This window comes from Seriola aureovittata, chromosome 20 (assembly GCF_021018895.1).
Source record: "Seriola aureovittata isolate HTS-2021-v1 ecotype China chromosome 20, ASM2101889v1, whole genome shotgun sequence".
NCBI lineage: Eukaryota > Metazoa > Chordata > Actinopteri > Carangiformes > Carangidae > Seriola > Seriola aureovittata.
The window spans coordinates 7,032,003-7,174,082 of record NC_079383.1 but is presented as its reverse complement, the minus strand read 5'-3'; the positions used below and the strand labels follow the sequence as shown (position 1 = coordinate 7,174,082).

Genomic DNA, 142,080 nt, shown 5'->3' with positions numbered 1-142,080 from the left:
CCAGGATCTTTTCTAAATGTTAACGCATTTCTCCAATCCTAAATGACAGCAAATGTAATCTAAAACTGTTACTAGCTAGTGTAACATATTTTGTTACAATGTATGGATTAATGGCTGCCCTGTTCTGTAAATACTGACATCATCAGTTGAAAAGCCATATCAGCCAGTCATTTCATATCATATCACTCTGCTCAGGATTGACGAAGGATGATGTTTCCCATTAGCTAAAGCTGTCTCGCTTAAGAAATGACCAGACTTTTTTTCTGGGAAGCACAGTCATTATAGGTTTGCCTGATACTGAGTAATGTCTGTGTAATTCAGGGTTATTGCTATAAGAGAACAGTTGGGGCACTCACTTTAGGCTGCAGATTCAGGTTTCATGTTGGCTTTCATGTTTGGCTTTCATGTTGTCCTGAACATTTCTATTTCTTCCTCTGTCTCTTTCGTTAGGTGACTGAGCTGAGCTGTACTCTGTCATTTTCTGTGCCCTGGAGAACTCTCAGTCTCTCTCATGTTTCACCACCAGACTGGAGGCTCTCCATAGTCAATTGTAGAGTGAGGAGTTCATGCACTCGTAATGACTGATGCGGCTGCCTCCTTTGGCCTTTTACTCAGTCCTGAAATGACTGCTTAGCCTAAAAGTCTGAAATAAAACCCAGGGTTTCTTGCCTGACAGTAAGCTGTATAGGATTTCCGTGCACCTGACTGGCCCTGAAACACTCTCTACCTTGGTTCACCCTCAGAGTGGGATGGGAAGGTAAAGTCATTTAGCATTGTGGCGCTCCACAGGATGACTCACTCCTCCTCCAGATGAGAAGGGAACTTCCCTTCTTTCTTCCTTCAGCGACTCCTGTCTCTCCACTCCTCTCTCGGTGTTGACGTTTCCACAGCATGATGAACTCCCGGGTGATATTTATGTCCTGCTTTTTTTTCCCCTCCCGGCACAGTGTCAGACGCAATTAAATAAAAAAGAGAGATGGGCATAAAATGAGGTAAGAGCCGGAGGGAGAAAATGATGGGGGAAAGTAATCTGGAGGGATATTGTATTTCTAGTACTGTATGGCTGCAAGAGGGTTTTATCACTGGGCAGGCCTCTGTGCTACAAAGCTGCTTCCAAGCACCTGTCTCATATTGGAGAGTGACGCTTTGCCTCCCAGTGTTGTTCACTCCATCATTCCGATTGCAGGAGAAGTGCTGGCACAGACTTTACAGCTATCTCTCCATCTCCAGGGCTGGCACTGCACCTACACACATCTTCTCCTATACGCTACTGCATTACAACCATTTCTCTACTGCACATAAGACAGCTGATCTGACTCCCATACAGTCTGCAAAATAATAATTCACTTTTCAATGTCCATACGTATGTTACGCTGTGAAAACACCCAAACACACAACTCGGTTTGATTCATCTAGCACACAGCCCACACTTACAGAGATGAGGTTGGATGGTTAAATCATTTGCTCATGAGACAAGATATCAGTCCCACCCAGAGTTCTGGCCTCACTTCTTTGGATGTTTATAGTCGCTCTAAAATACTTCAACATACCCGCAGTCCTGTAGGTCTCTGGTTTCTGGGAAAACCCGGGGAAGACCAGAGCTAAGAGGCAAAACAGAGAAGCTGGAAAGATTCATGCTTTTTTTTTACAGGGGTCAGAAATAAAGGGTAATTCTGCTTTATTATAAGTTGGGTCTTATTTTTGTAGATTTGCTCATTGTTTCTATTTGAAACAACATTGTACTTGCCAGGTGAAACACTGAGATCTGGTAATGTAGTGGCATTGCAGGTTTCAAACAAAACAGCTTTCTGGAAGAGAAAACAATTGCAAACAGTAAAATCAAATATTACTCAGCCTCTTAGTATTAAACATCCATCACGTACAGCCATACCCTGACTATGTGGGTGCTAGGGAGCTCAAGTACCAATGGGCAACTCTGAGCACCTACCGGGAGAGTAATTTTGTGGGATGGCCATATCAGGAGAGTAGTCAGCATGATGATAGATAATACATTCACTGCTCGCACACCAAGAGCAGGGCTATCATCTTGAAATGAAAACTACAGTGTAAATTTTTAACAACATTTTAACAAAGTAACTTTTTTGTTGATCTGTGATGTAGGACTAGATGTACCCCTTCATTACACATGTGGGACATGCCTGGGTTTTGCAGAAGGATAGGGGTCTTGTTCAAGACACTCAGTCTCTGAGGGAGCTAGGGATTGATGACCCCCCTACCTCCTGAGTCATGCCATCAAATCAATTGAGATCTTTGGTGGTCAAGTGGGCCACCAAAGATCTCAATCGGTCTTGTTAGGTGATAACTGCATTCTATATATCTATATCTATATCTATATATTTTCACAGCAGACATTTTGACACAGTAGGAAAAGCTCAGGTGTTATTAGTAACATTAACGATGGCTCCACTCTCTGTAAAGGCTCTGCACAGAGAGCATCACCCACACAGGTGTTAGACCTAATTTGGCAACATAAGTGAAATTACTTGTGTGCTTTTCCTACAGTGATGTGTCAAAATCTTTTTCTGTGAAAATGCCTTTACAGTGACACTAGCACATCATTTTAAACAAAGAAACACTACATATTGTGCTTGCACAACGGTGTAGTTTTGGTCTCAACATTGGAAGGGACACAACAACCCCTCCAAAACAAATAGGCATTTTAGTGCTGTCAACCAAAAGGTTTATTAACATTTGATCCGTATTTACATTTAAATAAAGACTATATACAGTAGCAGATCAAAGATTAGAATAAAGTAGAATTTAGGAAACAACTTGTTAAAGGGAAAGAGAGAAAAAACGTTTTTCATTTTTGCATCCAACATCAACATTTTTATATTCAGTAGGCCTACCAGTAAACAGTAACAGTAAAAAGGTGTTAATCCAGTGATTCACCGGTATCAGTAACTATCTAATTATGTAAGGCTGATGTCATTAGGTAGCTATAGCAGGTTTCATTTTAAATCAATGTGGGTGTTGGCTGGTTATTTCTCTACTTCTTACTGATGTCCTGGGTGGTGAAAAAGCTCCTGATGTCACTTTTTTGGAGGCATTATATCTACGGGGTTAGGGTTTCGGATGGGGAGTCATCTGAAATACTTCATTTTCACGTTTGAGGTATGGACTGACTGACACTGATCACTGACACACTGATCCGGTCTTGCCTCCTCCCTGTCTGGCAGTAAATTGTTGGGTCTGAGCTCTGTCTCATGAGTTGGACACCATAAATTTTGGATCTTCGGTTGTCTATTAATTTATTGGCTATGATAAATTAAGAAAATATTAATAATATCAATATCAAATAATACGTTTAAAATGAATTAAAGTACTCGGGGGCACTAGCTTAAGCTAATAGGCAAAATAGCCAATATTGTTTCAGTCTCAAATTGTTACAATTAATCTGGAACTCTAATTAATAATTACCTTAATAACTATAACCAAATTACCATATCAACAGTAAGATAATAGTAAGTTGAAGGATTGGAATTCTACTAAGTAGAGGTTGGCAACATTCACACTTTTGCAACATTAAACACAACAGTAGTTGTTCTGTTTTGGTTGTGATAAGATTTTAATGTTTGATTTAAGAAAGAACACTTGATGTAGTTAATTTCAATGTATTTTGTATAAATAGGAGCATCAGGAGTGCAACACTGCCACCTGCTGACTCTTTTTGGTGCAGCAGGTAGTGTTTTGTTAATTTTGTATTAAAAACTTTATCCAGGAAGTGTTAACCAAATCGCAGAGAAAAGACGTTTTGGCAGCTCATGTTGTAATTAGCTGCTCCTGCATACATCTTGTTTGAGGTTACATCGTCGGTATGTATTGTTGCTATGTTTATATGCATTTTGCTTCCATGTGTCGTCATTCATGTGGTAAAATGTATGTTATTTGTTCATTAGGAATTCATTTTATCTTGCAAATTTCTCTCCAGCATACTGTTGTCATAAGCAATGCTATTTTTTGGTTAAGATGGTGTGCCAGTATGACGGGTAATTGTGTAAGAAGTATCTTTAACATACATGTGTGATTTATTTTAAATTTTATGCATCTGTGATGATGTAATATACATGTTTTTGATTGATTCATCTGTTTTTCATTTTTAGTTTCACCCTTTACTTTTGTCAGTAAATCTGGGAAAACTGTATCCAGAGTCTTTATTGGAGTGAGGCGTTTAGCTGCCTGTCAATACATGCACAGCATATGCATCAAGGACAGAACAGTGAAACGACAACATCCTGGCGGACAAGATAACGCTGATTGGGCTAACAGCAGACACTTCTAAGACGCCACAATGTACCAGTTAAGTACGGCTACCACGGCAGTGTCTCACCAGAAACTATCAACGCCATCATGTCTAACAGATCATTTGAAATAAGATCTCGGGCCTCATGTTCTTCTACTGGTTCAGCAGCAGCCAAGGCAAGAGCAAAAGCAGAGGCAGCAAAGACTCGTCTTACCTTCGCTCAGAAAGAAGCACGTCTAAAACTAGAAAAGGCTCAAATAAAAGCATCTATTGAACTCCTCCAATGTGAGAAAGAGGCAGCTACAGCTGTTGCAGAAGCAGAGGCCTTAGAGGCTGCTGTTTATTCACAAATAGATGGAAACAGCAACGGACCCGATTTAGGCCTCCCTTCTCTTAAAAAAAAACAGGCCTTCTTCAATTCAATGACAAACCATAGAACTACAGAGCCTGGAGATGGTCCTTCGAGAATGCAGTAAGGGGTCTAGATCTGACGGAAAGTGAGGAGATAGATTTATTATTTAAGTGGCTTGGTAAAGAATCTGCTGAGCATGTTGAACACATCAGAGCCATACACATCAACTGTCCAGATGCAGGACTAAAAATGATCTGGGTGAGGCTGGAACAATGCTATGGCTCAACAGAAGTAATTGAAGATGCTCTGTTCAAACGAATTGACAGCTTTCCAAAGATCGCTAACAGAGATAATGCGAAGCTCAGAAAATTCAATGACATACTCATGGAACTCCAGAGCGCCAAGGAGGAGGGAGACCTTGCTGGCCTCACTTTCCTGGACTCTGCAAGGGGTGTAAACCTGATTGTGAAAAAACTGCCCCTTTACCTGCAAGAAAAGTGGGTTTCAGACAATGCAAACTACAAACGCGAATACCGCGTCTCTTTTCCCCCATTCAATGTTTTTGTGGACTTTGTTAGCCAAAAGGCTAATATTAAAAATGAACCAAGCTTTAACTTTGCTTCTCATCCCGACACTGCCTCCAGACCTGAGAAACCCTCCTGGAAATTGAACAGACAAAGAGCGGTGTCTGTACATAAAACAGAGGTGCTTTCAAACCCCAGCTATGAGTCATATGGGAATTTAAAAAAAGACAGATGACTGTAATAAACTGTGCCCAATACACAAAAAACCCCATACCCTCCTGAAATGCCAAGCTTTTCGTGAGAAGCCCATTGAGGAACGCAGGACATTTCTGAAAGAGAACAGTATTTGTTTTAGATGCTGCACCTCTTCAACACATTTTGCTAAACATTGTAAGACCAAAGTACAATGCTCTGAATGCGGCAATGAGAATCACAACACAGCTCTCCACCCAGGCCCAGCTCCCTGGAGCAAAGAAGCTGACCCTGATGCAGAGCATGGCGGGGAGCAGGATGCCACCCTGCCGTTGTGGTGTGAACCTTACTGACAGGTCATGCTCTAAAATCTGCCTTGTAAAGGTGTACCCAGCAGGCCACCCAGACCAGGCGATCAGGCTGTATGCAATTCATGACGCTCATCCGCACAGAGTTTTTTGAAATGGCCCTAGTTCTTCCTACTGTGAATCGGCTCATGTCTCTGATCCGAAACTTTGTAAATCAGAAATGAGAGACCATTTCATTGCCTATGGAATATATTTTCCAAAATGGTCATGCTGAGATCGCCCCCCCTTTGAAGGAAAACGAGGAGAGATGGTATTTGCCTCTGTTGGGGGTTTATCACCCCAAGAAGCTAAAACAGATCAGAGTTGTGTTCGATAGCAGTGCACAGTACAATGGACTGTCACATGTCTTACTAACAGGTCCAGACCTCAACAACTCACTCCTTGGTGTCCTGATACGCTTCAGGAAAGGAGCTGTAGCCTTTACAGCATACATCGAGAAGATGTTTTACTTTTTCTACATGCGGGAAGAGGACAGGAACTTTCTCCGCTTTCTGTGGTTCCGTGACAACAACCTCTACAACGACATCACAGAGTATAGGATGACGGTCCATGTCTTTGGAAACAGCCCTTCTCCTGCAGTAGCAATATTTGGCTTACACCAGTCTGTCCAGTGCAGTGAGACAGACTTCGACCCAGACGTTAAGCAGTTTGTGACACGTGACTGTGTAGATGACAGTCTTAAATCTTTTCCTACTGTGGAAATGGCCGTGACCCTACTGCAGAAGAGTCATGATATCCTTTCCCAGTCGAACTTGAGGTTACACAAGATTGCAGCCAACAGAAAAGAGATCCTGGCAGCCTTCCCATCCCAAGATCATGCAAAAGATCTCAAAGATTTAGATCTTGAAGCAGACGTACTCCCCATGCAACGTAGTCTAGGTCTCCTTTGGGACCTTAAGAAAGACTGCTTCACCTTTAACGTGTCTAATGACACAAAACCATTCACTCGATGTGGTGTCCTATCTACCATAAACAGTCTCTATGACCTGCTAGGCTTCGTAGAACCCATCACAATCCGAGGCAAAAAGTAAAAGGAGTACACGTCTTTGCCGTTAAGAGTAAATCCTGCCGACAACGCCAAGTGTCGCGGCGTCGAGCAGTGGGTCACACCAATCCAAATTCTATTTTAATTGCCTGACAACGCCACCTTGGGAATTTCACCCGAGGAATTATTCACCATTATCAGTAAATGGGACACACAGGTTCGTTATACTCAGGCACAAGACGCGATTCCAAGTACTTACAACAAGGTTTACTTTATTACAATAGTATTATAAAAAGGCTACAAACTCCAGCCATACAAAACAATAAAGAAAAAGGGAAAACGAGGTTCAGGAGCTGAGGCCTACAGGTGTGAGCAGGAACTAGTGAGGAGTGGGGGGTCTACCAAATACAAAATAATATTAAGGACAAAATAATCAAACACTCAAACACACGTGGCAAGCACACACACAATGTGAAATCACCCACAATCCCAGGACACAGCACACAGAGGGGAAGGACACCACCACCCGAGTCACCAGCACCACCACCGGCCTGCAGCAACTGAAGAAAGAAAAAAAAACAAATTACTACAAAATAATCACAAAATGAACATACAAAATGAATAAAATGGGCAGGTAACTACCAAACTAAAAATGCCCAAGATGAAATAAACAATGTAAAAACAAACAAAAACTCTGCACAGTATTGCTACCACATTTAGTGCCAGTCCTGTTCACCACCCAATGGATGTGTATGGCAGCAGCCAGCCACCCTCAGCAAGCACCGCAGCAAAAGCAGGAGGGAGAGCGTGGAGTGGTCGACCAACCAAGGCCGAGCAAGGATGGAGAGGCCTGCAGCAGCGCAGACAAACAGCAACAAACACCGAGCAGAGGAGCAAGACAGCAAGCACGAAAACAGGAGACAAAGCAAGCAGGATACGAAACAGCAGCGGCTCAAATCAGCTGGTGGTGACGTCACACCACCGGTGGACTCCGTAAGCTGATGAGACTTCCTTTTGAAAGTTCACACAGGCATATGGGGAGTGAGGGAGAGATGAGACCCGCACAGCTACCGGCATTTACCAATACAGAAGATGCCAACTACAAGAGAAGCACAGCCCACCGTCGCCGCTCTGAGAGGGCAAACAATCGTCCGCAGCTCAAATCAGCTTCTGAGGACGAAGGAGCAGAAGAGGCATAACCAGGCGAGTCCATACCAACCACGGCCTTCAGCATGGTGCGGTGAACTCGTTTGACCTTAGTTAGGTCATCCACTGGTGCAATGGTGTACACAGAGCCACCTTCCTCAGGTGCCCTCAACACCATGTACCTCACTGAACTCCACCGGTCCCGGGTCTTATGGGGCCCCCTAGCGGTGAAGTCACGCAGGAACACCACTTGACCCTCCCTCAGTGGTAGGTCCTCGACATGTTGGTCATGATGGCGTTTCCTTCGGTCTGCTGCATGCTGCAAGCGCTCCCTTGCACCTTCAAATGCCATCTGCAGCCGAGCCTTGTGCTCCTGAACCCACTCGTGAACTGTGCCGCCAACAGGGCTCTCAACTCTACCCAACAGGAAGTCTACAGGCAACCTGGATTCCTGGCCAAACATCAGGAAGAAGGGAGACTCTCCAGTAGCCTGATGGGGAGTTGTGTTATAACAATACAATACCTGAGGTAAGCACAAGTTCCAGTCTCTCTTCCGAGACACTGGCAGTGTGCGCAGCAAGTTATGGAGGGTGCGGTTGAACCGCTCACACTGTCCATTTCCAGCTGGATGGTAAGGGGTGGTACGACTGCAAAGCTGCTGGATAAGCGAGATCAAGTTACGGCCTTGGTCAGAATGTAAGCGAGCAGGAACTCCAAACTTATAAAACCACTCTGACACAAGGACCTTAGCCACTGTGGGGGCACGCTGGTCTCTGGTAGGAACAGCTATGGTGTACTTACTGAAGACATCTGTCATCACCAAGATGTTTTCCACACCATTTTGTGCAGGCTCTAGAGTGGTGTAGTCAATGGCCAGGATTTCATTGGGCCGTGATGCTAAAAGATGTCCCATGTAGCTGTGAGCTGTTGGGTGAACATCCTTGGCAACCTGGCATCTCTCGCACTTTTGGCACCATCTGGCCACGTCAGAGGACATGCCGGGCCAATAGCACCGAGACCGGAGGAGCGCCAGTGTCCGCTCTACTCCCTGATGCCCATGCTCTTGGTAGACCTTGGTCAACACTTCACTTACCATCGCACCCGGCAACAACTGCTGGAGCACAGCTTCAGCACCGTCTGACTGAAACACCTGGCAGTAAAGGATTCCATCCATCTCAACCAGCCAGTCCCACTGCCGCAACAGAGCCAACGCAGGCTGAGACAACTGGGCCCGCTCATCCTGGCTGGGGCGCTGTTTCTGCCTCCAAAATGCCAGCAGGGTCTGAATGACAGGGTCAGCCTGTTGAAGGGCACAAATCTCAGGGGAGGTGTGCTGTGGTAAGGCGACAATAGCAGCTGTACTTACATCAACCTTCAACCCTAAAGCTTGCTGCAAGGGCTGGGGCATAGCAGTGCCAGGAAGCATTTCTTCCACCATCTGGGAACCAGGGGGGTGCTGACGAGAGAGAGCATCAGCGTTTTGGTTACTCCTCCCTGACCGGTACCTGATGTCAAAGTCAAATGATGCAAGCTGGGCAGCCCATCGCTGCTCAGTGGCTCCCAGTTTAGCCGAGGACAAATGACTCAGGGGGTTGTTGTCTGTATACACAACACATTTGTGACCCAGCAAGTACTCCCTGAATTTCTCGGTCATGGCCCACTTAAGGTCCAAGAACTTGAGTTTCATGGAACTATAGTTCTGCATGTTCCTCTCAGTGGGCCTCAAACCTCGACTGGCATAAGCAATTGGTCTTACTTTACCTGCTTGCTCTTGGGAGAGCACAGCACCCAGACCACCATGGCTCGCGTCGACCTCCAAATTGAAAGGGAGGGAGAAGTCGGCATAAGCCAGCACAGGGGCAGTGGTGAGATTAGTTTTCAGTGCTTGGAAAGCATGTTGGCACTCGTCCGTCCAGCACCTGATAACCCCACGCTCAGACTTCCTACCAGCCTGAGTGCAACCAAATTCAGCCACTGCTTTGTGCAGAGGGGCCGCCAGCTTTGCGAAACCCTCAACAAAACGGCGGGAGTAACTGGCAAATCCCAGGAATGACCGCAACTCAGAGACTGTGGTGGGAACTGGCCAATTGGCTACGACTTCAATCTTACTTGGGTCAGTGGAGACACCCTGACCAGAAATCACATGACCCAAGTAATGTACTTCCTGCTGAAAGAAGGAGCACTTGCTGAGCTTGGCCTTGAGGCCCTCAGCCTGAAGTCGGCCAAGCACCACCTTCAGCCTGTCCAGATGCTGTTCCACTGATGATGAAAAAACCACAATGTCGTCAAGATACAGCAGCAGTGACTGACACTGCTGATCGCCAAAAATGCGTTGCATTAACCTCTGAAAGGTACTGGGGGCATTGCAAAGGCCAAATTGCATTCTGTTCCACTCAAACAGACCAAATGGTGTACAGAAGGCTGTCTTTGACCGGTCTGCCTCTGTAACTGGCACCTGATTGTAACCACTGGCCAGATCCAGTGTAGAGAACCAGCAGGCACCAGACAAGGCATCAAGGGACTCATCAATGCGTGGTAGAGGAAAGGCATCCTTTCTGGTCTTACTGTTAAGTTGCCTGTAGTCAACGCACATGCGCAGACTACCATCCTTTTTCCTCACCAGCACGATGGGGGATGCATAGGGACTGCTGCTCTCTTACCTGTGATGACAACAGCTGGTTGATGTGCTCCTTAACAGCCTCATAATCTGAGGGTGGAACACGCCTAAAGCATTGTCTGACAGGAACATAATCAATCAGGGGAATATCATGAGAGATCAGGTTGGTACAACACAGATCTCCATCATGAGCTGCAAAAACACTGGAGTACTGCCTTAACAGAGACCTCACCTGACCCTGTTGCTCAACAGAAAGAGCCGACAGGTCCATGTCCTCCATCTGTTGTGATACAGTGGCTGAGACTGTCTGGGAAGACATGGTAGCTGCCCCTGTTGGCACCTCAGTGACTCCAGATGGGAGGCTGACCACATTAACGGTGTCCAATGTGTCGACCACAGTGCGGGGATACAACACCACATCCACAGACCCTACATTAACCACTGGTATGTAGGCCGTGCCCCTGATAACCCAAACCAGGGCAGGGGAGGCAAGTAACCCCGCAGGCAAACCAGAGTCCAGGGGCTCAAACAACACTGTTGACCCTGAAAACTGTGCAGAGCATGTGGCTGCCACAATCTTCATGACACCACCAGGAATCCGCCAAGCCTTCTTACCCCTGACCTTCACCTTCCCTGAACCGTCCTCTGGGGCTGGAATAGTAGCACGATGGCACCGCTGCAGTGCCTGCACAACAGGCCCTGGAGCCTCAGAGACACAGGGCTGGGAGAACAAAGCCACACCATGCTGACCAAAGAGCTCATGGTAGCATTTGCGGATCACATTCATCCCCAACACACCAGGCACCTGAGCAGGCACACCACCAGGGGAGGTCCCTTACAACCAACACTCCACACCGGGGCATCACTTTACCACAAAGTTGTACCTCAAGCTCCAAGTAGCCGATATAGGGGATTGCCAAGCCATTAGCAGCTCTAAGCTGCAGCCAGTTACATGATCGGAGGCGCTCCTGACCCCAAGGCTCAAAATGCTGGCGGAAAAAGCTCTCAGAAACAGTGGACACCATGGAACCAGTATCCACTAAGCTTGGGACCTTCACTCCACCCATGTCCACATCTAAATGAGGACAAGAAGAAATCAGCTCAGCAACATCTAAGCTACTCGAGACATCTTGTGAACCAGTAGCGGCCCCACCCAAACTGTGGCTCTGCAGTTCGGTGGGCACTAGTTTTCTGACACCGAGGCAGAACGAGGTCGCCTACCAGCATTGGATGGGGGCTGCAAAGGGAATTGCGAGCGAGGAGGAGCACGCAATCCATCACAATCCCTTGCAATGTGACCAGGCTGATTGCAGTGCCGGCATATTATGGGGCCAGTACGAGGTGGACGACTGCGCTGCTGGAAATTCTGCAACTGAGCAATACTTTCAGTTAGTTGACTGAGCTGCTCTTGCTGACGCTTTAGCATCTCTCTCATCTCATTCATCTCAGACACTGGGGGTGAAGAGACAGCAGACTGGGGGCCACCTTTAACACCATACTGGACACCAAACACTGAGGGGACTGAATAACTGCGGCCCCTCGCACCGCCAGGTAAACCCTCACGCTCCCACCGGATTGCCTCTGCCCTGACATCAAGCAAGGTGTTATCAGGCTGCCTACGCACTAACTGCTTCAACACACGCCGCAGGGAACCATCCAACACATACTCAACAAATTGATCTCTCAGTAGCGCTTCAGAATTTGGCATGTAAGTGGGTGCACACTGCTTCACCTTCTCCATGAGGCCCATCAAAGCGAGGGAGAACTCCTGAAGAGTCTCTCCTTCCTGCTGCCTCCTGGAGAAGAAAGCCTCCTGCAGAGCGACATAGGATTCTGAGCACCCGTAAAGCTCCTGTAAAATGGCAAATATTCTGTCAGGGTCCTCTCTCTCTACACCAGAGCGATACTTGATCTCCTCTCTAGCTTCACCCTTCAGGTGGTCAAACAAGAAAAACGCCTGGTCAAGCCGGGATAAATGCCGGGCCCTCATACATGCCTGTACTTCCTCTTCCCACTCACTGAACCTCATACCTGTTCTACCTCTGAAGATAGGACACTTCCTATCTCGGGGCACAAACACTAATCTCTCTGTTACAGGATCATTAGAAGTAGAAGGGGCAATAGGTGGAATAGAAGAGGCAGATGATAAAGCACTGGGGCCAGCCCGTTCCTGTCTCAATTGCTCATTATCAGCTCTCAACTGGGCAATCAAATCTCTAAGCCCCTGTAATTCTTCCTCCATCACTGCAACACGACTCACTACACTAAAGTAGTGACTTAAAAGCGTGCCGCCAAACTACAAAAGCCTAATCTGCTACACAAACCTTCACCAGAACTCACAAGAAGATCCACTGGGAACCACTGCTGCTTCGTCTCCTTATGCTGCCCAAGGTGCCTACAAGACAAACAATGTTTAATGCACAACCACAATAACAATAATAAAACACAGTAAGTAAAAGGAGTACACGTCTTTGCCGTTAAGAGTAAATCCTGCCGACAACGCCAAGTGTCGCGGCGTCGAGCAGTGGGTCACACCAATCCAAATTCTATTTTAATTGCCTGACAACGCCACCTTGGGAATTTCACCCGCGGAATTATTCACCATTATCAGTAAATGGGACACACAGGTTCGTTATACTCAGGCACAAGACGCGATTCCAAGTACTTACAACAAGGTTTACTTTATTACAATAGTATTATAAAAAGGCTACAAACTCCAGCCATACAAAACAATAAAGAAAAAGGGAAAACAAGTGTAACCCTGTTAAAAAAAGGACAATAAATAGTTTAAATATGTTCATGTTTGATAAATTGTGATTAAAAGTATTAAGAATAATATTTCATGAAGTTTGACAAAAAGTGTTTAAAATAGTTTAATAAATAAGTGTAAAAAGTTTAAAAGATACAAATGTGCACTTTAAGATATTTTGTGTTATTTTGAAAAGCCACAGGGTTAAAAAAGAAGTACCGATTGTGAAAATTGTAATTCTGGTAATTAATTGGTTAAGATCTGGCTAAACAGGAAGTGTATGTATTTTTGTGTGTGAAAAGAGAAACTTGACAGTTGCGAGAGAGAGAGCGGGATACTCGACGAGGAAAAGAGAGAACTGCTGGCGTTTAATGTGGTAGAGTAAGCAAATATGCAGAACACGGACATTGTTTGTAAAAAATATCAGGAGATAAGCGGACAGTGAATCTCGTAGTGACTGATATTCAGCGCAACACCGTGTTCCAGTGAAAGGACGAATACTTTGGCAGAGAGTATTCAATGAGGAGCGCAGCTAACAGCTAATGCAGCTCGCATTAGCTTAGCTACTTCTTCATCCACGTGCAGCTAACCCAGCTACTCGACTAGGGGAAGAAGTTAGCCTGCTGTGTGCCGGACCTGTTGAGACGATCAGCGGTGAGGTTCTACCGGGAGCGTGGGAGTCATCTGCAGCCGTCTTGGCAGCAACACGCAGGTCCAGACAGGAAGAATCGCCACCATCCGCCCATGTATCAGCAACCCGCTGGTACTGCATACGGGACGAGGACGCCATCACTGCAGTGAGTCTCTTAACTGTTTTATTTCAGCGCTTTAGCGTGAAGCAGCCATTTTGTTTCTGGCTACAACGCACACGAGCATCGCTTCGGGCCTGCATCGTTAACATCCTTTTTCAGTTAGTTATAACTGCCGGCTTTAGGTGTGTTATTAATTTTTTTTTATAATGAGTGCACTCAAAATAAGGGGTTATTTGAATATTTAGAAATTGATCAGTTAAAGGTACAGAAAGGTTTTGAATTTGAGTGTTTATTTTGTGTGTATTTTCATTGTTGAGAGAACATTTGTGTTTATATTTACATCAGTAAATCTTTAAAATTTACCTTTCTTCTGGTTATTTGTGTTTTAGAAGTAGTACTGTTGTTTACAAAGTGTTAAAAGGGTACTTACAGATGGTAAGGAAAATTTAATTATTTCATTTATCTATAGTTTTGATTAAAACCATTAAAAATTAGTTTTAATACATTGAATGAGTAAATAAAAGTGGTTTGTATCATAGTATAAATAGATATTAGTTCACCAATATTATATTACAGTATACTTCTCATTTGGTATTAGTTAATCTTAAAGAAAGAGATTTCTACAACAGTAAGAACTTGGGAAGCGTACCTCATAAACATAGACAGGCCGTCTAGAGGGCGCTACACAAGGTTCAGGAGCTGAGGCCTACAGGTGTGAGCAGGAACTAGTGAGGAGTGGGGGGTCTACCAAATACGAAATAATATTAAGGACAAAATAATCAAACACTCAAACACACGTGGCAAGCACACACACAATGTGAAATCACCCACAATCCCAGGACACAGCACACAGAGGGGAAGGACACCACCACCCGAGTCACCAGCACCACCACCAGCCTGCAGCAACTGAAGAAAGAAAAAAAAACAAATTACTACAAAATAATCACAAAATGAACATACAAAATGAATAAAATGGGCAGGTAACTACCAAACTAAAAATGCCCAAGATGAAATAAACAATGTAAAAACAAACAAACACTCTGCACAGTATTGCTACCACATTTAGTGCCAGTCCTGTTCACCACCCAATGGCTGTGTATGGCAGCAGCCAGCCACCCTCAGCAAGCACCGCAGCAAAAGCAGGAGGGAGAGCGTGGAGTGGTCGACCAACCAAGGCCGAGCGAGGATGGAGAGGCCAGCAGCAGCGCAGACAAACAGCAGCAAACATCGAGCAGAGGAGCAAGACAGCAAGCACGAAAACAGGAGACAAAGCAAGCAGGATACGAAACAGCAGCGGCTCAAATCAGCTGGTGGTGACGTCACACTCACTCCATAAACTGATGAGACTTCCTTTTGAAAGTTTACACAGGCATATGGGGAGTGAGGGAGAGATGAGACCTGCACGGCTACCGGCATTTACCAATACAGAAGATGCCAACTACAAGAGAAGCACAGCGCAAACAATCGTCCGGTCTGGAAATGACGCAATGGGGGAAGCGCATGACAAAGAGGAGGTGACAGGCTGCCACTTTTATACAAAGCTGGACCAATTATCCGCTACCCGCTGGCAATCAAGAGCAGCGCCCTCTATGCTGCTACACAGAGTTAGCTGTTCCAGGCTAATTCTGCTGTATCTCCTGTTGCTTGGAAAATCAGCTGGCTGACCTTGTGTTGTAGCCACTGATTCTGAAGAGAGCTTGGTTAACTCTCAGGTAATCCTAAGCCTGTCGCTGCTGTTGAGGGGAAGAGTGTTGAATTCTGCTGTGAGCAGGCTGGTAAGAGAACTGGTTTCGCAGGTAGCAGGGCTGACCTGGGCTGGGGCCGTGTTGCCCTTTGAAGAGCCAAGAGGGGAGAGCAGGAGCTGCAAGCCGAGAATAGAAGAGAGCGAACAAAGAAGGCGATCTGGTTTTGTGTGGTGAAACCCTGGGGGGTCACATGTCACACACTGACCAACACTGACTGGTAAGTGAGGTCCCTGGGGGAGGGTTGTTCCCAGGTGTGAACATTGAGGAACTGTGGGGAAGTAAGTTCTTTTGTCTGCGGAGCAAAGAAACACAGCAGCCAGGTAACACAGGCACATCAGTGAGCTTAGCTTTTATACTATGAGTCACGGGACTTACTACTATTGATCACAGCTTTTAGTTTAGTATACAAACACAAGGCCAGAGCAAGCTGGCTATCATATTTCCATATCCATTTGTTAATTGTAGTCATCCCTATGGCTGCTAATAAATACTTTATTGCTTCTGTTGCTGCAGTTTTTCTCTGAGGTTGCTTCTCCAATATGGATCCCCAGTGCTGTGTTAATCCTCTATTTGCTCTAAATAGGACCACCTTCCAGTACTTTCTAGTAAAGATTAAACATATAATATATAAAGATTTAAGATCTTGGATAATGATGTGAAGGTGAATAGACAGATAATAGATGGTTTTAAGAAGAGCAGAGCCATCAGCTAGGGCAGGGAGAGAGTCAGGAAATGAATGGCATGCAGTAACTGTGTGTCCTCTGCATGTGTGTGAGAATTCTTCTCTTGCCTTTGCAATGTACCACACAGAGACAGCAGGCTGTCTGCCAGCTTCATATTTGTTGAATAATTGTTTCTTTTTTCACCCAGCTGACAAGTCGTCTGTCATACAGTGTTGTGACAGTTTGCAGCAGCCGAGTGAACAATGTTACAGCAGGCTTCTCTCTGTCCTCTCTCTTCACCTTTGCACAGTTATTCCTTTACTAAAGCAGTGCCGTTGAATACTGTAGGTCACCTCAGTCATGATGATCATGGTAATGATTTATTTATTTATTGGAGCACAAACAAAAACAAGCTGACATTCATTGATAATGATGGGATTGTGATATTATTTTTTTTATTCTTTATTTTTTATTTATTTATTTTTATTATTATATAATTGATTCATGCAGGGACATGAATTTCTCTAGATGTTTTCACCGTGCAAGCAGCTGAAATATCTCAGTGGCTGACATCAAATTTTGTCCAGACATTCGTGGTCCACAGAGGATGAATCCTAATGACTGAGTGATCTGCTGACTGTTTCTCACGTACTCACATGAGATTTATATTTCTGCTTTTCAGTGAAATGTCTCGACAAATGTTAGATGGTTGGCCTGAAATTTGGTACAGACATTAACTTCTCTCTTAAAAAGACTGCTGTGATCCTCTGACTCCATGTAGCGCCATCACCAGGTCTAAATTTGAATTTCCTTATGACCAAATCCCTGTAAAACTAATAACACATCAGCCTCAGCTGTGCTTTGTGTTAAGTGCTAATTAGCAAATGTTAGCATGCTACAGAAACATGCTAATCTACAATGGTGAACAAGGTAAAAATTATACTGATAAACATTAGCATTTTAGCATTGTCATTGTGCTGACATTGTATTTAGCTTACAGCACCACCTCACAGAGCCACTAGCATGGCTGTAGAGCACTGTTCTGTGTAATACAAGATTGTTTTATAGTGTTATAGTAAATGGGGGGGGGGGGGGGGGGGGGGATTCAATTTGCATTTATTTTTTTACTAAAAAGAAAAAGTTTAAAACTTGCAGTGCAGCACACTTTAATTTGCCTCACTCTGGAGCTTTCCATACATTTTCTGAGCTGAGCTAGGAGGTTCATTCTTGACCTGGGAAAAGCATAATCCTCACACAATAATCACCTGGGCTGTCTTTTTTGGAGCTTTCAACCACATCTCACAGTCTTCATGCGTATATGGAGCTGGTTCACTCAGGTGACTGTGACATGTAGCTGAAAGCTTACTGCAAATGCCTGGTTAGAGAACCTTTATGCTGAGATTATTTAGTCACACATTTTTTGAGCTTTTCTCTTTCCACAGGAGACCTTGATTATTGTAACATGACATGAGTGAAAATTGTTGTTACACTGATTAACACCTTTTGCAAAAAAAAAAAAAAAAAACAGCTGAACTCAGAAACAATGAGGAGAGACACAGAAGTTACCACAGAGGAAAGCAGTACCCTAGTACCCAACTACTGTCCTGATGCTAGAATGGTTGGAAAGAGGAAATGGAACTGGAAAAAAGAGACTAAGAGGAAGAGATAGAAACACAAATAGATGAAATCAGATAGAAAAACTGTGAAAGTGCAGACAAAGCAGGTTCTTTACTGGAGTCATGTCTTCCATCAGAAAACAAGCCATGAGTTCCGCTGAGCTCACGTATCAAGGGCTCATGTCCCACTGGCTGTTACCCCTGAGCACCGGGGGCTGGACACCCATCCCATCCTGTCCCAGAAAAGATGCAACGTCCGCCGTGGTCGGGGCAGGTGCTGCGTCCCAGCAGGATGACAGGGGGAGGGACAATGTATACAATTCCTGTCTGGCACGTAGTCAGGCTCTCATGGGAATGAGGCACAGGAAACGTGTGTGTGTGTGTGTATGTGTGTGTACATGCTACTGTAGGGACTATGCACTCCTCCCTCCCCCTGAAAGTGAAAATCTGGTGAGGCAGCAGGCATAGGTGGAAAAAAACTGCAATGTACTTGGACTTGATATAAGGTCAGCAGTACTGTATATGCACACACACACACTTATACACGTCTATATATACACACAGTAAATGCCTTTCAGCAGGTCTGTTGTAAAAGTCAAGCGATTCGTTTGAGCCAGATTATACCTGGACTCCACTTGTGCCTGCATGAAACAGATTCAGGCAAACTCCCACAGACTCACTCATTTTAAATCAAAACATTTATTAAAAATAAATTCAGTATTTCACTCAGTTGATTTTCTTCCAACAATGGAAGCCTCTCCTCCAGGAACCAGGAGGCCTACTCAGCAGTCAGAAACACTGGCAGTTTTTCCACATTTCAGCAGGGTGAATTCCAAGAGCTTACATGGTTGTGAAGTTCACAGAAACTCTGCTACTGTGTTTTTGAAGTTGCACATTAAAGTTGCAAAAGGCAGCTTCATACTTTGACAGCCCCATGTAGTGGTGAGAGATCCAGAAGTGTTTGAACTTATACTGTTTTAAAGGAAGTCATTATCCAGAAATAAAACATGATGTTCGTAAACTACTGTATATGTCCTCCTCTTACTGTCAAGTGACGACAGAGGGGATGAGCCCTGTGTTCAGCATGTGCTTGTTTGTTGTAGCTTCAGCATGTGGATCTGACTGATGTAGACAAGTGTATTTTTAGATGTACAGTACAGCACTGTATGTGTGTTGGGCAGAGTTCCTGGGTTCAAATTCACCAGCTGGCTGCAGTTTGCATATTTTCCCAGGTCTTTGGGTTTCCTCTGGGTGCTTGGGTCTCCTCCCACAGTACAAAGACATGCAGGTCAGGTGAAATGGAGACTCTAAATTACCAATAAGTGTTAGTGTGATAATTGTCTGTCTATATGGGGATTGGCCCTGTGATAGTCTGGAGACCTGTTCAGGTTGTACATTGCCTCTCACCTGATGTGTTATGGGATAGGCTCCATTCCTAGGATATCTGAGCACCAGGGAAAATGTGTGAAGAAAATGGATGAATGGATGAATGGTCTTGAATAGTATGTATACAAAACACACAGTATACATATCCAGGCTGGACTGAAACATGAAAAAGAGATACCAACATGGAAATTATTTCACTATGATCTCAAATTAATGTGATATTTAGCACTTTGCTCCTAAAAACGTGTTTATGTTACATTTAAATCTGTTATGCACCAGTACTCAGTGTCCTCCACAGTCTTGCTGGTGCACACATCAAACTCTGGGTTACACCACAGTCTGTCTATGCCACTCATTTGATTAGACTGAGAAGACAGAGTTTAGAATGATCCTCTGTGGTGATGTGGGCTAAGTGTAAGAGAAAGTGTAAGTGCAGGGTGGAGGAAGTGTACAGTAGTTTGGATGGTATGAGCAAAGTTGGTCTGACCGGCTTCAAGAGTCAGAGGAACAGGATGCTTTCTCAAAGCTCCTGGAGGTGTTGTGGACCAGATTCAGCAAGAACTCTGTGACTCCTGTAATCCACAGGATTATATTTGAGATTTCTTGAGATTGTTATACAGGGATACAGAGACCGCTTTACTACTGTATATAATGGACACTCCACCAGTTTACACTTTCAGTTGAATTGTCAAAAAGAGAAGGCTTCCATAGATAGTTTGGATTATCTGATGTGGGGTTGTGCTAGGTAGATACCTATAGTCAGTGTATTACCTGCAGTAGATTTGAATCTGTGGCCTACCAGTTTAGTGAAGCAGCAGGAGCACCAGCACAGGAGCTGAGTAATGTACTACTGTGGACAGGGCCATCTGCAAAAAAGCATTTTAGCCACTTTAAAACATGCCCTACACATTTTTGCGAATGCATTACAGAACAGCAGCACATCACTCAGCTTCTGTGCTGGTGTTCTCAGCTGCTTCTCTGAACTGGGAGCGCACTGATTTGAATTTACTGCAGGTAATACACTGACTATATCTATGTACCTCTCACTCCAACTATCACTTTAATGTATTATGTGGCTTAGGACGAGCCCTCCAAAGTCTTAAAAGTATATCACTGATGATGTTGAGTTGCGTTATGAGGAATGTAGGATTCACTCCGGATTTTGTTCTCTTAACTTAAAAATGAATTACTGTTTTACACACATGTCCATGTTTGTCCTTTCCATCACTCTAGAATGATGCTACACTGTAACAGAGATTCTGAGAGCTTCTGAACATGTGAACATCGTAGGAAAGGATGTGTTTATGTCCCATGTTTGTTTTGGAATAAACTAAAAGAAAAAACAGCTATAGTTGAGGGTTATAGATGGTCACCAACACTAAACAGGCAAGAGATAAACCACCACCTACAAAAATGGAAACTACAGCTTTAGAAATTCCCCCACAAAATACACTGATTACATATTTCCACTGAGGTGATTTCTGGGAAGTGATACATCACAGAGACATTATGGGAAAAGGAAGTCACAGATTACATTGTTTTTGGCCTCTGGTTCCTTTTCATTTGTGCTGCTGGTGTCTGCACACAGTCTAAGAAGTTGGAAAGCCAGTTATGTTCAGTAGACTGACTGAAGAAGAAATAAAATATAAAATATGAAGAAATAAATATGATAACATTTGTCCAGAATAGACAGTAGTTCACGTGAGCACATTAAATATTCAGTATAATCAAAAAAAAAATGTCAAAGCAAATAAAAGCAGCACTGAAGTGTGCTCATATGTTTCACCATGACAACACTATCACAAGAAAAATAAAATTTTATCACTTTGAAAACAGCAATTGGAAACATAATATGTCTCCTTAACCTGAGGTCAGCTTCCCTTTGTCATTCTCCCACAGCTGCTTTATCTTGAGGAGATTTTGTTTTCGCATAAAATGCATTTTATAGCATTGCTCATTACCTTGTTTCATGTACACGCAGTCTCACAGGCCACAGTACTAGCCTGTCCTATATTCTTCATAAATAAATCACACATACACACACACACACACACACACACAGACCTGACAGATTACAGTTGGCATCCATAGCCTAGATATGAAGATAGTTGGTGGTGCAGCTCTTATCCAGAGGAAGTGGAGCTCAGCAGGGAGGCAGCCTGGGGCCAGAATGCAGCCAGGACTCAGAGAGGAGAGGAAAAGGGAGGTTATTATCAGTGTCTCCATCTGTGGAGGGTGGCACAAGACAAGATGAGAGACACACCTTTCATTAACCTTCACCTTCCTCCACTTGTTCTCACACGCTTGTGTGTGTGTGTGTGTGTGTGTGTGTGTGTGTGTGCGTGTGTGTGTGTGTGTGTGTATGTGTGTGTTTTTGTGTGGTGAAATGGCAGATAAAACACTGGCAGAGCTGAGTGTGGGAAGTTACTGAAGGTGAGAGTAAACTCCGCTCTGGGTCACAGAGACATTAAGATTAAGCTTCACTGTGTCTACATCATGTTTTATCTTTGCAATCAGTTTCCATTTCTGTTAGTGGTGGTTCATCTGTTGGTGATCATCAACTATACTTATTTAGTTTATTCCCAAAAAAACAAAAAACAAGGGACTATAGTCTTCTTTGTCACAGTGTAGCATCAATGTTGAGGGACGGAAAAGAGAAACATGGACACTTTTAAGTTAAGATGAGTGAAATGAAATATGGCAATCCTGAAATTCTAATCAGATTTCATCTCTTGCTAAAATGTATTTAGTCACATTCTAAGTTGTTCCTTTATTTTTGGTCCAAACTTCTGTTATCTGCAGCGAATAATGCTGTTAAGAAACTAATTTCATAGAGAAGATCTCTACAACCAGTCGTCCGTTCCTTTAACAACATAATATGTTGTTTGTTTGTATTCGCTCGTTTCTGATCTGTTGCTCCAATCATCTGCACGTTATCTGTCTATGTCTTCCAAAGCCTGTATCTACATCTGTTTTACCATGTGACGCTGCAGTAGTTAAGGTTTGCTCCAGTTCAGTTTGGTTAAGTTTAGAGAAAGACCATCTTTTTATTCAGTTAAACATGTTTTTATTTTCCAAAATGTTGTAATCTATGCTGTAATCACTCTTATTGTAACACAGTTCAGTGGTACAGACCTCTACAACATGCCTCATCTGTGAACCAATATTTATATTCTCTGCTTTCTCTATATCTTGCAGCTATTTGCTGCTGTAATGTCCACTTCCTGACAAAGACCATTAAAGTTTCATCTCCTCATATCTGCCTCAGTCTATAGAACTATATATATATATAACTAATTCAGGAACACTTGGCCCAGGGAGTAATATTTTTCAGCAACTTGACCTTTGTCAGGATGAAAGTGTTATGATGAGGAGACCTGTTGCTTAATGCCAGCTGACAGCCTTGTCATGTATGATTTGATTGGTGCCAAGGGGTGTGTCAGACACTGGCATGAAAAAGAGAAAAGAGAAATTGGTTTGTTAACATTCATGAGAAATGATCACAGTGTCAGAGGCAGAGCCTCCAGTTGTCATCTGTCAGACTGGCCATCTTTCTTCTCTTCATCCCTGTGATGGCCGGAGCTGTTCTTTCTTTCTTTCTTTCTTTCTTTTGTTCTTTCTTTCTTTCTTTCTTTCTTTCTTTCTTTCTCTCACCGTTCATTGTCCAATTCACAGCGGCTCTGGATGCACAAATGTTTCTCATATGATTATCATTGCTGATGAGATGCAGAAGAGTTTGCAGAGTGAACTCAGTCAGATCTTTCACATATGAGCAGAATATAAACAGAGAAAGTGAAAAATCAAAGCAGGCATACTGTAGATATAAATAAATACAGCCACTAGAGACATTTAGCATCACTGAGCAGAGAAGTGCTAAGTGTTAGCATATCCCTGCTTATCAGCCACCTGACCACCCAGCCCTCAGTGTTTAGTGGATGGCCCACAGCACCTGAGCAGCCATCCCAGCCCTCCCAACCTGCAACCCACTGTTGTGACTGAGGAAAGCATGTGACTGTGAGCTTTAATGGGGAGTCTAAATCACAGGCCTGTCACTTTGTGCCTTCATTCAGATTAATGTGCACACCATGCGGCCAGGCATTAAGCCCCACAGGCCCTCTCAATGACACACCTCAGTGCTCTGTGGCTCACTGCTGTGCACTTGCCGCACACACACCACACACAGGCACGTCATGCTCACTAAGAAGCCCATGCACTCAAAACTCAAACTCTCTCTCTCACTCATACGCACACACTTTCACCAGGAAAAGCCAATAAACGAGCACACTGCAACCTTGGGAAGAAATGAAATGGAAAGAGTGAGACAATGGGAATGTCAGGGAATCAACTGCATCTAAACTTCCAATAAAAACACGACCATGGCTGCACTCCTTACCTCATCTCACCCTCCCTCAGCTTTCAGTTAGCAGCTGAAACACACCTCAACATGTAGGTCATCTCTATATTGATTAATATTATTAGTTTCCATTCAACAGTCCAGTAGATTTTAAAGGGAATTACTGACATGAGACAAAAAATATGACAAATGACAGGATGCACATGATAATTGACTATTTAGTAGTCATGGATGGACATACATACATCAGGATAAACAATATTCAACATTTAAAAAAGTTTTTAATGTTGAGAAAGAATTTAAGTGGAGCATTTTTATCATATGTGTCTCCTCTGTTTAACCCAAACAATATAATACTTCATCATTTATTTAAAAATGTGTTCTTGGAAACCAAGCTGGAGACCTAGAGTATCAACAGTCTCAGTCAGTGCCCCAACATGTCTCATCCAAAAGAATCAGATGTTAAGGATTCATTCTCGGGGTTGTGACATTGAATTAGTGGCTCTTTTTATTTTCCTGGGACAGCTTCTTTCGTGACACCAGATGTTGCCGTCTCTAAAATGCTCATAAGTCACACTGGTGTCTACTCTTTCCTGGAGCTCAGAGTGGTTCTCTGCTGCACCTGGATAATTCTAATCAAAATAGTTTCATCATCTGTTGGACAGGAGTGGAGAAGGGAGATGTGAAAGTATGCTCTGCCCCCATTTGGTAGGAGGCAGTAATGCAGTGCTCAACAGTCAGGGCTGAGACCTCATATAGCACCAACAATCAGCCCATTTTATCTTTTCAGATATTCACTTATCACAATTTAGTACAGTTCCCAAGCCACTCTGAACTTTGACATGTCATAATTTAGATTTGGGTGATCAAACACTTCACACATGGGTAGATTATACAGTTAAGGCTTCAAAAACTCTTACCAGAGGAGAATAAGAGATCATTTTACAGAACATAGACCGTGCACTGACATAAAGGAAAATATGACATATGTCTAAACCACTGCATCACATGAGATACTTTTGGTGCACAGGTGTAAATGAAAAGTTTACTGTGGGTTTTGCAGTAAGGAGATGTATAGACCTAGGTATTTAGCACGAGTGATGACAGCCATCGTGGCTCAAAGGATAAACAGCAACACCTGTGAAAGATAAACTTTCTCAAGAGAAAAGCAGAACAGCAAAAAATGCCACTAAATATCAGAGTGCTTAGCAACACCATTGACAAAACACCACCCAAACTCCCCCACAAGGATTTTAAGGATTATTTCTTTAATCACTGTGGAAACTGTGAATATAATGTTCAACAATTTAACAACTTACAGTGACATCCTGATTCCAGATAGCCAAGCAGTGAAGATTCACAACTCGCTGTGGCCTGTGGACATTTTGGGTCCAACCACCTTTCTAGTACTTGGATGGGCAACTGTCATGCATCTAGTCTAGTTGTTCTGGGGTTTGACTGAATGATCACACATTATCACACACATTACTGTAAAGGACTGTGAAATTAGGTCATTAATTAGAAATTAGTTGTTGAAGAAATTACCTGAGTGGATTGTGAGTAAGTGGAATAGAATCTTTATAGATGAACTTGACACATTTGGAAGCCATCCAAATGTTATGTGCTTCACAAAATTCCTGAACAAAGAGGTCTGGATAGCCTGTAACCCTATTGCATCTCCACTCGCGACGAATTTCAATTCTACAGATAAAGAGGTTGCTAGAGAGAGCCTTCAACACAAGCACACAGGCAAAGAATTCCATCCTAGAAAGACAAGAAATGTCCAGCAGGACGGATAAATCACCCTGCTGTGTCTGTAAGGATGAAGCACATGGCATCGCAAGGTGTCACACATTTGCAGCAAAGACTATTGATGAAAAAAGGGCATTCATCCATGAAAAGCGACTGTGCTTTGGATGCTTAAGGAAAGGACACACTACCAAAGATTGTAAAAGAAGATACACTTGTGGTACATCAGCTGTCTTCATCCCACCTGCCTGCATGAAGAGAGGAAACAAAGACCTGTGGAAGCAACAAGAAATCACTCCACTTACACAGAAGACCATGCAAGTCAGGAAACACACCGGGTTGTGTCCCATACATCAATGCAACATACTTCTGCTACTTCAGGTATTGTTCCAATCTTTGTGTCTTTAGCACAAGAGCCACATAAAGAGGTACTCACTTATGCAATACTTGACATGCAGAGTGATGCAACATTTGTCTTAGAAGATGTACTTGACAAACTGAATGGACTCTTGACTGGTTAAATTGAAACTTAATACTATGACAGCCAGTGACATGATCATACCAAGAAAGAACGACCACTGTCTATAAGTTTGAGGGCTCCATTCTGAAAACTACATCTACTTATACAAGGCCTACACATGTGACTTCATCCCTGCAGATAAGTCTTACATCCCAACCAGGAAAACAGCACTACTATGGCCTCACCTCAGACACTTATCAGACAAATTGCCACCACTTCAAGATTGTGATTGTGATTGGGTAGTTGGATAAGACTGTCCATCAGCACCGGCTCCTCTTGAAGTTGTCATAGGCAGTGAAAATGAACCGTTTGCACAGAGATCAGCACTCAGGTGGAGCATAATAGGCTTGTCAGAAGCTCATCTGGATAGACAAGGTAATAAGAGCTTTGGGCATCAGGTCACAGTAAAGGAAATGACTCCTCCATCAGCTACAGATGTCCTAAAAGCCTTGGAATCAAACTTCATTGAAAGAACTTATGAAGACAAATATGTGTCTTAAGATGATGTTCACTTCATCCAGTTCCTCAGTGACATCACACAGAAAGAGAGAGGTCATTATGAGATGTCCCTTCCTTTCAAAGACAACAGTCCACCCAGTCTACCAAACAACAAGAGACTAGCTGCAGTTCACCTTCGGTAAAGGCCAATAAACAATACCATGAACAATATAAAGGAGGCTGTAGCCATTATCTGCGACACTGAAAGAATGTTTTATCAGTTCTTTGTCACTCCAGAATCCTGGAATTATTTGAAATTCCTTTGGTGGAAGATTTGGAAAAGGAACAGCATGAGTATAGGATGGCTGTTCACCTTTTTGGGGCTGCCTCATCTCCAGGATATAAATGAAAAACATAAGAACAAATTTTTTTTTTTGAGTGAATGAACGAGGATCAACATCAGCATTAACACTGCATTATTGCTTCTGAGTAAAAGTTGCCTATTCATAACAGCACATATCGGAAAATATATGCGCCGATACTGATATATCTGTGATATATCTGTGCTATGTGATAAAATTGTCCACTACCTGCTCAGCAGCAAACAGCAGACAGACACAGTCAGAGAGCATCTGGTGAACATAGTGGAGCATTTAGCAGCTAAAAAGCCTGATATTTAACTCAGGAGTTGGTAGAGACCAAAAACCAAGCTAAAAGAGAGGGAATATTCAGTCAGGTGCTGCGTGTGGAAGCAATCCAATATTTGATAACAAGTTCAACATATGAACTTAGCATGTCAGTGTTCAGTTTATAACTTGTTTCCGTTGCCCACAAGTGCCAAAAAAAAATCAGTTAATGCAAGTTTAATGTTATTTTGAGTTGGGTGTCTTCTCTAGCGTGCATCATGATGTTGCCTGGGAAAAATAATGTTTGAGTGTAAAGCCCCTGAAAAGTAGGTTTGAAATCCTTAAGATTTCTCTAAAACAATAAATATTCATGACCAAGTAATCAACATGCAGAGTTGAGGTTAAGATAATCTCCTTTAGTTGTTATTTATTAAAATTTTAATCTTCCTCATTGTGTGTTGTGGTTTCATCAGAGGGAACCAACCCTGTTCTCATCAGAGCTGGAAATAGATGAGAAGGGGTTGTCATACTTGAAAGAAACTATAAACCAATAACCAACTAACAATTTCTGTATTTTCATGAAATTTCACCTGCTCAGTCACAACATATTCAATGCTTCAGATAAACCAAAGCTAGATGTTTCAGTCAGCTTTAGCCAAAAATAAACATACATTCAAAAGAAAAAATCAAGCCCAAAAGTCTGGTCACAAATGTTTCACACAGAACAAAACTGGGGTAAGTGCTCTTTTTTCAGTGAACTGAAATAGTCCTTCACACTGCCTTTTTCTCTCTCCTTCCCCTTCACAAAGTAACTGAGCAGTGCTTGATCTTTATGCCATTGTTAAAGGAGTGGCATTTGCCATTGTGATCACTATGAATTGGCCTCCCTCGGTTAGACCTTGTTATAATTTCCAGGCCCCTTGTGGAGAGCAGCTCTGTATTACACCAATTAGAGTGGTGAGTCATATGTCACTGGCCACCAGAGAATTCAGCCTCCTCCACTCTGAGCGGTTACACCTTCAGAGTCTATTGTCATTCTGCTGGTGACTGACAGGTGAGAGTCATCTATTGCTTGTGCACCGGAGTCAGGGCTGTGTGGGCTAAGTGAAAGGTCAGGGTTTAATTCAATATTATATTGCAGTTGCAGTCATCCATCTCTTCTGAACACTTTTAAAATTGTATTTAGTGTGACTAATCTCAGAATGACACTGAAACTTCTACAACAAACAAATGCATTAAAAAGCTTTTCCCTCAGCACACAGTGAGTAAAAACACCAAAAAACATCCTATGTTCCTCTTTCTAATTTGTATCAAGCTCTTTCACAGCGATGTCGGGGCTAGGCCCAACCCCCAAGGCTTAATTAGATTAATGGAAGAGATGGAGAGCATCTAATGACCTATCTCCCTGCATCGCTGGACAGCAGAAAGATGGAGAGGCATGAAAAAGTGCATCGAAAACTCCTCCACTCATTCTCCCCTCTCCTCTGTCCCAGACAAGTCAATGATCCTTGAGAACACTGTGAGATACATTACGCGAAGCCCACGACTGAGCCAAGCCCCATCTGCATCGCTGCATTTTGTTGGTTGTTCCTCAGCCTGACAAGAGGAATGGAACAGCAGAATATGGGCTGAGGAGGTGGGCGATAGCGGTGTAATATATTCTTAACGACAAGGGAGCGAATGAGTGTCTCACTGAGATAAGAGTTAAATGAAAACAGGAAAATATGCAAAGATAATGAAAATGACAATGAAGAGAGATTTATTAGCTGAAATAGCCACACTTATAGTTTCCCCCTACTTGTACCGTGTTGAATTTGAAATCAGCTTAATGTTTTCATGGTGTGGAGTTGACTATACAAATAATTAGTTGTGGCTTTAGAATAGATAATATTGCCCCCCTTTCCTTACTAAATGTGTTGCTTGATGCTAAATGTAGCATGTTGATTGGTAAGTGAGTGTGACACGGTCAGGTGTGAAAACAATGAGATTTTCCTCGACAGTTAGTCAGTGTTGAGGTTGAATGGTGCTTGCAGCTCATTTCATGAACAGTGCTAGCTTGCTGTTTTGTGCACAAGCTATAGAGTCCATAGCCCAGCTGAAATACCTATAGGTCCCTGATTTAAAATGCTGTATGTTCTGCACTCACCTGCTTAAATTAAGTAAAGTAAAGTGAACTGAAGATTCCTTGTCGTTTCCACCGACACACATCCAGGCAAAGTAGCCTAGCTTACTTCAAGGGATCCAAACACGACAATATAAATATTTTTCTCTGATGAACTGATGACTGATGAAGTTGGAAATGCTGACGACTTTGCTGGGACAGCTCTAGGATCACTCCCTAATAATTTCATCTTCATGTCAGACAGTGAACACCTGCGTCCATCTTGTACAAAGGTTGATGGACTGTGAAAACACCAGGGGCAACAATGGAAATAAGTCCAGGACTTTATCCTTCTATACCTCTCTCTCTCTCTCTCTCTATATATATATATATATATACTAGAAGTTATTTTTTCGGGCTTTTTATAGAAAGAAGAAGGTGTTGATGTGGAGTAAATCACACAGTTCTCTGTGGTCGAATAAGTCTCACTCGGGTTTTGATGATGTTGTGCTGTGTATCGATCTAGGAATAATTTGTGTTGTAATGGTAACTTTATTAAAAGTAGGCTTGGTTTGAAAATATTGTCAAATTAATGACATATGTGCATATCAAACTAAAGTTTGGCCCTGAATCAGTGTTACATCTCAAGAAGCCAAAGATCTGTAGTGTCAACTGAAAGCTGCTGTTCTTCCACTGCTCACTGACGTCGGTTGAATCAGAAAAATTCCGGAGAAAAACAGACTTTGTGAGCTGTGGGATTTGGGTGAAGTGGAAACTGGGTCTCATTTTTTTTGTATTCTTCAAATTATGATGATTTATGAGAGTCAATTTTCCATGAAAACCCTCAAATGTTCTTGTGAACAGAAGATCAAAAACTGGAACTGCTCTTTAAATATGATGTGTTCAAGTTTGTCTCTAAAGCTTAGAGAAGAAGGAAAGATGGATTATTCAGTGAGTGTTTAGTCTGGTCCCAGAGTACTATATAGTATCATTTGTCAGTGATTTATGAATTCTGTTGTAAATAATGAAGTTCTGAAGATTTGATTGTGAAAGATGTTGAATTTACTTCTTTATTGTTGGACTTTCTCTGTTGTTTGGAAATGTGTGTGCACATTCTCATCCTAGCTTGTGTGAATTAATGGTGTCTTGTCAGCTGGGCATAATTCTATGCATGACACAATAATAAAAACAATGCTACATTTTAGAGTGCCGTTAAAACTCACCAACCTCCAGTAAGAGGGAGGGTTGTTACTAACTCCTGACTAATCCAAAAATGGACAAAGAGGTGGGCTGAGACTTTGGTGCATGCCACCTGTTGGGACTCATCATTCAAGAGACCAGATGTTTCTTTGCTCCACTGGACAAAGGTACTCACACTCCACAGTTCCTTACTGTTCACACCTGGGGACGACCCTGGGTGGGGTGGGTCAGTGTGTGACATGTGACCCCCAAGGGTGTCACCAAACAAAACCAGATCTATTGTCCCTCTTCTCTCTCTCTTCTCTTCTTGGCTTGCTCTGGAGAGCAGCTCCTGCTCTCTCCTCTCGGCTCCTCAAAGGGCAACAAGGCCCCAGCCCAGGTCAGCTCTGCTACCCTAGAAACCAGCTCTCTCGCCGGCCTGCTCACAGCAGCCTGCAAACGCTCTTCTCCTCAACAGCAGCGACCTGCTTCGGATTAACTCAGAGTGAACCAAGTCCTCTTCAGAATCAGCAGCTACGACACAAGGCCAGCTGATTTTCCAAGCAACAGGAGTCGTAGCAGAGTTAGCATGGAACAGCTAACTGTGAGGAGAACAAAGGAGATAACAGCAAAGCAACACAGCCAGAGAGGACTTTACTCCACCAGGAAGCCTCCCAACTCACTTGACTTTACAACAACACTGGAAAGGAACTCTTTGTTTGTTCCAAGGACTGGGTAATGTTAACTGACTGGGCCTAACCTTTCCCAGCACAGCATAGCACAGCATAGCTAAGCAGGAGAAGTCTTAACTTTGTTAATATACTTGTTGATTGATGTCTTGTTGTTGTAATGTTTGCTTAGGTTGTGGTCAGTCATACAGTTAATCAGGTACTCGTATGTTCACACACATAGTAGTACGTCTCAGTTCTAGAACCTGCATGAAGCTAACCTCCTCCCTCTAACCTGGTACCTTTAGATTACATGAGCTAGGCTAAGAAAGAAACTCACACCTTCCCTCCAACACACACCAGGTGGTCTCAGCGGCCATTTTGAGTAGTTTCTTTGTTTAGCGCCGTCTTGTGTAGTCTTCGTTGTTCAGGTCATGTGGTCATAGTGATCACTTTGAATCGGCCATCTTGCCTTTGTTTGTGTCCCCATAGACACACACACATACCCCTACACACACACATACACACACCTGTATATACTAGATTAGACATTGTGTTTTACTCTGCTCCATTGTAAATAAATGCCTTTAAGTATAACTACTGGTGTGTTTAATGTTGCACAAGGGTGAATATTGCCAACCTCTACTTGGTAGAATTCCAATTCCAATTGCTCATGAGGTAGAGCTCAGACCCAACACACCTGTGACTCATAGCGACTCACCCTCAATAATGTATAACTTTAAGCCGTAATAAAATTTGAGTTGTATAAATATTCATCCCTGTACAGCTACCATGAAAATAGAAATTAGGTATAGCTAGAGAACAAAACTGTGGGGTTTTTTAACTTTGGCATTTTAACTATGGTCTATGGAGACGGACTAACTTTTGGAGCCAGCCCCTAGTGGCCATTTGAGGAAGGAGGTTTTTGGCGCTTTTCAGCCCCAAAGTTTGCCACTTGGACAAACCTCACTTGTGTCATATCTGAAAATTCTTGTTTCATTAATATATAGTAATGACTTAATGGAAATTTCCCTCATCACACTGAGTCATGAATTTTCACTATAACGAGCAAAAGTGCAGGAAAAGTGTTGTGTGCATGGGTGAATTTCCTTTCTTTTCCCTTGTCTTGTATCCAGCTGAAGCTTATAGTAAGATGGCAAATGTGCTGCACTGTGTTCAATAAAGTGTGTTGAAGCAGTTGTCACTTAAGAGCATAATAGAGCAATGGTAAGTGCAGCCTGTATGTATGTCACACATGCACACACAGGCATTCTGCTTTAGTGGTCACCTATAAGCCTAATGGGATCTTACATGAGATGGTGATGCGCTTAGATGTTGCTGGAGAGGGTGGGGGCTATTATCTGTGCAACAGCATTAGTGGTGCTAAAAGCAGTAATACCATCAAGGTGGTTATTAGGGTGAGGTGCTGTTAAAGAGGGGGAGAAGAAAAGGTAGACAAGCAGAAAAGGGAGGGTGAAGCCAGAACATAGGGGATCTTATAGGTCCTGAGGAATCAGTACCTGCCGCTCATACAGGCAGTCACTTGTAGAGAACAGCAGATGCACTATTAGGTTTCTAGACATGTTTGGTAAGTTGAAGGGGCTCCTCAGTGGCCCGCAGGTGCCAGCGGCTCCTGGGACCACCAGAGATGCTCCTGACCCAGCTCCAGCTCCAGCCCCAGCTCCAGCCAAGGTAAGACCTGTGTTGTGTTGGTGTTTTATATATATATATATATATATATAGTCTCAATCTTCTGAAGTTGTTTTTGGATACTTTTTTTCATATCTACTGTCTCAAGAGGTAATTTATTCTTCTGTGTTTTTACAAATGTTGATTGGCTTTCATAATGTTCACTTTGTGCCAGTAACAACAGCAGCAGCAGTAGCCAAGACTGAAATCATGGCCACAAAAAAATTAAGTACTGTGTCCAGCATGTAATACAGCAAGTTTTGTTCCATTTGTTTCTCCTGACATAACAGCAGTGGCTTCTTATCTGTTCCTCCATCCATTCAGCTGCTCCATGCTGAATGGATTGCCAACAAAGAATCAAATTAAACTGTTTGATTACACAGACCTTATTGAAACCCAATGGGCACTTTTCATTTAATTTCATCTCAAACGCAGCTTGTTTTCAAAAGTGTCTATCAGGCAAGGGAACAATTTCTCAAACATTAAATTCGCTATTCTTTAAAAATACTCTTTGAATTGGATGTCTCTATAATGACCATGGTTTGGGTAATGAAGCCAAACATCTGACTTTGTTGAAAATGTTGTATTATCATGTAGGAAGAGAAGGCAGGTGATAAGGACAATGACGCCAAGAAAGTGGACAAACCGCAGGGTAAGTAATGATTCATCTGAGAGGCTGAAATGAAGCTGAATTACTGTACGTCCTATTTTGTTTTGCTTTGGGCCAGATGGGCTCTCTTTAGCTCTCTGTCCTCTGCCTCCCTTGGGCCAAAGCCTGTGGTTAGATACTGGGGAGAGTTTTCCTTCTGGAGCCTCAGAACAATATGTTGTTAACTTATTAAAATGCATCAGTATGTCTCAGGCATGTGTTTTGCCAGAGCAGTACTGAAGCAAAAATATAATGAAACACATGTATTTTGTCTCATTGCTTCATGTACTGTTTAAACTGCTAGACACTTCATATCCTTCATTCTAATATTGATGATGATGATGATGATGATGATGATAATGATGATGATGATGATGATGATGATGAGGATTGTAATCTTATTTGTATGAAACCTTTAAAAAACAGAGATACAAAGTGCTTTACAGTAAAACAGGAAGAGGAAGGTAAATCAAATTGATAAACATAAAAGGTGAAATTACATAATATGTTAAAATGATAAGATGCAAGGCTTTAAATATATGCAGTAGAAGTCTGAAGTCTCTTAAGATATGTCAAAAACACGGTGGCAACAGCAGTAGCTGTTTGTACAAGTTGTAATATTTGGTTGTTTCAATTCCTGAGACCAGAATTAAATGCACTGAGAGAGTCAAGTCCAAAGGTAATTTAAGTCTTTTTCTCCTTTCTCAGAATCAACTCCGGCCCCGGGCCCTGCACCTGCTCCTGCTCCTGCTACAGCCCCAGTTTCCGCTCCAGCCCTGGCTCCAGCACCAGGCCCTACAGCAGCTCCAACTAACCCTGATCAAGCTGGACCTGGAGGGCAAGTCCTGCACCCTTTTTAGTTTCTGTAGTTTCTTGTTGTTTTAGCAACGCTGCCTGATTGTTTTCAGACATTTAATTGCAGAGTGGATGCATTAAATATATGACACAAGCCTATTAAAGCGAGCAGATATATTGCATTATCCCTTGAGTATCTGCCCCACCCCCAAACTCCACTTTAGCTTACCAAAACACACTCCTGCCAAGACACTGATATCACAGACCAGTATCAAATTAATCAGCAGTTGGATGCTAATTAATCAGATTGCTTGGCAAGATGGCAGGGAGAGACAGAGAAGGCCATCAGAGATGAATACAGCATGTGAGATCTTTATCCCCTGGTGCTACATGCATATAAACAGAGGGATGACTGGAAAGTGGATTAAAAGCTTTTCAGCTTTTTAGCTTTAAGAAGCTCACCAGGGCTGCCTCTGGCCCAGTAATGAAATCCAAGGAGGGTGAGGACAGATTCAACTGATCCCTACAGTTCTAAACACATGTAACTTTTTCAAATGAGGAGACATGTTATAAATGTTTTACCATTGCATAACAAAGGAGGAGCTGTAAGAAAGAGGGAGGGTCTCTACAGGTAGAGGTGTCAGCCATGAGCTTGAGTGACACAAGGAATAAATATCACAAGATCGTCAGGAGTTCAAACTTGATGTCCCTTGCTGTTCTCCACAGCAGGGTTAGCCTGGTATGGGCTGATTATTGGCATCTTACAAAAGGATCTCAGGTACTTCAGATGAACACAATGCAGTGTTTGTTGATTAAGATATTATCACATAATGTGTCACATTACAAGCCCACTATAAACAAACAATTACCTGTAGCAGCATCCATCAAGATGTCAATATGTGCATGTTTTCAGACACTGGTTGTCCAATTGATGGCAGGACAGACCGGATTGGGCTTATTTTGCAGTATCTGAGTCAGACCTTTATTCCGAAAACTACATTTCTTTGAGTTAGATCTATATGGTCTTGGATTGTAAAACAGTAGCTTTGAAAAACACCTCTTACAACTATAAGTTTATATTTTTGATAGACTTAATTAACATTAGGATGAAGATGTCTGAATCTCTGAAGTTAAATTATAGGTTCAATTACTGTAACATCTTTTCTTTTTTTCTTCTCATTTTTAATGGATTCATTTCATCTGTGACATTTCGCCTAATTTCTCATTCTTTGAAAACAACCATATTCTTATGTCTTACAACCAGTTTATTCCATTATAATGAAATCTCTTGTGCAAAGTACTGAACATCTTTTGTCTGTGTTGTATTGAAGATACAGTAAAAATGTGGGCTTACACTTAAAGGGACACAGAGCAGAGGAAAAAGCTGCATCTTTCAGAGCAGGTAAGGGCTGCAGTCGAAAAGTAAAAAAAAAAAAATCAATGGAAAACCTTATGAGGTCAAGGAAAGATGTGACGGAGGATTCAATAGGAGAATTCATAATGAAATGACAACCACAAAGCTGACGGAATCCAACTGTACTTCTTTTTAACTCTTCAACTTTATCTAAAACACTTGGACAATATATACTCCTTTCCAAACCACAAAAACAAACACAAATTATATGTTGAAATAAGATAATATGAAAAGAATACACAAACAGAGAAAGTTGAGACACTGAAATAATAATCTTTTAAATAAGGAAAAATAAGGAACTGAGGGGCCGGAGTAAATTATATTCAGACATAGAGTTTCTTGGCATGGGTACTTTTTACCTTTTATTTATACATTTGTCAAGTAGAAAAAAATGATTTAGTGCATTCCACAATGGGGGGATTTAGTGAAACAACATTTTTGTATATAGTATTTTGTTATGATGAAATTTGATATGCTTGTTCTTCAAGATTCTTTAACTGGAGAGATTTCAAAGAGCACAAATCTATATTTATGGATTTGGAGCTAAGCCAAGCATATGGATTTTAGTTTTGAATGAAGGTTTGGATCGTGCCACAAACATGATAGGTGCCCTACACACATGATAGGTGCCCTGTTGTTCCTACAGCTTCATGGGTCTGCAGGGTTAAAACTAAAATGGTTTGGTGCTTTAAATTTTGCCGCTGCAAGGAAATAAGGGACGGCATTAACTCATTTCCTTTCGTGAAATTAAGTTCAGATAAGATAGGAAGCATTGATGCTCCTTTCCTCAGCAGTTAGAGAATATGACCAGCTCTTATCATGGCTGACACCTAGATACCTCCAGGTCATTTCACTCAGTTAGGTCAGTTAGGAGCCCTAAGACTTTTCGACTGCAGCCTAAATCTGTGGAAGTTTCCCATATGATTCTGCGACTGATTGCCACAAGAGGGCAGCTGCAGGTTTTGTCAGCGGAGAAAAGCATCTCCCTCTCTGTAGAGTAACTTTCTTTCAAAATGTATGAAGAAAAAAAAAACTTCTCAGCACTCAGCTCCACATCAGTGCAGTGCACCAGTGTAAGTGAGAAGTAATTGGTGTCATCTTTTGAGTCGTCGTGCCTTCCTGTTTGTTGTAAACAATTAATGGAATATTTTAATGGATTCAGGAGCTAATTCAAATACATGAAAGATCATTTCTGTGGTGCTGTGGTGATTTATGTGCAATGACTGGAAACAAACAAGTCTCTCCTGGTTCCTCCTGAACAGCTAGATGTATTATTGATGGTTGTCCACTAGGAGGCGACACATAAACGCAGACGCCACCTTCTTCTGTCTGCTCTCCTGGGGCTGAAATTTACTGTGCCTGAGTCAGCTGAGCCTTTCCATTTAAAACGTTATTTTCACGGTCTTAATGTCTTTATTTAACCTGAGAAATCATGTGAAAACCAGTTCCTGTGGAGATGAGTGACACCACAGCTGCTGCTTCCATTGACTTCTTCTTCTGTTTAATGTTCACATTAATCAAATCAGCCACAGGAGGGATGATGTGGGATTGAGTGAGTGAGGAGGGGGGAGTCCTAGTCTAATGAGGTTAGAGAATTGTGTGTGTGTGTGTGTGTGTGTGTGTGTGTGTGTGTGTGTGTGTGTGTATTATTAGAAAGGTCATTCTCAGTCCAAGTTTAAAATACAATTGAAAAACATAAATCACATTTACATAATAATATTAATGTAACTCAAATCATTGCATTTAGCCTTGTCTAAATAATGGTTTTCATTTTACTTTGAGTAACTATGAAGATTTTAACAAAACAATGTCACACATGTTCATTAATCCACAGAAATCTGCTCCTTATAAACAGTCTCCTTAGTATTCCAGTGGAGATGGCTATTTCAATTAAAGCAGGTCTGCTCTCTGTGAGATGATGAATCTAATCCATTTTGACCACATGCCCATAAATTTCTCTGTTTACATTTTTATAGAAAATCGCTCTATTATGTAAATTTCATAAATCATTTTTTAACCAGTCTTCTAATGTTGGAGTATCTGGTTGTTTTTTGTTTTTGTCTGCAGCACGGTTGTCTATCACTTTACTTCTGCTATCATGGCTTATGTTGGTGGTCCTGTAGGTTTCCCATCTTCTATTTCCTTACATCTTGAAAAGTAAATAACAAAGGCGCACCAAAGGTTTTAATTGAGCTGCTCAATAGTATAACAGTAGTCTCTCAGATCTGGCATTGGCAGACCTCCTTTGCCTCTTGATAACTGCATTATTTTATTCTTTTTTTATCATTCTTTTTATTTGTGTTTCTTTACCCATCCAGATAGACTGAGAAATTAACTTGTTCAGTTATTTCAATTGGCAGGGATGGGAAAAGACATAACATGACAAAACAAACATGTTAATCATCGGAAAGTTTTTTTCAAGAACTTTTTCAGCACATAAAGTTCTAGTAAACCGTCTGATGTTTGTGAATAGCTGCTCCTTTCTTTGTATTTTCCATCTTCAGACAGGAAGTGGCCCCTTCTCTGCCCCCAGCTATCGTCATCAACAAGTACTCAGATGAGCAGCTCAGAGCCATCATCAAACAGATGAGAGAGAGACTGGAGCTCTACAGGGACAAAGTGGTTGATCAGTATGCTTCCTCCCCTGAGATCAGCCCTCCTGTCAGTGAGTACAGATACAACATTAGGCTACTCATCTGGATGGACACCGCTCTCAGTTTCACAGTTTTCAAATGATGTGTGTTACTTGAACTTATATATGTTAATATTTCAGCGCACTCAGTATTGATACTGTCCTTTCAGCACCTCTGCTACACAAAGACTACTACACAAAAGTCATAGAGGAGAGGAAGAGACAAGCAGAGGAGGAACGGATAAAGAAGGAGGAAGCTGAGAAAAAGAAGAAAGAGGAGCAGGAGAAGAAAAAGAAGGAGGAAGAGCAGAAGAAGAAGGAGGAAGAGGAGAAAAAGAAGGAGGAAGAGGAGAAAAAGAAAGCAGAGAGTAAAGATGAGAAAAAAGAAGAGGAGAAGGTAAATATGAAGACCAAGATTATTGAAGCTGCCTGGCGTTTTTTGGACGTTGTTCTGAAGCCGATCGAGGACAGGATGGACGCTGTGCTGGGGATGACCATGGACCCTTTCACAGACCGCCGCTACATTGCCTGGCTGAGCCTGGTGACTCTGGCCTTCAACTACAACTCCTGGTTCATGACGGTTCGTCTGTGTTTCCCGTACCACAATGAGAGCGCCATCCCTTACTGGTTTGCACTAGACTTAGTGGCTGACCTCATCTACCTCATAGACTCCATCATCTTCCAGCCTCGCAAACAATTTGTCAAAGGAGGAGACATCATAGTAAGTCTCAAATGGTACTGACTGGTGATGGTCACTGAGAATGACGTAGTAAAATGTGACAAAATGACTGTTGGTAGAGGGTGCACGTCCAGTACTGTACTTTGGTCGGCTACAGGACAACATATTCAATGAAAGTATCTATGAGGGATCTACTTTTTTAATAATTCTAATGAGAACTTTGTAATGACGCCCGCAGAGCCCCAGCCCTGTCGGTTACCTATGCTCTGCTGTGTTTCTCTTTCTGACTCTCTCTTTTACAACAATCAATTCACAAATTATTAAATCATTTTTGGATACATATTTTATTTTCTTCAGGCATTGATAATGAATTGATCTTAATCATGTGTTGAGTTTTGCCATGCATTATGCAGGCAATGACATCTATATACCCCTCCCTCTTTGTGATGTTGGCTCTTTGCCAGATGAGGACCTGGAGCACAAAGACAAGCTTTGACTGTGGCTTGGATATAACAAACAGTCAGACTTCAGGTAGACATCTAAATTCGTATGTTGCGCAAAGCAGTTTAGTTTTTGACTATCTTATACTGGACTATGGTACAATGAATTCTGAGAAAATTAAGACTTTTTTTCGTAATAAAAAAAAATGGCCAACCGAGGAACCACATCTAAGCCCTCAGCTCTGTTTACCCTAGCAGAAGGTTTTTGTCTTGAGGAAGAATTCAACAGTTACAAGAGTGTATGAAGGGTGTAACATAAAAAGAAAAATGTTATTTGAAAAAAAATTGTTGCAGTTTCTAAAAACTCATTCCCTTCTCATTGCTCTCTCCATAACAATGTTAGCAAACCACATATGAGCCATGTTATCCTGTTTTTTGTTGTTTGGTGCTACTGCTCAGACCAAGTGTCATTGATTGTTACCATGGTCATGGTAAGACCATGGTTACCACTGTTCTTGTGTTTCTGTCTTAAAATTAGTCAGTATTTACTTTTGTGAAACGGTCTGACTTGCATTGGACATCTTTAAGTAAAATTAAGACTGGACTAACACTACAGACCAGTCTGACATATCTTTGTGAAACACCCCCTCATGACCTGGTGTGATCAAAATATTTTATTCCTTAAAATGCCTTTTTTTCCTTTTCAGAAAGACAGAGTGATGACAAAGAAAAACTACAGAGAAACTGAGAGATTCAAGGTATTGTAACCTGAATTCTTTGAACCTTGAAACTGAGTGTGAACTGACATCAGTGACCTCATACTGTCTCTCCTCACCAGATAGATATGATGTCCCTCCTACCATTCGACTTGCTCTACTTCCAGTTTGGATTTAAATCCATTTTCAGAGCCAATCGTCTGCTGAAGGTAAATTCACTCATGTTTTCACTTTGAACCAGACAAACATAATGAAGCCACTTTGTTTCCGTGTTGTTGAATCTCTCTTATTTTCAAGGCAGATACATTTTTTGAGTTCAGTGATCGTCTCGAGAGCCTCATGGCCAGGGCTTACATCTGGAGGTAAGTCACATAACAGGAAGTCAGCAGCTATGATAATGCTATTATTGTTGTTAACATACACACTTCATATAGTCGGTCATTTATAAGGAGCCTTTAACCTCATCCTGATCCAAACTCTACCTGTAAAAAGCTGTTCACCCGCTCTCATGCCAAACCCATTGTCCATGGAGGTACTCTCCTTCGATTGGCTGAGAGCCGAGTTGTCCAATTAACCAGGTGCAAAGTCTTTGAGCTAATTTGACCCACTTCCGCTGTTTCAGTCCAGGGGCTCAATGGCAGAAATGTAAAAAAAACACAAATCAATAAAGAACACACACAACACAATATTAATAAAGTATCAACAAAACAACTCATGCAATAACTAAATCATGCAACATAAACAAATAACTCAAAATAATCAACCCATAAGGAAATCAAAACTCAATTCTGCCAACTGACATCTGGATCATGGACAGAAACAATGACTCTGCTTGTTATTGTTGAATTTTCTTTTTTTAATGTTGTACCACAAACTACATTAATTCACCTCCACTGTATTGGTGAAATATGCTTATTCTTGTGTTGTCTGCCTCTCTATAGTAAACCACTTATATTGTGATTTTCCAGAGGAACCAATAGCTCATTATAGCATCCTGGCAGTGAAGTAGGCACTGAAGGGAATGTGAGCAAAGAGGAACAGAGAGAAGTAATTCAGTAACCTCTTCACTCCCCTGTTAGAGTTATTCGCACCATCGGTTATCTCCTCTTCGTGCTTCACCTCAACGCCTGCTTCTACTACGTGGCCTCAGACTTCCAGGGCATTGGCCAAACTAAATGGGTCTACTCTGGCCTAGGCAGCGCGTAAGTACAGTTCCTCTGTATTCCTGCTTATTTGGGACTTTCTTGTCTTTGCTGTCTGATGCACTCTTGTAAAATTACATGTCAGTAATGTATAGATTTCAGTTTTAAGCAATTACTTACCACACAGTTAATGTCAAAGTAAAGTTATCTGTCTCATTAAAATCTCCTCCTCAAAAAGTCTAATCAACACACTAATGAAGTGCAGAATAATTTCACAATAAGTGAACTACATCTTTGATACTGCAAAAAATTGGTGCTGGCTGAATTAAAAATATGAACAAGTTGGTAATGTACCTCTTCAGCACAATAAATCCATGCACTATTGTTCCTTTTAATGACGTTAGAGAAAAGAAATATGTTCATTAATTAGCTGAGCAATTGGTGCCAAATAGTGTGATCAGAGCAGAGGGGGACCTGCTCCCAAGCTACCATAGAATCTGTAACTTCATCTACAGGAGTGTAAAATGTCAATGTTAATTAATGATCTATGCCTTAATTAGTTATTTGTTAAAAACTCATCCATCCCCAACAGGCTTTTAAAACTTAATTGCTCTCTGTTTATGACATCTTTGGCCATCCAAAGAAAATAACTTTAAGTTTGAATTGTATTGTATGTTCGTGTTTGCTGCTGCTGCAGTTACCTCAGCTGCTTCTTCTATGCGGAGAAGTCCCTGCTGATGATTGCTGAGTTGCCATTTCCAGAGTCCATGTTCGAACAGATCTTTCAGATGACTAACTACATTTTTGGGGCATTCTTTATGTCAATCATTCTTGGCCAGGTAGTTTTTTGCTAATATATTGAATCTTTTTCATGTTTAGTGATGATTTGGTCTACCTGTTTTTGGATGGCATGTCTGGCTTTATATGACTGTTGCCCTTTTCCTTTTTTCTCTCTCTTTTTTTTTGGTTTACCTTTTATCTAATTGTCACAAAGTATTTTTTATTTCTTTCAAGCAACCTAATTGGTTTCATGACAATTTGGTAGCAAGAGAATAAGGGACTTAAACTTTGTGAAAATTGGTGAAATAACAATTCAATTCAAAGTGTCTGAGCTCTTCAGTGATGCGCTCCTCCTGAAACTCATGCACACACACACACGCACACACATTCAGTTCTTCATCTAAGAAACAGTCCAGTGACACTGAGTATAGTTTGTGATAGCCCCTCTAATACCCCCGCCCTCTCCACAGGTACCTGCGTTGTTACTACTTTGCTGTCCGCAGTCTGATCAACATCGGGGGTCTTAACGAACCCCACACCGTCTTTGAGATTACCTTTCAGATGACTAACTTTTTCACGGGCGTCTTTGTGTTCTCCAGTTTGATCGGACAGGTAACATAGAGACACCTTGTCCCCGTAGCGTGAGTCACAACCTCAGTATCCTCAGCTCATCTGGAATCCTGGTAGAAATTAGTATCTGTAAATCAGTTTGTCATCATCTCTTTTCCTACTGGTCTCATTAATGTAGTGTTGTAGTGATAGATGAAGGAAACCTGTCATGTGACTGATAATCATTAGTCTTAACACCACACCAACACCTCATCATCTTCTATTCCAACTGCTGTTGCTTTTCACTGGTTCCCTGTGGAGTCTTCACTGTCAAATTGCTTGTTAAATGTGATAAGAAATTATTCATTCTCCTGTCAGTAACTGACAGGAGTAGTCATGAAAGTTACCAGAAGGCTTCCTTATGTTTTATCACCTTACGTCTTGTCACCTCAGATGAGAGATGTCATTGGTGCAGCCACAGCGGGACAGACGTACTTCCGAGCCTCCATGGACAACACTGTGACCTACATGGTGTCCAACCACATCCCCGCTATGGTGCAGAACAGAGTCCGCACCTGGTACACGTACACCTGGGACGCTCAGGGCATGCTGGGTCAGTAGACACTGGACAAAGAGCTCTGTTCAATATTTTCTAGAATGTTAGAAAGTCTGAAAGGAAACCGCTCAATCCTGATTTTACTTCCGTATGTAGCTCCAGACTCACCTGAAGCCCAGTTTGGCCCCAGAATAAACTTTTTCTGTTTCATCTTGATGCTTCTAGATGAGTCAGAGCTGCTGGACAAGATGCCTCTGGTAATGAGAACTGCCATAGCTGTTGACATCAACCTGGTGACCTTTCAGAAGATTGATCTTTTCAAGGTTCAGTGACATCAGAGGACACAAATAAGGTGAACAGGCAAACTGCAGACTGGACATGATATCAGCTGAATATCTCCATACTGTCTCCTCAGGGCTGTGACCAGCAGATGCTGGTGGACATGTTGCTGAGGCTCAAGTCCATCATCTATCTACCTGGAGACTTTGTTGTGAAGAAAGTGAGTCATAGAAATTACAGATACATATTCTAAAAGTTGTTGAATCATTGTTAAAGCACGGTTGTTACTTGAATTCAGAGAGACAGTTACAGCTTTGAGACAAGCTAGCTAATATACTGTATATTCATTTAAGACAGCAGAGACTGACCAACGTCTTTCTTTATTCATCAGTAAGTTTATGTTATTATCATGTGACCTCGCTAGATTTCAAAGTTTAAGTTGTTTGGCATGAATATTGTCAATTCCTTAATTCAAAAACATAGGAACTGATCTTTTGCTTCCCTTCAGTAAATCATTTGTGTAAACACCCACTTCTGCCTCTGCAGGGAGACATTGGTAAAGAGATGTACATCATTAAAAGTGGAGCGGTGCAGGTGGTGGGAGGACCCGACAACAGCATTGTGTTTGTCACACTGAAGGCTGGCTGTGTGTTTGGAGAAATCAGGTGAGATGAAGTTCATGTTTTGTAAGACTGAAAAAAAAAATCACACTGTGATAGACATCAGCCGATATGTTTAATAGTTTTTAATCAGAAGATGTTCACTTATAATCCACTGACAGAGAACACCACCAAGAAATACTGAGTAATATAATGTTGTTTTTCTCTCAGTCTGTTGCAGTCTTCCAAAGATGGAGGAAACAGGCGCACAGCTAATGTCAAAGCACATGGCTTCGCTAACCTCTTTGTCCTGGAGAAGAAGGACCTATTTGACATCCTTGTCCACTACCCAGAGTCTCAGAAAGTGCTGGCCAGGAAGGGAAAGTGAGTCAGAGGAGTGAAGGCAGAGGTTTTTATCATCAGGCCATCACAGTAGACAGAGGTTGGCTCCTGTGCTGTTTTCTCTGGAGACTGATCACGTCCTCACACACAGTCAATACCCCAGTTGTTTTTATTATTAATCAGCCTACTATTTTTTGCAATTGATCATATTCTTTATAAAACAACACCATAAGGAATAAGTAAAATAGTTTACTCACACTCACACTCACACTAACAAAAAGAACAGAAAATCTCTTTTTGCAATTTCAGATTATATAAATCAGTGTATGTGTGTGTGTGTGTGTGTGTGTGTGTGTGTGTGTGTGTGTGTGCGTGCGTGCGTGCGTGTGTGTAGGAAACTAATGAAGGCCAAGGGTCCGGCAGCAGCTAAAGCAGAAGAGGATAAGAAGAAAGGCTTGATGCTGTTTAGACCCAAACAAGAGACACCCAAACTGCTGCGTGCTTTTGGAGGAACCATGAACAGAAAAATCATTGACAAAATGAAGGTAACTGCACTTTATTTATCTGGCAAATCAAAGTATCTACATCTTCTTCTCTTCTCTTCTCTTCTCTTCTCTTCTCTTCTCTTCTCTTCTCTTCTCTCTTCTCCAGGGAATATTTTTAACACAGCAAATGTTTTTGCCTTATTTTTGTGTTCTTTGTGTTTCAGACAGCTGCTGGTGGCCAGTGAAAACGCATTGCAGTCTGTTTATCTGGACTTTGTTTTCTATATAACTCCTTTTTGGGAGTGAGTGTACGGCTTTATTTTCAATATATTTTGTACTGAGTGTTTTTTTCTGTTATATCACATTGCTGAGGCAAATGCTCCTGTCATTTCCTAGGGTCAAACATTATTTAATTCTTTTTTGCCTGGAACTACACAAGCATAATTGACCATAATAGGATAACAAATACATTTAAACATATGTTTCCAATTTGATGTGATAAGATGAGCAGTGTTTGAATCAAGAGACTACTGCCCCTAGTGGACACTGCTGCATGTATACTGTATACATCTATATTTCTTTTGTTTGTCTGCTTTTATTGGCTTTATATTGAGTTTGGCAACCCACAGTAGTTCTAAAAGCCTAGCAAAAATTACCCATCATTCTAATTACTGGTGTCAGTAATGCTTGATCAGTTTAATCTCTGTCTATATCTGCTTAAATAAATAATCCCCTGATTTCTCAAGTTTGCTTCATCCTATGAATTGTCATCCTTTGCTGTTTGCTTGTGTTGTGTATCTGTCTGTCGGCTTTGTGTTCGTACAGTTCAGAGAGAGAGAGAGAGGTGCTCTCTAATCCCATTAGCCAGACAGGGACATGGTGAGGGCTAATTAACTAGGTGGCCTCTGCATTTGTGACTGAAATAACCTCAGTACAGTACAGTACTAATTTTACAGCAGCTACTTTGATCTCGTTACCACCTCATTACCACATTCACTGGTTATTCCATCATTTAATACTCATACACATTACCTATGAAACTGGGAGTTGTTTTCATCTGTTTCACTAACTTAAAATCCAGTTTGAAATAATGAAATTATATCCCACCCCCAACTCACTTTCACTAATTGATATTTTCATGTGATCATTGATTACACACTTGTGTTAAATATTATAAGGCTTTTCTAAATGGAGCCAGCACTGCCAGGGGGCTGCTGTCTTGTCTGGCTGTGATTGGCAGCTGAAGCAGCTGATCTGGTGTTGACTCCAGGAGAAAGAGGAGTGCCCAGAGGGAATTATTGAGTTTAAGATATTTAATTGCCTCAGTCTGTTGTTCAGATGTGAAACAAGCACTGCACAAGGAGGACCTTGGGATTCTGGTTTCCAAGGAGGAGAAGTGGATGGGCAGGCCTGGTCGCTGTAGCCCACACAGAAGCCTACCATGTTCAGCCGGTTGAAAAAGTTGATTAGGGCTCCTGAGCCTCCCCCTGCCCAGGCTGCTGCCCCCCCTGCTACTGCAGCTCCACCAGCTAAGGTAAGACCTGTTCTCTTTCTAATATCTCAAATACAGAAACTGAAATTGAAATTTATTTCAGTCTACGATCAATAATTATGGAAGAAACTATTTAGAAAGGAAAAAAGTTTCCTTTACTCAAATCTGGAAAAACTTAACAAAGATTTCTGCAGTCTGAAAAAGGCTGAAGTTGTTGTTTCCCTTTTGAGATATGACATTTTAATTTGTGTTTGTTTAATATGTTGTCGCCACACTTCACACAGGACGTTATATATGGATCCGTAGGGTAAACGAACAGTATAAAGCTTAATTTTAGAAAATTAGATTTCAGATGTGCATTATGTGTGGCATGATTCCCAAAAATGAATTTAGTCTGACTTAGATTTCAGCTCCTTTTCCTCTGTATTCAAAAGTTGTATCTTTTATATGAAAAATAAACAATGATGGGCCCAACACTGAGCCTTGCAGAACCCACAAGTAACCTTCAATAATTGCGGGTTAAAATTAAGATATGGAAGATGGAGTGTTAGCAGTCTTAGTGTTAGACCTGGACAAGAGGGATGTTTTTAAAAGTCTTGTTTTAGCTTTACATTCATAAAATCATTACATTTTATCTGTTGCTAATTTGATTTCATACAAATTATTTATATGCACTGATTGCTCCCTAAACAGCTTTCATACATTTAGCCCAAACAGTCAACTAGTCAGGTTCTTGCTACTTGTTTGTCACTTGGGCTCATACAGGTACTTTTCAGGTGAGCCATGGCAGGTGACTCAGATCAGGGAAATCCTCTAAAGCAGCTTGGCACTGATGTGGAGAAGATGCAGCTTCAGCAGGGAGGGTGGATCTGTGGATTTACTGTTGCAGTGCTTTTTCAGGGGGCTGAATACCTGCAGGATTTTATGCTGAGGAAAAGAAGGATGAATTGTAAGGGTGATTGCTAAATGCATTAGCAAATATTTAAATAAAAACTGGTCCTGGTTTTATTAAATTACATTTTAGCACTTGAGCAGTTTTGGACTTGTAGTTAACAATATTAATTGAAAACAAAATATATGAGACTGAGAACATAAGGTCGGGCTTTGCCCTGTTTGTCTTTCCACTTTCATGTGCCTACTGTTACCACTGTTGTGTGTTTACAGGAAGAAAAGCCTCCTGAAAAGAAGGATGAAAAAGAGCAGCCAAAGAAAGAGGAAGAAAAAAAAGAGGAGGACAAAAAGGAGGAGGAAAAGAAAGAAGATGCAAAGAAAGAGGAGGAACCTAAGAAGGAAGAGCCAAAGCCAGGTGAATAGTTTATTTGTTTATTTGATCTTAGTTTATCTATGTTCAGTGTTATACTAACAGTAATTGTCATCTGCAGGCACAGTCACATCACATGAAGTGTTACATGTGCAGAAACGTGTTTGGTGTTTGTTTTTGCTTTGCTTTGCTTTGCTTTGCTTTACACAAGTGTTTGAGTAATAGAGTCAGATTGTCTTATCGTGACTTAACACATCCTCCTCCAGTGTCTGTGATTTTTCTGGCAGATAAATACTGTCTAGTGGACCTGTGAACTCCATTAGAGCAGAATACTTACTGGAAATACAGCATCTGCCATACAGACCTTAGTGGTTGATGGATACATTAACACAGACTATTAAACATCATGTCTACTATTTTCTTCATAAACATAATGCACAGGGGCATGAAGGAACTATCAACAACATATATTGTGTGATGTATGCATTCTACATTTGCACTGTAAAGGCTTGTGTGTGTGTCATGGAGAGTCTTTCAGTGCACATCAATATGACATTTGAGCCTAAAGTTTTACTACAATGATGACATGATGTTCTAATATGCAGAACATCTGCGTAACATCTTATTTTATGATGTACTGTTCATTCAGAAAGTCTTCAGACACCTTCACTTTTTTTCACATGTTGTTATGTTGCAGCCTCAAGCTAAAATAAAAAACAAACAAACATTTTTTTTACCTCATCAATCTACACCCAATATCCCATACTGAAAACTGACTGCAAAGCTAAGATCTGGGGAAGGATCCAATAAAAAATTGCTGCATTGAAGGAAAAGCAAAGTGGCCTCCATATTTCTTAAATAGAAGAAGTTTGGAACAACCAGGACTCTTCAGCTGCCTGCCTGGACAAACTGAACAATCAGGGAGAAAGTTCTTGGTAAGAGATGTGATCAAGAACATGATGGTCACTTTGGCTGAGCTCCAGAGATCTGTGTATTGCAAAAGAAAAGGACGGCTATTTCCTCTCTTACAACAATGCTAATCTGTAATTCAGAGCTGAGAAGTTTCAGGTTATGAAAGAGAGTCATTGAACACCAGTTTCGTGGCCGATTAGCAGCTGACATCACTGTTACATTGTGTTTTCGATTACTTGCAGATGCTCCTGCTCCTGCTCCTGCTCCTGCTCCTGCTCCTGCTCCTGCTCCTGCTGATCCTGCTGATCCTGCCAATCCAGAAGGGGCTGAGGAGTAAGAATACATTACTACATATTGTATTATATATTTTTATTTTTATTTTTATTATATAATTTTTGCTCGTGCTTTCATAAAGCATTAACAAATCCACAGAACCTTCCATTGTGGCTCTGTGAGACTGGATCTTGATAAACTGGTGTTTTTGAGTCTGCTTTGGTCGCTCTGTCATAAAAATGCTTAAGAATCCCTGATCCACTGTAGGTGCGGAACAGTGAGTAAGGAAGAACACAGACTGATCTAGAACATCTGGAAATGTTTGATGCCATAGTTGGTATCCATACTACTGTTAAATTGCCTGCAGGCTCAGCTCATAGTGGATCAGAGATTTGTTGGGGAGAGGATTTTGTTTTTAACATTTACCTGATTACTTGGATCATTAAGCACCATCAATATTATATTATAGTATAATATTAAAGATGCGAGGCCTATGGGACTCTATGGTTAGCAGCTATACAAATAAACCTGACCTGACTAAGAATACCTGACTATCCATGTCCCTGGTATCCAAGTATGAGTGTACATCAGACAGTTAGTATAGTAATAAACTATCAGATGTAAAGTATTTCACTTTGACTTGGTGGCATTCAGCATTCAGAAGCTAGAGACATGACTGTTGTTAATATCTGCCAGTCAAATATAAACCTTTGTTTCAGCTCCACACATAAGGTAAAAGTTACATAAGTGTTTTCAGCTGATTGTGCAGATGGACACTTGGCACACGTCTAAATGACTGCAAGGTCTGCATTGTTTCAGCCTCCCTCTAAATAAATGCAGTGCGTGGAGATACTGTGTGTTAGCTTCAGGAGCAGCAGCCATGATTACACTGTGATTTGCATCCTGTGACTCCTAAAGTAGGAAAGAAGCTTAGCAGATTAGTGGTGTTTGTGACTGAGAACAATCAGAGGTAGCATTCATGTGCAAGTGGGAGTTGATTTCAAAGAATTTATTTTGTTCTTTGCAGATGATTTTTATACTTTTTTGAAAATGTAGGTTATTTTTGTAGTACCTGGTACTAAGATTTACTTTTGACAATATCTGACAATGCCGCCTCCCACTAAGGGGCAGGAGGAACCCTTAACATCTCCTGTACAAGTTGTGACCCACTCTGACTTCCCCGAACAGGAACAATTTACCAGAGGCGTATCTTGTGTAAAAATTAAGTTGGTTTTATTACAATAGATAAATAAAATTTCCATAAAATATAGGCATGAGGCAATAAGAAACGAACAATTCCGCTGATGGTTCAATCAATCAGTTCTCTTCATAATAAGGGCGCGTCGGCTCTACACAGCAACAATAAAAATGACAGAAGAAGGAGACAACAGAGCTACCACCACACACATGCACTACACATTAAATAGCATTACACACTTAAACTCTATAGATTTATCGCAATGGAATACATGCAGTATCACGACAACTATACACACCTCTACAGAGTGTCACCCGTGCGGTCCCACCACAGGAAGGGGGCTGTGTTTTGATGTGGACCCGGCCTTTCACAAAGTCAAACTGTAGATATGAAGAGAAGAAACATTAGCTTTCATTACCATCCAAAATGACTACCATACAATACAGCAATCATGCTAGAAAATACTAAATGCCTCAAGCCTACAAATCAAAATAAACAACAACAAAAAAGCAAGTTAACAGTAGAAAACAGTGGCTGGCCTGGTCCAGTCTCTGGGTATCAATGGCCACGTCAATCCTGAACCTGACGGACAGGACCCTCGTGTCTGCCTGTCACCCCGTATGAGAGGGAGAGCCAAGTCGGGAGGAAAGGGGCTTTCCACTGGGGCAACCGGCGTTTTATCACTTCCTGATTGACACCCGGTCACATGACCGCAGACGACCAGTCATGTGACCAAGTGTCACATTTTCTTACATTTTGCATGTCAGTAACTCATCCTTGTCTCTGGATTTTATTAAAATCCTGTTCTTTCTCAGAGGTTTAGATAAAAGTGAAAAAGTGTTGCTAATTTCTCTTAACAAGCTAAAGCCTCTTAATGAGCTAATGTAGAGTTGTGTCTGCTCGCTTTTTCTCCTTTAACAGCAGATTAATAGTGACAACAATAACATGAACTGCACTTACATCTGTTTTCAGTGAAAATGCCCCTCCTCCACCTGTTGTCTACAACCGCTTCACAGATGACACTCTCAGAACTTTGGTCAAGAGGTTAAAAGAACGGACAGATATGCTCAAAGAGAAAGTCATAGATCCCTATGCAACTTCTCCTGAAATCACCCCACCTGTCAGTAAGTAAAGACATAATATCTGGAAAGCACAGAGACAGAAAACTGGCTCACAGACATGGAAAAGCCACTTAACCCACCATCACTCTCTTTGTCTCTTTAGCACCTATTCTGAAGAAGGATGACTACATCAAGTTGAAGGAGGAGGAGCGGATAGCAAAAGAAGAGGCAGATAAGAAGAAGGCAGAGGAGGCAGCTAAAAAGGCAGAGGAGAAGAAGAAGAAGGATGAGGAGAAAAGGCTGGAGGCCGAGAAGAAAGCAGAGGAGGAGAGGCTGGCGGAGGAGGCCAGGAAGAAAGCAAAGATCCTCCCAGACATCAACTGCTCCTGTTTCGATGTCCTAATCCATCCAATCGAGGAAAAGATGGATGAAGTCCTGGGAACCACCATAGATCCTTTCACAGGTAGGTGAGGTCCAAGCAGGCCATCTGACAGCTCAGTTTAACTGAACATATAAACGCATGTAAATACTGAAATGTAATTGGCTCTCTGTCTCCAGATCGTCGCTATATCACCTGGCTGACTGTGGTAGCAATTGCATACAACTATAATGTCTGGTTTTGCTCTGCCCGTTTGGCGTTCCCTTACCACACTCCAGCTGCCAACCCCTTCTGGATATTTTGTGACATCCTCAGTGACTTAGTTAATGTTACTGACATCGTGATTTGGCAGCCCCGACTGCAGTTTGTCAAAGCCGGCGACATCATTGTAAGTCACAAAGCATTCTGCGGCATCACTGTCAATGACCTCTAACCTGTGTCTGCAACAGCTGAATTTATGGTAGCTTTATGTGACCTGTGCATTGTAACACTGTGTGTAATTAACACAAATCGTCTGTCCACTGCAGAAAGACAGAGCATTGACAAAGGTACACTATCGGAAATCGCAACGGTTTAAGGTGAGAATGTAAAAACACATCCACCTTTACTTAGTGTACTTACAGGTTTGAGGTAGTTTTACTTTATTCCATTGTAAACTTTTACTCCAATACATGTTAGAGGGAAATTTTGTATGTTTTACTGATTAACCTTTAACATTTAACAGCTATGAAATGTATTTACAGATTAAACCAGTGGTTCCAAGGTTTTTTGGCTTTGTGACCTCTTTTAAAAACAGCAGTCTAATTCAGCATCCCTTGTCACATGTCAGACGTCTCTGAGTTGTTATCACTTCCTCTAAATTCCTCATATGGTTCCCTTTAAACATATGTAGTGGATCAAAGAGGTTAAATCATCTGATATTTCACAAAAAAGCAACATGAGGGCTTTGAGGGGCCCGATCCCCAGGTTGGAAACCATTGGACTAAACATTATAAAGAGCAGTTAAAACTCCACATACTGTACAACAGTAAAATGAAATCTGTACTTTAGCCAAGTGACAGCTGAAATGAAAGACTTTTACTTGTAATGGAGAATCATAACATTGTTGTACTGGTGTTTTTACTGAAGTGAATAATAATAATACTTTTGAGTCATTGGGATGAAATCCCAGAATTAGTCACTATAACCTCACAGGTACAGAAGTAGTATAACTTGTGTTCTTCCTGTCTCTGCAGACTGATATAGCCAGCATCCTACCCTTCGACCTTTTCTGCCTGCACTTTCAATTCTCCTCCGTGTACCGAATCAACCGCTTCATCAGGGTAGGCAGGCAGCTGATCCTTTTTATTAGTAACAATGTAACTGAAAAAAAAAACTTTACATTTTTTGTGTGATTCCTGTGTGTTCCAGATTGAATCCTTTTTTGAGTTCAGCGATCGACTTGAAAGCATCATGGCAAAAGCTTACATTTGGAGGTAAATGCTCATGGATCAATGGAGCAGATTCATATTGGTTTTTATCCAGTTCCCAGTCCACTGTGTGTGAACCTTAGATGAACTGTACTATTTGGTGCTGACAGTTTCTGAACCATTTACTTTTGGATTTACTTTTTCTTTGGATGTAGATTCTTTATACGTATATAGTAATTAGTACATGAAATTTTTTTGAAAATTTCCCTCTACAGACAAAAAAGAAAAAAGAACAAAGATGGATTTTGCTGTTTTCACAGCCTGCAAATGTGGTTACTCATGTAGTTTTTTTTTTTTGTATTACTGACATTCAAAGGCACAGATACAAGGTTGATCAACAAACATAAATACATATTCAGTATTTATACATACACATATGAACTTAGATGCAGATGCATGTGTACGAGGTTCCTACAGTATGTACTGTGCATACACACACAGACTTTGTAGTTTAACCATTACAATATTGCATTAATCAGAAAAAAAGAAAAAAAACGGAATATGAAACCAAAAAACAAAAGAATACAAGGCTGTGTGATATAAGAAATATAATAACCACTGTCACAAGAGGCTCAGCTGCAGATACAACTTTAAGGTCCATTAAGAAAAGTTCCCATTTCATAGTGTTTGTCTAGTCTATCTATCAAGGCAGAGGATACCTTTGTGCAGCCTCTCTAGAGTCTGTAAGTGGTGGGACATGCACTGACAGCAGTCTCTTGCCAATTCACAATGCAAATTCTATTTGTCAGAGTGGAAGGATCCACTGACATGAATAATAAAACTAAAATAATATTTCAACATCTCACCCTCTCTTTTTATGTCACTGTCTTTCTGATGCAGAGTGGCTCGGACCACAGGCTACCTGCTCTACATGCTCCATCTCAACGCCTGTGTGTACTATGTCGCGTCACTGAGCCAGGGTCTTGCAACAACTACATGGGTGTATGATGGAAACGGCACAGCGTATGTTGATCTCCCTTTGTCTTGTTGTTTCTGATTAGAATTCATTCTGGTGTTAGTGTTGTTGGAGTTTTCTGTGGTGCTGAAACAGTCTCTCTCCATGGTATTGAAACACTGCCAGCCCATCCCATGCTGAGCCTCTGTCCATGGTTCAAATTTCATGCACAGTTTCTCAATTATTGTGGCACAATCTCTCTGTTTGCCAAATAGTCCACTATATTTACTGACTTAGAGTCATTTTATGTGAGTGTGGCATGTATGAACTATATAGTGTCCTAAAAACTCCTCATGATAGGATGAAGAAAATACTTTTTGCTAACAGTTCTACAACGCAATACATCACATATTATAGGTATGAAACCCCACCTGACAGTGATGACCCAGTTCTGCTATATGGGGAGTAGAGAATTTCTCTCTCTCTCCCATCATTCAACAACATCCACATGCCTTTACAATGCTGAGCAAATGACCAAACCTACTAAAACCCTAGAAACCTCCCTAAAAACAAAGTATCTCTGGACATTGGCAGCACACCCAAGCCAGTCACACTTACACATGCTTTAAGAAAAGGTAACCTTATCCAGTCTAACACTATGACTGTATCATGATCAGTATTATTAAATATTTTAAAGTATGACAGGAACAATGTGATTAGCTGGCTGGAGATCATGGAGCGATCTGATTGGTTGCCTAACACCTAAAGTCAGCTGATTACAAGGAGTTGGGTGAGAGAGGGCTAAACGAGAGAATTGTGAATGGAAGCAGCATAGACATAGTCTTCCTGCTTGCTAAGCTTCATCTGTGATTCCACGTATTTCTCCAAACTCTGTCACAATCTGACTCAAGGCTGGAGAAAGAAGGGGACACCACACTGACTAAAAAAAAGTTTTATGTTACATGACTGAAATATATCAAAATAAAATTAAGATGCAAGTTGTCTCTGTCCATCAGTAACCTGGGTCTTTTTTACCCCTCCAGGTACCTGCGTTGTTACTACTATGCTGTCCGTAGTCTGATCAACATCGGGGGGCTTCCAGAGCCTGTGACCACCTTTGAGATTAGCTTTCAGATGGCTAACTTTTTCACTGGTGTTTTTGTGTTCTCCAGTTTGATTGGACAGGTAGGAGGATCGTTTTTTAGCATAAGTTTTATTCATAAGTCTTTCGTATGACAACTGTTCAAGACCAGGAGATTTGTTGCAGTTATTCAGCCGTTTAATGTTTCAAATTTGTGTTGTTCTTTATATAGTATGTAGTGTTATAATTTCCCCTTAACTCCTTCCATCTTTCTTTCTTTCAGATGAGAGATGTCATAGGGGCAGCAACAGCAGGTGAGACGTATTTTCGTGCATCAATGGATGGCTGTGTTGCCTACATGAACACGTATACAATCCCCAAGCTGGTCCAGAACAGAGTCCGGACCTGGTACAACTACACGTGGGCCGCTCAGGGCATGCTGGGTAAGTGTCAAAAAACTTTATCCCAAAAATGTATCCAGGTATCCACTCATATCCACTGCCTGTCCTCTCCAGATGAGTCAGAGCTGCTGGACAAGATGCCTCTGGTGATGAGAATCGCCATCGCTGTGGATATCAACCTGGCCACTTTTCAGAAGATCGCACTGTTTCAGGTGACTGAGCATTCACATTTTGTCAGGAGTGTGGTCTTACGTTAGAGGAGAGAGACAAAAACAAAAAACGAAACAATAAGCTATAACATGGGTTCGCATCGTCTCGACATAATGTACCAAAGATGAATGAAATCAGGAGACTATTTTAATTAGGGCAGGAGAACCAAATGGTGCCTCATACATAGTGAAAATTCACGTTTTATGGTTCTTGCACATGGATGTGGCAAATGACTCGACAGAACCCCCTTTAAAATTTCAACGAAGCCCTTCTTGCCCCTGTGGTTTCACCTACATGCATGAAAATCGGTAGGAACATAAAACATGCCAAGACGTACAAAAAAGCCTCTTGCACCCATAGCTTAAACCAAATAGGAGGTCTGCCATTTTGAATTTAATTTTTGCAATTTTGGCACTGTTTTTGCAATTTAAAGGTCATGTACTTTAACAAACTCCTCCAAGAGAATTCAGAGATCAACATCATATTTGGTCAATCTTATTTTAAGAACTTTGCAATGTTGCAAAGCTTTTGAGTTTTCATTGGAGGACCTGTCCGTCATCATTTGATTTACATGAAATTTTGATGGTCTGGTTTACACTTGATATTAATTAACATAATGCACATTGGCGGCATCAAGTGGCCTCCTGGCAGAGGCCCTGAGCTTAGCGTTTGGGCCAGGGCCCGCATAATGCTGCTTGCAGCTTTAATTTGATTTGAATTGTGAACTAAAGCATTTGGGCCATACATCAACATGAAAACAGAGCAACAAGTATTTGCTGTATTGCTAAATACTGAGTGACACATTTCAGTGAATGGTTGTCAATAAGATTTTATTTTCATGCATAGGCACTAAATGGAGCCTTCACAATTTAAGTCACTTTAGCTGCTGGAGAGAAGGTTAAATCACACAGAGCTAAAAAACTAACCGTGAACCTCATACTGTCTCCTCAGGGCTGTGACCAGCAGATGCTGGTGGACATGTTGCTGAGGCTTAAGTCAATCATCTACCTACCTGGAGACTTTGTTGTAAAGAAAGTGGGTATATACTGTGTTTGCCTCCGTCTCTGTGTGTGTGTGTGTGTGTGTGTGTGTGTGTGTGTGTGTGTGTGTGTGTGTGTGTGTGTAAAGGATACACTTTAATGATCATCATGAAGCAAGCACCGAATAATCTAAGCAGAGTTTCATTATGTGAGAGAACTGCTGACCTCTGTGTGTGCAGGGTGATATCGGCAAAGATATAGGAACTGATCTTTTGCTTCCCTTCAGTAAATCATTTGTGTAAACATCCACTTCCGCCTCTGCAGGGAGACATTGGTAAAGAGATGTACATCATTAAAGGTGGAGCGGTGCAGGTGGTGGGAGGACCTGACAACAGCATTGTGTTTGTCACACTGAAGGCCGGCTCTGTGTTTGGAGAAATCAGGTTCGTGTGCAGGAGTATTTAGTGATCTATGACGACTGGAACCTAATATAAAATGACTAAAATCATTCAACAGGTCTCATTAGAATTTTATCATTCAATAAATGGTTGCTTATGGATATAAGTGAAATTCTTATAAACATTATATATTTGTTTCAGTTAAAGCTGATGCAGTCATATAATTCTTGTATGAAACAAAGCTAATTTACACTGAATTTCAAAACCTAATTTTTACCTTTCCAAGTCAGTTTGTAGTGAGCAGATGTGATAATGAACTTTCAGGCTGCAGTCCTACCTTTGTTGTAATATATGATAGAGATGCTAATTGGATCAAGGTCTGCATAACCTAAAAGAGAACCTATATCATGCAAACTCAATTCTGTGTTTTGAACAGTATCACCTTAACAAAGATAGTATGTGTTAGATTAGATTAGATTAGATTAGATTAGATTAACTTTATTTATCCCACAACTGGGGAATTCATTTGCAGCACTGTTGTATTATGTTGTACAGTCTGTTTGTTATACAGTCTATTCAGAAAGTGTTCAGACTGCCTTCAATTATTCACATTATGTTGCAGGCTTATGCTAAAATAAAAAAATAAAAAATATTCCCTTATAAATCTACACTCAATATCCCAAACCCTTAACCCTGAAACAGAATTTAAAAAATCTGTGAATCTGCAAATGTATTAAAAAGAGAAAACTGAAATATCACATTGACATAAGTATTCAGATACTTGAAATTTAGCTCAGGTGAAGTCCATTTGTGGTAAATTCAACTGATTTTTACATGATTTAGAAAGACACATACCTGTCTATACAAGGTCTCACAGCTGACAATGTATAACAGAGCAAAAGCAACGAAGAGAAACTGTGAGCTCAGAGACAGGATCGTGTTGAGTGACAGATCTGAGGAAGACTACAAAACAACTTCTGCTGCACTTAAGGTTCCCAAGAGCACAGTGGCCTCCATAATTTTTAAATGGAAGAAGTTAAGAACAACCAGGACTCTTCTTAGAGCAGGCCGCCTGGCGAAACTGAACAAGCAGGGAGAAGTGTCCGGGTAAGAGAGGAGACAAGAACGTGAAGGTCACTCTGGCTGAGCTCCAGAGATCCAGAGAAATGGGAGGCACCAGAGTTTAATTTTCAGTGCCATAACAAAGTGTCTGAATACATAATATGTATGTTAGTGTGATATTTGCAAAAAAGCTCTGTTTTCACAGAATTTTTTAGCTTAAAGGCTTTACCAAAAAAAAATAAGAAAAAATTAAAGGGGTCTGAACACTTTCTGAATTCACTGTGTTTCTCAGATGAGACTTAAAAATTTCCAAGCAAGATACCCGGTGATATTGGACATTGACACATGGTTTATTTCTGTTTCCACCCCCAACAGCTTACTACAATCTGCTAAAGATGGAGGAAACAGGCGCACCGCTAATGTCAAAGCACATGGCTTTGCTAATCTCTTTGTCCTGGAGAAGAAGGACCTGTTTGACATCCTTGTCCACTACCCAGAGTCTCAGAAAGTGCTGGCCAGGAAGGGAAAGTGAGTCAATGTGCTTGAGCAACAGTCACAGAAGTTTTCTTGTGACTATGGCTGTTTTAGTCAAGAACTGTATGAATTGATTTATCCTGCTAAAAAGAAGTCAAATCCTTTTTACACTGTATAAAAGACTACATAAAAATGTAACAAGCAGCCCATAAAGGATCATCTCTGTGTGATTGTAAAGGAAACTGACCAAAGCCAAAGGCCCAGCAGGTGCTAAGGCCGAGGATAAGCCGAAAGGTCTGACTCTGTTTGGACAAAAACCACCAACGCCCAAGCTGCTCAAAGCCTTCGCCAACCTCCGCAAACTCAAGGTAATGTCGCCTTTATTCATACATATCTATAACTAAAGACACAGTGATGACTTTGGGTCCAGTTATCTCATCACAATAGTGAGTAAGTGAGCGTAATGTGCCCTGCTTTTGTTCTTTTTTTTTGTCAACAGAAAAGTGAAGCTGAGAAGAAATGAGAAGGGGACGTGTGATAAAACCATATCATTCTGTATAATCCTGTTCACCATCTACTGAAAGACACTAATACTAAAGTCAGATTTACAGGCCAAAGTGGTTCAGTTGTTTGTTTTTATATGATCTGGAACTCTTCACTCAAACATCAGCGGACACCAAAAAGATGTTCTGAAACCAGGCTGCAGAAGCAGAAGTGAAACAGGACTGTAGTTATAATCTAATGATATCCACCTGTAAACGTTTTTGTAGACTCTTTAATAGGGACAGAAGTGTCTGTTAAGTTCCACCTGATCAGTGCCAGTAGCCAAATCGGAAGGATAACATTATTTTTCATGTGTGTATTGAACAATATTGTAAGCTGTGCATCATTTTTCATATAAAACAAAAATGTTTACTAAAAATGTGTCCTCAGTTTTATTACTAAAGGATGAGCTTATCTCCACCTCAGACTGGGATCCCTGCTATAGTCAATTAGTTTGGTGCTCCCATGGCTAAACAGCCAAAGAGTGCCACCTACTGTCATGAAGCTGTTCAGCTGACAGATGATCTTTGAAAAGCACATGAAAGAAATGATGGTCTCAGTGTTTACAGTACTAAAAGTAAAACTGATTAGTCAGTAATGTTCAGACCGTTCGTCATTGTCAGATTAAAAATGAGGGCAAATGCTGGTTGCAGACAAACATCAGGGCACAGACGCAGCATGTTGTGTCAGTTTATGGCAGAATTCAGAGAGAAGCATTAATATGAAATAAGATCAGAGAAATGGTTTATGCTGTCGATTTTTTTCCGACCTGAAAACTTGTCATCACTGGAATCAACTGTAACTGACATGAATCCAAACTGTGCACAGTCTGTGTTCTCCAGGAATAAGCACAGTACAAACTTTGTGCAGACAACTTTCATGTCTATGTGTCTATTTGTGTTGGGTTATGACTTTAAAATCTCACTTCTCGCTGAAACAGTTCATGCATCACCTTATTCTTGGATGTCTGCAGATTCTTATTTTGCTCTCTTCCATCTTTGTAAAACACTTGGTGAACTGTCTTTGGATAAATCCTGTGTGACTGTAATTATTCACTTGGTAATGTGGTTAATACTGTTTTTCATGGTTTGGTGTTTGAAAGAACGGTGTCCACACCATAAAACTGAGCCAGTCTGTAAATACATATTATTAATAACATCTCTTGCTTTTTGCAACACATGCAATTTAGGGTAAAAATCTGTCAGTAAGAATCTCTGAGGCTTGTGAAACTAACAAAAGAAGATTATTTTTAGAGGTAAGCGTTATAACACCTGAGCAGTATGAAGCTCTGAGTCCATTTCACATGATAAAATACACATAAAGCTACAGAAATATGATCGCTTATTAAAAAAAACTGTAACATGATACACAGCAAATAATAAATGGGAAAAATAAAACATGTAGAATAGGCTGCAAAATAAGGCATGATGTACACTGTTTAGCTTCCTGCTCGCATGCACAAAACTACAATTGGACATTTTCTCTCAATATACAAATAGCACAGATGACTAACGTGACTATTTATGACCTTTAGTTGGGTTTTGGATTGAGAACATTTGAGACATTGGTCATCAACCCCCCTCCAGCTGCTCTGTGACACTGTACTCTGTGACAGAGCACATTTTCAGCTCTTCACAGCTGTTTCTTGAGTCTCTATCCAGGTTCTCTGCAGTATGCTCGGCCTGTGTTGCTGAGTATATTACACTGGAAGTCTTTGTGCACAAACAGTTGTTTAACTCTGGAGCTTCCAGAAGATTATCTGTCTGTCCTCTCCACCTGTGATCACTGTGCTGCACAGATCATTCATCCATATGGCTGTGACAGCACCTGGGCAAAGGAACAACATCTTTACTCTGACCTGTTGCACAAACTGATAATCAGTTAATTTCTGAAAGAGACACGTTTTCAGTGTTTTCAAGCACAAACTACAAATATAGAGTAACACCTCTACCACTTAATCATAGTTTTTTCTACTGACATCTTCTGCATCATACATTGTGTGTGACTAGAGCAGATCTAGTGGGAATTCCACTGTCTGGTCTCTAGCCAGAGGCCACTGATGCTGTTGTCTTGTAACAATGCGGCTAAAGCTTCAGAATTTCAGGCAAGAAATGCTGAAAAGTTGATGGAGAAAAAATCTCATCCAGCCTGTCTCTTGTCTTTAGTCATATTCAATGCCAACATGCAGGTAGAAGGGATACAAGCAGAATCACATACCTGAGGCCATACACACATACATACTGAGACAGGCTGTGAACTGTCTAAAATATCATCTTATCTGTTTTGGTTTAACAGTGAAAGTGTCTTACAATTCATTTGATTTGACAACAGTTACACTTAAAAGGCTTAATGTACCACTACAATCAGTGACCCAATGTAAGAAATAACGGTGCAACTTTACAATAAGACTACCCTTATAAAAGATTAATAAATGGTTTGAAATTATGTTATTAATTCGATTCTTAACACTATATAAATCATAAATGAATAATTATAAACAAGTTATAACAGAGTTTTCATACATTGATGCAGGCTCACTATTTGGCAAGATTAATATTACTATTACTATTAATATAACTATTCATCCATCTTACTAATGAGTTACAAACATTTATAAACAGGTAAAAGGGTAAAATCAGTTACTATAAAACTCCTTTTACCAGTTATAAATACTAGTAACTCATTAATAAATAAACTGTGTTATAACTTGTTTATTGTTGTTTATTTATGATTTATAAAGTGTTTAAAACCCAATTAAAAACCCATTTATAACCCATTTATAAATCCTTTATAAGGGCAGTGTTATTGTATAGTGGTACTGAAATAAGACATACACAGACTTTCAACCAGGTGAGGTCTTGGCTGATAAGCTATACCTGAGTGTGCAGGGATCCTCTTGGTGACGGTGTTTCTGAGTAGGTCCCACAGCAGCAGGTCACCGGACTGTCCCCCACATAGCACTGAGTTCCCGTCCCAGCAGAAACACCTGAGAACAGCCACACACAGAAGACTGGCCTTTTAAATGGCTGAGACGTGTACAGAGCTCAGTTCTTCCAAACTTAACCATGAGTCAAATTAAAAGTTATGAAAGTTCTGTAAGGAATCAAACAAGATGTATGTGTGACTCTCAGGCTTTCTAAGGCGCATCACACACTGTGACCTCTTGCTCTGTGTAACTGTAACTTGAGGTGAGAGCGTTTGCCGTTCTGCAGCTGGTGTGATCGTACCTCTGCTCCTCCTCAGGTGTTACACTTGAGATCACCATCCCCGTCTGGACATCGATAACCTTCATACAGGAGTCAGCACCAACACTGAGAACATGTCGGCTATCTGAGGAAGCAAAGAATGAAGTCATTACCCCAACATCTGTCAGGGTTTCCAGGTCACTCGAGGGTTTTACTGTCAGCTGTTGGCTTGATTTGCCATGTGTCACATCTCAGCTTTGTTCATCCAAAAAAGCATTGATTTATTAGATCATGTTCAGATCCTAGATCATTGTCATGATCAGCTGTTTCTACAGACACTGTAAGTGATAGCAGGCATTCATAACCCAGTTTCTCTGTTTTGGAAGTAAAGGCCTGTATGACCCACACAGATGAATTAATCAAATTGCTGCCAGCACTTAAAAAGCGTTTGTAGGTACAAAACATTAAGGTGCTTAAAGAGCAATGCAGAACCAGTTACTGTGTTCTGTATTCAGCTTTCAAGGCAATTTTTCTTTTCCTCCATCTGAAAGGCAGTTTCTGGGGTCTGATGAAGTCCAGAGAACCAATCAAGAAGCCCAGTCATTGAACTGGAAACCTTCCAGCGTGAACCAAGACCATGTGCAGCAGTGTAATTAGTCTTTAAATAAGGTTTCTGCAAAGGCATGCCTCTATCATTATACCCTCTGCCATGGCTGACAATGTAGATTACATACAGTTATATAACAGTTTCACATCAGGCTGAATTTTAAGAATCATGGTCTAACTCATACCAGGACTAAATGCTGTGTGGTGAATTGTTCCAGTGTGGCAGTGGACTTGCTGCAGTGTTTCATAGCTGCTGGTGTCCCAGATTGTGACGGTCCCGTCTTTACAGCCAGACACCAGCAAAGTCCCAGCTGGATTCAGACCAATGGTGTTCACCTGAGCATGGGGAGGGGGCACAAAAGCAACAGGGACATACAGAACAGAGCAGCCAGGTTAGCTCTTCATTGTTCTTTTCATACTAATGTGTTTGAGATGCATAACGCTTATCATGGCTACCGGTAGAGGCAAAATTAAAATATTGTCTCCTGTTATTTATGCAAAATGTTATATGGATTAATACACCTTACTCTCAGAAAAACTAGTATATACAGTTTTTTGTCATGTCAAGTGAGCACTGGTCATCTGATCATGCTGAGCCCACAAGCAAATTGTATGAAGAGAACTGCTTCTTTTGCTTGCAATCTGTTACCCATTTACATCAGACAGACCAAGAGTAGATTTTGTTTTAAGAGGTTACTTAAACAAAATTTGATGAATGTAATCTAGATGTTACCGGTTTCTGCACTTTTGTCTTCAATTTTCTTTTTGTTAATGTGCATTTGTGACAATATTGATTTAGTTTTCATTCTAAGTTATTATTGTTTATTATTTTAAATAAAGAGCTATTATAGTTATTTTAACTATTTTCTGTATTTGGGTTGTTTTGTTATTTTCTGCTTTATTGATATAGTGTGATTTTAATAATTGTTTCATTTGTTATTTTTGTGTGTGAACCCCAGGAAGACTAGCGACCACTGTGTGGAAGGTAACAGTGATCCGAATAAAGAATTAAGAATAAAGACATAACTTGTGTTTGTGTGATCTTCATTGCCACCACCATGTTTATCTCCCAAGATGACTTGGTTTTAACTCTTTTGGGTGGATTTGTGAAAAAATGTGTGACATTATTCACTATTGCTTTTTTTTTTTTTTTTTTAAACAAGACTAAACTATAAAAAATACATTTTCAGTTTATGATTTATGATAAGTCATCACCACGTTTCATTTCCTCTGTATGAAGCAAGTCAATAATATACTGTAAATATATAAAATATAAATTAAATTTCATCCACTGGTGATGCAACTTTAAACAAAATTCCCACACATGTAACATAGAGTTCACATCCTCACTCACCCCAGCATCATGCTCCAGCTCAGCCAGCAGCTCAAACTGGCATCTCCTGTGACTGGAGGAGCCATCAGACGCACACTGCCAAACCTGGGAGAAAAAAACAACACAATTCACTGGTCTCATTTAGATGACCACAGTATTTAAAAAAAAAAAAAAAAAGAGTAAAATAAGCTCCAGGGTTTTCACACTAATATATTCACTATAATAATTTTAGATTATACATATACATGAAAAAACAGTGCCTTAGTTCTTCTCTACAAGAGTATAGTGATATGTATATGCATGTCTTTGTATATTGTACAAATATATGAATTCATTGTATTTCTAAATACCCAGGAAGACTGTATCCTGGAGTAGAAAATTAAAAAGAATAAATGTTTGCCACAACAATGCCATGCTGTTGTGTTATTAGAATTTTTCATGAACCCTTAACTTGACAAAATGATGATACTTTCATAGCTAAATCAATAAATACATGGACATCAGAGAATAGCATCATCTTATAAAAGTTATTTAGTCTTTACCTTGATGGTGGAGTCCCAGGACGCCGTGTAGAGTCGGTCATCAAACCAACACATTTCACTGACAGCATCATCGTGACCCATGAGCGTGTCCTGCCGCCTGCCGTACGGAATGGAGTAGAAATAACTGTGGGACAGGAATGTTTCAGTTAGTGGGAAAATGAAGAAAATCTGTTTAAAAAACAAAACAAAAAACATCATACACATATACTGTACATACACGTTGTTGTCCCATGAAGAACAGGCCACAGTTTTACCATCTGCCAGCATCAAACATGATGATAAGGCCTGAAAAACAGAGTCAGAGCAGATCACAAGCAGGAACACAAGGAGAGATGGTGAGCAAGAGTAAAGAGTTGCGTACCATGTTAGAGAAGGACATGCTTCTCTGGAACTCCTTGAGTTCTTTGGAAAACATTTTAAGTGTTGAGTCTGGAATGAAGAGTAGAACAGTCAAGTACCAAAGAACAGTTCTACCAACATCTCAGGTGACCCTGTACTGCTGTTCAGGGAACAATACAGAGGAAACACCTTTTTCCTCTGGGACCTCAGTTACATTTTACATACATTTTATTGCGCAAAATTCCTCAAAGGCGTCAGAGCCTGTCTTCTGAGCCTTTTGCATCTCTACAATAATCTATTCTATTATTCAATCTATTCAATCTAAGATTTTAGATTTTCAGACCTTGGGATGTGGAGAAAATAGCTGCTCCGTCTCGAGTCACAGCGATGCCTGTCACGGCCCTGCACGTTTAGCAGAACACATGGAGGGGAAGATGTTTTTAGGTTCATTTAGCAGTCACACTATGTGATTTCACAAAGACAAAGTTGAGTGGAAGATGCAGTTACAAAGGGACTTTGACATGGGAGAAAACATCTGCAGATGGCTTTGACTTATTTTTCTTATCTGCAGGAAGTAGTTTCACAGCAGCCACTTGTCCTCACCTAACATTTTAATCAGTTACTATTAAAAACGCTGCAGCTGCCTGTCGCTTCTTTGGTTTTCACCCACTTCCTCATATTTGCACCAGAGCTTTCATTTCAGTTTGTACTTTTTTATTACTGCAGCCAAATGGACGCCTCCTGACTTACTCTTTATGGATCTTGTGGCTGGAGACCAGTGTCAGATTACCCATGTTTGTCCAGGCCAGCTTCCTGCTCTCCTCAGTCAGGTCCTCGAAGGACGAGTCCTCGCTCTGAGAGGCTGAAAACAACACAGGGGAAACCGCTGCAGGAACATGTGGAAATAGCATGAAAACTGTCTGAAGGAAATAACAAGCCCTTCTTTTTGTCATGACTGGACACACCTTTGTCTTCTACTGATTCTACCATATTAGAATTAGCAATAAATTAAGCCCTTCAATCACAATGTGGGTTCTACAATGGAGAGCAGCATTACAACCCACCAACAGAGATGTTATGTTGAGTAATACTGTGTAACTGTGAGTGTTTCTTCAGTGCTACCTGGAGACAGTTCGCTGACAGGTGAGGTGATGCTGGAGCTTCGAGTGATGTTGTGAAACCGCGGTGTGATCCTCTGAGGGTGAGGGCTGCTAAACAGCTGCGTGGGTGTTTGGCCAAACTCCAGGATCTGTGTCAGCATGGCGATCCTCTGGTCAGGGTCCTCGATGCTTCCCAGAGAGATGGACAAGGTTGGTAAATGATGCAAAAGAAAAGATTTGGAATAATAGCTCTTGAGGGGTTTTCATTGATACCTGTCACAGTCGATGCCACCTTCATAGGTCAAAGGGTGAAACACTGAAAGACAATGAGACAGACGTCAGAGTTCTTTCAGTTTCGGTGGGTTTGACGTTGACAACAGCTGCTGGGTGTTTTACCATTATGAGCTGCCACAGCTTCACTGCCTCTCTGTTTGAAGCCAAACACCAGGTCTATCCACTCATGAAGGTGTTCTGACACATACTGACTCTCTAGTGCCGTCCTGTGCTTCTGAAGAAAGTCAGTGGCATCTGGAAACATGACAGAAGACACGGAATACGTAACAGCACACAGACAAAATAATAGTTTATTAATAAACTAAAGCACCAGGAGGATGACATTATGTTGTCAGGTAGATGTTGGTGTGAAGGTGAGGGGGGGGCTTCAACACATAAAGAGCAAATGACAGCTGGGTCCAACAGAGTTTAGATCAGATCGTCAACAAGAGTTACCTGAGGCCCACGGTGGGAGGACAACATCTTCGACTAAGCTCCCATTCTGCCTTCTTCCCAAATCCAGGCTCAGTTTATTTTCCAGGAAGCTGCAGTCGATACCATAAAACTCTGGAATCAGCTGCATTGTGGGACAAAAATGTACACCAGTCATTCTGTGCACTGAGACAAGACCTCTCTCATCCCTGTCTGAAGTTCTCTTCACAATTATCTATTCTATTTGGAAGGGACTGTGTACAATATTAAACATACACAACTACACAGTAGTATTTCATACGCGCACACACACACGCAAACACGCACACACACACACACACACACACACACACACACACACACACACCACAGCATGTGTGTGTGTGTGTGCATGTGTGGCTTTAAAGCTTCTGACAGAACTGAAACTCTTTGTGTCATCTGGTTCCACTGAGTTGTGTCTTTCACAGAGCGCTGACTGCCACAGGTTTAGTACAACAGGTACAACAGGTGCAGTAACACAACCTGTTATAGACAATATTCTTATAGAGTTCACTGAACCAAAGTGAACAAACATTCCAGATATATTCAAGAAACAAATCTGAATATAATCTAAGATTCTCAAATTTTCCACTGTCTGACAGTGTTGATTTAGAATTTTTTAGGTTTGATTGAATCATGCAGAAATATATTGGCTGCCTCCACAGAGAAAACAGTTCTAACTGGTCTCAAGTTTCACAAGTTGTAGTTAATGGTTTTTAGCATGACATGTTTCTTGCAGATGGTATTTTAGCGCAAATATTTCATAAGGTATATCTGTGCTGAATCTGTCTCATTACCTCTTTGAAGTCAGTCGCTCCCTCTAAGCAGTTTTTCCATGTTTCTCCAACACTGTACCAAAAGAAGACAATTAAGGTAAATTAAGACCAACATGCAAAATCATGGTCTCAATATTTTTAAGCTAATGACACTGCATTTATTAAACCATTTATACATTCCAAATATTATCATTTATCACTTATTACAGTTCTTATGTTGAGTTGTTCCAAACAAACTGTTCAACATCAGTAAATCTGTACTGTATGGATTTGTGATTGGTGGTGATGTACAATTCATGGCGTATCAGGTTTCTGGAAAGTTTTGAATTCACAGTCAGAGTCAAGACAAGAGAACAAAACACAGCTCATGTTAAGTGAAGGAACTTAACTGATGTAAGATTGTTTTGTACCTGTTAAACATGCGATCTGCGTGGTCATAGCGGCCATTTTGGAGACACAGCATGTGCTCTGGAGCTGAGGGGACAACACAGTTATGGATGAATACAATACTATTTTTATTTGTTTATTTATTCACTCATGCAGGGAAAGCAAGAAAGTGTAGAAAGTGTAAAAGTCAATTATACATAGATATAGCACAGACACAAGACAAATGACTCACAAAAAACGAACACAAAGAAAAAGACAAAAAGAATAAGGGCGTTCATCATATAAAACATCACTTAACTGAGTCAAACTGTTCTAGGGATAAAAACTTGTCTGATTGAAGGGAGTCCTGAAGCTTGTTCCACCTTTTGAGGAGCATCACAGGTGAATGATCTTTGTGTTTCATTGGGGACAATAAAAGCTGCAATATAACAGATTCTGTGTAGCAAGAACCTCTAATACAACAGAAAAGGCTGTACCTCCTATTTGTGCAATTAGTCTACTTAGTTGTGTTACCAAATGTTGGGAAAGATGGTCCACAGATAATGTGAAAGAAACGAATGCGAGGCTGTTTAATTCACTATATTCATTTATCTAGTTTTTTTTTTTTTGTGTGTTAAACTTACTGAGATTTACAATGGAAGATAATTCTACCTAGTCTAGTTTCTGAAGGTGAGCCAGTGGCAGAACTGCATCATTTAAAGCTGTTTCCATCAAATATGAAAATGTTTTAATGTAAAAAGAGGAATGTGGTTTTTGCATGTCAGTTTTAGATCTGTCAGTTAGAGAAGTCGCAGGCTGTGCACCCACAGTACCTACAACTGTGTGTACTGTGGATCCACACAGGTTGTGTGAGAGGTGTGTGACATACCGACTCTGACCAGGTAAAAGAGGACGTAGCCTGGAGACGAGTAGTGACTGCCGTACATGAAGCGAGGTTCAGGCATGCCTCTGTAGCGAGCCTGTGAACCACAGAATAGGTCTGCGGTTACTGAGGAGACACTCAGTCCAGAAATAAGATGAGATCAGTAAACACGACAAGCGGCAGAGTCTCACCAACAGTCTGTCCAGGCGCTCTTTGTTCAGGGCTCCCACTGGTTTGCTCAGGTCTCTGAATGTGGCAGCGTTTGTCAGATCTGCGAGAGATGGGCGGGCGATTATTGAAGCAACCAAACCTTCACTGAGCCGTAACTCACAGACAAAACATTTCAAACACACAACAGTTAGTGCAGGAGATTTTGAGGCTGAGGCCTGTTGACCCACCTAACTGTCTGCTGGTGTAGTCAGCGATGACCCAGGGGAAGATGGGATACTGGGAGAGGTCATTGCAGCTGCGGTCAGCCAGGTTATTGAGGTGGAGGAGATACTGATAGTTACTCAGATGACCACGCTGCCACTGCAGCATGTAACTCTCTGCTGTGTGCTCGGTTATGTGGTTTTCTGAGCACAAAGAAGAACAGCAAATGGTTTTAATGTTGAGATGGAAAAAGTGTGTGAACACACACTGATTTTCTGCATTAATACAAATGCATACGGATGTTTTTTTTTGAGAGCAGCAGTTTCCTATGTGGTGTCTATGGCAGCACTCTTTGCTCCCTGCAACTAAGACGTGTGTCTGGCCGACTCATGAACATAGATGTGAACTAGCTCCAGTGATTCCTTTAAGCCTTTAGCTGTTACTCTGAGCTTCTTTGTTACATTACTGATCATTTTGCATTGTGCTGTAGGAATCATCTTAGCTGGACGCAATGGGAGCGTTTAGCCACAGAACTCAATCATCTCCTTTATAGACAGGTTGTCTGACTGTGGACTGATGAATATCTGGACTCTCTGAGATGACTGTAACATTTTCAGCTTTATGCTAATCAACTATTCTACATCCTCAGTCCTAAGCAGATTCTCCTTGTGAACAACAAACTCAAAATGTTTCAGTGTTTTTAATAACTCAAAGTGTCTCTAACCCACACCTCAAACTTGGTTCCACCTGGACTCCAGGTCTGATAACTCCTGACACCACTGTTAGTCAAGGGGTTCACAGACTGTTTCCAGCTACACTGTGAATATTTGAATGATGTTTTCAACATGGACAAGTTCAACACAATTGTTGTTTGATTGTTTGTTCATTACTGTACCTTAGGTGAAGACCTGACAAATGTATTCATGAAATATATATATATATATATATATATATATATATATATAATTACTTTTTCTTGCCACTGTAATAATACAAGTTTACACAATAGAAACTACAATTACAACCTCACAGTTGTATACCTCCGCCACTCAGACTACTTTCAGGACAGATGGATGGATGGATTGATGGATGGATGGATGGATGGATGCTTTATTATTGATTACATCCCTGTTTATCTAGACTCATATAAAATATGAACCATTTGTGTGAAATTTTGTCATAATTGCTGCGTCTTGAGTTATGGCTAAAAAGTGACCTTGACCTCTGACCCCCAAAATGTAATTAGTTTGTCCTAGAGTACAAGTGAACGTTTGTATCATATAAGAAAAAAATTCCCTCAAGGTGTTAGATATATTGCAGTCACAAGGCCAAAACAATGCTTGTGAGGTCATCCTGCACTTGATCTTTGATCCCCCAAATCTAATCAGTTCGTCCTTGAGTTCAATTAATTACTGGCTTAGAGTTTTCTCACCCAGGAAAGTGGCAATGTAGTAGTAGATTTCATCTCTGTCTGCTGTGCTGTAAAACTTCAGGTAGATGTCTGAGCAGAAGTCATTCTCAGTACAGAACACCTCCAGACCCTGGGCACACATGAATACACATAAGTACACACATATAATCATCCTACTGTACATATATACTAACTTGATGTCCCACCCTAGTCACTTACAAGTGGTCTGAGACCATGCCGTCTTTTGTAGATTCTCCTGACTCTGTGGAGCTTGATTTGAATCACGTGTTCCTGACATGAGAAGTCACATAAATTCATAAAAATAATTAATGATGAGGTGACTGTTCAGCACATTATTGAGAGCAGTTAAATATCCTGCAGGTATCACAGGACCACCAACCACTCAGATTTGTGACTCAGCTCACCGGATAGCCATTCAGCGGCTGGAAGTAAAGGTTTTCATCGGTGATGCAGACGTGGCCTGGATTGGACACCAGAGGCATGACCATCTCCACGGCACACTCCATGTGAGGCTTCTCAGCCACATTCTGAAAGCTGCACAGCAAAGTCACATCAGTATCCTACACAGCGGCATGCTCTGACAAAAACTAAAAGTATTAGAGAGCCATTTATCTGATTATTACATTGAATGAAAGCAATAAAAAACAACAGTGAAATGTGAATCAAAGCAGCAGGTCAAAGTGTCAGAAGTCAACATACCAGTTTTTGTCAAACGATGACCTTGCCAGACGTGACTGTAAATTAGCTTCAATCTAAACATACATAGGAAGAGATGCATGTAACTTTAATTGAAGGAAGCAAGAATATGACTTTCATCTTCTTTCAGGCTTTATAGGTCTGCAGTGTACTTGAACTGACTCACCATCGCAGTCTGGTCTCCAAGTTTTTCCAGACAGGAAGCTCTGTGAAGCTACAGAAAGCGGCCGGATCAAACGGAGCAGAAAGATGGAAAGATGAGCTGAGATCTGACAGCCTGGTTTATCAAACACACACAGCAACAGATGACGACAGCCACTGTTGTGTTGGAAGAGTCGCCTACCTGAAGTAATGTTTGAACAACATCCTCCGTTTTGCTCCAAACCTCAAGCTGAAACATTATTTTCTTTTTCCCCTGACAAAGCAATGAGAGAAGTTTATTATATTTGCAAAGTGAGTTTTGTATCTGAACACATGAACACATCTTTTGAGTCAAAGGCTTCTTCAGCAAAACCATTAGAGATCTTAATGTTGACATAATTACACTGGTTGGAATTTAATCTGAGCAGAATAGTGGAGTTTTAGCCTCAGATTTTTAAATTTACTCTTCTGACAATTTAACATATCGACACCCTCTTAAAATAATGGCCTAAGTCATTTTTTCAGGTTTTTCAGGAAACACAAAAAACTCAACAAAAGAGTCACACTTTTGACATAGGCCATTATACAACCGGGGGTAGAATTGCATGTTCCCCTCAACTGAGGATTCAGGCGATTTTACCAGAGGTGGCCAGCATCATGAGGGGGTGATTTAGGCAAAAAAAACATTTTTGTCAAAACATGACTTAGGCCATTATTTTAGGAAGGTGACGATATGGAATAATAATAATAATGATGATCATCTGGGACCATGGCTGTCGGTGTCTTAGGCTGTGATAATGATAAAGTTGGTTGCACTGTCAGAGGGAAAACATGGACAGACACAGACTAGAACGTGGTCAACACACAGACCTGTCCTTCAGGATCCTGCACAGATTTTCACAGTACAGACAGACACACAAACAGCTGTGGAGACTCACCCTCTCATTTCTGTGAGGTGCTATCACGTTGCTTTCTTTGATGTAAATAACCTGGAATCAAAGTGAAAATGGGATTTTTACAACTTGTCTTCACAAACAAGTCACTGCTGTGACAATTAAAAATAATAAAAACAAGGCAAGTGAGGGACAATTCAAATAAAACAACAGACTAAAACCATTTATTACAGTGTAACATGCAATGAGCTCCGATGCTGCACACAACACATCACATCTCCATGGTAAAGAAAACTCACCTGCCCACATGTAATAGAGATGGCAGGTGGCCTCGGCCTGTGAGGAAAACACAGACAATAACCCAAAATTAAAGCATTGAAATTAAAAAGGACTTTTGTGATTCTGCTTAAAAACACTGAATAACATAACCAAAGTTTAGTCAAACATGTAAAGAACACATCACATAAAGTGTGTCCTTTAATCTGTGAAATTAGTCTCCAAGTATATTTAACATTTGCTTAACATTTTGAAGTAACCAAACCAGTTTGACAAACTAAATAAACATCAGTGATTGGAGTGAACATGAAACCAGGCTCACTCATTGAATGGGTTGTTCTCTCCCTCCACAAACTCAATCTTCTTACAGTCTCGAAGAAGAACCTGCACAAAACCAGAATTACAAACCTGGTAACTGCATCCAGAGTAAAAGCGGACCCACAGTGTACAACACAACCTCCATGCAAAAAACACAGTACTGTGTTACCACCACTGGCTACTATATGAACAGATTGAATTTCACTGCATTAGCTTTTTTTTCATTTTCCTTAAACTACACTGTTAATTTCAGTTTTCCCAGAGAAGATAACATTCGTGATTTCTATGTTCACACTTTATTACTATCTGGTAGCAACAGTTAAAAGACACAACATACAGTACATAACAAATGTTACTAAAACAAACCTTTAAAATTGGCTCTGTCAGATCCTCTGGATCAAATATGATGGATCTGGAACAGACTTTAAATGAGCCTCTGATTTTTCTGGAAGGGAAATAGGGAATGTTTTACTATTAAGATGGGAAAAGATCATACAAACAACAAGGAAATAGATATCAGGAAATTGCATATTTTAACAGCTCTTGGAAAAAACAACACATTTTTTCTTCTAAACCACAATGGATTTAACAGATTATTCAAACCGGAATTTGCTCCGGTCTTGCACACAGTGAAAAATACTGTGCTGACTGGAGGCGCACAATTAAGGTTAAACTGATTTACTTGTATATGTATTAGGAAATCTGTTTTATTTTACTGCCAGAGAACAATGTTGGGTGAAAATGACACAGTGAGTCAGATAAAGAGGGCTGAAGTTTGTGGTGATTCATGTTGGTTTCATGTGGACACTTGATCAGTCTTTCCCTAATATCCCTCTTGCTTTTATGTGAGAATAAAACTAAACTGTGAATAACCTTGTTCTGAGAGCTTTATGAGTTGTTTTTAGTTTGCTCAAACCTTCATAAAAGGATCAGATGGTGTTTGAACAGCTGTTCCTTACAAACTAGGATAACTGCCATGAAATCCAGGGGCTATAGACAAACATGAGTACCTGAACCATGGCAGTAAAGCAAATAAAACTATTATTACACTATAAACCCATCTAACAAGTTAAAACCTAATCTGGTTTTCAGCCACTGATTCTGAGGCTGTGGGTATTTTTAAGAACATGACACAACAAACTCGGAAAGAATCAGTCTTAATAATTAAGTGTTTTAGTAATTTGTGTGGTGTTTGAAGTCATTAGTAGCAGATGAAGCATTGCTGTTAGTAATCTGAATTACCTCTCCTTTTTTGAACTGCTTGTCATGTGGTTTGCAGTGTGTTGTTCAAAGTAATACTCCTCCAAATCCAGCAGCAAGAGAGAAAATCTGCAGAGGAACAACAATAGAGTAGAGTGAGATGACATGAGACAACTGCACAGTGTTAAACATGCTGTAAACAACAGGGTCAAATCAGTACTGAAGTAAATAAATAAACAGGATCACTCCTACATTTACTGACAGGTCTTTAACAGAGGGGACAAACACTTAACAGCAAAGTTATTAAATGGGAACGCAGCTGAATAAAACCTTTTGTCAGATACATGGCCTCAGGTGATGTCACTGGCTCCACTTGCTTTATGGGTAATGTAGGCAGGCTTCGACAAGGGAGAAGAATGCTCAAAATGAAAGATGATATCTCTGGTTCTGCTGCTTTTAGATTGTGCATCATCAGTCTGATGATGTTACAGGAGGAGTGCTCCTCTCATGCAGTCACAGGTTTGTCTACATAAGTACTGCTGGTACTGACGGCAGTGAAACCGACCTAGATTTTCAATAACAATCAGCTGAAAAACACAATCTGGAAACTGTTGTTCATGAAGACATTCTCTTCAATTACACGTGTGAATGCAGCTAAAATTTAAGGTGATTAAGGAACATGCCTTTAAATGTAAAGTCCTGTGTTCAGTGCTGAAAGTCAAAGCAATGTGAACGTTAAGTGTGACCTGCACTGGATTTGCAGGTTTGATCAGTGGCTGTTCAATATGCAAGCGTTGTCTTGTACACAGTGACTGCATAAATGTCATCATCAGTTCTGGCTCTGGATTTGGAGAAAAGGATTGCCTCGGTAACATACAGCGTAAGAAAAAGAGATTCTGGAGCTGCAGTAAACCTTTTTCTTTTTCAGGCAGTTTTCCCCTATTTACAGTATCAGGCAGGGACACACTCTGATGATGTACGTAGCAGTTTTCGCTAAATCTCAGGTTTGCTCACATGAATCAGCGTGGGCAGATAAACAGGCAGGTGTTTCAGTAGCTGCCCTGGAAGCAGATCTCCAGCTAACAATACTTAATCCACAGCTGGTTTGTAAAATTTTAAGACCCTTTCAGACATGTTTCAAGATAAAGAAAAATCCCCTGCTTGCAATATAAACTTTTTTGTCACCTTGTTAAAATTTCTTAAAATTACATTTACAACTTTGCACTCACTGAAATATTCAGAATCTATGAATTTACCTATATTTTCATTTTAAAAGTGAAACTGCTGGACACAAAATGTCACTGAAAAGTCTGTTCACAGTGTTTGTGACCTGGAGGTTTCAAGTCTCAATGTTACACTTCATTGCATTCTGTGCCATAACTGACCTGCTCCAGACCTTATGCTTGTATGTCCAGGTGTTAAACTGAGATTGATTTAAGGTGAAAACAAACTCTGCACAGTGAGACTCAAACATCCAAGTGAGGTAAAAATTAGTAAAAATACAGTTTTCAGTTTATCTGAAAAGCTTCAGGGAGCCTCACACTGCTGGGAGCTGATATACATTGTTTTTTGAGTTTGTTTTTCAGTCTGAATCCTTACAACAACGGTAGCAAGTACAAAGTGAGCACGACTCATTCATCAGAACTGCTACAAATAAGAATAAGACCCAGGTCGTAAAATACCTGAATCTTTCTTTAAAAGTTTTGTTTCCAGTTTCTTTGTCATATTTCACTGTAGAATTCAGTGTTTCCACCAGTTCATTGAGGGAGCTCAGTTTTTAGTGCCACTGCAGTCGCTCGCCTCATGTTACCTTACATGAAAATGGCATTGGTGAGGTCCATGCAGGTAGAATATACTGATACAAATCATAGAAAACACAGCACTGGTATTGAGTCAGTACTTAATACTCTGAGCTGAGGTTTCTGAATCACTGTCAGGAGGGAAAGAGTTGGATCAGTGCAGTAAAGTGAATTGTTTCTGATCTGGATAACATCACAGATGAGACATCAACGCACACTGATTTTTTAAAATCTAAATTGTAAACCCAGCAGTGGTCTGTGGATAGCACATCATTATCCTCCACTCGTCTCCCAGACTATGGAATCCCATTTGTGCTAAAAATATGTCCACATGCGGACAGGCCAAAGTGGCTCTGAGTAAAACTGCACTGACTGAGCCTTCTGGACACTCAGTGCTTTTAAGGAGTCTCTTGCTCTTGTGGTATTTGGATCATATGTAATTCACTATGGACTTATTCAGCATGATGCTACTTTTCCAATTGTTCACAACGGCTGTTAAGTGCTCCATTATGCACTGTGGTCGATATAAGATATATTGTGGGAATAAGGCTGGATCATAGACAAGTCAAAACCCCGGACCCAAGCCCCAGGTCTACCCCTTATCATTTCTGTCTATATAATTTGACAAATTTGTCAGAAATTTGTGCCACTGAAATAGAATATCAGCTGTAACACATTCTCCATAGGGCCCCAGTTATGTAGAGCGACTCTACATGTCAGACTGGTTTTAAGATCTGAACTGTTTATCTGTAGTTGTTGCTCATTTGCTGTAAAATTGTGTTTTATTTAATTGGTTGTTTAATGCAATGATCTTCATTATCAATACATCTGATAAAACAAATAAAATTTCAGAAAACAGTGAAAAACGTGGTTTCCTGAAGTCTGAGTGAAGAAACTGGAAGCACTTTTTTACTCACAATCAATCCACTCTGGGTGTCTGAGAAAATAATTAAACTGCCATGTATAATGAGGGCTAACATGAGGGCCAACAACACATCTTTCACATCTCTCCGGCTTCACATCTCAGGAATTGAACCTTGTTGTCGATGGATTTTGCTGCTCCCCTCAATTCAGATGGAGCTTCTAGGCTACTTTCTACACTTAAACCCGGTTTTGTGAGTCTAGGATACGGTCAGTCTGTAGACTGAACCCCTGCTGATCGTGCATCAGTCACAGCAGCGCATCACACAGCTGACAGCGAAGCTCTCATTAGCTGAGTGGCGCAGCCTGGCGCTAACAGGGACTGATGACACACACCAACACACACCAACACACAGATCCACCCCCCGTTACAAATACTGACGGGGACAGAAAGGTGAAGCATCGCTGACCTTTCTTTAGTCCGTTCTTGCGTCTTTAAAAAAGCCATGACTGCTCACTCTCCTCTCCAGAAACTGAACTCCGAACAGCCGCAGATCTCTGTAAACACGGAAACCCACAGGAAACCACGTGACTCCACAAAGATTACACACAGAGGCTTCACTCTGACTCTGTTTCGGGGTACCAGCACTGCAGAGCGAAATGTAGCAGAGCTGCAGGCGCCCTCACTTTGTCACTAGCATCCTGGAAAAGTTATTTATGTTACCTTATCATTTATAAAGTTCCACATATCTGAATGTTTTTTAAGCTTGACAACAACTTGTTGTATACGTATTGTATACGTGTTATGAAATTATATATGTATCATAATGACATTATGACTGGTGCAATGCTCTGAAATGTGATGGGTGTAATAGGTAATAGATCTAAATATCCATCGGTAGGACTCATGTTTTTATAATCTGAATAATTATAACATAATTTGCACTGAGCATGGACTCATTCATAACACTATCTATTATGTGTTAAGCTCCAAAAATTCGATACTAAAGTTCCCACAATGCAGTTCAAAACTACCTTTCATTACACAAACGCCCACATCTTTTAAACATGTCCCGGTTTGTGATGCAGGCTTTCTGTCCACTGTTCAGACTTCACTGTTTTCACATGGATAACTCCTCATGACAAGTAAACTGGATTTCATGAGTGAAATCAGTGGAGTGCCTTTAATGTCAAAAAATAAGTTTACCCTGTCACTCAAATAAACTCAAAAGAAAAGGAACTTTCAGTGCTGCTGGTAAAATCTCTGCTTGTTTCTACTTATTTCATTATCTCCGTGAGGATAAACTGCCTCAGTAATCTCCTCACTGTTTGATTTAGAGCTGAAATATCATCATCATGGATTCATTTGATTCCACGTCTTAAAAAACTCGGCCAAAAACCCCAAATACAAACACAAACCTTTTTATTCAGTTCAATAATAAACGTATTAATAGGCCTGTATTGGAATTGATATAAAAAGAGAGAGTTAATAAATTCTCAAAGTTCAAAACAAGGAAAAATATTTGCATCTTTGCTTGAAAAATGATTCAGTGAATAAGATGATTATCAGAGTAGGTTAAATTGATTAACTGATGAATGATTCATCTATTTGACTCCATCAGCCCCTGCTGTCCATGTGAGCCCACTGAAACATTTGATATTAGTTGAATTTTTGTCTTTCACACATATTTCATATTTTCTAACTGCAGACTGACACATCCATATTGTGTTTGTTTTCATGCCAGCACAACATGGGGAAGTGTGTCTGAATGATGGACCTACTGAGACGGACCCACTGATTCAAGTGTTGTAAATGGCAACAAATTATGTAGACAGAAATGATGTGGACTTTTATGGCCCTGAAGGTCTGGGGCCCCCGGCCAGTTGCCTGCTGTGCTGGCTTCTTCCTGCTCATGCAGGAAGCTGCAACGTCACACACATTGGAGAGGATCCCCAACATAGACGATCTTTGTCTGACGACGTCTTGACGTGTCACCGGGGAGGATGAGGGAAGTTTCGATCTTGAAACGTCCGTAGTTTGAAACAGGCTTCATGCTTCGCATTTAGTCTTTAGTCTTTTCGTCAGGAACCATGTCCTCGCTGCAGAGCGGCGGCAGGTCAACATGCAGTGGAGGAGACACATGAGCGGCTTCGCCTTCAGCTTCGTTTTTGTTGTGTCTCATTTCACCAATAAGGTGAGAGAGTGTTCAGCGGAGTGAGATCAGAAAACCAATTATAAGGCTGTCAGGCGCTAAAACCTGGTCAGAGACACATTCTTCTTCAGTCAAGTCAAAGCTAGACTGTTGTTCACTGATCGAACTATTTAACCAGGACACAGCTAAACTGTTAAAACTTCTCTGCGGCCTGAACACAGGATAAAGAGCTGCTGGTGATCAGTGCTGGAAATCTGTTGGAAAATCGTGGAAAATTACATATTATACCCTCATTATTAATTATAACCATAAAGTGGACATGGTTTAAGACCCTTACGAATTACTTTGACTGATCAGGCATGAACGTGACCCATCAAAGCAGCACTTGCAACACATCTCCACTCTTATTTTGGTAGAAAACTACTGCAGGAAATGAAAACTAAGAAGTTGTAAAAAAAAGCCCACCAATAATCAATAACATAGTCAGAGTTAAGTCAGAGTAAGGGATGAAGTCTCTGTGGGTAGGTTTGGACATTTTGAATTGGCAGATTTTGACAGGCTGTCAGTGGTGGAGCAGTTTATAAGTTAAAGTTATGCAAAGCACACAGATATGGAGAGGACATGAGTTGAATTGCACCTTTTTTCTCTTTTTTTCAGTTCATCCTGTCTGTCTTAAATTTCACGTATCCAACCTTATTCCAAGGGTGAGTAGTTGAAGGTAAATACTGCAGGTGAAAGCAACTCATTGGTCATTACAGCCTCACTTCAACACCTGGAAATACATGTACTAGTTCATAAGGGCTGTGGTTAGTGATTCTCTTCATTATTGATTAATTTTGCTGATCACCTCTTCAATGATATTTTTGTCTCTAAAGTGCCAGAAAACGGGAAAAAACGACTGTGACAGTCTCCTGAAGCTCAAGGGGCTGACATCAACAAATGATGATAAATTGATTATAAAAAGAGTTGCCAATTATTTTTTGTAGATAGGCTAATTGATTAATCCACTAGTTGTTTCACCTCTGCAGTCTTTGAATCTTTAAAATGTTTAATTTTAGAAAAATGTTTTTAAATATTTTTAAATCTACATCTTGGTTAATGTTAAACCTCTTGTGTGCATCATGTAAATGAGTGATTGATATGGTTTATGTTCACTAATAGGACAAAAATGTATGTTTTCAGATGGCAGACATTTATTGGGGCTGTTCTTCTTCTACTCTTTGGGAAGTTGGGATGGGTGGAGATGAGCCGCATCACCAGGTACGCTTTGCAGACTACTGTAGGATTCACATACAGCTGCAAGCAGACATGTTTATTAAGAGCTTTACTTGATATGTTTTAATGTTGTGTTACAGATCAGCAGCTCTGCCGTGGCTCCCGGCCTCCCTTCTGTTTGTAGGAAACATATATGCTGGTTCCAGGGCTTTATCACGCATCGTACGTCATATAACCTCTTACATTTTAATAATGTCAGTCACATTAACTATATTCTAAATGATATAAAAGACTGTGGCCTTGTTCAGGATTCATACCTGCTGGACATATCAGCTAACTCTGACGTCCATTTGCTCTCTGTGCAGGACATCCCTTATTTCTTCACTCTTCAGAATTCATCTCATGTTGTCAGTTACTTCATTCTGAAGGCTGTCCATAGAGAGGTGAGTCCATGCATAACATACTGTACTGTATTATTATTCATGGCAGCAAATGAAGGAAGATGACCTTGGCTAGTCTTCACAGCTACAGACTATGAATGCGTAGTGCTCTGACGTGTCACTCTCATCTCTCTCTTCGCCAACAGAAGATGCAGTGGCTGAAATTGATCAGGTTGGTGCTTTTTCTTTTTTGACAAGTACAGAGGTTGAAGATGGTGGGATAAAATAATCTACTCTTCATTTCTCACATGAAAAACAACAGTAATGGTGATAATATTAATAAAGTTGATGAATAAACTTGCATGGAAACCACTTTTCCAGCTCTGAATCAGCAATAAAACAGTAATAAACAGATATATCATAGGTTATATTAAAAATACAAAGTTCCCTCTTACATGACTGCATCTTTAAATGCTCTTCTCTCTACAGCATATGTCTCATGCTGCTTTCAGCCATCAACCTCCCCCTCTATGATCCTCAGGTACTAAGACATTAAAATCAGATCATGAATTTTTTATTAATGGTGCTTTAATTTTGAACTGTTCTTGGTTGTAGGAATCCAGGTAGTTTTTGTTCGTTTGGTGGTATTAATTTAGTCTCTTCACTTGTTTGCTTCTTTGTAGTTTGACTCCAGAGGTTACCTGTGGGCTGTTGGTCATCTGTTCTGTGTTGGTAAGTTAATCAGTCACAGCTGATACCTTACATTCATACCTTACATCCTCCTCAGGAACTTTCATACAGGTTAGTTCAGGTCAAAGTGCTCTACAAGTGACTGATGAGAGTATAAAATCAGTTTGAGACTGATTAAACTAATAGAACAGATTTAAAAACTGTAAAATAGATCAAAGAAAAATAACAAATAAAATAAAATAATAATTCCTGAGGTGGCCTGGTTGATGTTTCAGGTGCATACAGGGTGTTTCAAGTTCACTACAAGCCCAGTAATTTGGGGTAAGTCTGAGCCCATCTGAGTGTGTGTCTCTTCTGTTCCTTCTTTTACATAAAGTTCAGTTTCTCAGTTCAAAGTTGTCAACCCCCCACTAACACACTGACTCACTCTTTTGGTGATGCTTTCATTTTAGTGACCTTGAACAACAGTGCATCAACTACTTGTTCAGGTAAGAATAAACGATTATAAATAACATGGTTCTGAGGCTCAAGTGTTTTGTTACATTAAAGTTACTTTGTATATAAAGAAACATAAGTGCAAGCCACTTTAATTGTTAAAAGTTTAAACATTCTGACAAAGTTCAGACATGTTAATTAATCAATGATCTATATTTATTTCATTCACTTATTTATTTATTTTATTTCATAACTGTCACCTCATAAAAACATGATGCAACATGCAGATGGCCCATGTACCTCTCTTGCCTTCCCTGTAGGAGGAGCACAATGAGTCAACGTTAACAAGAACACTGATTTTTTTCTGTTAATCACAGAGCTGAATCCTAAAAGAGTTAGGAGTGTGGGTAAAGGGCCTGCACAAGTCGATGTACAGGAATCAGGAATTTCCTGTTATATTTAAACCTATATTTATTTTAAAACATTCTGAATAAACTTGAATACTTATAATCTCTTTTGAAAGAGTGAGTTATTTGCTGCGGTGATACTCGTCAACAGCTGTGTTAAAAACCCACAAATTTTTCTGAATCATTTCATGTGAGAAGACGAAGATTTCCATTTGTGCACATTACAGCATAAAAATATTACCTAGTGCAGCTTCATGGTTTATGAGTCACTAAATAAAGCTTCTCCTGCCTGTAATTAACAGCATGCTGCTGCTGGCTGTAGCTGCTCATCCAACAGGTATGAATGACTCTGTACAGATGGTACATATTTCAATGCTGAGATAATAAAGCTGGAATCATTTCTTTTACTTTATTAGTGCATCACTTAGTAGACTGTATGTTCTCATATGGTCTTTTTTTTTTATAACTCTCATACTGTTTCGACATTTGTACCTTTGTTTCTCCATAGGTGACCTCATTGGAGCCATGGAGTTCCCCTCCCTTCAGTCTCGCACATTTCACTGTGGTTGCTGTGCCAGGTATTTTTCTAGTTTTGTTTGTTTTTTAATTGGTCAGCACACGATTCTGTTTTTAATGTATATTCAGTAGAGCTTGGTTTTTGTGATCAATATCAGATCATCCAGGGTTCTGCACTGAGACTGTTTTTGTGCAGAACAGCAGCTCCACCAAATGATCTCCTTTGTTAATGCGAATCACAGCACTAGTACAGAATACATTGTACAGGATCAAAATACAAAATATTTTAGGTGCCATTTGTCATTTGATGAAGAGCCCAGACTGCCAACCTGATCTCAGAGAGGGGAAGCAGTGAACTATTTATAACCTGTGGAGGCCTACAGATACAGCACTAATTTATATGGTTGTACAAAAAAGTTGATTATTAAGTAATAAAGTCCTGGAAAAATGTTTGAGTTGCAGCCTGAGACCTTAAAGGTCTGATATTGTCTAAAGTGAGATTTCTATTATAAAGCAGGTCTTGGTTCTATGTTAATACTGTTAGTATGTAGTTAGTAAGTATCAACGTGCTTAGTCCACAGAGAAATACACACAGCCCATATTCAGAAACTGAGCCTTAAAACAAGCCATCAGAACTTCTGTAACTTTGTGATGTCACAACAAAGCAGTCGCCACCCAACTGACCTGTTGTTGCTATAGCTCCAGAGAGAAGCCCGAGAGAGCCGTAAAACTACATTGAAACGATTTTTGGTACTTAAAAGTTTTCATTTTAGTTTTCATACTAGATTCCCCTGTATCAGTAAAGGTCTCACACTTTTTGTCCAAATGATACAGCTCTGTATTTTAATTTAAAACTAAACTGTTTTGGTGTTATTTATTTTGAGTGCCATAACTTTGATCACAGCTGTCTCTTATACCACAGTGCACTGCTGGGGTTCTTTTTGCTGTTGGCCACAGTCAAACTGAAAAGTGGCTTGTCCCTGGAGCACTTTGGGATCTGGATTTTTTTGTCAAAGGTGCGTGAGTGACATTTTCATATGGTAAAATACGTTAGAATGGAACACTAACCAGTCAGACAGAGAGAATCATTATGTTTCTGAGTCATCAACTAAAGCTTAAATGATTTAAAGCATCAATGTTGTAACAAAATGGTTGATTATGTGAAATCAAACAGATAAAAAGTAGTCATATTCTGTAATCTTTTCTTCACAGGTTACTGCTATGTCCCTCTCCCCATTCATTTTCTCCATGGACATTAATGTTCCATCTTTGATGTGGTGAGTAGCTCAGCTGCCTTAATCCTTGTAGGTGATGTGTAGGTGTGTTTGTTTTAGCTGTCAGAAAAGTCTGATATGTGAGTGGAGCTATTTCTTGGTCTATAAACTGATCCAAGTGACAGTTCTGAAGGATATCTGCATGTGAAATTATTATTGAATCCAGTGTTTTGTTTTTTGTAATGTTTTAGAAGCTGTCTGATGAAATGAATAAAAGAAAAATGTGCAAAACATTGATTTGAAATATATCTAATTAACTAAATGCATGGTGTAACTGGATTCACTGTTCAGATTTCTTTATGTCCAACCTTAAGTTATTTACTTCTTTTTCTCAGATTAAAATGTTTAGAACCTTTCTGAAACCACCAAACATCTTCGAACAAGATGAATCATTAAACTGTTCGTATTTATATTATTTGGTTACAGTGTGGTCATCAGCCATGTTGGCGAGGCCCTGCTGGTGTATTCGGACAGAGAACCTCGGTTGTGATGAACCACAACGTGCACTGCAGCATGAAGAGATTTTTTTTTTCTAGAAATTTAAAAGAAAATATTTTTCTAATCTTTTCTGTGTACTCTGATAACCTGCTGACCAAATAAAATAATCTTTGTGTACATACTGTCTTTTCATTGTACTCTAATCTCACAGGTAAACTGATACACTGTATGTTGAACAAAGACTGAAATAAGTTTCAACAAAAAGCATTAAAGTTAGATTTAAGTAAAAGTAAAGTATGCAGTAAAAGTAAAAGAAACATGTTCTTCATATACAGTGTAGTTACTGTGCTTCACAGGATCTTGATATTATTGAGTTAAACACTTGATTATGTTCAATCCGACTGAATGAAGAACTGCAGCATGTACAACCCTCCATAGACATGTAGGTAACCTTTATTTATCTAAACATATGCTAAGCATATTTAGTATTTACAGAAACAAACTTTTACAGTTACAGACAACATGTTGAAATGAAATATAACAACATTCTTCATATGTTTTTTTGCTGTAAATAGGTCGATTCAAACAGTCCCACACAGAAAACTTCTTCAGCTCTGCTGGTTTCTCTCCTGCTTTGGGGAAAAAAAAGCATTGAGTGGTAGTCTTCTCCGTGAACGTACCTGAGGATTCTTCTCTTCCTTGATATAACCTACAAACAAGGAAAGGAAAGTGAAGATAGTGCAACAGAGCATGTGGGATAAAATGTTCTGCTAATGTATCACTACAGTGGTTTAATGTTAAATTACCTCTTTCAATACATGTTTGTGTTGATGGAAATCCAACTTCCCAGAAGTTTTCAGGAGTACAAGGAGGAATGTAAAGAAAACGGTGCCTTGAGCATGCAGACAATTTTTTCTCCTTTTCCTCCTCTGGAAGATGGGCGTAATACTGGAGGAAAAAAAATATACTTTAAATAGAATCATCGTTAAAACATGTCAGTGTTATTTAGCTTCATAGTCAAAATACTTACAATTTCACATTCCTTGCAGGTAGTGCCCTTCAGTTTTCTTCTTTCGTCTTTCTTGCGAAATACTGCCACGTGTGCAAATGTTGGGTGTCTGATCCAGAGAGAGATCATATAGGTGGGAAACTTACAACGTCTGTGAGCCTGGAATCTAAAAACTTAAGTCTGTCTGCTACTTCTCCTCGTCTCTGTTAACCTTCAAATGTACACCAAAGCATAAAATATACAGCAACCAAAGCCCAGTAAGAATACCCCCCGACTACTGTGTAAGACAGTAAGGCTCACCGTGCTTTACTGTGACCTGGAGAGTTTTCAGGAGGATCTCGTTCTAGTTTGGGAAACAAACACAAGCTAATTTCAAGAGCTCACCTCTGATGACAAACACAGAAATACTGGTCAAACTGATGACAAACACACACTCAGTTCCTCTTAGTCTGGAACCCTACCACTGTCTTTTTCTTCCTCCTCTTCTTCTTCATCATCATCATCATCACCATCATCTTTGGCACAGGGCTGGCTCTGGCCTAAGTGTGAACTGTTGTAAGACTTGTACTCCCCGTAAGCTGTAGTGTCGAACATCATATCCAAACTGTCGTTGGCCTTCTCGCCAAGTCCTTGAAAACAACACACGTGAAACTGTCAATAAAACGTTTTAATCACAGCGCATTATCAGTTTCTGCAGATAAGACAGTATCAGCTTATGTCAATCACAACATTTCAGTGAGCAGTTATTCTAAAGGTTGAGGTTTATATTCACCAGATACACTGTCCCTCCTGTCCCGATGCTGGAGTAAGCTGTGACTGACCCAGGTGCAGTCAGTATCTGCCAGTTCTCCATGACACTGTGTTTCTTTTTGCTAAAATACAAACAAAACCTCTGTCAGACTCCATATATCCACATGAATACTAGTGACAAGACATCACCAATGTCTTTCAGACTTTTTCACTTTTCATGCACAGTCACATTCACGAGAAGTCTATGGATTCCCGATAGGTGTCAACCACAGAAAAACTTCACTAGCAAATTGGACCAGCAGTCACAGGCTGTCACTTTACAGCTGACAGGATGTTTGCTTAACAGTACATCATACTGCAGCCTTAAAAAAAGTTTTGTCAACAGACCTGAAAAATTTCATGCTTCACCCAATTCATATTTAATGAGGGACTCTTTATAATCCTCTTTGTTCAGAACAATGCAGCTTTATTGCTAAAACAAGGCTCAGTAGCTGAGTAGCAGGTCATGTGACTGTACCTCATCTCCTCTCCACTCACTGTCATACATGGACATGTTGAGTGCAGGGTCAATGCTCCACATGGGCTCCACTCTGTGCTTCCCTTCAGCTAAGAAAGCACAGTTAGCACAGTCATATTAAAATTCAACTGAATATTATGAAGAAACACTCAACCTGACTGTCCTTCAAATGATCTGTATCACAAAGGACAGTAGCAGGTTAGAAAACTCACCATTCTCTGCTTCATGTTGGTCATGTGAAGCGTTCAGAACGTGCAGGGGGTGTCTTTCCTTCCTATCACCCTCCCCGTCTCCTTTAACCTTCCCATTTGGTTTCTTGAAAGCAGGACTTGCACAGGAAACATTAAGCCTTTGGCTGGAAGTCCCATTTTGTGTTGCCTGAACCTGTTTAATGTTAAAGAATATTTAAAACCACATTGAAGAATTATTCTGTTCAATGTTTCATTAACAGCTAAAATGTAACCTTTTCACATCAGAAGAGTCTTGGAAGAAAGATTTAGTTCAAAACCTAAACTTGCTGAAAGTTTGAAAAGATGGATACAGTTGGTTACAGGATATAGAAGCCAGGAAACTAGATTTGGTTCACAAACACCACCTGATAATGGTATTGCAATTCATCTTGCTATTTGACACTCATTCATATGAGCCTTTCAGATACATCTCTGACCTTACTGTCCAGTGGCTGCTTCATGAAGCTTTGATTGCTCAAAGGTGTTGAGGTCTGTCTGTTCATGCGTTTGCCTTCCCTTTGTATGTCCCCCTTCTCCTGGATCCCTTGACTGTTGTCACTTCCCTCCTTCTTCCGTTTTGCTTCGTTAATGGAGTTACCTTCTGAAAACCTCTTGACTCCAGGGAGAAGAGACGGGGACTTTTCTGTGGTTGAGTCTGGACTGTAGATCAGGGTGGATGAAGGGGAGGAGAAGTAAGGCCTTGAGGCAGGAAAACCAACATGGTTGTGTTACTGTTTTTCCTAGGTCAAGCCTGAATTTTTCAAATTCTGCACATTGTACATTTTTAGTTTATATGTTATTATTTAAAACCACTAAATCACGAATTTGCAGATTGATACTTTTCAGCAAGTGAATGTGTCCCGACAGTTGTCATCCTTACTTTAAACAAACTTCATTCTTCCAGAGGGTTTTTGAGCTGCTTTGCTGCCCTGCAGTCGTTTCAGTTTTCTGAGCAGAGAAAAAAATAAGGAAGCAGAAGAGTTTAAAAATTCAATTTATGTCATTTATCATTTATTATGTAGTGATTACACTGTACCCGTATGAACCGTACCTACCATGTGACCACTGTCAAGATGAAGTTCAAGGGCACAGGTTTCTGCAATCACCTCTTCCATATCATGAGTCACATCATCTGAAAAGATACAGAGACATGTTCAACCAACAGTCACAACACAGGGCTCACAGTCTGTACATCACTCCCATATCAGATGACAGCGGTGGGACTAAATCCAATTTCCCTGGATGGATTATGTTTCAGAGGCAGTTTATATTTTGCTATAAAGTTCACTCATCAGTTTCCTGGTGTTTCCAGGATGTAATCAGAGCCAACAAGGTAGAGTTTTCTGTGTGTGAATTAAGCTGATATGATGGGTGTGTTTGTATAGATAAATGTTGCCTGGTGCTGCATTGGGAGCTGTCAGAAATATACACACTAGAGCGCAGACAAAACCACTAAGAGCACAAAAGGGTGTCAAATAACTCAAGGGAAGAAATACTGTATAAAGTAACAGTTTCCAGTTTCTGTTCTCTTAGAAACTACAAATACCGTCCTTCCTGTTTTTACATTTTTTAACAGGAGTACATTGGATGATGTCATACCTGAGATTTGGGGTATGTCCAGTTCACATGTATTGGGTACAAGCACTTTTGCTCTCCCAGGATTCTTTGAGGCATCATCAGGCTCCTCATTCAGCTCTGAAACAACAACAACAACAACAACAACACATGTTAGAAGACTGGGTGCCTTCAGGCAGGGGATTCAGGAAAAAGACAAGGGCATTAAATGTCTGGAGGTTACTTTACAGTAGACTGACCATTGAAGAGTGATTTTTCACGCTGTGGTAAAGGCAGTTCTGCGTAATGAACGTGTCTGTGTTTGTTGATATTTTTACGTTTCTTCAGTCTGTTTGCCACGGGCAGCGAGCTCGGCAGGACAGGTGAGTCTGGGATGATGCCTTCCTCCTGTTCTGGGGGTGAGGCCTGTTGGTGCTCTGAGCTGAAAAACAAAATATACACAGTAATGTCTAACTGAGAACTGAAACTTGTTCCTGCAAAGAACACCACAAATTAATAACTCAACCTGTCCTTCTATAGAAATGTATGGCGGTGACTTGAGACCTAAGCAGAAGTGAAACCACTTTTTGTTTCCAAACCCTGCAGGACCAGCAGGACCTGCAGGGTTTGGAGCCGTCTTGGGCAGGTTTTACAGAATACGGAAAAATTTGCTGTTTTTTGTTTAGTTGAACAATTGAACATATTGAACAGACAAGATGTTGACAAAACACGGCTTTAACAGACTAAAGAGCTTACAGAGACATCTTTAATTTCTGCAGCTCCGTGTGAAGTTTTCTGTTTTCATCCTCCAGGCTGTTTCTTTCACTCTCTGTGGAACAAATCACAAACAACAGAGTTTCATCACAACTAACGTTATGCTCTTCAACATACCAAGAGCTTTATCTCATGGTTCAGTGTATAGTCAACATAAATCCACAATACAATCATAAATCTCATGAGGCTTCTCTATATTTAGACAAGACTGAGATTTTGCAATAGTGTTAGTTACTCTGTGAGGCCTCACTTAAACACAATGGTGCTTTGAGCTCCATTTTCAAGATGACAATACTAACATGTTGAACAAGTTCACCATCTTAGTTTAGTGTGTTAACATGCTAACATTTGCTGATTAGCACTAAACACTAAGAACAGTATTTTGGTCATAAGAGCAGAGTACTGGACAAACTGACATTTTGACCTAAAGATGGCACTAGAGGAAAAGTTATTAGGATTCATTGTGTGGATAACATGCAGGTCTGTAGAAAATTTTGTGCCAGTCCATCCACTAGATGTTGAGATATCTCCAAGGATAAGCAAAAAGGTCACTAAAGTCAGGAGGATGCTTCCTCTAGGCACCATGACAGTCAGATGATCAAAACCTAGACTGATGTAACCATCTCTAGAACTAAGGACGCTAAAAAGGAAAGCCTGAAAAACTTGATAGGCTGTATATTGGAAATAAAATGCCATTTAAGGGCTTAATTAACAGTTTACTGAAACTACATTACATGTCACATTAACCCACAAACCACAGTCCTGAAGGTTAATGTTACTGCAAAAACAAAATATTTTCGATGTCCTCTTTTTTATAAGAGGTTCACCTGTGTGTTCTCTCTTTCTTTCTCACAACAGGTAGTGTTACTCTGTAGTTAGCCACTGCTCTATCAAACAGTAGAATAAGAACAACTCACTCAGCTTGGTGATGAGGCTCAGATTCTGGTCCTGGTCCTTTTTCAGGTTCTCCTCTAAGATGGCACATTGATCACACTCTCCTTCTCGGAGCCTGGAAACAGTGAACATAGCTTCTTGCCTTTATGTTTCATATGATTTCAACTTAACCTGTCTGGGAGGATGTTACCTTTCCTCCAAGAGACTGATGGTGTCCTGCAGGGTTGTGTTTTGTTCCTTCAGTTGCTGGTTGCGATTGTAAAACAACCCAAGCCTCTGGGCATCTCTGTAGAAAACAAGAACAATGACAGTCTTAGCTGCAACGATTAATTGATCAAATGATCAATTGATCAACAGAAATTATTTCTATAATTGACCCATCGTTATATATTTTAAGCAAAAAACAGCAAATATTTGCTGTCCTTGGCTCCTCAGATTTGTTTTTTTATTGGTGAAAAAATAGAAAGTGACAAACAAAAAGTGACATAGAAGACATTGTGACCATAACACGTTGCAGACAAAGTGTATATGAGATTTCCTCGGATTTGATGCTTTTCTTTGGCATAACCAATTTTAAACCAAAGATCTCTGGGTTTTATTGTTGGTCGGACAAAACAACAATGCTGAATCCTGTTCTTGAAAATTTATAGGTATTCTTTTTTAATCTTATACAGAAAACACTCCTAGATAGATAATGGCAACAAGACTACATTTAAACATTCACAAATAATATTCTGAAGTTAGGGTTAAAAATGCTTCCGTTATTAGGGTCATCATTATTATTTTTAAAAGCAGAGTGACACAGTATACTCACAAACGGCGCTCCTTTTTCAACTTGCTCACTTTCGCCTCCAGTTCTGAGAACAGCAACAGATGCATAAAACCCCAGAGTACATTTTATTTTAGTATTTGACACAAACCGATAAGAAAATTGAAAATTCACTTGATGTATGCACACAGTACATCATGGGGTCAGTTACCTTGAAGTGCATTCTGGTGGCACTCGCCAAGCTGTCTCCATAATTCTTCAAAGAGTTCTACTGATTTGTTTGTCCCGCTGCTTGGTCCTGGGCTGCTCATCCTGCAGTCACTGCTACAACACCGCCAGCCCTCCAACTACCAGCCAACACAAAAAGACAAGTGTTTATCACATATCTGTATTCATGTATGATTCGATGCACACATTGGTCTCTCAATGTAATACTACTATATTGCACTACAAGCACTATGGCCTTATTTCTGTCTTGTCAATCCAGCTGCAGTTCTTTATAATGACATCAACAATATTTTTGCCAATATCCCTCATGCCTCGTTTCCTTCCTCATGTTATGTGCTTTATATTTGCTTGGCGAGAGTGAAATTATTTTTCATTTCAGTTAATCTTTCGTTTACCAGTATCCCCAGTTTGTGTCTCTTATATTATACAACTATCTAAACTAACTATACACAGAGAAATTTTACATTGTTATATGTCCATTCTAAGGCTCACTAGTTACACTCAACTCTTGAGGTATTTTGTTCATACTAGTGTTACACCAGCCCCAGTTTGTCTCTCATGAGTCACAGAGATAAACACCAGGTCCCCTGAAAGATTTTTTTTTTTTTTTTTACGTTTTTGCTTAAAAACTGACTCAAGTGATTAATCAAATATCAGAATTGTTGCCAACTGATTTTCTCAGTCCATTACCTATTCAGTTATTCAATTAATCATTTCAGCTCCAGAGTGCTGGGTGACATGTACAGCAGGGGCCACCCACGGATGTTTACCCCTGTGGTCCCTCAGGAGGTAAATCCGGCCCTGACGTTACATACTAAGCACAATACAAAACACGCACTTCGTTATATTTCCCGGTTTTAAAGTAGGCTAAACATTAACGGCGCATTTGCTCACCCAACAATATATGTAGTACATATATATACTGTACTGTATATACAGTCTGTCGGTAACCACAATGACAATAGAGCGACAAACGCTGACGTTAGTTAGCTTAAAAGTAGCTTTAAAGTAAACAGGACTTACACCGACGGGGTTTAATCCAGCCTAAAACAGTTAGGCCGACAAGTTAACGTCGATTTAGAACTCACTCAGGAATCAGGTCTCCCGTTTCGAGAAAGTCCACAACAGACTCAAAACTGACGCGCCACCGGCGACGTGCTTCTTCTTCTTCTTATTATTCTCCTTTCGGGCAGGCTGGGCACGGTTCAATGCACTGCTGTCTCCTACTGGTGAAGTAACGTCAATGCTACGGGTATTTTTCAGGCATACGCCCCGCTGCATGCTGGGAAGTCTTCCTCTTCATACATCCATGGGTTTAACCTATCGGTTCAACGGCCTTATTGTATTACTGCCAACTTATGATTGTATATGATTTGCTCAATCACTAATTTGCAGTTAAGGGCAGTTTGAGCTACAATGGATCCTCTATCCTCCAAAGCCTAAATCTATTCTAAGAACTTGGACTATTTTAGTTTGCATTTATTGCCTATTTGTTTTCAAAGTTGCTTTATCAAACTGCTTTAGTCAGGTGTGTTGGTATGTGTGCGTGTCAAGTAATTAACAGACAAAAAAACTGGAATTATCCAATTAAAACAGTAAGACTGCAACCAGCTATGAGCAACTGGAGTTAACAACCGTTCAGTGTGTAAAATATCAGAAAATCAGTCTGATAATAATTTACACATATACACTTCATATCTGCCTGCCAAGTGTTTTTTGGGGATAAAAAAATACTGACACATACACAATAGGGAAACACTGCTTATTCTGATATTTGTTTTTATTTTTGGTCTTTCTTTAGAATACAAAACAAGAACCAAAATCACAAAAATAACATTTACAAAACATATTATTTAACTGAGGTGACTGAGGCAACATAGAAAAGCATGTCTGAAACAGTGATATGTGGGTCAGCCTGGAACCTTGAGGTATAACAGCGAGCGAGCGATGTCAAAAGGTCAGATATCTTTATGAACGTTTTTTTTTTTTTAATTAGTGCCTTCACTCAGTAATGCTTTTCACAAATGGAGTTTAACCACATCATGTTTCCCTAACATGTACACAGTTAGCAGTGATTTCATGATGTAGCGCTTCAGACCTAAGGACAAACTGATTATTGTAACAGGTCAAAAACGCAAAGCATGTCACACTGTGGCAACATTTTTAATGGTTTTTATTTTAGTCCTCTTTCATGCAAACACATAGACTCTCTCTCTCTCACACACACACACAGACACACACACACACACACACACACACACACACACACACACACACACGGTGCAAATAATAAAAAATAAAAAAAACATCCTCTGCTTGCTCCCCACCACTAATATTTGCAGCTAAAATAAGTGAATTAACACAGAAATCACCCAAAAGTGTTTCAAGCAGGAAACAAAAGCTGCTTCAGATGGGTTTTTTTTCCTAAAACGAGTGGCATGGCAGGAAAAATAAAACACATGAAGTGATGAAGTGTAGGTATGGCCATCAGTCAGAGGCATAAACTCAAAGTTCAACCTTTCTCCTAAAATACAAAAATGGTAAGACATAATGCATATACTGCATCACCGAAAGAAACAATAAAAACCTAGCATCACTTACCAAAACACAAAGCAGTGAAAATAGTACAGTTTAGTCTGCACTGATTTGTGCAGGTATGTTTTTGCATGAAGAAACGTTTCTTGTCTTTTCTTTCACATATAAGACATGGTCACTGGTGATTCAGCATTGCAGATTATTACTTTTTTAAGTTCCTTTGGATGTGTGCCTTTTGTTGATTTTGCATCTGTCACAGCAGGTAGACTGAGCTAGCAATACTTCATATATTTATATATACACATGCATTCAACACCGTACGCTTCTCCCAAATTAAAAAAAAAAACAAAAAAAAAAAAACAATTCCAAACTCCCTTTTCACCACTTAAGAGTTTAAACTATAAAAACCTGCATGACAGTCCACAAAAAGTTTGCATGGAGGCTTTGCTGTTTGATGTGAGATATGCGGCAGGTTGTAGGGGTGCTGGCGCTGGGGTGTGGCGTGGGATGCAGTCTTATTCCGTTAAGAGGGGGTCATGGGGACGAGCCTATTCTTCACCTCCCCCCTGTCTGAATGGGCCTCTTTCTATGTATTTGTGTTTTAGATTCACATTATGCTGGAAGAAGAGTAACTGGTTGCAGACACTGGCAGAACAGGTCTTCACCAAGAGCAAAAAACACTGGAGTAGAGTGTGAATGCATATCTACCATCTTCTGACCTGCAGGGAGAACAACACGTAGAAATACAAAGTTTGAATCTGCATGTATCTCTACTGAATTGTTTTAGATCCACACATCATACTCACGCTTCCCTCTCTTCACCACTGCGGGGGCACATAGCTGTAGCTGGGTGTGCCAGGAGGCCGATATGTGGGCATCGTGACTTGGTGGGGGGCAACAGGCGCTGGTGATGGAGTCGTCAACAAAGTTCCTGAGAAGCAGAGTGAACACCATTAACCATATTTTCTATTCAATATGTGAAAGAATGACTGACTTAATTTTATTGTATCTACCAGTATCTAACAACATAACACATTAACATAATCCAAATATGGATATCTGACACACAGGAGCAGGAGATCTCCAACATCGGAAAATAACAAATACATAAACACAGCCACATGGGCACAAACATAATACACAGATTTAAACAAACACATCCAAAACGACACTAAATATAAATATGCATCCATCAATGTCAAACATGGTATATCTTATCATGTTCATAAGTAAATAGTCTGTAATCTATATAAAGTAAAGTCTGAGGATTTTATTGATCATAGGTGATCCTCCTGCTCCACACTTATATGTATTATATATTCAGATAATGCAAAAGCATGATCAAGAAGGCCATTAAATTAAAGCTCCATCCTCAGGTCTAATCAAATCAGGTCTGAAACATGAACTTTTTTAAGCAATATTTATCATAAATCATGTTACACAAGACAATAGAGAATCATTTGTTTTAACTTCAGTTACTTCACAACATTTACAGATTCTTTCATCTTTAACCACAACTGACCTGTGTATAGTGATCTCTCACACTTGGAAATTATACTGAACATAGTTTTCACATAATGTTATCATGTTGTTTCTTAAAGAAACAATAAACCCTCTGTTTTAGCCTTTGCCAGATGTCTTCTGCTCATGTGTGTATGTATTTGAATTCCTTCATGTCCAACTTCGAAAAAAATTCTCTTCAAATCCACAATAATGTAATAAAATGAATGACGCCTGTGCATCTGTTACAAAAAAATCCTAATAAAATATTTCACTAGCAAACAATGAGGTTGGTTGGCATGACGACCAACAATGAATATAAAACTTAATTAAACATTAGATTGATAAAACACTGTGGTTTACCAGCGGACATGGCCATGGTGGTGCCAGCCACCATCCCCATGGCAACACCGTTGGGGCGGGGCGGAGGGATTGGTGGGGCATACATGGCTGCAGGCATCCCATTCGGCTGGACCACGGTTGTGTGATGAATAACATGAGGCGGTGCAGCAGCATACAGCGGCTGTGTGTAGTAAGTGCCTTGTTGTTGTGAGGGTATTAATGCCTGGATCACAGAAGAAAGGAATAAAGACATGAAAATGAAATGGCAACATCAAAAACATCCAAGGATTAGAAATTATAGCGCCAGTTTGAGGCCAATCCCTGAAACTTCTTAAAGCCAGAACCAGTGCCAAAGTCTGTCAGCCATTGAAACCATAAACGTACTGACCTGGGCGTATGGGTTCTGTTGGGGGTAGGAGCTCCTGACAGGGTAAACAGCAGCAGGGTAGGGGTTGGGTGAGGAGGAGTATGGTGGGACAGTCCCTGTGTTGGGAGAGCAGGACATTTTGAAAGGAGTGCCTGGAGCATAGCCTGGAGTGGGAGGAAGACGCTTCACATTAGTGCTGACAATTTTCAAATGTACAAGTCTCTTCCAGTAACCGGCTGTGGATGAAGAGCAGCTGGAGTGATTTGACTTTTCTTTTCTTTTCTTTTCTTTTTTTTTTTAGTATGACTAATGCAGTTTGACTGATTTTCTCTATATCAGAGTCAGGTGGCAAATGCTTGACTTTACATCTTGAAAAAGGTCTTCAGACTGAAACTTGGAGCTTGTAGCTCAGTAAACATAAATGTCTGTCTACACTGCTACAGAATGAATGCTTTCATTTCATCCACTAGTTATAGACTCAATCATTTGCTAAACTGTCACATTTTTCTGCTTATCAGCCAGGCCTCATTTAATGATACTACAGTGGTATATGAAGTATGTATGATGTATGAGTCCCTTCTTACCACTGGGGAAAGCTGGGTTTGCTCCTGCGTAGACACTGGGAGTGTATGCTGGAGCAGCTGCTGCATAGCCAACAGGAAATCCAGCTGCTTCACCCAGAGAAGAGAAAACAAAAAAGTCAGTCCTTGTTAATTTCTTCATTTTAGGATAATCTCTTGGGAGTAAGAAATTTTCTTAAACCATTACACATCAACACATTAAATTACCTGGGTACCCTATACCCTTAGTATTGGTAAAGGGGACCCCTGTTGGCGCAGGGCTGTACACTGGATTCATTATGGTCACGTCGTCACAGATACTGCAATGAAAGAAGCACAGGCCACATGAATTTCATCAGTTTCATGACATGTTAAATTTAATGCAGAGTAGAGATGAGCATATGACAATGAAGCATGCCTGAGAATTCACTGTTTCAACATTGTTGATTCAACAGCTTGGATCGGCTGAAGACAACCGCCTGCCAGAGTACATCTGAAGCTTCAAAGATCTTCAGAAAAGCTTAATTCAGTTTGACGGTTTGGGTAGTTTTTCAGATAAACTATGTGATCTAATGTGATGGACAATAGTGGCATAAAAAGAGAGGAGAATAACAGTAATCAGATGATTTAATAAATCTCATTCTCCAGTCACATCACATTGTAACACATGAAATGTTACATGAATATCAACACTGAGATTAAAACAAATCAGACAACAGTGACACTGAGTCCAAGCTACTACCTTACTGGTGTAAGATATATTCATATACAGTGTCAACAAGCATATTTTGTATCCAGGCAGTTTATTTATTCAAAATTTATGTCACATGTTGCACAGTCACATTTACATTTAATGAACAAAAGGACTTTTATTGCTCACATGAAAATCAGTTGTGAAGCTTCGACCCCAGTCTTTAAAAGCTGCTAACCAGATGTTGCTGTACTTGCTTTGAAGCCCTGAAGCTATGAATCGTTTTCAGGAACAAACAGAAAAAAGGCTTCATCAGACTTCATTCACCCATTGTTAAAGTAAAGATCAACTGGGTAAATCTATCACAGATCCACAAGCAGCTCTTCAGAGTCAGTGAGAAACTTTCTTCTTCAGACACAAAAAGAAGTGGTAACAAAATACCTGAAACACACCTCACTAGCATGATAAACAGAGTCAATGCCGAGACCTCACAGCTACAACTAAATGAACTAACAAGCACAGTCAGCTTGTGTCACATTTAACCAGAAGACAGAGCAGACTGCAGTCATTATTGATCCTAATTAAACCTTCTGCAGTCAAGAGCTGCTTAGCCTCAGCAAGTCAAATACAGAAGAACAGAAGTCGTTTACAATTATTTATCTATTGTATAAATGGACCTGACATCTTCCAATCAGACCACGCAGACACATGGAACAGAGCAAGGCATGATGAAGTGTAGATGTTCCCCCGACTCTGCTGGTGGTCAGCAATGGTTATTCATTGTTCCATAACAGGCTCTTGATTAATTCCGTCAAAACCGTCACACTAATCTCAATAATGTAACTTGGTTTGTTTGCCATTTTCACAGTGAAGCTGTAGCCATCATTAGTGTAGCTCTCTCTAGTGGACAGGAGAGAGTATATCATTATCACTTATGCAAAAAAAAACCTACTAAATGTATATGGCGTAAAGAATGCATCATGACAGCACTTAGACAGATCAGTCTTTCATTTCAGTGATCAGAATGATGTGAAGCAACAAACGTGTTGTACTGAGGACATGAGATAATTATGTGGTGAGGAGAACAGTGAGGAATACCAGCGGCTTAAATAGGATGACCTTGCCAGGTCACAGTCACAACAGATATTCACTTTTGTTCCTTTATCTTTCATGTGCTGTCCACACATATTCATAACTGCAAATCCAATATTTAATCAGAGCTGGTCTCATGTTTTACACAGTACGCCTAATTTAACTCAGTGCAAGCACTGTGATGCTGCCTTAAACATGCCCTAAACTCAGCTGTCACTGCGCAGCTGAGTTTATGTTTAAGGTATGAGCTCTTCCATCCCATAGAGAACATCTTACTGTTCACTTAACTTGACTTTTACTGTAATCTGACAATGTGTACAATACAATGTATAGTAAAGCTGAAATCAACACCTTTTGACTCTCATGGATATTTCAACAGTTTCCTAAAACAGTTTCATACATTTATTCAATAACGTCAGATTTGTGTTTCAAGTTGCATAACAACACTTTCTTAGATCCTGACTTCTACTCCACATGATGCTCATTAGTTGAAAAACAGGGGAGAGTTTTGTCTCTATTCTGTCCTCAAGCGGTGCACCAAACACCATTACGTCACTTTACAAAGAAAATTTAAACAGTAAATGAAATGCACCACTCTTGTCTAGTGACCAGAATATCAGTATCTTAGGCAGTTATGGAGTGAGCACAAACCCAAGTCTACTTTATAGTCTTTTTATGGAAACCACTTACATTAGAGCTGCAACAAAGGAATGTTTTCATTATCGATTAATCTGCTGATGGTTTTCTCCATGAATCAACATGTTTTGTCTATAAAACCTCAGAAAGTACTGAAAATACCTGTTATACAGATTTCATGAGTCCAGGGTGATGTCTTCAGATGTTGTTTGTTTCTAACACACTCACTTTATTATCATGTAGCACAGAGAAAAGCAGCACATCGTCACATCTGAGGAGCTAGAAAAAGCATATGTTTGGCCTTTTAATTTATAAAATGACTAAAGCGGTTCAGTTGTAGTTGTTGATTAATTATTTGTTGATCAACCACTCAATTAATCGACTAAACGTTGCAGCTCAATTTGATAGCTCTACATCAGAACAGTGAGCAGCAGTAACTGCGTGCTGTCCAAAAGGTGTTCATGTGTATTCAAATCTCTAATAGCTCGTATCAGGACAAACAACACAAGCTGTGTCATCTCGTTCCTAACACAAAACTGATATCAACAAACACACAGCGACGTACAAGCAGCAACAGAGCAGAGAGCAGAGCTCAAGCCTCAGGACACACGCGACCACACAGCGTTTTATTTACAGGTGACGTTATGTTCCTGTAGAAATAAAGATGGCAACCTGTCAGCAGAACAACTGGAGAGGTACGTACGGGGCTTTGTTAATATGGTCTCGCTCAGCTCTCAGCCTGCGGTTAGTTGAGCGTGTCTGTCGCTGCAGGTACGTTCCTGCGTCCACAATGACCTGCTGCTCATCTGTCTGACCGCAGGAAAACACCGGACCGGCCCCGGACAGCGGATAAATGGGGGCAGCTTGTCCACAGGCCGCAGAGCACACAGACAGCTGTGTCCCGCAGCTCCGCTTGTCCCAGTACCACAAGTAACGCGCGCGCGCGCACACACACACACACACAAACACAAACACACACCCCCTTATGTGGACAATAACTAAAAGTGAGTTAGTGTACCTGTCCCGGCCGGCCGTCTGTCCCCCCCTCTGGTCCTCTGCCGTCAGATGAGACGTAGCTGATGCTGGTTTGATCTCAGATGCTTTGCTGAACTCTTTTGAGCACCCCGCGTCACTTCCGAGTAGTGTCACGTGGTCTGCCAATGTTTAATATTACTCTTTGCTTTTTCAGGTGATCATTTGATTTTTGTTTTCTTCTTCTAATGTGTTGTTTGTATGTTTTTATAAAATTTAAACCTTATTTTTAAGTTCTAAATATAAGCACAGTCAGTAAAAGCACTCTGGATCAAATTAAAAGAACGTAACAGGCCAGAAATCGGAATTTATTAGAAACCCCGGTATTTGAGTTGAATCCAGTTCCTCTGTGCTGTTAGTCTGACAGGGTCGGTACCATGGTCGGTACAATGTCACACTGCTATACTGTACCGTCCGGGATCCTGTCACTGCAACACCGTGTCAGCTCCACGGCGGCGCTGCCCTGGGGTCCTGACAGGACATAACATTTATTTGACTCGAGCAGGAGTTTCTCTTCATTTGATAAATCAACCCACCATGATATAACCCACTATAAGTAACATCTATACCAACTATTACTTTTGTTAATTAATCTATATGTTTCATTTCTTTAACATTACAGTGAGTGTAGTTGCTCTTCCAAGACCTTGACGCATCACTTCCATTCAGCCATTGAAGTGGGGGGAGCAGGGTCTGTAGTGTTGTGGTTCCAGTGCGACTTATGTGTGTTTTCATGGAAATGTTGCTATGTAACTCATAATTAGTAATCATTCTTCGGTGTAAGCTCAAACTATTCTGTCGGCTGGTGTCGTCGGTGAGGAGCAGGACTATAATGTCTGGAGCCGTCGGTGGAGGAGGAGGCTCCTCCTGTCTGGGCGCAGCAGCGGCAGCTAGTTGCAGCTCCGCCGGCTCTCCCTACACTGCTGCAGCCGGAGGAGGCGCGGGGATAGCCGGGAGGCTGCCAGCCCGGGTCCTGGAGCATGTTTTCTCCTATCTGGAGATGTCTGACTTGATGCGGTGTTCGCTGGTCTGCTGGCACTGGAACAATATCCTCGCGGATGAAAACAGCGAGGTGTGGCGCAGCCTCTGCACCCGGTCCCTGAGCGATGAGGCTCTGCGGTCTGACATCCTGTGTAACCTGCCCACCTACAAGGGGAAAGTAGGTTTACCAATGTACCACTGTTGTGTCCGGTTGGTAGGGCTGTGAGTGTTCACAACATGCATTTGAACATTTGCCCGTTTAGTGTTACCTTTGCTCTGCAAACACTTACAGCGCGAGTCAAACTGCACACCGTCGTCAGGACAAATCAATATGCTACAACATCGTATGCCATAAAAGCCTTAAGAACGAAATGAAGACATAAGAATTAAATTGGCAGATTCTTAAATGGGGTTTGGTGCAAGGTTGTTTTGAAGTGTCAGAAGCACACATTAGCCCATAGACCCATATTTTATCAGATCACAGCTTTTGCATCATATGCAGGTAAATGATAGAAAATTAAACCTATATTTAGAGCAGTCTCTGAATGGGACTGTCAGTCGGAAACATTTCTTTATTTTCCACGGGACCATGTACAGTTGCCTCAAGGAATCCTAGAAGTCCTTAGACCTCACTTTGATCCAGTTATAGATCAGACGACACTTTAAAATGCCAAAATCCAGTTTTAAATTGAAACCTTGCACACCTGCTCAATATATTTTTCGTATTAAGAGTTAGTCCTGTGTTGATCATCATAATCATAATCATTTACTTAGACAACTAATTGTGAAACACCCATACAAAAACTTACAACTCCAAAGCCCTAACTGTTGGAACACATTGTGTCCTCAATGGTGGAAATACCAAAATCCATGTCCGTGTCTCAACTTGGATATGCAGGAATCCATATCTAGTAACAGATGTTTTCCAAATCTCTAGAAATTACCAATAAATGCAATTACTGTAGCAGAGATTCTGCAAACTATAACAGCAGTAAATTAACTGATCCGTTTCTTGTCCTCTATAGCTCAAGGCCTTTCAACATGCTCTGAGCTCCCATGACTGCTCTCGCAATGTTTACGTGAAGAAGAACGGCTTTACCCTGCACCGCAACCCTATTGCCCAGAGCACGGATGGTGCGCGTGGCAAGATTGGCTTTTCGGAAGGACGGCATGCCTGGGAGATCTGGTGGGAAGGCCCCCTTGGCACCGTGGCTGTGATAGGCATCGCCACAAAGCGGGCAGCAATGCAGTGCCAGGGCTACGTTGCTCTACTGGGCAGTGATGACCAAAGCTGGGGCTGGAACCTGGTCGACAACAACCTGCTTCATAATGGGGAGGTTAATGGAAATTTCCCACAGTGTAACAATGCACCAAAATATCAGGTGGGAGCTGGAGTTGTGTCTGCATGTCATTCGTATCCTCATCAGGTTATTATTCTTCTGTTAAAATGATGTTGAAACGTTTGCACTGATTGATCCAAATAGTTTGCTGTGGTACTGGTGTCCGTTTAATCCAACATAAACATGTCATCATGTGTCCACAGATTGGGGAGAGAATTCGGGTGATCCTAGACATGGATGACAAGACGTTAGCCTTCGAGAGAGGATTTGAGTTTCTTGGAGTAGCATTTCGTGGACTCCCCAAAGCCTGCCTATTCCCTGCTGTCTCAGCAGTATACGGAAACACTGAGGTCACCATGGTGTACTTGGGAAAACCTCTGGACGGCTAGAAGCAGAATAACATGTGCCACCATTCAAATTATCAAGCCACTGGTGAGTGCAGGACTTTGACTGTCAACACAGTGCCAACCATGTGTGTTGCACCATGTCAAAAGTGGTCATGTTTCCTCCAAGCAAAATAACTCTATTCACATACGTAGAGAGGACTGTTGGCATTTCTACTACAGCGGCACATGAACCCAGTCAGTTTTTGGACTACAGGGAAAAGGGTGTGGGGACAGTCATAAACACGTGGAAGTGTCCACTTTTACAGTTTAGCTGCTGGACCTTTTATGTACAGACCAGGGGAACATAATTTAATTTCATGTGATTCAGTGCTGAACATTTACTTGATATTTTGTCCGCTTGAATGAGGCCAAAACTCTTCTAAACTGTGGCAAATACTTTAAGACATAATTTTAATAAGTGACACAGTCGTTGTTATGAATAGCTATCTGTTGTATGAGTTAACACAGGTGAACTATAATCAGTGACTGGATTATAATGGTTTTATGCCAAATGTGACCTAATGTTGTATTTTGATAAAGGCAAACAGAGAACTTAAGGACCAACTGTCACACATGTGCATGGACACTGGTGTATGGACTGAATCATTTGCCCTTTTAAAATACTCATCCAGTAATGGTGGAAACTATATCCGTATCATGTTAATGTGTGTCCTTTTTAATGTGCTACTGTAGTATTACACACTATTTATTGGTTTTATCTATGGTACTATAGATACTGTATGGTTATAGGGTTCGAAAATAAAGTCTATAAGGTGCCACTCTTAGAACAAAGATGGTTTGATGCTTGTGTTTGCAGCACAGATGGTTGTATACCACAGCCTGTCGATTTATCTGCGCAGTCACAGCTGTCCAGTTACACTACATGTTTCCAGCCCATGTTACACAAATCTGTCCCCTGAACTTTGGAAGGAAGACTCAGAGCTAAAGAGCTCAAGCCTATAAACTGCATATTGTCAAGGTCTGGTAAAAACCATGTATCTCCACATTTTGTGATTTCGAATTGTTCAGATAAATTGTTCTTTTACGTGTTGAGAAATATTCCTAAATCTTAAAATAAATGAATCATGCAAAATCCCATTGATTTATGTGAAAAATACATTGTCACAAAGGTGAAAAACAGGACTGTTTTTCTTAGCCCATGAAAGGTTTTGCAGATACATGGATTTTGTAGGCTAGTGATGACATGCTTATACAGTAACTGCAGGAGCTACTTTAGGACATTGATTTACTGTAAAGAATGGAGACAAATTATGAAATATACAAGACGAACCACTTCAGATACATTAGTTCCTCCAGCATGAAAAGAAACTGCACAACACAGGCAGGTCACACATCAGCCTGAGAGTGAGTCTGCATGAAAAGTATGTCATGTAATGTTCTATATTATATACTACTCTATATACTATATACTATACCAAGAGGAAGTCTGTCCACAGCTCTCATCTTTTACCTGTTTCCACAGAAGACAGAAGAATATAAATACATCTGATCTCCAGTATAGAGAACAGGAAGTTATAAGACTAAGGTTCGCTGTCAGACACCATTTTGAATCATGTCATTAACACTTTTTTAATTCAATTTTATTTGTATATCGCCAAATCATAATATACATTATCTCACTAAATTAATATATTATCTTTCTAGTTTTAATGTTTTAAGTTATCTTTCAATGTATAATGTATGTGCTGTTAAATTTCAATATTTTTAGCAACATCTAAAAATATTGAAATTTTACATTGCTAGGATCATAAGTATATTTCTGTTGGCTGAATAAACAGTTAGAAAGCCTTTTTTTATATCTAAAATAATTCTAGAGCCTCTTATTATTCAAGACAGGAAGCTGGTATCTGCCACACATATGCCTGACCTGCTGTAGTAACACTACTAAACTGTAAACAGGAAGACCTCACAAATATAACAACATATGCCAAAAATAGGAAACCTGCATTAGCAGAGCAAAAGTCATCCTTCAGCAATACTAATTTAAAGACTGCATCAAGATATTTTCCCTGACAAGACCTAAAAATAACCTGAATCACCTCCTCTGACAAACAAAACAGTTTAAGCTTCACATTGGTGGTATTTTTATCTGGAGTCTCCCACTAAATTGCTACTATATTTTATTCATCTAACCATTTACAAAATGATTTATGAAGGTGGTGCAACACCGGACTCAAGCTATATTCAGGTGATTGGAACATTTTACTGCTCTCAATATGTGTCTGGTATGTTTGTTGTGAGATGCATTTTACAAATTTCAGGCAGCATCTTTTTGTTTTGAAATCATGACTCATAACTTAGGATAAACAGACAAAACCAAAGTGCCACACTCACAGACACCCAGCCTCCATCAGCAGGAGACAAAAGACACCACAGTGGACACACTGTTCTGCTGCGGTGTATAGGAGAGGATAATGATTTATTGAATATGTGTGTCCAATGCTAAGAGCGTGGCTGCCTTATATGGTCCCTTTGTCTTTGAATTTCTCTGTCTGAGTGTTTCCTAATACAGAGCAGTCTCTCCACTTTCCTGTCATTCTGTCCTGTTCAGACTGTTTATCAGTGTCAGTCTCTTCACCTTTACTTGTTTTAACCACGCTGCCTGTCTGGCAGTCAGTCTGATTTCCTCCGGGCTGTGTTTCTAATTGCAGTGTCACTACCTGTTTCCTTAAGAGCACCATCAAACCTGTTACACATGCCTTAGATTGACCTTGTTCCCATACATTAATCCATTACATCCCTGCATCGATGTGAATCCTATTGATGATTTTTTTCTCTAGCTCCACCATGAGGTAGATGTCGGTGGTTGGTATGAAATATGACTCAAAAGGTGATCTTAGAGAGTTCTTTAATGTGCTGATCAAAAGGTTCTTTGCTGTCAGACTTTGAGGAATCAAACAGTTGTCAAGTTACTTGGTAAAACTGGTATCTGTGTCGGGCTGGGCCAATGAACAGTATCTCAGTTTTATCTGGATTTAGGAGCAAGTTTTTGACATCCAGCTTTTCAGAGCAAAACAAACAGGCCTCTAACAACATTAGGAAAGGCTAGTATCACTTTAAAACTGAGAAGCTAGTGATCTGATGAGAGAGACAGTCAAATCAGAAACCACAGTCCCACGGTCTGTGTTATAGGTCACACTTGAGCTTTTGCACTTGTTTATATTTAATTTTAGAAATATCTTTACATCATAAATAATGTATTCCTTTATCTTAAATCCTTCTGAGAACACAAACAGTGTAAGACTGACTTGAAACTTTCAGAAACCTTAATTTTTTTGAGGGGTCCTATAAAATGTAATACATCCTGTTTCCACAAGAGGACAGTGATCAACTTGACAAGATGATTACACAAATATGTGCCTTGCCACCACAGAAAAGCCCGGTCATGTGCAGAGGGAAGTCTCAAGAAGATAGAGGTTTCCACCTTCTGCTTAATAATAAATCTGGTATCAAGTAGGTTTTCGAAAACTGGATCTGTTGTCATTGATCTGCAGCAGAGCAGTAAAATTTAAAGCTTATAATATTGAAAAACAAGTGATGTATGTTTGAAAGATATTAGGTGGAAGATGTGAATTATGTCTCTATCTGCTGTTAGGAAAGAAAGTGAAACAGGAAATTAAAAGAAAAACACTAAACCTGAGAGACTAAGAATTCATCCTTATGTTTGCAGTTGTCATTGTTGCTGCTGGGTATGAGTTGCCCACACACGCCCTCACCCGCCCTCACCCATGGGACTTTACACCCCAACTGCCACATTATCCTCTCAGCTCTCAGAAATAGAATGCAAATTTTCATTCTATGTGTTGATGAGGCTTCAAGTCCTGAAACAGATAAAGAATAGTTCTCGGTATTCACACGTCTGCTGCACATGTTCACACTACTGCACAAGTCCACAGGTGGAAGTGAACATGCTGATTTACACAGCTACTTAAACCATGTACATGTAACATCTGGAGCCAGTAGACCATGCCCATGTAACAGTTTATGTCCACTGTGAAGATATTTTTTCAAGTCAGACTGAGACTGACCAGAGATGTAAGGCAGGGGGGTTAACAGTGACATGTCTGTCATACTGCAGAATGATTTTTCTTTCTCACAAAACAAAGCTGAGCAGTTCAAAAGTTTGATTACATTCATGATCACTTCCTAGCAGTGTCTTCCTTCTTCATGTCTCACGTTACCCACGTGCATTTGCGTCTTAATGTCTGTGCACAATAACAAACAAAAACTCATTCAACTGCTCCATAGCACTACTAATGGTCAAAAACTCCCCAAGGAACCTCGTAAAGAATGTTTATTCTTTTATTTTTAAGTTTCAGGTTTGATTTTTATTTATTTGATAGTGACAGGAGAGAGATGACATCGAATAATAGAAGAAGGTCATGCAGCAAAGGTCATGAATGACAACTTCAACCCTCTTTCACAAGAATGCCCCCAACATTCTTCTTCTGTGGTGTCCTTGCCACTGTTCTGCAGTATTGCTGTCACTCCTGGTCACTGGAGAAACTGCAAGGGTTGGTAGGGACAAAGTGTAGCCTATGTATGAAACTGAATGTTAGTGGGCCCACAGTGAACCTCATGTTTGCAATAAATGAGATTAGCTGTACATGAGCATACGGGCAGTGGTGGCTGGACACAGTGACAGTGAACACAGGTCATCTTATTGTTGTGTTTTTTCACTTTGTACAACCAGCTCATGTGCTCTCTCTCTGGTTTTACTTAAGCAGAGTAAATCCTACTCAACATGGATTCTTATCGCTAAGAAAATCTTGTTGATACTCAAACTTACAACAGAGTCAGAAGTGAGAGCTAGAGATGTCCAGTGTGAAAACAGGAAGGGATCACTTAGTAATCAGCTCTCCAAGGACGGGACCATCACTTCCTGTTTCCTAATTCCCCATTCTTGCACCCATGGGCAACTAAAAACAAGTTCAGAAATAGACTTAACCAAAAGACAAAATAGAGCTTCAGGTCCATTCAGTAGCTGGACCTCAAGGAAGAGAAAGAGTGACACGTAGTGATGACTGAAGGTACTTGAAGTAGCCATGTTGTAACTAATGTTGAAAATAAAATATTAGAGGACTTCTCCATTTCTCACCTAGATCACATTGTTGTGGTATGAGTTGTGTTATCCATCACTCATCTTCTTGATTCCCTGTCTTTTGTTATTTGGTGCAGGAGCGTTGTTACCCTGCAGTACATTGCTATATATACATAGAGATGATTTTGTCTTTGTGTGTATGTGTGTGCTTTGTGATGGCTGTTGCAGTGAAAGGCCAGAAAATCAGGCAGGAAGGGTGTGTGCATTGAGTGGTTTCCTCTGTACTTGGCTGACTGATCAGCATGAGCTGAGGGTGTGAAGGGTGTGTTCTCATTGGGTTTTTGTGGTGGCAGTTCTGCTACCAACCTTAGTGACAGTATAACAAAATTACTGTCGTGGCGTTGAGAAGAAAAAAAAAAACTGCAGTGCTGGTTGAAAGCTGCTCAGCCTGCACTCGCCTTCCTGTGGCCCCGGGCTTGAGAACTTCTTTCTGATTGCAGCTTGTCCATGTGACTTGGTTTCCGTTGACTGCCTGCTTCCGTGAATAGTAAAAAGAGGCATTACTGCTCAAGTGAGAGCAGAGGAAGGCAGCTGTGAGAACACACACTGCAACAGCGGGTCAACCAGCGATATGGTCAGGAGATCAACCATCAGTGGCTTGGGAAATCTACACCTAACCACCAGTGTAAGTAAATGCACTGTGCACTCTACTAATGCAGTATGCACGGATGCTATGACAGCTAAAAGAAACCCATGCTTTGTCTAAATTATGAATGCTGAAAGTTTTGCTTTTGGTGTATTTAACCACCTGCTTTGGAACATACTGTAAAACCTGCCAGTGTCATATAGGATGTCATAAAGACTCGAAAACAAATGTCAACAAAAATATGTTTATGTCATTTAGTTTTTGCACAGCATTTTCTGGCATGTAGATCAATTTAATCTTAAACCAGCATTACAGACTATACTGAAATAAAAGTTGTATAATTAATCTTCATTAATCTTAAATGGCTTTCAATTGCATTTGAATAATGTCCCATGAATTATGGACTGCAAACTATTAAACATCTAAAGTTTAAAAATCCAAATGACACAATGTCATTTCAGTCTAATAATGTTGAGTTTTAGTTTCAGTTTATATCTCTCAATATCATATAAACATATCACATTTTTTTTAATCATTATTCAGATGAATGGAACCATATGCTGTGTACTTTTGCAATATAAGAGGGGTTTATGTCATCACAGTTTGTATGTCATTATTATAGATGATTTTAAGTTTAAGTTTTCTTTCAAACGACCTTTATAAAGTCCAGTAACACTGATAAAAGAGAAAGTGGTATTCTGCAAAATGTCTTTTCAGTGTGTAACTCTTCTCCACAACAGATAGCATAGTTAAGAAACTGAATAGTGTTATTGTCTCTGTGTAGTTCATTACTGTTAGCCGTGCAGATTAATTGGATGGGATAAAGTATTTATTTGAACTGTGGTAAAACACAGCAAAAAAATGACAAGAACACAGAGATAAAATGTTATCATAGAAAACAGAAATGAGAACAAAATTGTTCACATGAAAGAGAAAACACTGTGGGGGGTTTAAATGATACCCCGCAAAACAGAATTTTTCTTCAGGCCACTACAATACAAAGATTACATGTTACATTACATGTGCGCAAGTAAAAAAAGGAACACAAGGCCTTCACATTCAGTGTGCGTCACCCAGTGGTTTGAACTGAAATTAGGGAGATTCTACCAAAATGTCCAGCAGCTGTTTTCAGGATAAAAGTTGATATTATAGAGAAAACATTAATCAATTTCCACAGGCTGGGACCGGATCAAAAGTCTAAATAAATAAAAAATATACTGTACATATAAAACATTTTTTCAAATTATTTATCTCTAACTTTACTGTGATGCCTTTCCACACTGTATTGGGTCATCCGCATACAACACAAAATGAACCACAGATTACACGTTGTGGACGCTATAAGGACGACATACCACCCCCGTTACAGACATGAACTGAACGCAACATTCTCACGTTTGACAAGTAAAGTTTAGGATATGGCACAAATAATTTGCTCAAAGCTGCAGAAATGTGTCAGCTATGACTAGGTCATAAAAAACTTATCTGAAAAGTTGACTGAAAAGTCTGGAACTGAGCCCAGGTTTGTCAGGGTTGAATGTAAATGTCTGTGCCCACCCACCACTTTGACCTCCACACTTCAGTGTTAAGCCGCTTCTGCTCGTTTAATAATCCAGTTATGGTGGAGCAATTGATTTCCCCAGCTTCTCATGCACAGAGGACATGTTGCTCCTTTCATGATACTAGACATTGCATGAAAATTATGACAGCAGGTATTCTCAAGTTTCAAAAATAATATGTTAAAAATATCTAATGTAAAATAAGCCATCATTCAAAGCGTTTTTTCTCTCCCCTTCTGTCATCTTGTCAACAGTAAAGATGTTAAAATGCCGGTCCACGGATTCACTCCCATCCTGCTTTGCTTGTTACCCGTGTGGATAATCCTGACAGCAGTCTCAAGTCATCCACAACGCAGCCCATGCCAGCTGGTAAGATATCTCTTTTTTTTCAGCTCTGCTTAATAAAAGCTGGACATGAAATTATCTGAGTAAGGTGTGAGGAACAGGATACAGAATACAATTTATGTGTGGTTTTTATGAATGTTTTAAACATGTTTAAACACATAAGAGTGTGAGTCTAGTGTTACTAAGAAAAGCGTCTTCACACTGACAAACTCAGATGGACAATTTCAGTAAAAGACAAGTTGACTAAACCTTTTCATGCGAGCATCCTGCAGGAAATTAAATCATTATATGCGGTCTGATATTTCCCACTGGCAATTTGATTAATTTACCAAATAATTATTAGTCATCTTCCCACTAGTATAGCCCACTCTCTAATGAGGTGTAGGGTTTATCTTTTTAAGACTTTCATATTATCAGGAAGACCCATATCCACCCAGACCAAATCCATTTAACAAATGATTAACATTTACAATGGCGGACTGTCCTCCAACTGAATGAAGCACCATCTCAAAAGACAAAGCAAAGTTTTCACAATCTCACAACCCCCATATTTTATAATCGGTGATTTACTACTAATACATCAATATTATGTTAATTGTACACACACACACACACACACACAATCACACACACACACACACACACACACACACACACACACACACACACACACACACACACACACACACACATATATATAAAATAACGTATATCAAAAACACCATTCTTAATTTCGCAACATGTCAGCCAGGAAAAATTCATCAACTGGTTTATTAAAACTGAACTGAACAACTGAATCTGATAAATAGTCAAACATCATAAGGACAACAGCCTCACTAACTGCTCTGTGAGGCTGCACTCAGTCACGGTGCTGCTTTCAGACATGTGATTTTTCTACCTGAACCTAGTAAAATAATCAGCTGACAAGATTAACAATTCTTGAGGAATAAAAATGCCCTGAGGTAAAACATATAATGCATGTAAAGGCAAATTTCTACCTTTTAGAGTTGTTCCTGAAAGAAATCCAGTTTCTGTAGGATTTCTAAAAAGCTAAAACATTTCTCTCCCACAAAAAGACATACAAATACAGTAACACACAAATTTGAGTTATGTGCTCTCCTTTTCTCTGCAGATACAAACAACGGCTCTCTGCAACAATGCCAAGCTCTCCTCTGTGCCTTCAGGACTACCAAGAAACATAGAGGAGCTTCAGCTCAACTACAATCACATGCAAACACTACAAGATGACTCTCTCCTCCATTACCCTTCACTAAACAGCCTGAGCTTAGCTTGCAACAGTTTGGAGAAATTAGAATCAAATACTTTTCAACACTCAAAGTTGTTAGAAAGCCTAAATTTAGCAAATAACAATCTTAATATTGGCGACCCAGAAACCAGTTATGCATTAAAGAAGATACCAGGTCTTAGAGCTCTAGATCTGTCTGAGAATAAACTTGATGATGAAACGGCTGCCACTCTTCTCCAAAATCTGACGTCGTTAGAGTATCTTAATCTTTCCGGAAACCTCTTGCAGAGACTTGATGAGACCTCGTTCAGGGACCTTCACCTGCTCAAAGAACTCGACCTGCAGAGGAACATCATGTTCGAGATTGATGGCGCCTTTGACAGCAATCCCAAACTCCAGAGGCTTAACTTGGCCTTCAACTATCTCCCTTGCCTAACTGACTTCCACATGACTCAGATGGTGGTCCTCAACACCAGCCACAACTTCATTGAGTGGTTCATCTCCAGACAAGACCTCAATGACACTTTCCAGCTAGAGACACTTGATCTATCACATAACAAACTGCTCTTCTTTCCTTTTTTGCCCAGCCATAGTCATTTACGGAACCTTTACCTGTCCCACAACAGCATTCGGTTCTACGAACACTTGGCAGACAACTCCACATTCCCAAACTCAACAACAACTGTTGAGTTCTACAATCTGAAAAAGTACACAAGCAATACGACTGCTAAGTTGTGGGATGACAGTCTTCACGGTGACATCTCCTCTCTTGAGATTTTGGATCTAAGAGGAAACCAGGTGGGGTATTTCCCCCAAGGATTCATTCAGAAAATGCCTATGCTGTCCAGACTTGGAATGTGCACAAACTGTCTGGAAACCTTAAATCTAACTTCAGAACAGTTCTCTGGCAGCTTGTATGAGTTGGACCTCAGCAACAACAGGCTGAATCAGATTGTAGCAGATGAATACACGCTGATCACTCTTGGCAATCTGACATACTTTAACCTGAGCCTGAATGATCTTGAGTGGTTACCCTTGAAATTATTTTCCTCACTGCCAAGCCTCAGGTCAGTGGATCTCAGCTATAACAACATTGACGTTTGTCCTTCTGAAGAAGATGAGATCAAAACAGAAACTATCTCATCTTGTGTGGATTGGAGAAATGTTGTCTCCCTTGGGCAGCTCTATCTTAAAGGATGCAACATTGAAATAATCCCATCGTCTGCATTCACAGGGTTGTCACTAACGCACCTGGAACTGTCTGATAATCCAGGACTCATTGTCCAACAATCAATACAAAGTCTCAGCATAACTTTACAGCATCTAGGTTTAGGAAACACTCACCTACAAGACTTTGACTTCTCCCATTACAAACGTCTGAAGTTTTTAAACATTTCAAGGAACTCTCTTGACCATCTTCCCCCGTCACTCCTAGATCTTGACCTGAAAGTGCTCGACTTGAGGGACAACAGACTGTCCACTATCCCCTCAGGTCTGGCTAACACATTAGCTCCAAAACTTCACATTGTTTTCCTCACAGGAAATCCGTTCAACTGCTGCCAAACAGAGTGGTTCAGGACATTTGTAACAACAAAGACAATCAGTATGGTTGGACAGTCAGAAATTGAATGTGAAGATCCTGTTCGAATCATACACACAGTACAGCACTTACAGTCATCTGTGTGTTGGGAAGAAGGTGGGGAATCTATATTCTGGTACATTCTGCTTTTTGTACCCATATGTCTTTCATTTGTGGGCATTTCAATTATCGTTCTCATCACCTTCAAGCCCAAAATGCTACAAAAATCAATTAAAAAAAGGTGTTTGAAGCCTACTTCTTACTGATACTTTATAAACCACACAACTGTAGTCTGTACAGTGTATTATTGAGAAATGTAATTGAATGTATTTTGGAAATAAATTTAATTCATTGTAAAACTGTACCCCTTGATGAAGGAACAATTGTGTGATTAGTATGTAAACAACACGGTATTCAGTCTTTCATACCTCTGTTTGGTTCATTGAAGTGCGGTTCAAAACCAGGCACTAATCCTGACAACCTGATGTAAAAATGTGGCTGCGTTCTTGTGGGTGTGTGTGTGTGTTGTGTGTGTGTGTGTGTGTGTGTGTGTGTGTGCGTGTGCGTGTGTGTGCGTGTGTGCGTGTGTGTGTGTGTGTGTGTGTGAGAGAGAGAGAGAGCTTGTGTGTGGGTGTATGTGTGTGTGTCAACATATGCAGAAGTAATGTGAAGCAAGCTGTTGCTATAAGCAGCAGAGGAAACATGAAATTTCCTGTTTTGCTAAGATGTGCAGCAACTGCCCAGTTCTGTATCTTGAAGAGGAGGGGTTTGAGGTTTCCTTCCCATCCGTGAGACTCAGATGCAACATCAACATGAAATTCCAGTTTATCAGTAGGCTGGTTTGGACACATATATTGAGACTCCCTTGTCTATTTTGCTGTGAAAAATTGACAAAAAATAGTGACAGGCCATTGCGTTTAAACAAATGTGTACAGAGACCATCATAAACATTAAGGTACTAAACAGGGGACAGTATCAGCAGTGTGTTGCAGAGAGAGGAATGACAATGCATGTCTTTCCTTTTGAGTGCATGTGTGTAGTTACTCAGGAGGGAGAAGGCTGATAGATCAGTGTATAGCTGTGCAGAGTGCTGGAGGCCTAACCAGAGAGTAACCAAAATACCGCTGTGGTGATGCTCAGGGTCATGGTGGTTGGAACATAAAAAAGAGAAACTGGAGCTTTCTTAAAGCCTTGAAGCACCATAACTTTTACACATCTTTCAAAATACAAAGTTGCCAGTCAATTAGTTAGAGTCAACATAAATTAGAGCAAGTTTTTGTTACTCTTCTGCAGGACAGGCAGGATTAGATCTAAGCACGGGTTAAAAAAAAATGAAAAAAAGAAATCCAGTCAACTCAGGGCAGCAGTTGATACGAAGGTTGAAGGTTTTCATTTTCTACCACAATTCAGTTATCAATAGGTAATGTGTACTATGACTCATCCTGCACTTCTGGATTCATTATGAATTTGGAAACCACCACTACTTGCAGATATTAAGTTTAAAGGTGCAAACCCAGGTTTTCAGTGTCTGTCAGGAAAAGAGCAGCAGGTTATATAAAATTAAGAGATGGACCTGGAGTGATGAAATACTGCTACTGGCTCAACCAAAGGCTTAAGAGCCTGATCACACTGGGAAAGGATTGGGAAAGACTTGCAGCCCAGAAACCATCATGTGCAGAAGGCACTTTGACACAGGTCACAGATTGTTGACCAAGAAGAATGCCATTTGATTATTCAGCTATATTAGGTCAGGAGTCAGAAGAAAGCCAAATAAAATGGGTTAGAGGGCATTCACACAACATGGCGGCCAAACCTTCATAACTTTGCACAGTAGTTAACAGGATGGACTTGCACTAGGTGCAATTGCACAAGCCATATTCAGTGGTGGTCAGGGACACAAGTGACCACTTATATATCATATATAAAGTACATGATACAGCAAACACACAGTGATGCAGTTTATTTGTCTTCATAAAGCAGCTCATCTGTGGTTATGGGGTCTGTACTTGAGGTGAGTTACCAAATATGCACCACAATACTTTCTACAAGTGGTGTGGCTGAGTGAAATAATGTTTTTTTCTTTCAAATAGTGGTCACATTTTCTCACAGATAAATGCAAATTTGAATGGAGAAGTGAAATCTGGCTTCAAGTGGTCAAACGAGATTCATTTGAGTTGCATTCTGACAGCAGTTGTGTGTGTGTGTGTGTGTGTGTGTGTGTGTGTGTGTGTGTGTGTGTGCATGTTAAAATCGAGATATGTGGATACATTATACCAGAAGTTGCCATGATCATGTGTACTATGCATGAATGTAAATTAGTCCGTGATGACAGTGAAGATTTGTGAAAAGAACAACTCATGTCACATTTTTTCATGAAGCACATTTAAAACCAATGCAAGTTGACAAAAGGGCTGTACAGAATAAGATGAAAAAAGTCAAAAACTTTAATTAGTGTTGACTGCGATGTCTGAAAGTCTGTTGATTACAAACTGTATTATGATCCAGTGGAACATCTTGAGTTGCCTGGTGGAGTGTGGTCTGCAGATATAGAGGTGATGTGTGATTGTGACTTGCAGCCAGCTGTCTCAGCTGAATATGCACAACTGAGTGTTTCAAGATGAATGTCACAATGAAATAAAGGACAACAGAGATAACTAGAGTTCCCTGCTTGTTTTTTGTCCTGGTGTGCAGTGTGAATTGTGAGACCTTATACAGGTGTGTGCCTTTGTCTATGTCCAATCAGTTCAGTTTGCCACAGGTAAACTCCAGTCAAGTTCTATACACAGCTCGAGGATAATTAAAGCAAACAGGAAGCACCTGACCACGGTTTGGACCAACAGCAAAGAGTCTGAATTGTTCATGAGATATTTCAGTATTTCATTTTTAATGCATATGCAAACACTTTTCTAAAAACATGTTTTCGCTTTGTCATAATGGGTTATTTCATGGGCAGTTTTATCCACTTACAATTAAATCTACAACCAACTAAAGTGTGGGAATATAGGTGACTGAATACTTCCTGAAGTCACTGTAAATGCTCACATCAGCATGCTAACCTACTCACAGTGACAATGATAACTGCCAGCTGATGTTTAACATGTACAATACAGGTGTGTGTGTATATATATATATATACATATATATATATCCGCGGCTGATATGGATTAAATTTTATCCAGTAGCTGCCAAGATATATCACTAAAAGCCACAAACGTTGAACTCATGGTGTCACTAGAGGAAAAGTCAGGAGATACCAGTAAGTTACATCGATTGGGGACCATGAATGTTCAGGCTGACTGATGGACCAACTGACTGGCCGACACAGTAGCATGGCTAAATAAACACACAGCTTACTTTGTGGCGATCTGATAATTTGGTGGCTGCCTGTCACAGAGTGAACAAGCCTCTTCAGCAATCAGATAAGCAGCAGTTCTTGATTTCAGGTTATCATATCTTTTTCACCCTGTTTTTTCCTGCTTTGACTTTTTTGATGACAGCTGATCAAACTCACATTTGTTTTCACGCTCAGACAAACTTGAACAGGCTTGTCACATTCAGTCAGAAGGAAAGTGGAGCTGCCTGATGTGAAGCTGATTAAAAAAGTATCACACATTATTTTGTGGACCATCCACAGTAGTGACACACCAGCTGAAGATACACTGCAAAAGGTGAACTTTTGCTTTTATTTAGAATCCCTGTGCTTAAAACGAACTTTAGGGAGGCCTCAAATGGCAGTTGTCAACAAGTATTTTCTGTTTTCTGTGTAACATATGAAAGAAAATAAGGACTGATGAAAGAGGAAGTGTTTTTTCTCAGGCATGCTATCACTCATCTGATGTGTGAATTGGTTAAGGCTTACTTTATCCACCCGGGTGGGGTTGCATTCAGAGAGATAAAGACGTGAAAGATTAGAGAACTATCAGGTTTGTGAACGCAGAAAACTGTTCTGCTGGAAAGTTAAGCTTGCTCCTGATGTTTCATGAGGACTGTTTTTTTGAGATCTCACCCAGCTTTGTGGTGATGCTTTAGTTAACTGTCCATTTGTTTTTTTTGTTCTTAGGATTGTATCACAGGCTGCTAAGATCAGAGGTTAGCAGTTAGGTCGGTGAAGTTATGTTAATGGAAACTGGAAAATGAAATCATTGCCCAATGATATACTGTACAAGCAGCTTTTCTGTATGTCAACAGTCAGTTTGCAAAACTCTACTTCCTCTTAACCCTTCCTGCTCTTATGACAGACAATAATGGGGCGCTTAGAACTGGACTTACCAATCAACCAGGGAGCTCTTTGTATCAGTTAACTGACTAAAAGTGACAACTGAAATTTTACTGAAGGTTTTAAAGGCTCATTTTATGAAACTGCTCAGAGAGGAGAACCTTGTGACACATAAGGTCAAGTAAGGCCAATATTCCTATAAGTTCCTCTGGAAGTCACTGTGGAATGGGTCAGGAGAGAAGCCAAAAAACACCAGGGGAGCAGGAATCTACTCTTTGCTTGTGCTCAGAAGACTTTCTAACTGAATTTGTAAAACATTTCAGAAACAGCTTTGGAATAAAATTGTTCAGAATCAGTGAAGATCAGTCTGAAGTCCACGAGTTCACAACCAACAAATCTAGAAAGGCGTGGTTCAGAAAAATAAAAAATAAGCTTTCATTTAGCAGCACTGTATGTTGCTTTCTTTTACGCACCTAGGTTACATATTAAACAAAAGAACTGCACAATTACTTGGGTTTTAGAGCATGGTGGGCACTATGAGTCAGTAAGTTGAACTGTCCTCCCAGTGTCATTTGTTCACAGTGATTTCCTCATGACTGCTGTAGAAATGGATTTTATGTTCAAGCTCTGTTGTAGATTTTTAGTATGTTTTGAGGGTCTGATGTGTGCTTAAATGAGTGAAAAAGATTTGGATATTAGATATTCATGACTCATATTTTGTATATAATACAAATTCCTCATCTTGTTTCTTGACTGCTGCGTTTTCTCTTTAATGTAGTGTCATTAAAACCCTGAACAGGTATCACAACTTTTCATTGCTGTGTCCCAGTCTCACGTGATTCAGAGAAATTACAGACACAGGATCGTCAAAATGTCTCTAGTTGAATGTGCAGACAAAGAAACCAGCTTCATTTCAGAGCACAGACACATGATCATGTTGCCTGTTCTGCCCTCCAGTGGTTCAAATCATAAACAGGAAGGCTCAATGTGAAGGCCATAGATATCTCTGAAAGTACTGAGACTCCAAGTGCATTGACAAGAATAAATTAATGAAATCTTGAAACTAAGTGACATTTCTTTTATTTTAATGCACCACATTGCATATTTATTTTACAATTGTACTCTATCTTATCAGTTACACACAAAACAAAAAGCAGCTGTGAAGTGATATACTTAAATCTCCCATAATGTAACAGGACTTTTTTCCAATGGGGAGTTGATATACAGGTTTAGAGGAAACTGATGAAATGATATATGATGATGGCAGCAATGTCAAAAAAAAGTTTCACTCTTTAAGGTGTTTTCTTCCTTTAAAGTAAACACCAAGTCGACAAAAACCAGAGGCACTACACATATCACCAATTGTGTATTTATGACCAATACATAAATTAATAATTTAATCAAGATAACAGCTGTCTTCTGGCTGATAAACATCAACAGAAAGGTGGAAATGCTGGATTCCAGTTGTCAATAATGCCTGGGAAAAATACCAGGGTTCAATACAAAGACAGGAGACTGGGCCAAGTCTCAATACTTCTGGTGTAGCTGCAAACATGGCGAATGGTTTTAGGATGGCCGATTCACTGTGACAGGCACTTAATATTATGTTTGACATGTGAGTTTTATTAGTCCGTGGTGGCTACACCTTCAGTCAAATGCACTGAATAATGTGTTCAACTCACGGTGCAGTAAGGCTCCATGGGAATAAAGCTGACGCACAACACATAGGATACTGTTTAAAAAAAACTATTTGAATTTAAGATAACCATAAGAGCTACTGCAGCATAATATTATCCATTATAAAATAAGACTTAAAAACAATCAGCATCAGTCTCCACTTCAGACTGAAGTGCATTTCTGCCATTAAAACAATGCATCTACTGTTTCACCACTCAAAAAAAAAAAACCCTCACATCATAAGCATTTAAGGTCGCCATCTGAGATACGTATCATAAACAAAAACAATTTTTAAAAAAAGTTACAGTTTGGGAGATGTTCTGGCACATATTGCAGATTGTATGGCATCAAACACAAAGGCATGTAGGCAAGTTTTACAAATGTACTGCAGTTGCATACAAACACATCTGGGAATGGGTCCGTTTCCTTTCCCTTTGCTCAGATTTATTCATTCCAGCTCAAGTCCTCTAAAACTTAGACTCCATCTTCTTTTCATACAAATAAAACTCATTCTAAAATGACTGAAATGGAAGAGAAAGTGAGGCCAGTCCCTGCAATACTATATAAATATGGGATCACAGCTGGTTACAGCGGGCTCAGTTAAGCAGCTCCAGATAGGTGATGGGAACTTTGCCCTTCTGGTTGCCTCGCTCACCCATCAGCCAGTCTGAATCCATGCCTGGGACGCTGCTGACTGTTATCACCTGGAACGACAGGGAGCATGGATGAGGAATACAGGGTTTATTATTTAAAATGGTGCACTGCATCATCTGTTATCTATGTTCCATTCATGTCAAGGCAAATAACTGACATAGCAAGACTTTTATAGATAGATAGATATATACTGTATTTATCCCCTAGGGGAAATTCATGTGTCCAGTAGCTCATTAGTAGTAGTAATAATAATAATAATAATAATAATAATAATAATAATAATAATAATAATAATAGTTGACAACAAATAATAATAAATAATAATTAAATTAGTCCACTTCGTTGGCTGAATTTTTTGTATGTATATATATGTATTTTATGCAGCAACTTTACAACCACAGTTCTGAAGTAGTAAGTTATAAATCCTGTGATTATCAAAGGCAGTTGTTGGCTCAGTAAGTGCAAGGGCAGACTGGAAAATGTTTGTGAATGCAAGTAGCTGAGTGAATGAGGTAATGCTGGTTCATTGTTAAGTCAACCACAGGCTCGTCATGGACAGTGGAGGGATTTTCCAGGAAAAGGTGTGGCTTATGTTCTGCACAGAGGTTACTGTACAGGAGCTGCTCCTCAGCTGCCAAAGGGCAAAATTGGACACACAAGGAAATCTGAGAAAAATATAAATCTCAGTTTGGGATTAAATTAGGCTTCCTATTGTTGTTAGTTAGAAAGAAACTAGAATAACAAGGCAAGAAATGGAAACCACAAATAAAGAAAATCTATTGGTGAGACTGCAATAAAAATATAAATAAATACTGAATACTGTTTTACTCCACACTAATAAGTTACAAGAGAGAAGTTCTAGTTTCAGGCTAACCTCATCAGCCAGCAGGGAAAGCTCGCTGCTGCTGGCAGCGTCATAGTCATAAAGGACTCGGGCTTTGCGACTGCCATTGGATATCCGCAATTCACTGAATCCGCCTGATGCTGCAGAGCTGCCGCGGCCGGCAGACACACTTGGCAGGGAAGCTGACACCGGGATGGTGGGTACTGAGATGCTGGCCCCACCCGACACTGACGACTGGTTGTTGTTGGTGAAAGATGAGGGGAAACTGGTGGGAGGGACAGGACGATGATAAACACACCCTGATGCAGAGCTGCATGGTAAAACATTCTTCAGTTTTCACATCAGCAGTTAAAATGTACAGTCCGATGTTATCTCTGTCTCGATTAAAGGTGACTTCTCTGTGAACTCAGCCTTGTCTTAGATTTGACTGTATTCGTCATTTTCCTCTTTCAAAAGGAAAGATGTAAATGTTGTGACTCTACATAAACTTCCAAAGCTTTGATTTTATCACAGAAATGATAAGGCCATGGGTGAGACAGGATGGTTATTGAACCATTTCAGAGGGCAGACACACTTACTGCTCTGTGGAATGAAAATATATTAATACTACTTTTGAAATGAGTAATGACTTAATGTAGGTTAGGTTTGAGAGGTTTTCAGGTGAGTGTTGCTTGACTCCTAAACCCCTCGTCCAGTGGATCTTGTGTCTCAGTAAAGCTTCTATGCTCTTCTATATGACATTAGTCGTGTTGCTGGACACCTTTAAAAACTGCCAGTTTATGTGTAGTAGTATCAGTCAGTAAGAAATGACAGTGATATTCATGAGGTATTTCACCTGCCCAGCTGCTTTTGAAGATCCACCATGTACTGGTAACACTGTGCGTAGTACGTAGTCTGGGCCTCCACAAAATCATTCAAGCAGCGTAGGTGGTGTGCCTGCAGAGATGTGAGAGAATTTTACACTGAATTTAGTTCAATAGTATTTTTATACTCTGAGTGTAGGCTTGCAAGACAGACATTTTTCTATATAAAACAGTTTCCTAGTAGTGATGTAATCAATTTACTAATGAGTAATCAGTTAACCAATTCTTGCTAAGATGTGAGCAGACCAGCAACCAATTAGCTTAGCTTAGCATAAAGACTGGAAACAGCTTGCCTGGCTCTGTCCAAAGGCAGATAATAAAGGCAGCAATAAAAAGCTACTGGCTATACCCTTATATTTACTTACCAGACAGATATTAGAGTGGCATCAATCTGAGAAAATAAACCTACTGATATCACTCACTAATTCCAGCTTAGCAACATATTTTTTTTAACAGCAAGCTTGTGTTACAAACTTGAGGTGTCGAGTCTAAAGATGTGTGTTAACCAGTGTTGGCCCTACATTTGGGATATGTTGGCCTCTGCTTCATTGATTTAGACCATTCTTTTTCTGTCTGTTTCGAAGTCCCCAAACATCATGAAGGTGCAATACTAAATAAATGACTACTGCTGTAATCTTTTAATAAAAATGTCACTAAAACATTTAGTGTTGCCTGCATTCGGAATTTCTGCTACCAAAACCCAGCAACATCCATTGGTGTTATTTATTTAATGATGATAAAGGCAGACACCTGACAGAGAACCATATTCAGCAGCTATTGAACCTGGAAGCTGTTTTGGGCTGAGCTGGACTACGTACGTGGGTGCTGCTGACGCCTTCTAGCAGCAGCCTGGTGATCTCTGCCTGCCGGTCAAACTCACTCTGGGTCATCCTCAACTCCTGCTCAGCCTGAGAGAGATGAAGGAAAACAGAACATCACCACCATACACATCTGGGTCAGAGATATCTTAATGAGCCTAATATCTATTCTGTCTAACACATGCCTGTAATCAGTGTTGTACCAACCAGTTTCCGTTAGTTCAAAAATGGATCAAAAAATCAAAATCAACCACAAAGCAAAAATGAATCAGTATCTTTGCATAGAGTATGACATGATATGGAGCAAAACAGAGGGAGCAAAAAGGTACATTAAAATAAAATAAAAAAAAGACTGACAGTAAGGATTTACAAGATGGGACATGAAGGAAAACAAGGGACAGAACACTACAACTGAACATGAAGTTTCTGTCCTGAGGGAAAGGTTTCCTTTTCCTCAAATTGAGCCAAATGATTCAATATGAGACCTGCTGGAACAATGGCTTGTTGTGACTTGCTAAAAAGTCCAATAAACACAAGGTCTGGAGCTGAGACTGACAGGGACAATGGTCTCACTGTCCTGAGCTCCCTCCAGCTTACATGAGAGCCACAGGGAGAGGTGTGGAGGAAGGGAGAGTGTCTACAGAGTTTGGTTCTTGTAGGACTTTTCCATGAGGACCCACAGTATGCGGCATGGAGGAGACAGAAAGGGATCGACAGCAGCTGTTGACACTAGTATGAAGGAGTTTGATGTGTGTGTGTGTGTGTGTGTGTGTGTGTGTGTGTGTGTGTGTGTGTGTGTGTTCAATACAAAGATAGCTCCAACATTCCACTCACCTCTGTCACTTCCTCTGCTCACATCTGCTGCTTTGCGTTTTGAAAACAGTGACACAGAAGTTAGAGCTACAGCTGCTGCATGGCCACAGCCAACACAACACATCCTTACACTCTGCGTTTGTGTGTGGGTAAGATAGCAGCATGCTCTGACAAAACCACACTTTGTAGAAGATAGCTAAACTGAACAATATAGCACAGAAAATATTTCTCATCCTCAGTTTTCACACAATCAAACCACCTCAGATCCCAGTGATCGTGCAGCCAACAGCGTCTTCATGTAAGACAGTACCATCCTCCAAACAGAGATTAAAGCACAACTGCTTCTGGTCTTAACCTGCAGAAACTACTATTTACATCTCTTCTATTTCGGTGGTTTTCTCTTTCATGAGTATGTTTACTCAGATAGTGTTGACAGAACACACACTTGTTTGTAGAGTTTAAACACACCATTAGACTGTCAATAACCACTAGACAACCCTACTATTTGGAAAAGCTAAATAAAGTGAGTTTGTGGACAGAACACAGGGATAACTTGGCTCTGAATGTGCCATCATATGATAGTTCTTTGGAGTGGGATGGAAATGAAGCTCATTGGGTCTCAGATAGATTGTCTCTTCCTGCACTTACAGACAATTGTGCTCATTTACTCTGGATGCTCTGAAGTCTGCAGCCAAATAGCTTTGCAGGGATATTGCCCAGTGTTTCAATGTCCATCTCTGGCTTTGATATTACATCACACTGTGTAGTCATATCGTCTGTAGTAACTGTGGAACATTAGCTGCTCAGCTGAGTATTTGTCTAACCAATTTCTGAAAGGATTTCAGTGTAAACGATTCAAGTCTTAGCTCAGAGGAGATATCATCTTCAGAACTTGTTGACTGGAATACAGTGTAGAGTGGGATAAACATGAAAGACTATCCGTAACTTTTAACAAGGTCAGACTTAAGACTATTTCATTGCCAGTTAGAACCAAATATCAGATCAGCTTTGAATATAAACATGTAATAAAAAACTGGCAGGATAGCACAACTGAGTTTTTACTTGAAAAGCTGAGATCAACATATTGTAACACGTTAAACACCTCAGACACCGACTAAATAAAATGCTCCAACTATATTTTAAGATATTTAAAGGATTCAAGCCCCCACTCGGTGCTGATGTTTCATCAAAACTGTGATGGTTTTTTATAGTGATCCCAATCGCTGTGCTCCATCAGATGAAACACACCACATGGTAATATTACACCTGTAATGGGATATTATCTGTTGCCAAATTTGACAGAATGAAAGGGTAAATCTTACAAAAGGACAAAGGCAAAAATTGCAGGAAATATTCCTGAGTTACAACGTTAAAGAATGACCAGAAGTGTTTTTACAGTTATTTGATGATGTCACAGTGAAGTTCACTTTTGACCATTTGGATATAAAATGTCATCACTTCATTTTATCTGTACTGACATTTGTGTTAAATTGGTTCATAATTATGTAGTATAATTATGTAGTATGAATTTGTGTTTTATGACCCCTGACCACCGAGTTCTAACCAGTACATTCTTGAGTCCAAGTGAATGTTTGTACCGGAATGAAATTCCATTCGTGCATTCCTGATATATGGCATTCACAAGAAAGTGATGTCACTGTGACCTTGAACTTTGACCACCAAAGTCAGTTCATCCTTGAGTTGAAATGGACATTTGCGCTAAATTTGAAGGGATTTCTTTGAGGAGCTCCTGAGATATTGCGTTCACAAGGCCAAAATTGTGTTTGTGAGGTCACCATGACCTTGACCTTTTACCCCCAAAATCAAATCAGTTTGTCTGTGAGTCCAAGTGAATATTTGTGTCAAGTTTGAAGAAACACCCTCATGGTGTGTCACAGAGGCACGTAAGGACTGACAACCCAAAAGCATAATGCCTCCAGTTCTGGCTGTCATCGGTGCGGAGGCATAAAAATTAAGAAAAGCGCAGAGCAAGAAAACAACTGTCTGAAAATAGGGAAGTCTAAACTTTCCATAGCTGCTCATGTGACTGTGCTGAAGTCACAAGAGATAAAGTGGTCAGTTTTATGTTGTGTAACTTGGTGTGTCAGTCATGACTTGTGTGACTTCAGACAAACAGACGGAGGATACACCCAGACAACTTTTTTTCCTCTGAAAGGAAGCTGGCTGATGATTTTATAGAAAGCAGAATGAACTAAGTAACTAACATTGCCATTAATCAGCAATAGAAAAAAATCAAAAAACATCCAGGTACAAATTGACAGTGTTGCACTGATAATAATGTGTGTGTGTGTACTTACCACAGCTCTTGCATCAGCCATCCTGGCTTTCTTTAGCCTGGTTTTGGCTGCATCCAGATCCAGGCGTTTGACCTGCAGCAGCTTTCTTTCTTTCTGGACACAAATGATAGCACATAAGACTCAAACTCGTAGCACTATGCACCAAATACAGTCACATTTTTCATGCAGATAAGATCAGTCCTTTCAACAAGTCTTTTATAGTAGATTGAACATGTGATTAACGATCTTATGTACAAAATACATCGTCAAACTAAATGCACAGGGATCAGTTACAAAAGGGGATAATCCAAATTACATGAGGCATGTTTTGGTTCAGGATACCTGTGCCATAGAAGACTGAGCAGCTGTGATCATAGTCCAACTGCTCCAAGCATGAACAGTTTTCCCTACGACAAGAACAATGCTGATGTTGTCTTGGAGGTAGAATGTATAAATTTAGGTCAGAGTGTGTGCACCTCTTCATCAAACCAGCTTACTATGGCTATTTCTTTCTTCAACATTTTTCTCTCCAATATTTAAATGAATTGGCGTCAAAAACGCTTCTAAGTGGCTACATCTTGATGTTGACCTGTGCTTACTAATCCAAGAGTTAGTGGTTGCAAACTTAATGTGAACTACTTGCTACTAGAGCTATACCTTCTAAACTTAAAAAAAGGGAAGTAGAATGTTAAAACATGACTGCAGGTCAGAGCAGAGCTGAGGAGAAAACTGAGTTTTCCAATTATAATTATGGACAATTATGGACAAACCCACAGTAATGAACATATTAACCTGATAATGTGGTCAGCTTTCAAGCCCACAAGTACAAGGTGATCTAGGAGTATGATTATGGGTCACCTGTTGTAGAGAAAGCTATCACAGTCCTGTTTGGGCTTGTGTGTGTATTTACACAAAAACTACTAGTTTTTTATTTTTACAAACATTTTTGGACCTCTTCTGAAATGATCCTTCCTGTATTTCTGTCCCAACCTAAATTTGTTAAAGTGTTTCTATGCCTTTGACTATAAAGAATGAAATCTGTTTAAGAGTAATTTCTAGATTGAATTGAGGATCACACTGTCCAGAGTTCAGTGTGATATCTGATTACTGAGGCTGCAATAAAACGGATGGTCTACACTCTATGGCAACTAGTATTGTGAATTTGTTCCAAACAAAAGGTCAAAGTCCAGTGAAAAGTGAGACTGATTCAGAATATTTGGAGACCAACTCACCAGGATGGTTTTGAAGTCGCCCTCTAGAAAGTTTCTGAAAGGTGTCAGGAAGTTGATGGCAGCACTTTGGATGAACTCCCGCTCTGCCCCACCAATCTGTTTCTCTGTCTCGCCACATTTTATCAGAGCATTTCCTGAAATGATCCGCAACACAAACAAAACTTCAGACCCAATACAACACCGGACAGGAGAGGGTACAGTAGTAACAATGTCTCATCTATGGCATGAACAGCTGAGACTTGAGAAGACACAGATACCAGAAGATTAGTACACAAAGTTGCTGTTCAAAGTTATTAACAGGCCATGGCCATATGGAATGACATACTGAACAAGGGAAACTGGCATGCCACTAGTGATGTTCAAAGTCATAACAGAACAGTGGTGTGCAAATGGTCTCCGTAAAATTGTCAAAATGCCAATTTTACAAGATTAAACTAGAGAGAATAATGGAATACTTAACCTTTTGTAGTACAAGCTCACCCAACAACAAAACAATCCTTCGATTTTCAACCATTTAACTTGTTCTGTAAATTGAGGAATATCAGCTACTTTGACTTGTAGAATCAAAGTTATGCCAGTCATCTTCTCAGCAAAATAACCCTCACAAAAAAGCTGGTATGGCACAGCCACAGTTTCCCAGAATTCAGCAGGGGTTGAATTTTCCTTTAAGTCCTAGTGTGTCAGGCGGCTCAGTGTGTCACTCACCGTAGGCAGTTCCAGGACCAAACTCATTTCCAGACTCGATCATGGACTGGCCCAGTAGCTCATGGTTGTTCATTCGTGTAGGGACTTTTTTCTCCAGTTTCTCATACAGAAATTCTTCAAGCCGGACATCTGCAGTTTGCAACAAGAAAACTCAATTACAAAGTCATGAGACTACAGTAAGGAAGCCAAGCGCAGGCCCTGACTTTAGGACAGTGAGTCCAAACAGCCTAACTTCCATCTGAAAAATAAAATGGAAGCTTTCTTAATGACAACCATCACGTCCATCATCAGTAAAAACTTCTAACATCTTCTGTCACACCTGATTAGATTTTTTTCATCTTATCGCATCACGTGAATGCACAAAGGCAATCACAGCCAGCAAATCTGTGGCATGTAGTGCAAACACAGAAAAAGTAGAACAAATCCAGTTTACCACATCCAAGACTGTTACACAAGGCTGTAACCTGCAGCTGGTCTGTAGTGTTTGTTGTGCTCCAGTGATATGGCATCATGGTGTGAACTGAGGAGGATGCACAGCTGAGCTTACAGACTTCCCAGACACCCTCCTTACTGATGCAAAGTATGTCAAACACCATCACTATAATAATCATTTTTATAAACAAGGTATTATTGACAAATCTCTTAAATTCATGTATTCTTAAGTAATTGAATCACTCTTCAGTGCAACGCCTACTGTCTGTAAAAAACAAACATGAACCTTTAACACTAAATTGACTGATGACCATTTCCAAAAATTGGGTTGCTTTTTTAACAATGTGTGGATGGGTCGATCTCATGATGAATCTTATTAATCAAGAAACCTGAAAATGTACTGATTAGCAAAGTGAGTGGCGTTAAGTTGACAGTTCTGTATAGGGTTTGGTGACTGGCCCTGCAACTGAGTGGGCAACACAGAGTCTGTACCTGCCCCAAGGGGTTCAACTGTATGTTAGCATTTTGTTTGTCAGTGCGGCCAGCTTCATGACAGAATCAGAAGTGTGGTCTTACTCGGGTTGGGCTGCAGTAAGACTTCTGTCTGCTTCATAATCCTCTCTGTCCATTGTTTGGTGTTCTCAGCTCTGACCAACAGGTTCTCCAGATGGGCGTCCAACTCTGTCTTCTCAGCCTGGCCCAGCTTCTCCTCTGTGAACTGACGCAGAAAATACTCGGTTATAGTTACACATGATTTACTGACTGAAGAGTAATTCACGGGGCCGATGTGTCGTGCAGCCACGCTAACGTCGACAGGCTAACGGGTGAGCACACAAACGTTGTCCGCCTGGCTGTTGTTGCTGCTGGCTGTGTAATGCTTCCTGCGGCCTGCTCTGATTGATGGTATGAACAACTGTGACTCAGACTGGCATGTCGCAGGTACCGTTTAATACCAACCTACAAGGTGACTGTGTATAACTCGGCGGGATATATTTTTTTCTCAGCTGATAACCAGCGACACAACAACAGCCACTGTGACGTTAGCTGTTCAGCTAGCAGGCGAGCTAACGCTACCTAAGCTAGCAACTAACGTTGCTTAGTGCCAACATCCACGAACTAAACAGTGAAACGTACCTGTACCGCGCGGCTCAAGAAAGTACCGGCGTCTGCGGCGAGCCGCTTAACATTAAAGTCCATGGCACAGCGGGGGAAATAAACACTTAATACAGTAGGTAGTCTGTCTCACAGTCCAACGGCCATCCCCACAGAAAATGCCATTGAAGAAGCATTTAGTCAGAGGTCCACCCAGCTGTTCCCTCAAAGGTAATAAACCGGCAAGATAGTTCCTTTCTCCGCCCTGTTCTGACAGCTGTGAGAAAAAACCACACAACGACTGGAAAATTATCAATATCATATTTTTATTTTCAAGCAACAACACAGAGCAGTGAACTAAAAGTACAATAACACAACCTTCTGTTAAGTGTTGCTGTTCATTTCGGTCGACTCCCTCGCAAACGACTAGCGGGGGGGTGGGGGGGGGGGGGCGTTGCCATAAAGCGAAGACGGTAGTTAGTCGGAAATTTCTCTCTTGATCCACTTTGCCTCAACTAATCTTTTGTTCCATTTACGTCATGCGGAAACATTACGTACAAAGCGGATCGATCGAGAAGCGGTGAAAATAAGTGGGAAAACACAGTCAAAACATGCGTGTACCCTATGGCAACATTTTTACATTTGACAAAAGGATGTTGAAAAGAATTACAAAACAAAACAAAACAAAAAATATAACAGATTAATTCCAAATTTAAAGCACACCTGGTAAAATGAAAATATATTTAAATGTACGTAAAATCCTACTTTTAGGTATTAAATTCAACCAAAAAAAAATCTGAATTTATATTTAGGCTACAAATTAATAACTTAGGAAATTAAAATGATTGTGAAAGCACCATGTGTTGTGCATGTGATGCCTTCTACTGACAATTTTGTGTACAGCAAAGTGGTACTGTAGGCCTATCTTTATATATTTACTGACATATTCAGACTTTGTCAGGAACAGACTGCTATAGTTACACACTCAAAATCACATGAAGCACACAATTCATATATGGAAATGTAACCACTGTTTTTCTCTCAACTGCGATTCAGCCTATAAACCACATTTTAATTTTAAGCAGAATAAAGGGTCGTACACTCCTTAAACAGTCCTAATTAGAGCTCACACACATCACAGACCCTTTCTTCACGTACTGTTGACACGCAAAACACACAGCATGAATTTCTATCACTTCCATGTGGGGTAGGAGACAGGTGGCTCATCTGTCCCCACGATTTCAGCAGCAGCCATGGCTGGACTTCAAACTGTCATTCTAATGAAAGTGTATACAAATTGGAGCAAAGTAGACTATCATGGGAGACAGATTCTAAAATAGGCTATTGTCTGTTTTACATCACCATGATGCATCTTTGGTGCATGCAGGTGTGAAATGAGATTCACACAGTGGCATGTTCTCCTACAATGATTGTACAAGTATCCTTATAAATCTGCAATACAAACTATTTGACCTGTCATATTATTGGACTTGTTATGTATGCTGATGAGTAATACTGACACAATGAAAATAATATTTCCATAACAAAATATCTTTTTTAAGCCTTTCCTATTTATTCGAAGACGTGGAAGTGGACATTGGCAGATTTTGGAAAAACAAAAACACTCCTCAGGTCTGGATATAATCATGCCAGATAGCGCCTGCTACCTGCTGTGTGGGAGGAGGTCAGGCAGAGAGAGAAATCAAATCACTTTTCCTCTGTAAGCTACCAACGTGCCATCAGCCACAACCTGTCTACTCAGCTAAACTCAGTATTCAGGCTACACAGCTGAAACATGGATTCTTAGTGCTTTGCCAAGATGACATGTAAGACCAGTAAATATGTTGATTTACAGTGTTTGAACAAGCTTGAACTACTGCCTATTTATCATTTTTCAACAAGTCGGTATGTTGTAAAAACAACTGAGGGACTCCAACAGTAGCCTACACACTGTATTTTTTTTTTACAACCACGCTATGTCAAAGATATTAAGGCTCTGGCTGCTTTGCGCTTGGCTGACTTTCAGCATTGTTGGGGCGGGTGTTTTAAACACATGGATATGGAAGTCAGCACTTTTCAGACAGGAGAACAGCTCCTTTGAGGAGGGAACATGGTGCTCTCCTGGTTGTTCCAGAAGTAAATCTGTGTCTGCTCTTTCACTTCACAATAACAGAAAGTACTCAAGGGAAAGAGAAGACCAAAACTTACTGAAACCTAACTTCAGAAAATTACTTTCTCACTAAGGCAAGGCATGTTTTGGGAGTAGGAAATCCCAAATGTCCACTTTGAGGAAAATAACTTGGAAAAAAGAATGGAACAGTACACACATGTTGGGGACATAAAATGTATTTATTTTTTGCTTACAATGAAGATAAATGTGTTACATGTCCTCAACACAACATGAATACTTTGCACAGATTTTCGCTTTCTTGCATGATGCAGCTTTGACAGAGCAAATAGATTCGAGTTTCATTCAGTACAAGACTTTAAAATGCAACTGTCATGGATTGTCGTATCAAAGTACTGCACATCTGCAATATGAGAAAGTCTTGGCAGTTATTGGCACTCCATAAATAATTGATAGTTTTTAAGACCTAAACTACATTTTCTGACTTCTTTTTTGCCATGTTTTCGGCTAATTCCAGCAGCAGAGGATATCTGAGAGTCCTCTTCCTCCAAGACTCTGGGATTCCCTGGAGACCGGTCTGAAAAAACATCAAGATAACAGCTGAAATCATCACAGTACATTTCACAACATCAGATCACTGTCAACTTCATCAAACACAGATCCACAATTAAAGATAAAAATATGCAAAAATTATATATTTTCACATGCTGCTGTCACTGCTGGGCCTGAACTAAAATGTGTGTGAGCATCAGTCCACATGTTATCACTGGCTGTGGCCACCCCAGTCTAGGTGTGTTATCAATATCCCACTTAAGATGTGTAAATATGATTAGTGCATTACACTAGCACCTGGCAACCAAAGAGAACACTGCATTAAGTGTGTAAATTCATTAACACCAGTAGGGTGCACTAGTATAAAAAACAAACTCTTCAACAACAACTCTTCAATAAATTCTTCTCATTCTTACTTTATTGATACAAAATGGATGAAAATACAATAAACTCACTTCTAAGTAGCAACAACTGTTTTTCTCAGTGAAAGTGTGTGTATGTTTGTGTGTATGTGTGTGTGTGTTGTGGGCATGGTGCTCTTCTCCCTCTGTCAGCTACTTGACTTTCAATCAGCTGGCACACCTGCTACCCATCTACTCATCAGGCCAGCAGTGTATCGACCCCAGTTCTCACACTGTATTTTTATTCAGACATCCAGCCCCCCTCACTCCCCAGCCTCCATTGCCCTCCTGACCCCTACTTGTCATTTGCCTACCTCCCTCTGCATCCATCTGCCACAACACTCATTGCCCCTCAACCGTTTCTTCCCAAGTACAATTTATAGTTTTTCTCTCATTCACAAAACTAAACCTGAACATTTTCCATACTTTGGGATATATTTCAATGAATGAGTAAAAACACTTATAATCAGTGTGGAATATAACTTTTTTGTTGCTCTTACAGATTTCCATCAGCGACTGATGAGTGGTTTATAGCCTGACAATTTATGCCTGCAGTACCTGTGCTCCAAAACAGGCTCCTATGAAGGAGGCTCGGCTCGCGGTGCATCCCCCGCAGCGCATGGTGTCCCTGACTGCTTCATCCAGCTGGTTCAGTGTCAGGACTCCATGAAGCGCTCCCTGGAATGCACCTGGCAAAGCTGGACACAGACCCAGATTTAGAAATAGATTGACACATACAGTCACATATAAGAGGATCCAGTCTGTTCGTGTTCCTAATATGTGAGAAAAATATTTATGTCATTACTGTCCCTTAAAAAACACCATGCTTTGAAACAGCACAAATGTTCAGCCCTGTAAAACCTGAGACACTTGAACCAGCAGGAGGTGGAAATGAAGAGGAAGGAGGAGGAAGACCATTAGTCAGGACATCAAAGGCTGGGGGACCATCTAACAGATCTACTGACAGGAAGGCTACGCAGGTCATCCCAAGTCAACAGACCTGGATCCTGCCTTACCTCATGTGTTGGTGAACACAGCAGGTATGAGCTGCTGGGACTTCTTGGCCAGGTTGTCCTTCACCTGGTGGATGTGTGCTTCAGCAAAGATATAGAGAAAGAGATCAAAAGTGCTGTTTAAACACTGGAGCTCATTTGTGGCTGATTTCCAAAAAATTATTATGTTCCTGCACATTAGATTTTGTGACCTTCCAGTTTTGACCACATTTCCCATAAGACCTGCTGGTGTCTATGCCTTGTGTTTAGCATATTTCTCCCTCTCCAGCAGATCTCACACAAAACCCATCCTGATGGCTTACATAGTAGAATACATTATACATACTTATTCAGAATTTATTCAGTTTATTCAACAATGACCTATAAAGATATTGAGTATAGCAGATACTTGTGGTCTTACCAATAACAGCCCGGTCCAGCTCCTGAGGGTTCTGTCTCTTTGAGTCATTCAACTGAGCCAGAACTGCATCCAGAGCATTGGGATCTGGACCATTCAGAATGAAATGCTCCAAAAACCTTAACGTTAAACAGACAAACATAGGTTAATTAGTCCCCTCCTTTCACTCTCTTCCAAACTATTTTATGATTATGGAAGAAGCCTCAAAATTTAAACAGATTAACGCACAGCAGTGTGTGAAGTATTGTGCTGGGTTTAACAGGACTTTCAGTGTAACTAACTGAATTTGTATGGTGTGTTATATTATAGTTAATTTTTATGGTATTTCTGTTATACTAGAAACCACATACACCCAGTGTAAACCTGTACAGCCATTTAAAGTACAAGAAACCTGTCACACTTACCTGGCTGCAGCCATAGTAACAGCCACACACATGTCGTTGTTCTGGGTGACACGTATGGCTTTTTCCACTTTCTCCAGCATCTGAGGCTGTCCAGCGAACATGGCCACCACTGGAGCCAACTTAGTGACACCGTCCATCTGACAGTCCACTTCACAGCCTCAAAAAACACACACATACACACACAAATAAATTACAACCCCAAAACATCAGCCTAGCAAGGTCTTTACTCAATTTATTATTTCGTGAGCATTTCTTACTGTTTTATATCTTAAAACAAAAGAATCACGGGTCAATTACATATCTAATTTTGGTCTACAACTGCACATAGATACATGGTCACACCACTGATGCATCCTCTTCACTACATAATATCCTCTCCAAAAGCTGCTCACAGTGTGTATAGGGAGTATAGGGGAGAGAGTGCCAACACCACAAATTAATTCTTACAGACAACATTGTATTTTTCTTTCACTGTGCACACAGGTCCTGATGCTGTGTTAAACCTAACTCCTAGGGCACGGACAATAGAAGTAAATATGTATAAAATATATTTTTTACTTTTTTCCACCCTGACTTCCTGATACTTTGAATCTCTGTAAAGTTGAAAGTTGAATACGTTGCTTTTCCTTACAGATAGCTGTATTCATAATTCTGTGCAGTGTCTTCCAGTAATCACATAGAGTAGTAAGAGATACCAGCAAAAATATTTAATCAAGGAAGTACACTCATCTTAATGACTGATATCTGTCCTTGTAATTGATTTGGAAATCTAGTAGGATAGGATGTAATGGCATGATACATATATGTATAGTTTTCATGTGCAATTAAGTGTAGAGAAGTGAAAATATTAATACATATTTATGATCTGTCATCTTTACCAGTTTCTTCTTTGCCAGCGTCAACATTTCTGATGAAAGCTTTCAGGCTGCCATTCCTCCAGGGACCATCAATAGGAAGGATGGCTTTGGGACCTGGCACATTGAGCTATTGTTATTCCATATAGAGATATGAACATTCACAGACTTGATGGCTTCATCCTTACTGATTGATAATACCTATGGTGTGGTTAAAGGAAAAAAAAAGCCAGAGAGGAAAGGAGACATTTCTTGTCCTCTCAGTTGATGCAGTTGAAGTTTCTGTAGGTGGAGCTCTTTTCTTTGTGTCTTCAGTCATGGTGGCTATGACTGCCCTTGATGACACAGCTCTTCTACACCAAGACATAAAGCCATCTGCAGTTTATTGTGCCCACAGGTGCCTGTGTTGTTATGGTGAGTTACAGCAGCACTGCATTTATATGACAGCTTGACAGTAAAAAGTTGTTTCCAAAGCCCTGGTCACCAACCCGGACAGGGAAGTCTGACTGTATGGAATATTTTCATGGAGGGGGAAGTCCCGATCAGCAGACAGGAAAATCATTATGCTTCATACAGTAACAGAGGTGATCACATCATTTCAGGCTTGTTAAAGTTGATCATTAATACATTTGGACATCAGCAATCAAGAGATGTTATTTAGTTAAATTGACAGGTATAGTACCTCCTTTCTTCTTGTAGGGATCATTGAGTGGCAGGTCGTACACTGTTCCTGGGCCAAAGAATTTGTAGATGCGCTTGGTCAAGTCGTCCACGTTGACATCTGCCAACATATGACACAATGTAGCTTTAGAAAACATAATATTATTCAGTTGTCTTTACAACAGGAAGAACAATACACGTAGCTTTTAGCACTATAAGACCAATTTCAGTTTGTTAATAGGACTCTCCCCTACATCTCCAGTCTTATTACTCCATATTCAGTATTCCACAACATGGCCTTTATGTTCCCTTCACACTGACGCATTATGTGTTTGGGTTGTCCGTCTGTCCGTCCATCTCATTTTTAATAGTAATTCTAGTTTAACTGTGTAACAGGGTGATGCTTCATTATAAATAAACTGAAGTTGAAGTTGCTTTGGTGGGACAATGTATACTTTGGTTTAGCTGTTTCCTTGCTGCTACAGTTTTTATGCTAACCTATAACGCTCTAATTTTATATTTACCATACAGACATGAGAGTCTCATCCTTCACGACAGAAAATAAATGCATTTGCAAAAAAGCTGAAGATTTTCGTATAATTGCCACAAACAAATATGACCAGGGAGACATTTTGTATGTTGATTTCTTCCTCATGTCTCTAAACATTATGTTTTGCAAAAAATCAATATCTTTACAGGAAGAAGAGGACAGGAAGATGGTTATGAGCAAAAACAGCTACAGTAAATGTGTCTTAGGGTTTGTTGAGGTGCAATAGAGAAAGGCAGATGGAAAAGTCTGACAGACACAGATTCAGTGTTTATGTCTAAGGAATTGTTTTAATAGGAAACAAAAAGTCAGTAATAATGTGGCGTATAATGTAAACTGTTGCCGTGGTATATGGTAATTATACCTTGGTAACGTAAACAATAACATATGTTATGGGTCAAACACTTACGTACAGGCTCAGAGAATGTCATGTTAACATGTGAAACTGTGGTTTCAGTACCTCCACACTGACTCAGTGACTCCAGCAGGACGTAGGCCTGGTCTCCATAGCAGGTTTGCTCGCCCGTCGTCCTGTGGTAGAAAGGATTTGCTGACTGAGGTCTAAACTCTGGACGTGGCTCCAGATCAGAGAGAACTTCTTTGAGCCTATCTGGATTGTAGATCCAGTGCATGGGCTGGGCTGATGAGTGAGGCACACACACACACACACACACACACACACACACACACACGAAAGAGGGAGAAAAATAGTGGGACAATAAATAGTTTTGTGTCCCTAATGTATTTGACATGACCTACTGTACATACAGCCTGTCGATAATAGATAACATGGAAATGGTGGCAGATGTGTGTTGTACTGCACTCTGGAGCAAGAGTATCCTGGATCCAAACAAAAATTACATGTTAATATCTAATATATGCATTATTATGTGGTATGTTAAGAAGGACATGTGGTGGTTAACATAAACATTCCTCTTGGTTCATTCATGTTTATCAGAGCAGCTCTTGCAGAAACTCAGCTTTCATATCATCATGTGCAGGTCAACATGACTTGTACAAGTTAAGGCACCACCCCTGTGCTTTATCAGTATGTACAGATGTTTCTTATGACTATTGCTACTGACAATGTTTCTATGCAATACTAAGAAGAACACTGAGACGACAATGATTAAAATTTCACATTGTGTCACATCTAATAAGCATTAGTGGCTTTTGAAGATATTGTGTTTAATCACAAATAATGGATTAGTGTAATTGTGGATTAGTTAATTCATATGGCATTCATATGTATCATATTTGTAATATGAGAAATAAACATTAGTATAAAATTATTATATTAGCATGTAAGGTAGAAACCATGCAGAGGACATACAAGTTACTGGGATATGGAAAATGAATGAAGCAGATTTGGTTTGTAAAATGGAGAGTTCTGTTGCTGTTTTTAACTCAGTATCAGCATCAGTATAACACACAGTTTATCTTACCTGCTGCATCTGCCACAGCTGCCCCAATAATGGCCCCCATGGCTCTGTCAGCTACACTCAAGGCCATCTGTTTTCATTACACACAGGTATACAATATAAGATACTGAACTGAAACATCAATTTTGGTGAAATTCAAATTCACCAAATTAAAACATAACCTTTAAAAAGGACTGTTGGCAGAAATTTTACTGGTGAAATAGAAACACAGGTCATTATTGTGTTTGGAAATGCTATAATGTAGTCAGAAACCGAATACTTTTTTCAGTGTTTAAACTGATAACTAAAAACAAATCGTATTTTATGGTGAACTTTACATTTATTTTCTTTCAGCGGGGAAAGTTATGCAATACAACATTTATTCAATTGCATTACAACTGGTAAAAAGATTATAAAGATATTCTTAAACATTTCTACTCCCCCCTAAGAGAGGGAACATTTGGTTGTTATGTCATAATCATTAAGATGCATGTATTCATATTATGTCATTAAATACCTTGTATGTCCTTGAAGCCCTGGAGTGCTATTCAATGAATACTGAGTTTTCCTTAGCCTCTTATTCACAGCTCAGCCTCCTCCTCACCTTGTAACATCCACTTGAAATGTTGTATGAAGCTGTATCAGTGTCAGTTTCATGACAGGGGGAGATTACCGACAGGGGGAGGTTACCGTCAACCGTGATAAGCACACACCAATGGCCAGCCTGTGTTCTGGGGGGAGGCCAAGGAGGTTCATAAATTTCAACAATCAATTGTTAGTGGAAAACAGAAAGGAGGTTTAGTGCAGTACATGAGGAGTAATTATTTGCTCATGACACAACATCAGTCATAAGATTGTGTCAGGGGGTCATCAGGAGACTGACCTCATCTTTTAATGATTTGTTTGTTTCTCATGTATTTTTATGCTGTTTTAATGCTAGGTTGTATGTTGGGAGTGTTCTCACTCTAACTTTGGAATGTATCTATGCAGTAGTGCAGTACTGGTTACCTTCTGTGCTGGCAGATTTTTTATGGACTTCCATATGACTAAGAGTCGACGTCAATGATTAGCAGCTCTGTGAGAGTGTATTTAGGTGCGCTAAGCTAAATGCTAATTTCAGTACACTAACATGCAGTTACAATGTTAACATGCTTCTGTTTAGCAGGTTTAATGTTTATATTGTGTTCACTATATTGGTTTAGCATGTTAGCATGCTAACATTTAGTGATTCGCATGAAACATAAAGTGCAGCTGATGAGCGGAACATCTTCATCAGCAGGTATCTCCTCATAAACCCTGTAAGTCCCTACCCCTTTTTCTTAAAGAGGCTCTTGCCTTTTGCCAGGCATTGTAAATAAGAATTTGTTCTTAATGTCTCAGGTAAAATAAAAAATAATAAAATATAAAAAAAAAAAAACCCAAAGTACTGAATACATTAAAATTTTGACCTGATGATAGCGCTAGACAAAAAGTCTAAGGATCACCAAAATTATTACAGTTCATCTTGAGGGGAACACGAATATCGGTTTAAAGATGAATTATTATACATCCAATAATAATGGAGACTTTCAGATCCATCAATGTCAAAGAGGAAAAGTCAGGGGAACGCCAAAACAATTCAGATTCATTGTCTGGGATCATGGATGTCACAGCAACTCAAACTATTTTTGAGATATTTCAGTCTGGATCAAAGTAGTTGACATTTCTATCCTTGCAACCATGTTGATAGCCAACCCTTTCTCCTAGAAATTATGTTTATATATAATTATATTATATAATTTGCAACACAAAACACAACCAGATTATGTTTTCTATTAATGGATGTGATATGTTGTTAATTTACGTATTTGCAAGATGCAAATATGTTGATCAGTAAAATGTTCACAGAAAACAGGTTTGTTTTCCATCAAGTCATCAGACCTTGCAGTACAATATCCATTGTTGTGACTTCTCCTCTCACTGAAACGGGTGTAGTACGGACCCAAATGCAGCACACAACTGGGTATAGTTTGTAATGACCTTTATTTATTTACCAGCAGAGATATTGCACACAGGTGGTTATTGGGGATAGAGGAACGGGTCAAGGGCTGGGGCTGGAGAGCCGTGGGTCAGGTGAGTGGAACGTGGTGAATGAGCTCACACACACGGGTAAGAGTTGGAGCAGGCTGGAGACATCGTCGAGGGAGCAGGAGGATCGGAACAAGGTGAGCAGTCAGCGGAGCAGACAAACCAGGAAGGAGCAGGCAGGCGGGTAATCAGAGCCTAACCAGCAGGGAAGTACTCACAAGACGAATCCACGAAGAAAGTTGGGTTGACGAGGCAGGAGTCTCTGATGGTGAGGATACCATGGGTAAGACGGGTAGGAAACTCACGTGGCAACGTCAGAGCTGGGGAACGCCAAACAGACAAAGGGAAAGGCAGACAGGAACCAGGAAGGGCACTGGCAGAATTGATGGTCAGAGACAAGCAGGGTTGATACCAGGAAGTCAGTCTGGAGATGAACGCTGGAAAATCTTGCATGAATACAGAGAACAATGTGGCAATGAGTGAGTGGACCAAGGCTGCTTAAATACTGGCTTAATGGAGATGGAGCGCATCTGGGAGCAACAGGTGGGGGCGGTGAGGCTCATGAGGAGGTGTGGCACAGTGGAGAGTGAGGCGGAGGCGTGGTGAGTGGAAAAACACCAGAGAGATCAGGTAGAAGCAGAGGTGGATTGTCCCAAACGATCCATCCAAAATTGGGTGGGAGGAGGGGAGCCCAGGAAGGTGGGGCTAAAACTCCTCGGAGCCAGACCAATCCATCACTTTAGCAGAGAGAGAGATACTCCTCTTCAGGGGGAGGAACTTCTTCTTCCGGTGGATCGAGGAGAGGAGGGGCAGCCCTGTGACATTGGTTGGAGGCAGGTACTGGGGTCTTGGAGGGTTGGTCGGGGTGCTGTCGATGGAAATCCCTGATGAGATGAGGGTGCAGGATGTGACGAATGGGGACCCACGACCTCTCTTCGGGACTGTAACCCTCCCAGTCATTGATGATCCGAGGTGGAGGAGGAGAAGGGGCAGCCGGGACCAAGGGACTCTCATGAACAGGCTTGACCTTGTGATGTGAGAGATGTGAGACCAGGGGCAACAATGGACAGGTAAAGGACACAGAAGGCCAACTGGGGCTTGGTGAGAGGGTTTGTGCTGATTACAGAAGGGGCAGGAGTTGACGAAGCCTCTTGTGTCCTTATCCAGGGTGGGCCACCAGAACCGTCATTGAATGGTGTCCTTAGTATGTTGAATGCCCGGGTGACAGGCAAGACGGGAACCATGAGCCCACTGGAGGACATTGGAATGGAGATCAGGAAGGACTAACACACGGTCTGGAGGGTAGGAACTGGGCCCAGGCTGGTCCACTAAGGCTGACTTGACCCGTTCCTTCACTTCCCAGGTGAGTGAGGCCACGAGCGTGGAGGGGGGAAGGATGGTGTCAGAGGTGGACTCCTTCTTTGTCCGGGAACTGTTGAGAGAGGGCGTCAGGTTTGATGTTCCGGGAACCAGGGTGGTAGGAGAGAGAGATGTTGAACCGCCACAGGAACAGGGCCCATTTGGCCTGGTGGGAATTCAGCCTCTTGGCAGAATGGAGGTACTCGAGGTTTTTATGGTCTGTCCAGACCAGGAACGGGAACTTGGCACCCTCTAGTCAGTGACACCACTCCTCTAAAGCCAGCTTGACTGCCAGCAGTTCACGGTTCCTAATGTCCTAATTCCTCTCAGCTGGGGACAGATGTCGAGAGAAGAAACCACAGGGGTGCAGTTTCTGATCGTCGGCTGCTCGTTGAGAGAGGATGGCCCCCACCCCCATGTCAGAAGCATCCACCTCCACCACAAACTGCCACTCAGACTCTGGTATGTGGAGGATGGGAGCGGATGTGAACTGGACCTTGAGGGTCTTTTCTTGTCAGCATCGAGAAACCAGCAGAATGACACCTTGGAGGATGTCAAGGTGGTGAGGGGGGCGACCACGGAGCTTTACCCACGGATGAACCTCTGGTAAAAGTTGGCGAAGCCCAGGAAACGTTTCAGCTGTTTACAGGAATCAGGAATGGGCCAGGCAGTGACAGCTGGATGCTACCTTGGCCGACGATGTACCCCAGGAATGAGACAGAGGAGGCATAAAACTCGCACTTCTCTGCTTTAACAAATAGGGAATTCTCGAGGAGCCTCTGCAAAATTCATGGGACCTGGAGAAGATCAGGATGTCGTCAAGGTACACTAAGACATGTTCGTTGAGTATGTCTCTGAGGACATCGTTCAACAACGCCTGGAAGACTGCTGGGGTGTTGGTTAGACCAAAGGGCATAAGGGCCTGTAGGGGTGTTGAATGCCATCTTCCATTCATCTCCTTCTCTGATCATGGTTTGCTATGGCAGACACTTTTTGTTAGTTTTGTTTTAGAGTTTTTTCACTTCCTGTTTTATTTTGTATTGGTTTCCTTGAGTGTCTGTGTGTTGCTTCTTGTCATGGTCCTGTTTCTGTGTAGTGATTGTCTGCCCCGCCCTAATGTGTTTCACCTGTGTTCAATCATCCTTGTCTCCCTTGTCTATATAGTCCTTGTGCTCCCCTTTGTCTGTGTCGGTTCGTCCCTTTTTAGTTCAGGGTTTGTTCATGTCTGTTCATGTCACGTTCACGTGTGGATTTTTTGCTAAATAAACCTGCGTTCACCGTCTCCCAAGAGTTGACTGCATTTGGGTCCAACTTACCTCGCAAATCCGTGACAGATGTGAACCAGGTTGTAGGCATTGCGGAGATCCTGTTTAGTGAAGATCGTGGCGCCCTCCAGGAGTTCAAAGGCAAAGGAGATGAGTCGCAATGGGTACTGATTCTTCACAGTGATGTCGTTCAGACCTAGTTGATGCAGAGGAGGACAAACGGAGGATGCCAGCTGCCAGAGAGTCGATGATGTACATCTCCATGGCGTGCCATTCTGGACCAGAGAGAGAGTAGAGGCGGCCACGAGGAGGTGAGGACCCAGGTAGAAGATCGATTGCGCAGTCATTGGGGCAATGAGGCGGCAGAGAGGTGGCCTTGGCCTTGCTGAATACTTCCCGGAAGTCATGGTAGTCAGTCTGTCACAGTCACAGCCCTTGGCTAGGATTAGGGAAAAATCCTTGTCTGATTTAATACTGAAAAAGTTAACAATGATTTCAGAAATTAAATCAAAACCACCATCTTTCCCTGACCTCAGCTATGTAGCTT

General features: G+C 40.6%; 10 protein-coding genes across 24 annotated transcripts; 5 read left to right on the top strand and 5 right to left on the bottom strand.

Moving 5' to 3' along the window:
- Nucleotides 1-32,574: 32,574 nt before the first annotated feature.
- LOC130161649 (cyclic nucleotide-gated cation channel beta-3-like) lies at nt 32,575-45,484 on the top strand. Its single transcript, XM_056365057.1, has 17 exons — nt 32,575-32,685; nt 33,280-33,334; nt 34,040-34,173; nt 38,049-38,205; nt 38,343-38,893; nt 39,999-40,049; nt 40,130-40,216; nt 40,305-40,369; nt 41,087-41,209; nt 42,400-42,541; nt 42,932-43,091; nt 43,260-43,357; nt 43,450-43,533; nt 43,860-43,978; nt 44,144-44,296; nt 44,649-44,799; nt 44,964-45,484. Exons 1-17 carry the CDS (start codon nt 32,575-32,577, stop codon nt 44,982-44,984), a joined length of 2,262 nt encoding a protein of 753 aa, XP_056221032.1. The 3' UTR covers nt 44,985-45,484.
- Nucleotides 45,485-48,653: 3,169 nt separating this feature from the next.
- On the top strand, nt 48,654-58,917 carry LOC130161335 (cyclic nucleotide-gated cation channel beta-3-like). Of its 3 annotated transcripts, none has more exons than XM_056364566.1 (15): nt 48,654-48,737; nt 50,848-50,999; nt 51,100-51,399; nt 51,495-51,703; nt 51,843-51,893; nt 52,551-52,637; nt 52,726-52,790; nt 53,625-53,747; nt 54,723-54,864; nt 55,044-55,373; nt 56,323-56,406; nt 56,676-56,794; nt 58,187-58,339; nt 58,524-58,653; nt 58,785-58,917. In XM_056364566.1, exons 2-15 carry the CDS (start codon nt 50,939-50,941, stop codon nt 58,806-58,808), a joined length of 1,878 nt encoding a protein of 625 aa, XP_056220541.1. In that variant the 5' UTR covers nt 48,654-48,737; nt 50,848-50,938; the 3' UTR covers nt 58,809-58,917. The 3 variants fall into 3 exon arrangements, with proteins under 3 accessions (XP_056220541.1, XP_056220542.1, XP_056220540.1); XM_056364567.1 differs by lacking the exon at nt 58,785-58,917 and having other exon boundaries at nt 55,044-55,203; nt 55,276-55,373; nt 58,524-58,693; XM_056364565.1 differs by lacking the exon at nt 58,785-58,917 and having other exon boundaries at nt 58,524-58,693.
- A 588-nt stretch (nt 58,918-59,505) lies between these two features.
- Nucleotides 59,506-77,265, bottom strand: nsmaf (neutral sphingomyelinase (N-SMase) activation associated factor). Its single transcript, XM_056364564.1, has 31 exons — nt 77,161-77,265; nt 74,073-74,159; nt 73,197-73,275; nt 72,835-72,896; nt 72,536-72,572; nt 72,282-72,332; nt 71,546-71,617; nt 71,369-71,416; nt 71,206-71,258; nt 70,911-71,040; nt 70,705-70,776; nt 70,507-70,615; nt 69,101-69,277; nt 68,894-68,973; nt 68,709-68,799; nt 67,864-67,927; nt 67,475-67,526; nt 66,663-66,783; nt 66,330-66,461; nt 66,207-66,249; nt 65,956-66,122; nt 65,584-65,695; nt 65,177-65,235; nt 64,856-64,923; nt 64,712-64,779; nt 64,495-64,618; nt 63,974-64,057; nt 62,805-62,955; nt 62,056-62,158; nt 61,705-61,814; nt 59,506-60,655 (listed from the first exon to the last, which is right to left on the bottom strand). The coding sequence occupies exons 1-31, from the start codon at nt 77,196-77,198 to the stop codon at nt 60,561-60,563; spliced, it is 2,739 nt and encodes a 912-aa protein (XP_056220539.1). The 5' UTR covers nt 77,199-77,265; the 3' UTR covers nt 59,506-60,560.
- A 1,414-nt stretch (nt 77,266-78,679) lies between these two features.
- Nucleotides 78,680-84,375, top strand: LOC130161259 (transmembrane protein 241). The gene is made up of 15 exons (XM_056364425.1): nt 78,680-78,885; nt 79,501-79,547; nt 80,026-80,103; nt 80,199-80,280; nt 80,424-80,501; nt 80,645-80,670; nt 80,928-80,979; nt 81,122-81,170; nt 81,404-81,449; nt 81,581-81,616; nt 82,273-82,307; nt 82,479-82,548; nt 83,409-83,502; nt 83,699-83,763; nt 84,187-84,375. The coding sequence occupies exons 1-15, from the start codon at nt 78,814-78,816 to the stop codon at nt 84,248-84,250; spliced, it is 894 nt and encodes a 297-aa protein (XP_056220400.1). The 5' UTR covers nt 78,680-78,813; the 3' UTR covers nt 84,251-84,375.
- A 256-nt stretch (nt 84,376-84,631) lies between these two features.
- On the bottom strand, nt 84,632-92,148 carry rbbp8 (retinoblastoma binding protein 8). Of its 4 annotated transcripts, none has more exons than XM_056364437.1 (19): nt 92,012-92,148; nt 90,907-91,042; nt 90,741-90,783; nt 90,117-90,212; nt 89,950-90,041; nt 89,015-89,087; nt 88,519-88,700; nt 88,304-88,399; nt 87,760-87,836; nt 87,585-87,652; nt 87,142-87,403; nt 86,687-86,858; nt 86,475-86,563; nt 85,980-86,079; nt 85,669-85,836; nt 85,508-85,550; nt 85,229-85,316; nt 85,005-85,146; nt 84,632-84,907 (listed from the first exon to the last, which is right to left on the bottom strand). In XM_056364437.1, exons 2-19 carry the CDS (start codon nt 91,004-91,006, stop codon nt 84,807-84,809), a joined length of 1,992 nt encoding a protein of 663 aa, XP_056220412.1. In that variant the 5' UTR covers nt 91,007-91,042; nt 92,012-92,148; the 3' UTR covers nt 84,632-84,806. The 4 variants fall into 4 exon arrangements, with proteins under 4 accessions (XP_056220412.1, XP_056220411.1, XP_056220413.1 ...); XM_056364436.1 differs by having other exon boundaries at nt 91,947-92,130; XM_056364438.1 differs by having other exon boundaries at nt 87,142-87,364; nt 91,947-92,130.
- Nucleotides 92,149-92,685: 537 nt separating this feature from the next.
- fam168b (family with sequence similarity 168 member B) lies at nt 92,686-99,782 on the bottom strand. 9 transcript variants are annotated; one of them, XM_056364594.1, is made up of 8 exons: nt 99,665-99,777; nt 97,108-97,190; nt 96,456-96,547; nt 96,252-96,338; nt 95,689-95,831; nt 95,322-95,523; nt 94,265-94,389; nt 92,686-94,177 (listed from the first exon to the last, which is right to left on the bottom strand). In XM_056364594.1, the coding sequence occupies exons 3-7, from the start codon at nt 96,523-96,525 to the stop codon at nt 94,277-94,279; spliced, it is 615 nt and encodes a 204-aa protein (XP_056220569.1). In that variant the 5' UTR covers nt 96,526-96,547; nt 97,108-97,190; nt 99,665-99,777; the 3' UTR covers nt 92,686-94,177; nt 94,265-94,276. The 9 variants fall into 9 exon arrangements, with proteins under 9 accessions (XP_056220569.1, XP_056220572.1, XP_056220577.1 ...); XM_056364597.1 differs by having other exon boundaries at nt 96,252-96,335; XM_056364602.1 differs by having other exon boundaries at nt 95,689-95,783; nt 96,252-96,335.
- Nucleotides 99,783-100,353: 571 nt separating this feature from the next.
- fbxo45 (F-box protein 45) lies at nt 100,354-103,481 on the top strand. 2 transcript variants are annotated; one of them, XM_056364591.1, is made up of 3 exons: nt 100,354-100,837; nt 101,685-102,086; nt 102,203-103,481. In XM_056364591.1, the coding sequence occupies exons 1-3, from the start codon at nt 100,511-100,513 to the stop codon at nt 102,386-102,388; spliced, it is 915 nt and encodes a 304-aa protein (XP_056220566.1). In that variant the 5' UTR covers nt 100,354-100,510; the 3' UTR covers nt 102,389-103,481. The 2 variants fall into 2 exon arrangements, with proteins under 2 accessions (XP_056220566.1, XP_056220567.1); XM_056364592.1 differs by having other exon boundaries at nt 100,358-100,837; nt 101,685-102,041.
- Nucleotides 103,482-107,999: 4,518 nt separating this feature from the next.
- Nucleotides 108,000-113,186, top strand: nrros (negative regulator of reactive oxygen species). Its single transcript, XM_056365130.1, has 3 exons — nt 108,000-108,132; nt 109,907-110,021; nt 111,130-113,186. The coding sequence occupies exons 2-3, from the start codon at nt 109,920-109,922 to the stop codon at nt 113,086-113,088; spliced, it is 2,061 nt and encodes a 686-aa protein (XP_056221105.1). The 5' UTR covers nt 108,000-108,132; nt 109,907-109,919; the 3' UTR covers nt 113,089-113,186.
- Nucleotides 113,187-118,102: 4,916 nt separating this feature from the next.
- sh3glb1a (SH3-domain GRB2-like endophilin B1a) lies at nt 118,103-128,676 on the bottom strand. The gene is made up of 9 exons (XM_056364785.1): nt 128,508-128,676; nt 127,950-128,091; nt 126,942-127,070; nt 126,237-126,370; nt 125,026-125,118; nt 121,895-121,984; nt 121,049-121,149; nt 120,244-120,478; nt 118,103-119,419 (listed from the first exon to the last, which is right to left on the bottom strand). The coding sequence occupies exons 1-9, from the start codon at nt 128,568-128,570 to the stop codon at nt 119,312-119,314; spliced, it is 1,095 nt and encodes a 364-aa protein (XP_056220760.1). The 5' UTR covers nt 128,571-128,676; the 3' UTR covers nt 118,103-119,311.
- A 2,119-nt stretch (nt 128,677-130,795) lies between these two features.
- Nucleotides 130,796-137,493, bottom strand: LOC130161299 (crystallin J1A-like). Its single transcript, XM_056364506.1, has 10 exons — nt 137,360-137,493; nt 136,867-136,933; nt 135,882-136,061; nt 134,897-134,995; nt 134,239-134,331; nt 133,361-133,517; nt 132,960-133,075; nt 132,563-132,640; nt 132,105-132,244; nt 130,796-131,170 (listed from the first exon to the last, which is right to left on the bottom strand). The coding sequence occupies exons 2-10, from the start codon at nt 136,931-136,933 to the stop codon at nt 131,060-131,062; spliced, it is 1,041 nt and encodes a 346-aa protein (XP_056220481.1). The 5' UTR covers nt 137,360-137,493; the 3' UTR covers nt 130,796-131,059.
- Between the last annotated feature and the right edge of the window lie 4,587 nt (nt 137,494-142,080).

Bases quoted from the DNA above. Each gene is read 5' to 3' on its own strand.
- LOC130161335 (XM_056364565.1), top strand. From the start codon at position 50,939: ATGCTCAAAGAGAAAGTCATAGATCCCTATGCAACTTCTCCTGAAATC. The intron at 54,865-55,043 runs GTAGGAGGATCG...TCTTTCTTTCAG, and splicing joins TCTCCAGTTTGATTGGACAG to ATGAGAGATGTCATAGGGGC. The intron at 56,795-58,186 runs GTTCGTGTGCAG...CACCCCCAACAG, and splicing joins TCTGTGTTTGGAGAAATCAG to CTTACTACAATCTGCTAAAG.
- rbbp8 (XM_056364437.1), bottom strand. From the start codon at position 91,006: ATGAGCAGCCCAGGACCAAGCAGCGGGACAAACAAATCAGTAGAACTC. The intron at 90,042-90,116 runs GTAACATCCTCC...CACTGTTTCCAG, and splicing joins ATCAGTCTCTTGGAGGAAAG to GCTCCGAGAAGGAGAGTGTG. The intron at 87,653-87,759 runs GTAGGTACGGTT...TTCTCTGCTCAG, and splicing joins ATCTTGACAGTGGTCACATG to AAAACTGAAACGACTGCAGG.
- fam168b (XM_056364593.1), bottom strand. From the start codon at position 96,525: ATGAATCCAGTGTACAGCCCTGCGCCAACAGGGGTCCCCTTTACCAAT. The intron at 95,832-96,251 runs GTAAGAAGGGAC...CTCCCACTCCAG, and splicing joins AAACCCAGCTTTCCCCAGTG to GCTATGCTCCAGGCACTCCT. The intron at 94,390-95,321 runs GTAAACCACAGT...TCTGCTTCTCAG, and splicing joins CACCATGGCCATGTCCGCTG to GAACTTTGTTGACGACTCCA.
- sh3glb1a (XM_056364785.1), bottom strand. From the start codon at position 128,570: ATGGACTTTAATGTTAAGCGGCTCGCCGCAGACGCCGGTACTTTCTTG. The intron at 120,479-121,048 runs GTGAAATACCTC...CCCTCCCACCAG, and splicing joins CTTCAAAAGCAGCTGGGCAG to TTTCCCCTCATCTTTCACCA. The intron at 119,420-120,243 runs GTTAGCCTGAAA...CTGTCGTTCCAG, and splicing joins TTTCCCTGCTGGCTGATGAG to GTGATAACAGTCAGCAGCGT.
- LOC130161259 (XM_056364425.1), top strand. From the start codon at position 78,814: ATGCAGTGGAGGAGACACATGAGCGGCTTCGCCTTCAGCTTCGTTTTT. The intron at 80,281-80,423 runs GTACGTCATATA...CTCTCTGTGCAG, and splicing joins CCAGGGCTTTATCACGCATC to GACATCCCTTATTTCTTCAC. The intron at 80,980-81,121 runs GTACTAAGACAT...GCTTCTTTGTAG, and splicing joins TCCCCCTCTATGATCCTCAG to TTTGACTCCAGAGGTTACCT.
- fbxo45 (XM_056364591.1), top strand. From the start codon at position 100,511: ATGTCTGGAGCCGTCGGTGGAGGAGGAGGCTCCTCCTGTCTGGGCGCA. The intron at 100,838-101,684 runs GTAGGTTTACCA...TGTCCTCTATAG, and splicing joins TGCCCACCTACAAGGGGAAA to CTCAAGGCCTTTCAACATGC. The intron at 102,087-102,202 runs GTTATTATTCTT...ATGTGTCCACAG, and splicing joins GTCATTCGTATCCTCATCAG to ATTGGGGAGAGAATTCGGGT.
- LOC130161649 (XM_056365057.1), top strand. From the start codon at position 32,575: ATGTTTGGTAAGTTGAAGGGGCTCCTCAGTGGCCCGCAGGTGCCAGCG. The intron at 40,370-41,086 runs GTAAGTCACATA...CTCCCCTGTTAG, and splicing joins GCCAGGGCTTACATCTGGAG to AGTTATTCGCACCATCGGTT. The intron at 43,979-44,143 runs GTGAGATGAAGT...TTTTTCTCTCAG, and splicing joins TGTGTGTTTGGAGAAATCAG to TCTGTTGCAGTCTTCCAAAG.
- nsmaf (XM_056364564.1), bottom strand. From the start codon at position 77,198: ATGGCTTTTTTAAAGACGCAAGAACGGACTAAAGAAAG. The intron at 71,417-71,545 runs GTAGGCGACTCT...CGCTTTCTGTAG, and splicing joins TTGTTCAAACATTACTTCAG to CTTCACAGAGCTTCCTGTCT. The intron at 68,800-68,893 runs GTGAGACTCTGC...TGTGGTTCACAG, and splicing joins AGCGCCTGGACAGACTGTTG to GCTCGCTACAGAGGCATGCC.
- nrros (XM_056365130.1), top strand. From the start codon at position 109,920: ATGCCGGTCCACGGATTCACTCCCATCCTGCTTTGCTTGTTACCCGTG. The intron at 110,022-111,129 runs GTAAGATATCTC...TTTTCTCTGCAG, and splicing joins AACGCAGCCCATGCCAGCTG to ATACAAACAACGGCTCTCTG.